At 39.3% G+C, this 104,149-nt stretch overlaps 4 protein-coding genes, 2 long non-coding RNA genes and 4 other non-coding genes across 12 annotated transcripts; 3 read left to right on the forward strand and 7 right to left on the reverse strand.

The window, feature by feature from the left end:
• Positions 1-9,424: 9,424 nt before the first annotated feature.
• On the forward strand, positions 9,425-9,495 carry Trnag-gcc. The gene has a single exon. It is a non-coding gene; the product is annotated as a tRNA-Gly (tRNA).
• A 7,529-nt stretch (positions 9,496-17,024) lies between these two features.
• On the reverse strand, positions 17,025-17,095 carry Trnag-gcc. The gene has a single exon. It is a non-coding gene; the product is annotated as a tRNA-Gly (tRNA).
• Positions 17,096-18,222: 1,127 nt separating this feature from the next.
• On the reverse strand, positions 18,223-18,293 carry Trnag-gcc. Its single transcript has one exon. It is a non-coding gene; the product is annotated as a tRNA-Gly (tRNA).
• Positions 18,294-20,169: 1,876 nt separating this feature from the next.
• Trnag-gcc lies at positions 20,170-20,240 on the reverse strand. The gene has a single exon. It is a non-coding gene; the product is annotated as a tRNA-Gly (tRNA).
• Positions 20,241-28,600: 8,360 nt separating this feature from the next.
• LOC112565557 lies at positions 28,601-31,897 on the reverse strand. 2 transcript variants are annotated; one of them, XR_003099437.1, is made up of 6 exons: positions 31,834-31,897; positions 31,030-31,110; positions 30,567-30,668; positions 29,804-30,131; positions 29,234-29,415; positions 28,601-28,661 (listed from the first exon to the last, which is right to left on the reverse strand). It is a non-coding gene; the product is annotated as an uncharacterized LOC112565557 (long non-coding RNA). The 2 variants fall into 2 exon arrangements; XR_003099438.1 differs by lacking the exon at positions 31,834-31,897 and adding an exon at positions 31,643-31,789.
• A 13-nt stretch (positions 31,898-31,910) lies between these two features.
• On the forward strand, positions 31,911-37,220 carry LOC112565556 (serine-threonine kinase receptor-associated protein-like). Its single transcript, XM_025241065.1, has 7 exons — positions 31,911-32,064; positions 32,521-32,656; positions 33,177-33,331; positions 33,746-33,845; positions 34,126-34,263; positions 35,660-35,796; positions 36,268-37,220. Exons 1-7 carry the CDS (start codon positions 31,950-31,952, stop codon positions 36,474-36,476), a joined length of 990 nt encoding a protein of 329 aa, XP_025096850.1. The 5' UTR covers positions 31,911-31,949; the 3' UTR covers positions 36,477-37,220.
• A 228-nt stretch (positions 37,221-37,448) lies between these two features.
• On the reverse strand, positions 37,449-67,782 carry LOC112566009 (disintegrin and metalloproteinase domain-containing protein 10-like). Its single transcript, XM_025241932.1, has 18 exons — positions 67,382-67,782; positions 60,480-60,615; positions 60,011-60,132; positions 58,360-58,528; positions 57,312-57,429; positions 56,748-56,933; positions 56,110-56,256; positions 55,493-55,691; positions 54,828-54,991; positions 54,433-54,627; positions 54,311-54,317; positions 53,869-54,031; positions 52,017-52,121; positions 51,584-51,668; positions 51,071-51,167; positions 49,839-50,125; positions 48,502-48,681; positions 37,449-43,457 (listed from the first exon to the last, which is right to left on the reverse strand). The coding sequence occupies exons 1-18, from the start codon at positions 67,584-67,586 to the stop codon at positions 43,311-43,313; spliced, it is 2,712 nt and encodes a 903-aa protein (XP_025097717.1). The 5' UTR covers positions 67,587-67,782; the 3' UTR covers positions 37,449-43,310.
• Positions 67,783-69,781: 1,999 nt separating this feature from the next.
• On the forward strand, positions 69,782-71,819 carry LOC112566732. Its single transcript, XR_003099687.1, has 2 exons — positions 69,782-70,275; positions 70,351-71,819. It is a non-coding gene; the product is annotated as an uncharacterized LOC112566732 (long non-coding RNA).
• Positions 71,820-76,593: 4,774 nt separating this feature from the next.
• LOC112566729 (NADH dehydrogenase [ubiquinone] 1 beta subcomplex subunit 8, mitochondrial-like) lies at positions 76,594-81,307 on the reverse strand. The gene is made up of 5 exons (XM_025243065.1): positions 81,154-81,307; positions 79,558-79,778; positions 78,947-79,014; positions 78,380-78,470; positions 76,594-77,384 (listed from the first exon to the last, which is right to left on the reverse strand). The coding sequence occupies exons 1-5, from the start codon at positions 81,242-81,244 to the stop codon at positions 77,274-77,276; spliced, it is 582 nt and encodes a 193-aa protein (XP_025098850.1). The 5' UTR covers positions 81,245-81,307; the 3' UTR covers positions 76,594-77,273.
• A 5,584-nt stretch (positions 81,308-86,891) lies between these two features.
• LOC112566347 (protein F37C4.5-like) lies at positions 86,892-101,816 on the reverse strand. Of its 2 annotated transcripts, none has more exons than XM_025242494.1 (9): positions 101,376-101,816; positions 99,848-100,067; positions 98,594-98,814; positions 98,247-98,376; positions 97,787-97,935; positions 92,300-92,462; positions 90,272-90,511; positions 88,588-88,821; positions 86,892-88,101 (listed from the first exon to the last, which is right to left on the reverse strand). In XM_025242494.1, exons 1-9 carry the CDS (start codon positions 101,579-101,581, stop codon positions 87,907-87,909), a joined length of 1,758 nt encoding a protein of 585 aa, XP_025098279.1. In that variant the 5' UTR covers positions 101,582-101,816; the 3' UTR covers positions 86,892-87,906. The 2 variants fall into 2 exon arrangements, with proteins under 2 accessions (XP_025098279.1, XP_025098280.1); XM_025242495.1 differs by lacking the exon at positions 92,300-92,462 and adding an exon at positions 96,938-97,076 and having other exon boundaries at positions 101,376-101,814.
• Positions 101,817-104,149: the final 2,333 nt, after the last annotated feature.

Genomic DNA, 104,149 nt, shown 5'->3' on the forward strand with positions numbered 1-104,149 from the left:
GCTTACCTTACATATCTTTTTAATGTCTATTTTTGTCAGTACAAACTTTATTTCATTTGAATAAAATTTAAATGGACATGAAAAACTGTTAGACCAGTTGTCTGTCCTTGTTTTCTTACTGTCTTAGACAAGTGTATTATGATACAAAATAAGTATTTTACCAGATCACTCAGGTTAATGTAGTGGGAGCGACTGTGGCTGCTGTTGGCAATGAAGAATGGAAGGTGGTTGATGCAGAAAAAGTAGAACCAGAACCAAGTGCACTGTCAGCTGCTCTCTGTCAGTAGGGTCAAAGGTCGGCCATGATTGCGGTTGGTGGAGAAGATCGGCAATCAAGTATTTAGTGAAAAATTGTAGATGAAGAGACGATGAAAAACATACAATTGAGCAGATTCATAAGGATGGAGATACCAACAAGAAAAACTCCGAGAGCTTCATTCTCGACTCCCACTCAAACCAGCTGAGCGAAGGGACATCACTCTATCAAATAATTATTATGGTTCATACTTTGTAAATTTGAATAGACTTTAACAAAATAACTCTGAAAACAAAACTTTTGCTTTGATGCCAGTCAATGAACATCGTTTAACGCCTTATCTTTACGTTCATAGCATTTATTGCAAACTAATTTGTGAGTCACCGCAAGGTCTGGAGCTGTCTGACTACAAATAATGAAAATGCTGTCAGCTATTGTTTCCCACGAAGTGTGCAGAACAAAGGCGACTGGTTTTGTGTAAATAAGACTCTGAAAACCAGTTTTATCAGTGCCTGCCACAGTCTGATAATCTGGAAATCAATGGTAAGAAGTTTTTTCCATCGACAGTTGGACCACCGCCATTCTGACATACACAGCAGTAGCACCGAGCTTTTGTTTGTTTTTTTTTCAAACCAATTTTTACATCATCTTTCCACAGTCCACCAACACTCCATGGGGCCCGGAAGCTGCAAGTGAAGCAAACGAATCTCCACGCGCGAAAGATGAAAAGGGGAATTAACTCCCTCTAACTAGCCTGGCCCAACCAACGGGGCCTATGCACGTGACCTACTTGGGACCAGTGAATAAGAGAGAGAGTGAGAGAGCGACAGAGTAGCTACCCTTGAATATCGTGCTGCTGATGACAGACATCCTTGGCAGCACGAGGAAACCCTTTTGTCGAGTGAAATTTTAGAATCTATTATTCTCCGGCTTTGAGTGAGATGTCAGACACTAAAAACTCACCTACAAAAACACAAGCTATGTATGTATATGTATCTGCCTATTATATGTATGTAGAAAAGTAGGTAGGGGTTCAGAAAACAGGTTTTGTAAGATCTGGTCGTAGCCCTGTCTTGCCCTTGTTATGTAAAAGGTTGCACAAGCATCTGTACTGTCTGGCCACTCACTGCTGATGTGCTGATGTGCATCACAGTCTCTCCTAAACCCTCGCGCCGCCTCCAGAGACAGAGCAGAGGACGAGAAGGTGGGAAGCCCCCGACTAGCAGGAGATCAGAAGTTTCCGCCCTTAAAGACCAGCCAGAGTCACATAAAATGAAACCTAACGCTGGCTCGCATGCTGTCATAAGCCTTTTTTAGGTCTGTTATATTTACTCGTTTACAATACAGGTGATTGGTCTAAATTTTGTCTACTGACTTCACTGATTCTCAATGAAAGAACTTCGAGCACATGCTGTTTGGGCATCGCCAAGTTAACTAACTGACATTTGTGATGCTGACCCGGTGTCATAGTCAAAGACTTACACTCCTAACAGAAGTTTAGGTTCAGAATGTCGATAATTGGTGCCTTGTAATAAATTAACACCAATCATTGTTTTAAAAATTAAGTCGGGTGAAAGTCAATTATTAGTTGGGGTTGTTTTTTTTTTTTTCCATGTACCTGGGTTGGCCTTTAATCGCCAAACGCCGGGTGGCGTCAGCGGAGTGTCGAGCAGCTGGGAAGCAGAAAGCCAGCAGGACTCGGAGCTTGATCAGGCTAATCAGTCAGGCAACACCAGGCACGGGGGCACCAGACCCTTCCTGGCTGATAGCACACACCATGCAGCCTGCCCCGCCTGCCCTGCCTGCCCTGTTCCACCCTGTACTTATCATCGTCGACCGCCTCGCTCGCACGGCGCAAAGTTCCGAAACGGTCTGACGTGTGCACGTGCGAAACACACCGCGGACCCTCGGCAACCAACCACCGTCTGGCATGAAAGGTTTTACGACCAGTCTTGGAGGTGGCGCCATCTTTGCCAAGTGAACTGGAACGTTTTTATTTATTTTTTTTTTTTTTTAAGAGAATGAGAGTTATTGACCAGAAGGTATAATTCTGAGTCGCATACCCAGACAGAGGTCATGGTTGGCGGGGTCACTCCTAACACAAGATCCGTTTAACTAACAGTATCACCTGTTGACACACTGAGTCGGGTCGGGACTCAGAGAAGCTGACTCAATCCCAGACCACGTGACTGAAACAATGCTCGTGAAAGTTGAATTGATATTGTAACCCTAGCACAAGCTTGTAAGGATGGAGGAATGCTTGTGTACTTCCGGTAAGGAATAACTTCGTGTACCTGAGGTTAATCATGATAACTGCTCGGAATACATTTGTTACAGTCTCCTCTTGTTACCTCGCTAGCTCTCGGAACAAATGTTGCTCGAGGTATCGCTAGATGTAGATGATATTCTTCTCGCTCAATCTTTGTATTGAATGGATGAGGAGGAAAAAATGAGTTCAGACCGTTTTTATCACGTGATGGGTTAAGACTGTCTTTCATATCACATGATGGGTTAAAATTGTATTTCATCACACGGGAGTCCAAGCTTGGTGACACGTTCACAATGTAGGTCTCAGTGTACACTACAAGAAGCAGGTCACAACATTCTATTTTTAGGCTAAACAGTTGCTAACCGCGGACAGTGTTGTTAGACTAAAGCATTCCGGGGTTAATGTCAGACAAATAATCTCGAGGGAAGCAAAATTCAAAAGAAAGAACACGGAGGAGAATCAGACAGGTAGACGTACACAGATGTTAACGGGAGGATCTGTCTCGACCAACGCCGTGTTACAGTCGGGCTTTGCTTGCCTGCTACCTGCGTCACGTGATGGACACCAGTTCTCGTCGAGTGTCACGTGGTTAGCGAGACTGATGACGTCAGAGGCGCACGTGCTTGCAAGACGGCGGCAGTTGCTGCCTCAAACATGGCCGACGCTTGCAGGTAAGGAGTTAACCTCTGAAAACCTTTCTAGAAACTATATGCTGTCTGCAGAGTAGTGTAGAATAGAATGCGTGTGTGGTGTGTAGGTGTGTCCGTGTAAGCTCATGAGACAGTGAGAGTATTTGCGTTTGTCAGTGTGCACGTGAGAGAGAAGAGCAAAGGGGTGACTAGACGAGTGTCTTGTCATTTTGAAGAATTCCTTTCTGTCGTCTGGTAGGGGAGGTAAGTCAAGCGACAGGGGAGGTAACCGGATATTATTAAAAGAGCGAGTGACGCAGAGTGAAGGCCAGGTGTTTACAGCAAGAAAACATCAGAGAATTTGTACTCCCTCCCGCCTCGGACAGATGGATGACAGTGAGACAGGACGAGTCGAGACCCGAGGAAACTCATTGTGCGCCTCCAACAGACTTCATGTCCTCCTCCTCTCTGCCGGCAGTTGTTACCGGGTCTGTCAGTTAATAAACTGACCTGTTGTAGACTGGCTGAGTTATTCTTCTCTGTGTCTGTGTGTTGTTCTTTATTTTGTTTTTGTTTTGATTTTTTTACTACGTTTGTTGAATCAAGGGTTGACACGCTTGACACACAGTACCCGTCTTTTGTCGGATGTTGACGAGTGCAGTAAAGAGTAAACAACTGGACAACAGTGATTGTGACTGTCAGAGGTCTATCATAGCATGGCGAGATTTATACACGTGTGTCTCTCTCTGTGTGTGTGTGTCTCTCTCACACACACACGCACGTGCGTGCTGTTATTATCCAGTCCATCTCTCAGCCCTCGTCGCCATCATTACCGTTCAGATAATGTAAAGGCTTTTGATCTCCGACCTCGCAAGTCTGGCTGACGAACATTCTCAGCTTCCCCGTTCTCTCTCGTTCATTTTCTTTTACTTTTTCTTTCTTTTTCTCCTTCCTCATTCTCTTTCTCTTTTTACTCTTCTTCTCATATTCCCTCTCCTTATTTTCTTTCTCGTCTCGAAGTCTGTGTTTGAGCGAACGTCCGTATGTCGTCCTTGACCAGAAAGTGGAACTACGTGGACTAAAGATTTCATTCGAGGAGCCTACAACCAAAACAACGGGAAAAAACTCACCAGAGAAGGAGGAAGCAAAATTATTTTGTCTTGAGTCTGAAATAAAAAGACAAGATGTCAACATGTCGTCTGCGATGTTTATGTAGTTTCACGTTTTTTAAATAGTGTCTGCTAGTCTCAGGTTACTTACTCAACTGTTCCTTACCACCGCAGTTTTCCTGTTTATTATGTCTAAAAGAAATATGGATTCGTTCTGTTGAATTAAATCAAGTACGATCTCCATAATTACATCTGAAAGTTTCCCTTCTTCAAAGAAAAACCGGGTGGGTCTGTCACGTGAGCTGGAAAAGATGTCACCCATTGCCTGCGGGTAGCTGACTTACCTCGGGTGGGTAGGCTGGCTCAGCCGGGTATTTTTGCTCCATGAATACTTGTAGTGACGATCATGTAATAACTAGTCTTGTCGGAAAGGAAGTAAATAATTCGAAGTTCATCAAGACGATGACTAATTGTGTATTTCATCGTCAAGACCGAGTGAAAGTCCATGTTGCATGCAAAGCTGTCTGTGACTATACCCTTGCCTCTCGCCAACAACTCTCCATCCTAACCAGTTGCAGGAACCCCAGAATCAGTTCTGACGATAATAGAAGCATGATTTTCATTTTATCTTTTCCTCTCGCGATAACGAAAATGACTTCGAACTTGCCCCCGTTGCCAGCAGACCACTTGCCTTACAGGAGACGATGAGAATCGACAGAAATAGACTTTGTGCGCGTTTTATGTAGAAAATGGCAGAAAAAGTACAAAACCATAATAATCATAATAAAGACACGTCCATGACACGCTGCACGGTCGCTGGGAACACTAAAACCACTTACCCTCAAGGGAGAGAAAGTGTTTTTCATCTACAAACCTTTGATGTAACACTCGCGGCGATGCTGGGTTGTCGAGGAGGTGATTTGGACAAGTTCTCGGTCTCATCCACCACCATGTTTCTTTTAAGCCCGGTATAATTTATTCTGAGTTGAAGAGACAAGAGGCAGCCCACATTTGCAGCTGTAGATAACTGGACTTCTACTTTTTGATGGCTCTTCTCCCCCTGACTGGAGGGAGGACCTCATCCAGGCAATTTGCAGGCTCTTTGCCACAGCTCTCCTCCTGTGAGACAGTGCCAAACACCGATGGTCGAGTGGAGATTCCTGCAATTCCTGTGTGAGTGCCACTCCTGGCTTGATGGCACATCTCTCTGCACCTACTTCACTCTATGAGGCTTCCACACGATAGACAGAAGAAACAAAACTGAAAAGGAAAAACATTTCGCCTTCAAAAAGATTGTTTTACTAGAAATAAAATGAGTTTTTTAAATTACATTTTTTCATTTTTTTTATATTAATTATTAAGAACATTGAAGTGGCACTCAACTGGGTATTACTGAGCATTTATAACATTTTTGTGGGATTTTCAATAATGGTGTCCAAATTTGAGTTTGAAAGTAAGTTTGCTCAGAACACTGATAGTCTTGGAAGGAGACACCCTGGATTCCCTCTCAGTTAAAGAGACGATGTGCTGTGATGTCTCCTTGCTGAGTCCTGCGCCATCTTACCCTCATCATTGCTCCTCGAGCCGAGGGGGAAAATCCTGCTCTTTTCAACAACAACAACTCTCATCTATCGCCATCACAACCTCTAGGCACAAGTAACGTGTCTTGAATGTCTTTCACAAAACAAAAGCATGAAGGTGTAGGTAGAGAAGTGTGGAGAAGCTGCCGTACAGCGAGTAAAGCGGGTGCAGGGGCAGGGCCAGAGGCAGGGGTAGGGGCAGGGGCAGGCTGACACCGGGTCTGGCAAAGCGCTCCGCCGCAGCTCGAGGGCCATTACGGAAACGCACAAGTGGCGAAAATGACTTTCTGCTCCCTGCCCCTGGCCTCTACCCGCCCATACCCCGCGATTTACGAGCCAACCCCGAGCTCGTGCCACGCGCATAAACTCGCTTGTCCGCGGCCCTTCACTCTTTTTATTCGCTTCCCTCCGATCCCGTTTGTTTCCCGCCTGTTGGCTTGTTTGTTTTGCTATTTCTTTCCTCGGAGGGTTAGAGGAGGGAATTCATCATTAGATATTTCTATCGCTGACGCTGTAGAAAATCGAATTAAAGGATTTTTTTCTTTTTTTCTTTCTCTGTAAAATGGACATTGCTTTGAGGTAATCCCATCTCTTTCTTAGGTTTTGGAGATCAAATCTTCGGTTGTGGGCGGAGGAGATGAGAGGAGGACAGGGGAGTAGGGAAAGTCAGCGAAACTTTCAAGAAACATCAGGCAAGGAATAAAATCTATTTATGATGTGGTGTGCGATTATGTTTGCTGGTTTTGTCCATTCATCATCCACCCACCCACCGTTATGTCTGTGGAAGCGAGCGGAAGCAAGGGGCTAAGCTACATTACTCCAGCCTCATGCTACAGGGCTCCTAGGTGGTGTTTGTTAAAGGTCTAGTGGGGTGCACTCTGTTTCTTCCAACGGCTGAGTAAAGCCGCCCTCTACCTCTCATTCTCGAAATACAGTAACAATTACAATAATCCGCACTATTTACAGTAGGTTTAAAGAATATTTTGGCTTTAGAGAATTATTTAACAATTCAGCAATTGAATTATAGTTACATACCTACATATTTCAGAACATGTCGATTGTTGTAATATAGACGAGGTAGGGGATGAATTTCATTATAATTATGTTTCTGTTCGCTAACCCTTTGATACTGTTTCTCGGTATATTTTGTGCCTCACCCAAATGTTTTAAATGTCACCAGCTGATGAATGTTTAATCTAAACGTAAACTGATTAATTCTAAGAAAATTATTTGAATTGCATTATCCCTGTCTTAGTAATTTCTCTCTGTGTGTGTATAATATATTAGTGTCATATATGCATCTATATCTTTTGCCATATTGTCGCCATTTGTTGTACATAAGAGATTGTTATTGTGTGATGCATTTCTTATCTGATTTTATGGCTGAAATGCCCCCCTGGGCTGATAGCCAATAAAATAAATGAAAGGAAGATGTTTGTAGGCGAGTGCCTGTACTCAGATTGTGGGAAGCAGTGCCTTGCACTAAGCTCTACCCATCATTAAAAATATTGCTCCCCACTACACCTTTAAGACCAAGAAATAAACAACAACAAAAAACATCGCAGTTAGTCGGTTTACTCAGGCAAATGAAACTGAGGCCCAAACAGGGTTTCTGGTATCCTTCTAGTGCATTGCTTTGTCTTGTCTAAGGATGAGGGTTTTTTTAAAGGGGAAAATACTGCTCGATCATCATCAGCATATGGTACAGTAATAACTCCCGAGTAATGTGTTGCATAGTTCTATTCTTCTTCTTTTTTCTTTCTCTCACTCGCTCTCTCTACCCCCGAATCCGCGGCACTAAATGACACACGCGGTGTTATGATCGGTGAGTTGGTTCGGAATCCCGTTCCCCGAATGTGCAGTGGTGCACCTGCATTGGAGCCTGGCTTGGTGAGTCTGTATGAGAGCCTGTCCGTGTGAGCCTGTGAGCCTGTCTGTAATCGATTCGCCGGCCGGAAAGACACCAGCACGCATGCGCACTGGGTGCTGGCTTCCCTCGGCATCCAACATGCGATTTGCACGCATGTGTTATCGTCAGTCTGCGTCCTCCGCTGACCCCGAGGGTCGTATATAAAAGTTGATGGCTTCCTTGCTGCTTTTGTAGCGGCCTTCCTTTCACTTGCTATTTTCCCTTCCCACAATGCCTTGCTTTGGTTTCGGAACTGCCGGGGAGGGAGATGTAGTCGTGCTGTGGCCTCTGGTCCTTCGCAATGACCCCGACCATGATCTGTACTGAGGGCTGATCCGTGGTCTACTCGACGAGAAAATGACGGCGCGATGAAAAACAACAATGATCCAGAGCTGTCAATATGTGTATATGTGTGTGAAGCATGTACAGGGTGCCCCGGGTGTTCATAGAAGAGCAATATCTCAAACTGTACACTTCATTCGCTGCATTTTCAACTTGGTCTATTTTAATCTAAACAACACTAAAAAGGAAACAAATAACAACAATAACAAAGTCATTAAAATTCTCTCGCTGGTAGGTCTTTAACATGTGCTAAAATGCCGATAATCACACGAGTGAGGTGGACGAGGATGCTGGCGCCGAATATTCAGCGGATCGTGTCTCTGCCCGCGCAAATGGAAGACGATCCGGGAAGACTTAGCTCCCCTGTCAGGGCCGCCCTCGTGTTGCAGACTCGCAGAACGTGAGCCTCGGTGGCGCCTGTCCTCTCATGGCTCATTTCTCCAGTTTGACCGCCATGATGACAAATTGCCTTCCAGTCGGGTCGATCTTGCATCGGTCGTGTTGGGGGGAACCGTCCAGGGACTTTCCGTGAAACCATCTTGTTTTTTGGAGTTTGTGTGTTTGTGTGTTGCTGCCATGCTTTCAGACCTATTGCAAATATACTAGCCTGACATACCAGCCTATGTCTCACTTTTTTTCTTTTCTTTGCATTATTCGGACATAATGACTCCTTGCTCTGTGTCATGGTTTCCTGCATTCAATTACAAATATATTTCTTCCGACATTTTCTCTTATGACCGGGATGCTGGTGAATGTTATTCCTCTCTGATTTCATTTCTCTGTGTCTTCAATGCTTGTTCTTCTTACGTTGTTGTTTTTTGTTTATTTGTTTGTTTGTTTGTTTGAACTTGTTCATGCCTTCCATTTCTTATATGTCTTCTTGTTCTCGGACACTGCACTGAACTGCGAGAGGGACAAAGGAGAGTGTGGAGGGAAAGACAGACAAAGAAGTGGATACACTAACGGTATTCGAACCCAGAGGTCTTCAAGCATTGATGATCTAGTGACAGAATACTCGTCTACCACGCAAGAGAAACGAGTTCAATTTCCGGTCGACGCACATCATCATCGTCTTCTTCTTCGTCGTCGTCGTCGTTGCTGATCTAGTGTAGTAGGTTTGTTGATCTTTAGAATCTCTCTAGTCACTCATGTTTTTCTGTTAGCTTACCTCGGACGCACAATGCCTATAAAAAGATGCGACACTGTGTAAACCTCCTCTTCCCCTCGGAGTCGTAAACGTCCGTGGCGGCATCCCACTGCAATAAATCACCGTCAACCCGACAACCAAACTGAAAAAACATCTTTCATAATTTGAACAGTCTCTTTAGACGCATCGGTGGTCTAGTGGTAGAATACTCGCCTGCCACGCGGGTGACCCGGGTTCGATTCCCGGTCGATGCACACTGTTTTGATTTTTAGGCTACTTATTTATTTGTAAAATGTCAAGTCTTTTTTTTTTTTTTTTAAAGCTGTTTTCCTGTCAGAGATGTACCCTTTGCACTGTGGGTATGCTGCAGAAATATCACGGTCAATACTTAAGTATTTAGGAGTCTCCTTTCCCACAGAAGGGAGATCCACGACAGATCCACATAAGGATCAGCAGCCATGTCTATCCTTGTCATCCCCACAACGACAGGACAACTGACAGATGACTGATGTTCAGTCCTTGTAGAGAAAATGGACCTTAGTCCTTGATGTGTTCAGACACTTTTATGTACCACTGTGAAGATGCAACCCCATGGAGCGCTGTGTGCGTGAGGACACGTGCTGTTGGCGCCCTCGCAGCTCCGACTGGACGAGGGAATGGGAGGAGACGTGGGGGTAAGAGATGAGGGCGGGGGACTAGTTTCCACTTCAAGATGCAGACCATCACTTCTCCGAAACGATTCCTCATTTAATTTCTCAGTTTCCCCCTTTTTTCCAGATATGTGCTCTGAGAACTTCGCGACTCGACAGTGTGCAGTCGAAACGTCGTCTGCAGCCGCTGAAGGTGCCAGTGACATGCGCAATAAGGTCTCAACACCCATTTGCATTTAAATGAAATTTTAAGGAAACGGCGCGATACCTACACAGACCCCAGAAGAGTTTTCTTTCATGCATCTCCACCCAAACCACACGGTTGTTTTTTCTTCCTTTTTCTCTTCTATTCCCATCTCCCCGTGTACGGGAACACCGATGATAGTAGGGACGATAATGAAAACTCAGGCTTCAATGACAAATTCTTCCTCGTTTCCATGGAAGCAACCATTCAGTCTACAGTCTTTCATGTCTTATTCTCTGTTGCTTTTTCTTGTTTTCGTTTTACTTTACCTTCGTTCCACTTGAGCCCAAAGTACGATTTGTCTTTCTGCGGTATTCTCAGTCAGCGCGCGATGCATTATGGATCCAGGTGCTGCCGGATGCTGGATGGAACTCAAAGAGAACTAATAATAATAAAGCTAGTGGGGTTCGGCAATACTCAAAGGACTCCTCGGGTTGTTAGTATTAATATTGGATTTCTTCATATGTGATCGCATAGCGATTGGCACGTGCATACCAGATCACTCCCAGGAAAATCTCGTCTTGCACGAGGCGCGAGACACCGCGAGCTTTTGGCGAGACTGCTGGCGCCGCGGTCTCCGAGTTGTGTCCCCTGATAATAAGTGATGAATCTTTCAGGTCCTCTCATAAATGTAACAGTTCTGCTCGGGCTGCACTTTCTCATAACTCTCGGGGTGATATTCGCTAAAGAAAATGACAGCGATGTCTGAGTGGATAACACTCCTCTTTTCTTCTTTTCCCCCGTTCCCTCGAGGCTGGGAAGAGAAGTTCAAGGGGTTTGTTCACTTCTTAGCAAGTTCGCAGTGGGTCATTAGCATGTCACATTGTCCCGAAGGGAAGGAGAGGCATCCGTGCTGATGTTGGTGTAATACGTCGACATCCGGTTTTTCATGCCCATTAATTTTTTTCTGAAGCTCTTAGTTATTTTTGTCACACCCTGAATCATTTAAGACACGAATTAAACGCTTTTGGGCTGACGAAAGGATTGATCTGTCGTATGAAATAATTTATGTGGAGCAAAGAATCACTATAACGGTGACTAGGCAGGGCTGGGGGTCAGGGGTTTTCCCCGGGTACTCCGGGTTTCCTCTCCCCTCCATCTTTCCCCATAGTGCAGAGGTTGAAGCACTTTCCTACTAAATAAACCAACCAACCCATCCAGCGTGACTCTCTCTCTCTTCACCTTTACCCTTTGGGAGAAAAGTAGAGACAACAGTCTCACACGTTGAGGAGGGCCGAGAGGTGAGAAAGAGGGAGGATGTCAACTTCCGATCTTGAATTGATATATTGAGATTGTATAAGTAGATATTTAAGGTTCACGATGTTAGCGGACGTTTGATTTTATTGTTGTAGTGGACAATAAAGTATTGTTGTAGGGAGAACAGTTAGCGGGGTATAAATTATTTTCGTTTTATTATCGCTTGCAGTCTTCTCTGCCGATGTTCTATGACTCACACTCTTATCTATCCGCTCTCTGTCCTGTGTAACAAAGGCACATGACACGTATGTCTGGGAAGAACGACAGCCGTTTATGTCTGGGAGCATGGTTCCCAACTTCCCTCTCTTTTTATTCTTTGTTTCTCTTTCCTTCCTTCTTGATTTGTAAAGAAGGTACGTTTCCTGGTACGACAGATGCCCAGATATGTTGTGTGGTGGATATTGGGGGAACCAACCCTGGTTGATATGTTTTCTCTTGGTACTCTAGTCCCTTGCCCGAGTGCACAAAAGTCTAAGAGAAAGTAGAGAAAATTTGTTGTGTTACAAATGATTCGATAAGACAAACCGCACAACCTGGGGAAACACACAGTGAGAGAGATAAAGAAGGTGTGTGTGGAGAGCGACTGCAGACAAGCAAATATCAAAGGCATACAGTTTGTTTCTCCATTTATCGGTGCAACTAATTACAACAGGAACGTACGCCCAGCAGCCCATTACCTCCCTCTCTAGAACTCTACAGCCTCCCGCGGGCATGTGCCAGCCCTTGGCCGATCTTGCATCTCGAGGGTTAGGGGGAAAGAACGAGGGCTTTTTCTTGCCGATAACAGCAGGGGCTTCAAGGGTCTTAATTTGTTGCCTGGATTGAAGCATTAAGTCAAAGGCTGTGAACATGAGGAACGGATGGTCGTTCGGGCAGAATCGGGCGAGGTTATTCTGCCTAAGAATGCCTGAGAACATTTCAGACGCTGCATTATTAACGTTATCTATGAAGGGCAAAAATAATCAGAACAAGAAATTATTCCGTACGGCTGCAGCGCGAGGGGAGGTCTTTGAACATCGGCGCGTTGAGATTGTATTCGCGGACCGAACTTCAGATGATGGCTTTTTCTTCCCATGTGCGAATCTGGAAGATCTCGGTAGGGCCCCTGTCTGGCTTCATTTGGGGTAAGGGTTTTTTAAAAATATATAACTGGAAGTCTTTCTTCTGCACACCAGTTCCACATCTTCGGGTTCCGAAACCAAGGCGACCGCTGATGAATAAGAGACCTTTCTGCTTGTCGAGTGCCGCTACTTGGACAAGCTACAAGGGTCTTCGCAACTTCTGAGCATGAAGTGCTTGGTTCGAGATCCGCCCAAGCCACTCTCAGCGAGGATGGGCTCCTGATTTATCAGGGAAGGTCAAAGACACCCGAGGGCAAGGGTTACAGTTACCACTTACCTCTGCCCTCCGGTCGTTGAGCTAGGGCATCTTGACCTTTGCCTTACCTGCTGCTGAAGTTTTACAATCGCTCGGAAGCAAATACAGTGTTGCCATAAATACAAACAACAAACAAAACAACAGTAGGACAGTGACCTCTGGCCGCTTTCCTGTGCATGTGGTCATGGGTCCAGCGACTGGTGGAGTGTGAGGAGTTGGGAGAAGGGGCTGCCGACGCCTTAACCAATAAATTGCACGATGATCCCAACACCTGCATCTTGCACACCTGCGTACACCTGTCGCAGTAATCACGAGGGTCAATATCTCGTCAAATTCTCTAATGACACTTGGCTTTCTCTTCTTGGCGGGCTAGCGGGTATCCATGTTGTAGCCTTGGAAGAATTTATTGCCTGGTGCGATGACCATTTTTTAGATGTAAGTAAGACCAAATAGCTTGTTTTAATTTCCGTCAAAATTCTCAATCATGTCCAATAACTGTCATTCATGACGAGGATGTGGAAATCATCAATACATTTAAATTCCTGGGCACTATCATCTACCGGAAACTTTGATGGGATACCAACACAGAGGCTATAGTGAAGAAGGAACAAAAGCACCTCTTCCTTCTCCGGAAGCCGGTCTTTCTTGTTCTCTTAGAAATTTCTTCAGCTCTTCTATAGATCTCATATAGAGAGCATGTTGTCCTCGTTTATCTAATTTTTACAACAGTTTATCAGCGAAGGACAAGAACTGCTTGAATCGTGTTTTATACACCTGCTCTAAAGTCATTGGGAGACCTCAGAATGATCTTCATACAATGTTTAAGAGGCAAACACTTCTGAAAGTGTCTGTAATTCTACGCGATGACAGGTGTATCGTATTGAAAGAGTTTCATTAACTTCCCTCGGGCAGTCGATTCTGCGAACCTGTCTGCAGGCCAAGAGACTGAGGCCGTCCGTTGTTTCGCCGTGCGACTTCTGAATGCTGTTGTGTGCAAATGAATGGAGATCACGTGTGAGCCGGAGCAACGATTGTACGTAAGTCTGTTTGGTGAAGTGGAGATGAATTTTTTTGTTATTGTTGTTTTGTTGTTGTGTTTTCATGTAAAACCGCGTCGAACTGTCCACTGGGGTAAAGGCAGTCTTACAATGTGGGCCGCTATGATGGAGAGCGTAGACACCCTTTGATTTGGACAAAGGACCCGTTGAGGTTGGTCCTTTTGATCAAAGTCCGCACACAGTCCTGTAGAGCACAGCCCTGCTGAGCTGAGTATTATGGTCCCGGGCAGGGAGTAGCTTGAACGGACTTCAATATAAACTTGTCTTTCTGACCACAACTCGGCGCCAAAGCACGAGAGAAGCTCTGCGGTGTAAGGGAAGCAACTGCCAAAAACAAAATCCTATGCCTTACTCGCTAGCCTCCCCTCTACTGACTCGCTTGTTCAGTCTCAGTGGCAGCTGCGTTTTCATTCACTCAGAGATTAATTAATAACGAATATTAAATTTAAGTACTGCTGTTGTCAGAACAGTTTTTTTTTGACAGATCCACCAGGTAAAAGATAGTGTTTTGCGTATATTTTTTGTGGTATTGTTGTTTTGTTGTTGTGTTTCATGTAAAACCGCGTCGAACTGCCACTGGGGTAAAGGCAGTCTTACAATGTGGGCCGCTATGATGGAGAGCGTGGACACCCTTTGAATGTGGACAAAGGTTGAAGTTGAGGTTGGTACTTTTGATCAAAGTCCGCACACAGTCCTGTAGAGCACGGACCTGCTGAGCTGAGTATTATGGTCCCGGGCAGGGAGTGGCTTGAAAGGACTTCAATATAAACTTGTCTTTCTGACCACAAGTCGGCGCCAAAGCACGAGAGAAGCTCTGCGGTGTAAGGGAAGCAACTGCCAAAAACAAAATCCTATGCCTTACTCGCTAGCCTCCCCTCTACTGACTCGCTTGTTCAGTCTCAGTGGCAGCTGCGTTTTCATTCACTCAGAGATTAATTAATAACGAATATTAAATTTAAGTACTGCTGTTGTCAGAACAGTTTTTTTTTTTTTTGCAGATCCACCACGTAAAAGATAGTGTTTTGCGTATATTTTTTGTGGTATTGTTGTTTTGTTGTTGTGTTTCATGTAAAACCGCGTCGAACTGCCACTGGGGTAAAGGCAGTCTTATAATGTGGGCCGCTATGATGGAGAGCGTGGACACCCTTTGATGTGGACAAAGGTTGAAGCTGAGGTTGGTACTTTTGATCAAAGTCCTCACACCGTCCTGTAGAGCACGGACCTGCTGAGCTGAGTATTATGGTCCCGGGCAGGGAGTGGCTTGAAAGGACTTCAATATGAACTTGTCTTTCTGACCACAAGTCGGCGCCAAAGCGCGAGAGAAGCTCTGCGGTGTAAGGGAAGCAACTGCCAAAAACAAAATCTTATGCCTTACTCGCTAGCCTCCCCTCTACTGACTCGCTTGTTCAGTCTCAGTGGCAGCTGAGTTTTCATTCAGTCGGAGACTAATTAATAACGAATATTAAATTTAAGTACTGCTGTTGTCAGAACAGATTTTTTTTTTTTTTTTTTTTGCAGATCCACCAGGTAAAAGATAGTGTTTTCGTATATGTTTTGTGGTATTGTTGTTTTGTTGTTGTGTTTCATGTAAAACCGCGTCGAATTGCCCACTGGGGTAAAGGCAGTCTTATAATGTGGGTCGCTATGATGGAGAGCGTGGACACCCTTTGATGTGGACAAAGGACCCGTTGAGGTTGGTCCTTTTGATCCGCACACAGTCCTGTACAGATGCGGCGTTAGGAACCGTTAGGAACACACGGGGCCTGGGTAATGGAGTACGTGTATCAACATCCCTATTTATATGATGCCGGAAGCACTGATTTATATACAGTTAGATAGGCTGGATCAATTTCGCGAAATAACGAATGAATTTAGCGTTTTAATTGTTCGTAACCGTTTGTGACAGAAGCGGTTTTTTCTTAAAGCGAAATAATATGGTGACGATAACTTAATAAACTGCTTGTTATTATTGTCGGGTTTAAAGTTAAGACATGGCTTCAATAATTTGCTTCATTAGAACTTAGAAGTGTTTTCTGAACGTCAGTTTTTTTCTCACAACTTGTTTAACACAGCTAGCAATAAGTCATGAAGATGACCTCGGAGCTACAGCGCGGGGCCCCTTCGAGAGCGGGGCCTTGGGCGGCCGCCCCATTTGCCACCCCCTAACGCCGCCGCTGGTCCTGTAGAGCACGGACCTGCTTAGCTGAGTATTATGGTCCCGGGCAGGGAGTAGCTTGAATGGACTTCAATATGAACTTGTCTTTCTGACCACAAGTCGGCGCCAAAGCACGAGAGAAGCTCTGCGGTGTAAGGGAAGCAACTGCCAAAAACAAAATCCAATGCCTTACTCGCTAGCCTCCCCTCTACTGACTCGCTTGTTCAGTCTCAGTGGCAGCTGAGTTTTCATTCACTCGGAGATTAATTAATAACGAATATTAAATTTAAGTACTGCTGTTGTCAGAACAGTTTTTTTTGACAGATCCACCAGGTAAAAGATAGTGTTTTGCGTATATTTTATGTGGTATTGTTGTTTTGTTGTTGTGTTTTCATGTAAAACCGCGTCGAACTGCCACTGGGGTAAAGGCAGTCTTATAATGTGGGCCGCTATGATGGAGAGCGTGGACACCCTTTGATGTGGACAAAGGTTGAAGTTGAGGTTGGTCCTTTTGATCAAAGTCCGCACACAGTCCTGTAGAGCACGGACCGGCGGAGCTGAGTATTATGGTCCCGGGCAGGGAGTGGCTTGAACGGACTTCAATATAAACTTGTCTTTCTGACCACAAGTCGGCGCCAAAGCACGAGAGAAGCTCTGCGGTGTAAGGGAAGCAACTGCCAAAAACAAAATCTTATGCCTTACTCGCTAGCCTCCCCTCTACTGACTCGCTTGTTCAGTCCCAGTGGCAGGTGAGTTTTCATTCACTCATTGATTAATGAAGAATTAAAGGAAGAATCATTGCGATCCGTGGAACTGTGATGTGCATTCATCCTCCCCACACATCAGTCTGGTTAACCTTTTCCTTAAAAAAAAACTCTATACAATTTGATAACTTGAAACTATTTTTATACATTATATTAATATCTGACACCTCTTTGAAATGCGAGACCAGCACGTAAGGCTGGTGTGAATTTCGTGTCTGTTGTTGTTATAACAAAGCAATTGCAAATAGAAATTACATCCAACAATTGTACATAAAAATTGCATCGACCGGGAATCGAACCCGGGTCACCCGCGTGGCAGGCGAGTATTCTACCACTAGACCACCGATGCTGGATGTGAACGATTTTATCTAAGGAGTGTTTCGCGGTCTTTCCTTCACGGGTCACAGCAGGATACAGCTACCTGAATACATATATTATATTAATCTGAATTTTTTTTTCAGACGATAGGGGGTCATTAGTTCAACGTAATATTATCATGTATTCTTGAATATTTGCAAGATGACTGCAGATGGATCGCCGGACACCCAGTCTCGGGTAAACATTCAGTAATATTTCATAGAAAAGGTCGCATTGCCTACTACAGTGGTTCACTGTGTTTAGGGCACACCCTCACCCTGTCCTCCTGCCGACTGTCGAGCTCGCCCGCTACACCACCGATGCCTCACCCTGAATTTGCATGGTGATTTCTGGCCTTTCTGTTGCACTACCGACTTGTCAGTACCCTAACTTTCAAGAAACATACGAAGAAGCAAAAATAAGTAATCTGACATGACCAATGCGCGGCAATCTACCCGACGAGTTTATAATTAATGCAAACTGTTTTTGAACCACACGAACTTTTTGTAAGAGACTGCATGATTGTGTACCTCCTACGGAAATTTAGATCTTTTTGTCAGCTCTGTCATTCTCACTCGGCTCTATCATTCCTCTATCATCAGTCTCGTCACTTTTTCTGTCATCTCTTGGTTCCACAGCCTCTCTCAAGGGAACAGTAACAGTCTTGATTCCATTGTTAGTATCTGTTCTGAGATCGCCTGAAGTGTCCTGATGCAGTCCCTGTAGTCAACGTGTATATGTATGAACATTGCTACAGCATGAACAGCTGTAATTGATTAATAAAGTTGTATTGTGATCAGAGGGAAAACGAAAGAAAACGTTAAGGGAATAAAGGTAAAAACAAACAAACCACTTTTCTGTATAGAATAGATGTGACAATATCGACTGTTTAATGACATCGACAGTTCTCTCCCGCTACCATATGTTCTTGTTTGTTCTTTTGAATTAAGCGCCTCAGATATTGCGCACTGTGCCGTCTTGCGTAGAAACAATGAAGCCAACCAATGGTTTAGCATGGAAATGACAAAATAAACAAACTCCAAGAGCATGGTAAAATGAGATACAAGACACAGAAAATGTCTGTGAAACATTATTTGCAGACGGAAAGAAAACAAAACGTGCATCGACCGGGAATCGAACCCGGGTCACCCGCGTGGCAGGCGAGTATTCTACCACTAGACCACCGATGCTTCTATGTTCCTCTTAAAACATTTTGAAAATGTTTCCTCTTTCTCCCCTTCTTGGTGGTGGCGGTGGGATTTTATTACAGTCGTTGCAGCTGTGCTTATCCCTTGGGGTCACACAGGAACAAGTCAAGTGTGCAGCTGTGTGCCACGTGACACGATAGGCAGCAAAACTTATCAGGGAAACGCTCTAAACCACGTCTTCAGCTGGTTGCTTTGCCGTGATATAGCTTTAGATGCTGGCTCTGCGTAAAACACCGCTTCCCCCACCTACCCACCACACACACACATCTTCAGCTCATGTATCAATTGTGTCCATCTTATCGAATCTACGCAACGCTGGCAAACTTCACAGACTGTGAAACACGAACTGATTGTACTCAACCCCTAGTCCATATGTCCGGTGTGTTTGTGAAAGTCTGTATGTGGTCGGGAGGAGTTGGGAGGGGAGTGGATGAAAGTGAAGATGAAGCAAACAAGACAGCTTTTGGGACAGACCGTTTATCATAGTTCCCTTGGGAAAAAAAAAAACCGCACTGCCCATGGGAAAATGAGTGATAGCTGCACGGATAAAGCGCCTTCTGTCAAACGAAGCTTTTACAGAAGTATCCTACATCCCTCACCTAAAAGGTATATGGTAGACCTTGCATCTTGTGTAGTCATAAGCTGGTCGGGGGTGGGTGGGGTGGGGGTGGGGAGTTACATTCAGACACTCACTTGAACGCAAAGACGCATATTAAGGGACTACATCTAGAAAGCAAGGAAAGTAATTCTCTAGGCAATTAATAAATGCGCAGACTAAGGTTCAGCAGCAGTAATGCATAAGACAACAAGGTTTTATTTATAAATAATTTTACTCTGTTGTAGTTTGAATCTTGTTCATTCACTACTGTCACTTCTGTTGTTTTCATCTTCCTCCTAATCTCTGTCTTACTTGTTTTTCTCATGATTGCTCATTGAAAGTCTCTCTCTCTCTCTTTTCTTTCTAAAATACCCCCAGTCCTAGAGGTGCTAGATACAGTCGGACCTCGATAAGTCGACCTTCCCTAAGTCGAAAACCTCCCTATATCGAATTAATTGTTACCTGCGCCTATTACGCCATTTTCCCTAACTCGAAAACTCCGTAAGTCGAATTTTTTTCGGATCCCTGTGAGTTCGACTTATGGAGATCCGACTGTATTGAGGGTTTTCTTAGTGACTTAAGGTTTTCTCTTGCTGTGCTGCCCTTATATCACCAGCGGTTGAGGGGACCATGTCTTGGATACTCCGGAAGCTGGACTGAGCCGTAATATTTAGGTGGACTGTGGAGTTCTCAAGCAAAATATGTGCGAAATGTTGGGCAATACCTTCATATCACAATCCATTCGGGTTGGAGGGAGGAGTCAAACTTTGGAGAAACTACTTGCAATCTCTGAGCCTCTCAGCTTCTGGAATCAAATGACGGGCTTCATTTTAGCCTCGTTACAGCCTGCGTCTACATCGGGATGATCTTATTTCCTCTGTGATCACAGACCTGAAGCGCTGTAACTGGTAGAGGAGTGTAATCCATTTGATTAATGATCGGGATAACGTCAATTGGCTGTCCTTGATTCATTGTGGGAATAGAGGTTTTGTCTGTTGTAAATCAGGGCAAATTCCAGAACTTATTGTGAATTTTGTTGTTAGAAAACTACTGGCTGTGTTCTCTTTGCCGCATACTTTGTCGTTCATTCATTTAAATTAAACACCTCAAGAAATTGTAGAATGTGTCTTCTTCATTAAAAATAATAAAGGCAATCAAAAGCTTGGCATGGAAATCACGAAGTAAAGAAACTCTAATAGTCTGGTAGAATGAGATATAAGAATCAAAAAGTTTCATGCACAATACAAATAAAAGAAAAAGTGCATCGACCGGGAATCGAACCCGGGTCACCCGCGTGGCAGGCGAGTATTCTACCACTAGACCACCGATGCTTCTGTTCTGTCAAGGAAACATACTGAAAATGTTCTCTTTCTGCCCCTCTTCCCCGGTCTATTAAAAATAAATTAAAGTCGTTGCAGCAGTGTCTATCGCTCGCTGCTCCTTTTTTTTTTTTTTTGTGTGTGGTGGTGGTGGTGGTGGTGGGGTCATGATCTCTAGGTCACGCAGGCGCGTCAAGTGTGTCACATGACACGACACGCATGACGGAGTTTAAACCGCAGTGTAGCCAGCTTGCTATCTTCTAGTTATTCTAGTACCACCAACACTAAGGTCGGTCATGTTTCCGCCCAAAGAGCGGACTAAGGACAGCGCTAGTCTACCCGGGCAGAAAAGCTGCCAAGCAGGGTGGCCATTGCTAGACCAACAAAGATGCCAGCAAAGGGGCAGCTCAGCCTCTCAGTGGGCAGACAACTCACTTCTCCGAGCTAGGTAGCAAGGGGAGGAGTTGCAAAGATTATTGTTGCTTTTACTAAGTTCTTATTGTATCTTCAGGCGTGTGAAACTTGTACATTTGTATCAGTACACTACTGTGAATATTTATGCCTGTCAGTTTTTGTCACCACCTGTGTTGACATCGGGATGATGGTCTTTCTCTCTGATCACAGACCTGATCTGTAAAGGGGACATGATCAAGTTTGATTAATGACAAATGAACGGGATATTGCCAGTTTGAGTCCTTGATCCCCTGTGGGGATAGTGGCTGTGTCTATGGTGACTACGCGTGCAAATTCCAGAGTTTACCGTGAGTTTTGTTGTTGTTATCGTTGGTAGAAAACTACTGGCCGTGTTATTTCTGTGGTCTATTCACCGGCGAGGTGTTCGTTGCGGCGAGGAGAAACAAGGACTAAACTAACCCAAGTGCGAAATTAAAACAGCACAGAAGACATGGATTTGATAGCATTAATAGGGTGGAAGCAGGTTAGTGATTAAAGAAACATCAATGCAAACATTTTAGGTCATCCCTTCCTTCTCACTTCAACATTCAAAACCTGTTAAATGTCTCAAATAAAGTTTAATAACTTTGCGCCCAGCGTCATCTCCACAATACAATATAAAAAGGAACTAATTAATATCAAACCTGTATAGTAGAATGAACTAATATTAGGCAATGTATCAAAGTATAAATCTTCATATGAAAAATTCATGGTCGAAGAAAAAAATGTTGGCTGGATGGATGGCCGCTCAAGACAGGGTTAGACACTTCCTGAATGAAGTCCGTTTCCATCTTGTAAACGCTTTACAACGCGCAGAGTGTGAGTATGTGTTCACTGTAATGAGTGTCAACTATTTTTATATTTCTGAAGAGATGTTATTATAAAGGATCTCATGAGCATTGTTCCTTAATACCTTTCGCGTTAAATATGGCACAATAAATAAAAGTAACAAAAACAAAAACGAAGAGCCAATGAATGAAACATCTTGAATAACATATTTGGTCTCCACAAATGAACACTTTTTTGTTAATCAAACGTTTTACTAGAGTATGTTTACAAAGATATATGCGCCAAGTGACTGACTTATACAAATATTCAAAATGAGAAACTAAAAATTTTAACGAGTTTTAGAATATTCATTCACTCGTTTCCTCAAAAACGCAAAAACGAATGTTAATGTTTAATGGTTTGCATCTTGCAGACACAATGGAAATAAGTGCTAACGGCGATTGCTACCGTTAATCAGCAACGTAAAACTGTTCTAGTATTAACTATTAAACAAAACATTGACACTCTTCGCTCAGAATGAATGTCGTGGAGTATGTTTACTGCAATTTTTTTTTTTAACATCAACAACACGTTGCCTTTCTCTTTTTTTTTTTTCGGCGCCCATGACCTCGACCTACGACTTTTGCGGTGCGAGAACTGCTCTGGCCGTGGTGTCTCTCCAACCCGCAGTGACAGTCCCTTCCTCGGCACCGGAGAGGCGACCTGGAACGACTCCGAGCAGCGCAGACTGAGCGACCGGAAGGGTACTTCTTAGCACAGCAGCGACACTTCTTCCCTTTACAAGAAAACTCACTCCCGTGTACTAATCTCGCGTGTCGACCTTGCCCCTCGTTGGACCTCGAACCTTTAGAGGACGTTGTAGCCTTTTCTCTTTCACGCCTGCAGCAACTGCAGTCCCGATGACGGCGAGGACTGCGGTAGCGGTGGTGCTGGTCGTTGTGGTGCTCTCTCTCAGAATGCCTTGGCGCTCTCGGGGCAGCTGCTTCTCGACCTGCACGAATTGGAAACCTGCTCGTCGTGATCGCAGCCATGTCGCCTGCAACCACACGCACTCGACCGTGACCTCCGGCAGTCACCTGCATCAAAGCACCCACCACCGCCAGCACCACAACCATGACGCCTTTCCTGAGGTCTGCGATGATGCGTCAGGCGTCGGTGTTGGTCCTGGAAGTCGCTTGCAGAGGACGAAACACACTGGCGATATTTCGGCTTCTGCTTGGACTGCGCTTTGTCTCCTACCGTCCTGTCTGGAACGTTGTTGATGGGAATGCTGCTAGTCCTGCCGCTCTGACGACCATGACCACGCGAGTTGTCATTCCGTGGAACAGGCTCCAGCAAGAAAGTCTTCTCGTTGCAGGTGCGTGCGACATTTATTTCCTGCGCTTGTGAAGGCTGAAGGCTGGTGTCAAGCCTGAAGTTGCGGGTGGCTTTAGCGTCATGCTTCTTGGAAGTGACAGTATGATTTGCGTCTGGGCACGACAGTTCCACGCCCAGCTCGTCCAGGTAGCCCAGACTTTCGGCGCCCGCGCCGAGACTCAAGCAATCAATGGACTCCCACCCTCGCCGGAAGCCAGGCACACGAGGGAAGGGGAGCGAAGCGGTCACTGTAGACATCTTGCCCCTCTCCGCCCATATCCTTTCTCTCCCTACTTCGTCTTCGCTGACAGACGAATCACTGTGAAGACACTCGCCATCCTCCATGTCTTTTCCTTTGAAAGTCAACGCGTCCTTTGTCAGGTTGTCTGTCTGGTCAGCTCCATCATCATCTTTCTGAGCATCCTTCAAACGAACTTGTTCTTCCGATAAATCGCAGGCACCTCGCTCCTCCTCTTCCTTCTCATCAGATGCCAGCCGACCGCCACAATCCTCATCAGTTTTTTCATTCATGTACTTCTCGTTCGTCTGCTCGGAAAAAAGTTGTCTTGAGGCGCCATACGACCCCTCTTCTCCTTCGCCACTAGATGGAGGCTTGTTGATGTCAGAAGCCACACCGCAGAAATAATCAGGCGTCCTCTGACTGATTGGTTTGTCGTCGTCTTCATTGGTAGCAGCCTGCGCAGATCTACCTTTTGGCTGCTTGAATTCATACCATGTTGTCCCCTTTGTCTCGGAACCAGCCAACCTCGATCCCTCCTCTTTTTCAACATTGTTATCCTCCATACAGTCTCCCACATCCTTACCATGGCCACTGTCTCTGTTATCTGCATCCTCCCTCTCGGTCTCTAGTGGGACAAACTCGGCGTCCAACACTCTTCCTAGCCGCCGTCTTCTAGAAGAAAATCAGTGGTGTCAGCAGCACGGCGATTTTCATTGTTCTTCTCGTCCGCGTTTTCTTCCTCCCAGTAACCGAGGTATCGTACGCAACTCTGGCGTTCTGCCAGCAGTTCTTTCATGTCCTCTCCATGGTCCGTGTTAGACGCTCTCTGATGATCATCAGTCCTGGCTATCTTGCTGTTTCCATCAAGCTCCTTGCTTTTTCTGTCAGAATCGCAATCATCGGATTCGGTTGTTCGGTCTCGGAGCAACATGCGCTCTCATTCTCGCTGAGAGCGGCCCTGATTTTGGACACGTACACTCGCGTCCTGGCGCAACTACTGTCTGTGGAATCATCATACGTGGTAGTATCTTTCTCATGATCAGCGACAGGCCCGTCATTTGAGGCTTCACTGTCAACGACGATGAAGGAATCGTCAAACTCCTCACTCTTCTCTGCTTCCCCTTCCTCTTCCTGGTCTTTTTACCCTCATTATTTGAGTCTTCGGAGCACGTGGCCGCATGGTTCCGACTGTTTCTGATGAGACTGATTTCAACATGTTGTACACAACTACTGCCAGCTTCAGCAGAGCCACATATTTCGCTGGAGCTCGGGTTGAGTCTTTCCTGGATGTGTTTTGGAAGCAGGTGCAGTTTAGCCTGGGACTCGATAAAGCCTCGCATGACATCTGATTTTGTATCATCATACAAATCATCATACTTCTCTGTCTCGCTACCAGCTCCTAGAGTTTGTCTGTCTCGTGGGCACGAATTTAGACGGGCTTTTTTGATCGTCACACCTTTGAGAGATTCACGAGAAAGTCTTTTGTTCCGATGACTGTAACGGCCTTCTGTTCCTCCCTTTTCATCTCTTCCTGACGTTTTCCCTTTGCCAGGCACATTCATCTGCTCCTCTTTCGTAGACACCTGAAGCATATTAGGAAGACTATTGCGCAAATCCGTTACAATTTTAAGTTTCTTGTCTTTATCATCCGTATCTTCTATAAGTTGAGAACCTGAAGAGTTGGCGACTCTGCTTCTGATGCTCTCTCCCACACAATCAGTGACTCGTTCTCTTTTGTTACTCAAGGCCAAGCGTTCTGTATTCTGCTGCTTCTTGTGCAGTAAGTTCTCTCTTAGCTCTGCAAACGGGGCATCCTCAGGCCAAGAAAAATTACACACAGAAGAGTGAGAATGCAGGGTTGGAAGATAACTGCAACTACGATGGTCTTGCATGCCATCTACATTGACCAGTTCACCTTTTTCAGGACTGAATCCCTTGAAACTGGAAAAACTGTTCTTGTCTGGAGGCGATGAAGTGTTTGTCGGGGATGTGTGAAAACTTTCAATCTCTCCGTCCTTCAGCTCACAAAATCGAGCTCTAGCAGGTTTTGTAAGTACTACTGCAGTCTCCTGGAAATGACACTTTAACTCCCATTTCTTTACATTACGTATCTGATGAATGTCTTTTTGATCACTGAAGCTTAGGGATGCTTCTTTAACATCAAAAGAACACTTGCTCTCTACAACCTTCGAAGCAACACTAGGTGCAGAAGCAGACCGTTTTCTGCCTCTCGTACTGCCGCATCTTACGCCTGAAAGTGGATCCTGCAATTTGGAGTTGCCCTCTTTAATACTCTGTTTTTCACACTGACCTTTGTTGGCTGTTGAACCAGGCTTTCCAGGCTGAGTGATGTCAGGTTTTTCACAGCTTGGCTCATTTGCTTAATTCTATCACCCAAAATGTTTTGCTCTTTATCCCATCTATCTCCGCCGTCTCTGAGCCCCGACTTTTCCACACAGAGGCATTCACTCTTACAGGCTGGCTCCTTAGGTTGGTTACGATCACGTTGTAACTTTGAGACATGCATGTTCGCCTTGCTACCTCGGGACCCCGACTTTCTGAACTGTTTGGAAGCAGCGTGGAAATCATCCACATCCTCAGTTCTGTTTTGCTGCTGCATGTCCATATCAGGGACATCTGCGATCAATTTGACAAATCGTTCTTCTGAGGCAATGCCTTCTTCAGATGATTGCACCAAGCTGGTTTCCTTTGAAAAACTTGGAGAAAACGGTGATATAGAAAGAGAAGTCTCTGAAAAAGTACTAGGAACCAAAGATGTTTGGACAGTTGAATGCTCAAACAAGAAGGTGTCAAGCCTCACCGCTGGAGAACAGTCTGTGGTATTTTCATAGACTCCTAGCTCACTGGTTACACTTTTTGGTTTGTGGCTGTTGATTACAAGCTGTGCAGAAGAAGTAGAAGAACCATTCTTGCATATGCCTACTTGTGAAACGTCAGGTTTAGGTTCTTGGCTAAAATGTTTGGAATGTTTTGCGAAATTAAGAAAGCAGGTAAAGTCTCTAGCAGCTTCGTCGTCTGAGAAACTGCTTTCATCTAAAATCTTGACATTCGACATTTTTCTGGCAGGCTTAGTACATGTAGATGTGACACTGTTTTCAACTATGCCAAGAAAAGCTTCAAAAAACCGGCTGCTAATCGGCTGATTTAGCTTAGAAACATCTAACAAACTTTTATCTGGCGACCAGACGATGCTGCCAGCAGTTTTATGAACTTCTGACAGATTTTGCAAGTTAGAATCACCCGCTGCTGAGCCATCAGTACACAAAAACTTATATCCAGTAGATGATCCCAAAGAATATTCTGCTGGACTGACCTCCATTCTGTTAGCGCAACTGAAGGACACGGTGGTCTTGTCAGCAACACGTGTTTTCTTGCTCGGAATTTGATGTGGAGTACTCTTTCTGTTTTTGGAACAGATAACTTTCTTTGTTGCATCCATTTTGCTACAAACCTCTTTCTCACCTTGCAAAGTGTTTGTGCCCACAACAAATGGAATATCATAGTCACTTAAAGATGATTCATCAGAAGTGTCTGTTGATACACTCAATTCTAAATCTCTGCTCACAATAACAGTGTCCAACAGGCAGTGCCTGTGATCTGATGAGGCAGCATTCTGGGAATTAGTTTTGTTAAACACTTTCACAGTATCTGGTTCTAGGGAAGCCTCTGTCCCCTGGATCCTGATGTGATTCAGATGGTTATCATCTGAAGCCACAGAGAAATGCTTCTGAATTAAAGAGGATGGTGTTTCATCCTCATTCTCTACTTGGACTCTCTTCTGTCCATTTACCTGGAAGCCATCTGTTTGTACTTGCTCATTACTTGTGCCAGAAGCCTGGATTACACAGGGCTCTGGTAAAGCACCTTGTTTCTCTAAAATCCTGCCACTTGGTACTAAGGCAGTTACAATCGTTTCTGATGTACAGTTACTTTTATTTTCAAAGTTGTTACTATCGACCAATTTTATCGGGCTGTGTTTAAAATTTATTACTGCCACTTGCATCTTTGACCACTTTGGGGGACTGGGCTTTTCCTGTTTTCAAAAAAAGTTTTTTTTTTTTTAAAAAACCTTTTTTCCACTGTTTGCTTTTCAACGTCTTTGCCCCTTTTGTGGGAATTGGCATCAGTACTTCCGACATTTTGGCTCCTCACTTTCTTTTCTCTTTTCAGGCTTCTTTCCTTCCCTACCTTTCTGCAAAAACATCTTTTTATTCTTTTGTTTGCTTTGTGATCTGCAATCAAAATTTTCTTTGTTGTCCATCTTGTCTTTTGAGGAATCAGAGTGGCTGCTTAAAGAGCTCTTAAATTTATTTTCTATTAGGCTATCTCTCTTTTCATCTTTTTCTGCATGTTCATAACTACTGATTTGAATTTTAGCAGACTCTTCTTTGTCTTCACAAAAGTATTTCGCATTTTTTTGCACACTCTTTCTTGAAAATTTTTTCTTCTGGTCTCTTATCATATGTGAACTGGCTGCCTTTTCATGCATTTCAATAACTTGAAGGTTTCTTTGTTTGACTGTGTTCTTATGAACTTCACCTGGCTGGCTACTGCTTGTCTTAGACAAGTTAGCATTTTGTCATTAATCTTGGCATACAAAGTCCCTTTTCCTTTGCAGATTTATCAAGATTTAGTTGTAATGCCACATCCGGCCAAATCTTGAGGCTTCACTCACATCTTTATTTATAATCTCAACTTTTTGCACTACCTTCCTGGTCTTTATCAGAGAACTGTTATGAATTTCTCCTCTTCTTCCTGTGGTATCCCAAACCTATTATTTTTTCCAGCGTCCATTCTCTGTAGTAATCAGATCTGTTTCCATCTGACTACCAGAATAAGTAGAGCACGATCCTGATTTTGTGCGTATGACAGATGGGGCGAGTTTACTTGCAGTGGCATTCTTAGGGATTTTACTTTCTGCTTTGTAAATTGTCATAAACCAAATGAATTCACAATCGTCTACTATAAATGTTGGAGAAAAGAAGATAACACTCGTAAACAGAGAATATCAGCAATTGTCAAAACAGCACCATCTGAAATCTCATTTGTTGATGGGCTCTGTCAGTCAGGGGAACGTTTGTGGAAGTTATGGCAGAGCTTGATGCAATATGAATTATCTCAGAGGAAATGTCAACAGAAGACCCAACAGGTGGTGATCCACTAACATCTTCAGAAATATGCCCAGACAATGAAGCTGGTGAAGACAATGTTGAAGATCGGGGAACCACAGATGCCACAGCATTTTTTGATCCACCTAAGTTACAATCTTTGACTGAGGAAGAGTCAGATTACATGGAGTTGTCTGCATGCTGGTGCTCTTAATTATTCCTGACAGATTTAGTTACGCCCTTCCTTGTTGGGAGAATCTTGCCTTGGCAAAGATATTGGTGTGAGAATCACCCGCATTTGGAGAAGAAATGAAAATTATTTTTGCCGATTCCGAAGAACTGAAGAGGTGTCTGGAAGGTGAACTTTGTGCTACTGTAGATTCTCCAATAGGGCCAGAAAGATCTGTGTTTACTGCTGCGTCTGATGTTCGGGTTTCCAAGGATCCTTTACAGCCAAGATTTGTTCTGTAAATTAAATGTATAAAATAACCATTTTTTTTTTTTGCTTCCAAAGAGTGCATTACTCATGCAACACAGCCCTTAAAAAAAATGTACATGTAAGCTGCATGTGAGAGAGGATGTGCATGTAAGAGTAAGTGTGCTCTTTCCTGATTAATTTTATAGTTAACATCACAGAATGTGCATTCCACGATGCATATGCATACATATACATGCACATGTACAGGCACGATGCAGAAAAGGTGGTATTTTTGCAAGGTACATAAAAACTTTCAATTTGTTATCCATGACTGTACATCTTTGATTTGTGAAACATAAAGGATATCTAGAGTCAATGAAACATATTTTTCCATACAAGCTTTACCTTCTTGAAAAAAGTTTTTTAACTGATGCTTCAGTAAACTTTTTAAAAGGTAACGCTTAACCAGAAAGTTTTAAACCTATAGCTATTTGTGTTTTAGATCAAATCAGAAATGTAATCACGAACCAACCTTTATTACAATTTATTTTTTCCCCATAAATGAACACAGTCATCAAACCAAAGTGTATTTTAAATCAGTATTTTGTTTTTTTTTAACCTGAGTTTTGCAATGAGCGAGTCCTTCTTTTCCACTTCCTGGCGAGCAGTCAGAAGCAAAGATAGCATGTTTTTATTCAAGGTGATGTATTTTTCTTCCAACTCCTTGAACTTGTTCTGCCAGACACTGAGCTGTTGCCTTGATTCCTTCAGCTGTTGTCCAAGTGATGATTCTTTACTCAGCTTTCAGAATAAATATATTTTTATTAAACATCAGGTTCACCTTTAGAATAAAACTGTATTAAATATCTCATCACTTTCAGAATAAACACATTGTATTAAACATCTGTTCACTTTTAGTATAAACATATTATATCTGGTCACTTTCAGAATAAACACATTGAATTAAACATATGCTTACTTTTAGGATCAATAGACTGTCCGAAACAAATTGTTGCTTCTGGTGAACTCATAAATGGCTGTTACCTTCGGTCCATAATTTGTGAGATAAAATGCTTAAGTCTGGCTAAAAGGTCAGATAGACTAACAAATCTGGATGGTTGCAAAGGTAAATTAACACTTGTTTTTTATTTTAGCACGAATAAAACAAACCTAAGTATTAAACTCTCACCTTTTTACTTGTTGCAGGCACATCAGGTTTTGCATTGGAGAGACTTTCTGATGATCTTCCAGAAAGAGAAGCAGGAAAACCTACTACATGGGTTTGTTGGTGCTTGCTATCACCTATCTGAGCAAAAGTGTGAACAAGCCTTTATATTCTCTTGTTCTGCTGTTCCTTCTATGAGGCTAGCTTTTGGTTTATCCGATGCAACAGCAGCTTCACTAACACACATTGCTGTTTGATCTTCCATGTTAACCTTACGTGTGACTGTGTCTGTCTCAGTTTGCTCAGTACCTGAAGAAACATCCCTAAACTCTCTGGATGTAACCCAATTTGCCTGGAAACACAAGACTTAATGTCAGACAATGTGCTACAAATGGCTATGAAAATACAATGTTGCACATATAAGCTCAATGAAATCAATACATCCAAAATGCATCTGATTAAACAAGCTCCTTGATTCCAAGCAGGGGCACTGACAATCTCTTTATTCATAAACATTTCTTTATTTTATCTCTTTTTGAAGCTGATCACCATTTGACATTTATCTGAAGTTTTTACTTATTTTTAACTCTATATGGGGCTCTGCCTGGTCTGTCTTCAAATGGATGATAGCAGCTATGAAAAACTGAGGACATTACACATAAACATTGGTACTCAAACACATGAACATGTATTTAAGTAAAGGTGCTCAAAGCTTAGATGGATGTGTGTTTGGGTAATGGGTTTTTTTCTCTTATATAATGATTATATTTAAATGTAACACACTTACCTCAGGAAGATTATCAAGCATGTCAAGGTCAGAATAGATGTCAAATGTGGCATTGCTGTTCTCATTAACATGTAATGGTGACCTCTGGACATTAGTTCCACTCTGCAAGGAAAACACAAAAATAAAAATTGTAAAAAAAAAAAGTATTAACAAATAGGCTACCAAATACAGCTACTTTTCCACATGCCAGATGAATATTTTTATACACTTCTCAGTTATCAGTGAAGTTGCTACTTTTTCACTACAGAAATATTATCACAAATGCATGATAGTTGATATAATTGATTTTTATGATACCATATATTACACAAGTTAGTATTATAAGTTTTGGTAATTTTTTAGATTTACCAGAACAAACCCACCACATGCATTTTCTCAAAATCTGGTTGATCAGCATCACTGTTAATTTAGATTATGTAACTTATAATCATTCTCTAAAAATATATGTACATTTTATACTTACAGTATGATTCTCTAATGTTTCAATATATAAATCAAGGCAACAATTTGTGCTTTCATCTTCCATTGCTCAGTTTTCCTGTTTCTGAAACAAAATAACAAAGTTTAATGTAAACATGTTACAGTCTACAGGCAAGTAAAGAAAAACATCTTTTGATAAGGACTTATTCTCTTTCAATAGATCCATTAATAAATAAAGTTAACAGCGGTTTTACTTTTACCCTGGGGAAGGGAGGAGGACTGCAGAGTGTTTTGCAACAGAAAACCACCAATATGCTAACAATCCCAGATGCATTAATTAGGGCAAAAGAAGGGTGGCAATAGCAGGAATAAAGGTTATGGCAGATATAATGAAAGGGGCTTTAAAATGCGACTGGGACTTGCTAGTTTTCAATGCACCTTGGAAAACATTAAGCTTCCTATATTTCAATCATATTTCGTCTATATCAGTAACCATGACAGTCGTTGGTACGTCTCCAAACTAAATAGCTACAGTCCCGCATACAGCAAAAATCTCAAATGTGATCTCGCACTTTTCGCAGCGACAAAGAGTACAGATGTAAATAAGACCAAGGTAATTACTAATTACAAACGAAGTACTATAATAATTAATATACTTAGTCAAGCGCACTACTTTCCTGATCTCATGGACGAGGTAGGCGTTAGCTGTTCGCATCCAGACTCTCGTCGATGTAAAAGATAAATAAAAGACCTCAACTTTAAGAGTTCTTCTCTGTTCTGATAAACAAAAAGGTTTCACGTGTCAGCAATAACCAAATGCTTATAAATTTGCAGCAAATCTACTTACAAAGTGTGGTCACCTTTGTATTTCTGTTTGTCTTCTCGCGCGTTTTTCCTCTATTGCGTACTGCGCATGCCCAGGAAGGTTAAAAAAAATCAACATCCGGCGGAAGACGTACAAAGATGGCGAACTTTCGGCAGACACCGTTAACTTGCAGTGGTCATACCCGGCCAGTTGTTGATCTGGACTTTAGCGATATAACTCCTTGCGGTTACTTCTTGATAAGTGCCTGCAAAGGTAAGTAAATTATATATTCTATATAAAGCTTTTTTGAAAGAAGTGCTCCATATTTTTGGACGCAGATGTTCGGGATGCAGAGTGAATGTTCCATGCACACTAGTGATGTGGATCAACCTGTACTAAAAAGTGAATACGCTTCCAATATCCGGTAGTTTGTGTACATTGTTCGTACACTTTCTTAAGATAAGGTAGTGGGATTCTGGCCATTTATAGAAAAATAAAGAGTTATTTGTAGTATTGGTGGGCTGATACAAGGAACTCGAGACAGTGTTATTTTCCCAAACACACCCTCGATTTTCCAGATTTTTCGAAATAAGTAACCACATAAAAAAACAAAATGACAGATGACTTTACCGATATTCCCTTTGCATTTACCAAAGTGTGTCATTTCTTGTTTGAAAGACAAAGCTTGTGCTTGTGGAAACGCTGCTTAGCTGTATCATTATTTTGCAGATGGAAAACCTATGATCAGACAGGGAGACACCGGTGACTGGATTGGAACATTTGAAGGCCATAAAGGAGCTGTTTGGAGTGCTACTTTAAACAAAGATGCAACACGAGCTGCGACAGGAGCTGCTGACTTTACCGCGTAAATTTTTTCTTCATATTGATGCATGCCCATGCCCTATGCAGGTGTGTGCACACACACATACATGCACACAGACTTACATGAAGCATAAGATTGGTTTCACTTGTGGTTTTAGTTTCGATAGGTGGTAACGTTTGTGATGAAAATTTATTATTCCTTTCAGGTAACTCATTGTTTATTTGTCATTGTACACACAATGATGATTTAGTTTAAGGAAATTTTTTGTTGATATCTGCTGCTGATTTGGGGGTTATGTGCATTTGTTATTATGGCTACATACACAATACTTAAGACTCTTGGAAGACTGCCATACAATATTGTCATGTGCCTGGTGTATCTAGTTGATTTCAGGAAAATATTTATGTGGGTTAATAATAGAGCCTTCGTGGCCACCCTACAAAACTGAAGCCAGTGGTGGAGGTGGGGAGGACTTTCAAACAAAGCAGTGAAGTGACGACACTATACTACACATGACGCATAATTTATCTCAGACAAAACTGTTTCTCTTTTTTTTTAATAGAAAAATCTGGGATGCAGAGAAAGGAGATGAGCTGCACACATTTTCCCATAGACATATTGTGAAGAGTGTGGACTTCAACAGAGCTGGCACCCATCTTCTTACAGGGAGCAATGAAAAACTCCTCAGGATATTTGATCTAAACAAGACAGATGCTGGTAAATCTTTTTCTCTTACCCATTTTCTAATTTTCTAATGCAATCGTTCTGTAAATATGACCTTACCCTTTAGTTTAAGTTGCTTCTGTAAGATGAGAAAAACTGCCTGACCATCTTTTGTGTTCAAATTCTGCAAAGCAGGTTTTGAGGTGAAGCAACAGGTCTGTGTGTTTACAGTCTGAATTTCCACAGTTGTAGAAAAGAATGGTTTGACCCAGGAGACGAAGGCGAGGGTATTTGTTGGACCAGATGGAAGCAATTGATCACTAGCGTAGCCAGCACTAATGTGTTCCTCTCTTTTGGGTCAGAACATTTCTCCTGCACTAAGTTCAGCCTTTAATATTAGAAACTGTTGCTTTCAGACATAATTTAAAGGGATAGTAGAAACAATTTGTTTGCCTTCTTTATGCACAGAGCCTTTACAGTTTGCTGGTCACACATCCAACATCAGGGCTGCTCTGTTTTCAACTGACGGAAAAAGAGTTTTTAGTGCCTCAGATGACAAAACAGTCAGGTATTAATGGATTTGCTTTGGTTCACACATTTTTTTTCCTATGGTCATTATTACATGTGTTATTCGATCAATGTGATCACAGATGACAAAATGAGGTTAGTCATTAAAGGTGCAGTTAGTAAAGAGTTTTGATCAGTTTTGTGCATATGTTAAGTTTCATTGTGTAACTGTTATTGTTATTTCTTCCTTATATACATGGAGTCTTTAATTTGCATCATAAAAAATAAGCTGCACTACATTTTCACCAGTCATCATGTTTCTAGATAAATTTTTGCTTCAGGGCTTGGGATGCATCAGATGGCACAGAACTGAAGAGGCTGGACTTTTCTGCTATTCCTAACAGCTTGGTACTCAGCTCAGATGGGAAAACTATTGTTCTCACATATGGACAGTTTATAGCTTTCTACAATTCAGAGACGTAAGTAATCTAAGTTCTGATATAAATGTTTGCACGATCAAACGCTGCATTCATCAGATATTTTAAGTTAGTAAATCAGAAAGATCTGTTTGAAGTTCTCATCAATATATCCAGTAAGAAATCATTTGTCTTTTAGAAACCCCCAGCACCCCTGTAATAAAAACAGTGATGTGTGCATGATCACAGAATCTGAAGCCTGACAAGGCAAAATATGTACAAATATTTATTGACAAATGACTAACTCTATTAGTTATACTATTAGTAATACTTGGGAAGTGTGCTCAATTACGAAAGTTACAAAAATAAAGACAGAACAAGTGTTAGCTACAAGATAAGGATAAGGCAAGTGGCATCATAAAAAAACTTAACATGCAGTCTTACATCTAGAACATTCTTCACACCCTTGCATGTGCAACTGTTCTTGAGCAACTGGACTAAATGAGGTACAATTTCAAGTGCTACAGAGTACTTCTACACACGAGCATAGCATAACATCTGCTCAAGCTGAATAAAATTAATTCTCCTGCTAGTCTATGTTGCAATATGGACAAAATGCTGGATGGCTTTCTGACAATTTGCTGATCGCAAAAGGAAGCTAAATCCTTCTTCTCGACACCAATCACAATAGAACATATATTAACAATACTGTTCAAACTGTTCTTATCATGATCAGTTTGTGGATTCAGCATACAAAGGAAAGAGGTAAAAGATTTTTCAATGAATGACAGCTAAAAACAGCTCAAGACTGCTTTTATGAATGTTCAGCTTGCAAAGAAGGTGCACTCTTTGCTGCCATGCTTAACAATATGTTCAATGTTGTTGACATCCCACTTAACCTAGCAATCAAATATGGGGTCTGGATACATGAAAATGTCAACATTCTCAACAGGTTTATTGTCTATTACATGGGAAACAACAGCACCATCTTTTATTTTTTCTGAAGACTATGCTCCCCTCTTTTGTCTTATCTACATTTAATTCCAGAAAATTTGCATCACAACAATGTACAAAATTTGAAAATGCTGTGCCATGATCTTTCTTGTGTACCTTGCAACAGGGCCAACATCATCTGAAAATTTAACTATATATCAATTCTTCTCATTACTTCTGCAGTACTATTTCTTCTTTTGATTACTGTTTGAAATTTTTATTGTGCATGCTGCAAGATACTTTGAAGGACGGTCTCAGTGTAGTGCCGGGTCATGTGGCTGAACCAGACCCATTTACACCGTTTAATTGTTACGAGAAGGGGCTTCTGGTATCGGGGCGACCATGTTCCGTACAATGTATTGGTTTTAAGCTCACATTACAAAATCTGTAATGCCACATTTAATTGTGGCAACAGCTTTATCATTATTGCTCAGTCAAGAGTAATGGGAGTTCTTCTTTATAACAGATTAGAAAAGATCAAAGAGTTTGAAGCACCGGCACCAATCAACTCTGCCTCACTTCACCCATGTGAGAAATTCTTTGTTGCTGGTGGAGAGGATTTCAAAATGTACAAGTTTGATTATGAAACGGGTGCTGAAATTGGTAAGTGACACAAAATCCATCTCCATGTTTGATAATAAAAGGCAGCTCAGAAATCAAAATCTTGCTATCTTGTTTGGCTTATAAAGCTTCACAAATTGTTCTGCCACTTCAGTTGACCAGTGTGATTATGTTATTACTTGTATCGTAACACTGCATAAAAAAAAACTATTGAGATTGAAAATACACATGTAAAATCACAGCTTAGTAAATTGGGGGGTGGTAGTGGTTAGGGGACAGGGCACAGCAATCATGTTTTGGCTAGCCGTAGACCTTAGCAGCCTAGCATGTAACTAGAAAATGCAATTATATGCAGTTAACTGTGGAGCTGTAAGGTTCAAAAACCCAAAACCAAACATCCATGATTGTAGAAAATGGTGCTTTTCTAAATAAGATTTTTCACAAATGTAGATTAGATGTTGGAAGCTGTTTTTGAATTATTTGCTTATTTTAGAGGATCTTGTGCTTTTGCAGAGTCTTTCAAAGGTCATTTTGGGCCCGTTCACTGTGTGCGGTTCTCTCCTGATGGCGAGTTGTACGCCAGTGGCAGTGAGGACGGTACTCTGCGTCTGTGGCAGACCACAGTCGGCAAAACCTATGGGCTCTGGAAATGCATAGTTCCTGATGACAACAACTCATTTGATGTCCAGAACAATACCGCAGAACTCAAAGTTGAGACTTAACCTGAGTTTTGCTACTATGCTACTTGGAACGGCTTGTATGACATCTAGCAAAGGTTTCATCAGACTCAGAAGAAAGTCCTGTCGAGACAGAGGTGGCTCTCAGGTTTATTCAAACCGTAACCCGAAGAGAGAGATGACAGCGTTCAGCCAGTTTTGATGGTGTCCCTAACATGGAGGCTACATTGTTGGCAGTCAGTTTTGATGTTAAATGCATTGCAATTGGCATTATTGAGTGAAGAGTTTCATTACCTGACACAGGCTGCAGAAGAAAAGTTACAAAAATGACTGAATTTTTGCAAACATAAAAAATATTTTTTAATCTTTAAAGTCCTTTTTTATTAGCTGTTTATAGTTGTCATTGATTAGTTTCTGTTTATGTAAGAATGACAAATGTACCATAGGCACATAGACTGTTTCCATATTTCTGGATTTACAGCAGTCAGCTCCCTCCCTGCTCTGCCAAAAAAATAGTCTTGGGGTTAGCAGCTTTTGTTACTCAATTTTAGTGGGAGGCGAGGTGAATCTGTTGGAAGATAACTGCAACACTATAATTTCTCTTCTACAAGGCTACATCATTAAGTTTGATCTTTTTATCCTCAGTAGTTGTCCCTCTTGTATCCTCACTGATTCACAATGTCAAAAGGTTTACAGAATACAAAATAAAAGGAGGGAACATAGTTCAGACTTATATATAATCAAACAGCTGCTGTAAACCATAGGCAATAAAATTTGGGCTTGGAGTCATCCTGTTTGGAATTCTTTATTACTACTGATCATCAGTCTCTGGTTATAAGTATTGTCACTGATGAACAAGATCGGAATTGCTCATGAGACTTGTAGTGTGGTCTGTTCAGAGCATGTTGTCCAAAAATAGCTGGTGACAATAATTCTATAACACGTGTAATGAAGTATCATCCGTGTTCAATCACAAGGAACAAACCAGCACATGAAACACTTGCAGAGTAGTACACGAAACATTAGTAAAATATTTATTCTGTATTAAAAACCAGAAAAGGTACCCATTACATAGAAGTGAAATCTTTGCAAATGGAATGAACCAGTCAGGGATGCCATACCTAAGTATCAAAGGATGGACCCCGCTTACCTGTCTTCATGAGCAAGCATGCAGGCGAAAATCTCTCAAAAACCTTACACACATGCAAACTGCTTGTCATTACCAATAACATTTAAGATGAATGAATAAAAGGAGTGAACATTCTGTGTAAGACAAGAACCATTCTCACATATCAGTATTTACACCTTATATTTTTTTTGTCATTAATTGCAAAATAATGCTAATGTTTGCCTTAGCCTTACAGGTAAGTAGAAGTTTTGCACTGGTGCAACAGCTGCAGTATTCAAGTTTGATAAGAAAGGCCTGCAACAAAGATGCTTGCAGTGGAATAAAAGTTGATGTTTTCTTTGAATAAATATTACATTGATCATCAAGGCAGCAGTAGCAGCAACTAATATTTTACTGATTTCATTTTTAGACATACAAATGATGCACAAATATCTTTAAAAAAAACTTAAAATTTGCATAGATGTGACAAAATGACTTTTTCCACTGCAAAAACAGAAATGCCAAAAAACTGCATTTTTACCACCAGAAAAATGCTAATAAAAATAGTCTTGTAACTCGTGTGAACAATTTTTGTAAAACTTTATACCCCATTCAAACATCATCTGTCCCCAGATTATTCCCAGAACAGAATAAAAGGTACAGGTGCAGCTTACATTAATAACCCCACATACACAAAACGATACACATTTTACAATGAAACGTGGATCTCGCATCAGAGGATAATGAAGAATACTGATATGCCATAACATGAATACAGAGCAGGCTGTTTACTTTTAGTTAAGAATATTTGACATCCAGATAAGTCATTGGCAAAAATACCTAACTCACAGTGCATAAAGATTAACATACCTTCGTAAATGCAAATTTGTGTATGCAAGAGTGATGAATATTTGTGCATATCAAAATATGCATGGCTATTAAATGTTTTACAATCAAGAAAATGTTCTGCAATAGTTTTGAAGTGGTGTCTCTTCCAGGAGATCATGACTTTTCATATTCTCACAAAGATCTATAAACCATGATCACACAAATGCTTTTGGTGTCTAAAATGCAATGCATGAAAACAGCCTTATCTTTTATTCTTGTAATATTAAAGCAAGATTTTAATAGGCTTTAAAATTAACAATCCCTATCTTCACAAAAGGACTATGTGCCAAGTATTAAGTGTTAAGTATCAAGATGATTATTTAGAATTGTTAATATGTAAGTACACAAAAGTATGCAATGGAAATATACATATATGTACACAAACATGCACACACACATACAATATACACATATATGCTATAATGCAGACGTAATCACAGATAGCTTCCTGGCTTTGTGAATGAAGAAACATTTCATTCATGCAGAGTGACATAGTCATCTCTAGTAATCCTCCATCTGACAGGTGAATCAGCTTGCTTGTTCCTGAATGAAAGTCAGTCATCTGAAATCCCATAAGGGTGTTTGTGCAGTCTGTAATTATGAAAGTGATTTCCATCCAAGAATTGTTGACAACACATTTTCAACCTGGTTCACCTTGTGAAAAAGCAGTTGAACAAATTACTGCATTAGCCTGCTAGAACTGATGAAGAGGAACAGAGCAAGTACTGAAAGCTAATTTACATCTTGGAAACATTTGTTCCAAATCCAAAATCTACTTTTAACTTTGCCCTCTGTGGGTTTACAAGCATTTAGCGTTACTTTTACAAGACTTTGTGGTTCACCAGAAACTGCTCTACACCAATGCTGTAGAGTTGACTAGGGCGCCCATGCAGTCTACTTGGGAAAAAAAAATGTGAATTTCTTTATGAAAATAATAAATAAACAGAAACTACTCAATTATATGCTTCACTTTAAATGGAACATGCTTTTGAAGCTGAGCTGTTTGGGGACAATAGCCCCTGGCTACTGCATCACTGGGGTTTTTTTTTTTTTTCTTTTTTCAAACTTAACAAGTACTATTTGCCAGAAAATTGTATCAATAATTTGACTGCAGCCAGAAAGTAGAGCAGCTCTCAGTTTTATATGCTGAACACTTTCGGTACAAAGTGTTTGATTATTTAACATTAATAATTGCACTTGCTTCAATTTGAGACATAAATACAACAGTCAGATATGTAAGATTCAATGTCTATATAACTGCACTTCAATTCATGAAGATAAATTCATAAACACAATTAATTAGATGTATATAAGGCTGAACAAGAGGATCATACAGAAGGAACACTCATCAATAGTTTCACTGGTCTAATATATACATAATGTCTGCTCTGTACTATGGGATTATAAAAGCTATACTGTGATTTGTGCACAGATTAAAATACCTATTATCCAAAGCTAAGTTCCCCCACCCACAAACACCCTCCATTTCTTTTAATTTTTGCATATTTTTTCCCAATGTTATCAGTGACTGACACAAACAGCAGTAACATCAGGACAGTTAATGTCCGACACAGAAGCTCTACTTTCTAAATATTCTCTTCTGAATAAGTAAGATACAAATACACAACATCCAAAAATGAAAGGCAAGTGAACAAGTTGGTAAATATTATGACCAAGCTATGAAAGTGATGTGGTTTGTAATTTAAACATGAGCAGTATCAATATCATCTCTCTCACTGTCGCATTCAGAACATCCTCCACCAACTGCTGTATCTCCATTCCCACAAGCATATAAAATCCTATCCCTACTGCAGCATTATTCTCAAATACGATTATGAAGAGGGGAACAAAATGTTGTGCATTTACCCAACATCCTTTCACAATACTCCATCACCATTCTGCTACTCCCCAACATTCAACTCTTGTGCTAACTCATTATCTACTGAATATTACCAAATGATATGTGGATTTTTCGTATGGGCGAGTTAAAATTCATTATGTAATGCAGCTGGTAGGAAATTTGGATATCATCATACCAAGAAACTGCAAAATGACTGAAGAGAGAACATCCTGATGTAAGATATAGAGCAAATCTTGCAACAATAAAGTTGCACTGCATCCTAAAACCAAGAAAGCACAGGACAAATTGTTTCAGAAAAAAAACAACAACAGGGCAAACACTGCAGAAGACAGCTGGAAAATCCTGAAATTGTTGATCAGAAGTCCACGACTATGTGATATCTGAATTCTCTCTCCCACTCACACACACACCAGCATAGTGAAAGGCCAATCAAGACACAAATCATAAACACGAAATATAAAAAAAATTACTGACAGAGGCACACCTGGTAATTTGTCTTTTGAAAGACAATGAAATACTAACAAAAAAACTGGATGTCTTTAAATTTGTGCTTCTCATTAATAACATTATGATGCTCCAAATAAAACTTCACTTGGGCAACCAAGCAAACAGTTAATGCAGCAAAAAATGCTGTAACTGCAAAGATAACAGTGCAATATATCTGTGTTAAGTAGAAGCGCATTTTACACTTTATTCTGTAAGACAATAGTAAATTTATTCCAGAGCTGAGAAAGTTCTGTTAATTCTAAAGTACACTAAGTTTTTCTTTTCCAGCCCCTTCCAATTTGTGGGAAAGAAGACCACCAACATTATACAATACAGATGCTTGTTGTTTGATGAACATGTATCTAAACAATGGAACACAACAGCACAGCAATAAAATGCCTGCATTGCTATTACATTCCCTGTTAGCAATACTGTCAAATCTGATACAGAACACAATATGAATATTTGCACTGCTGGCAAGATTTTGTTTTAAAAACACATTTTTATCATCATCAATAAATCACAAAGCAATAAGTGTACAAGATAAAAAGTTTGTAAATGCATATACACAAGTAAACATACATACCCATGTCAGGACTAAACCCCATGGCATACCTCTCTCATGCATGTACACACACAGGCATTAAAACAGTAATAGAAGCACAGAAAAACAAATTCCATCATTTCAATCAATAAATTATATAGTAAAATCATTGAAGTAAGCAAAACATTGAAGTAAAATTTGGAAAAAGCGGAGCATCAAGCAGCAGTAGGAGATGTAGTTAACATAGGATGATTCATAGTTTAATTAAGAAACAGTGGTCTTCATTTTCACTTAGACATGCATATGATAATTGGCAGGATCAAACAGAATGCTCTCAATCCAAATACACCAACAACGCACCTGCCACTGCCAACAGGCAGTGACTTGTGCTTTAGTGGAATCAAGATCTTGTTAGTTTGTTACCATCCGAACCACTGCTGGCATTCAGTTCTGCACGGAGAGCGAGCGAGCAATGGGTGGCATATGTTTAATACAAAGATATTTGTACAATAAACTTCAGTCACCAAACTTCTGTAAGTTTTCCTTAAAACAGGTATGTGAAATGTTTTGCCAAATCTATAATTATTAAGTTGACTTTAGCTGATAGTTGAAACATACACTTCACTTGCTATTGGCTTGATTGCATTTGTCAACAGTTTATGGGGTTTGATGACCTAACACACCAACCATTGAAAGTTGGTGTCTAAAGTGGTGAAAACTGAAGAATTCACCATCTAAAGAGGGTTTCTATATTTTAATTACTGAATCTAGACCTAAGCTACTGTTGTCATATGACCTTTGGTCACTCCTTGTTAACACAAAAGCAATCAGAAGTTTGCAGTAAATAACCCAGGTCCAGTGTTAATACTTTTTATGACAACATTCTTCCTAATATGGCTAATTTTAGATTTTTTATAGAAATAATTTAAAAAGAATTTGCTTACATACCACCATACTTAACATTACAAATCTGTTAGTATCATGTTTCTCACAAGGAAATGTACGATTAAAATTACAGAGAAAGAACCATCTTGAATAATAAAATAATGAATATGCATGGGACAAACTAATTCATTAAATAAACTAGACCCATTCATTCACTGACCTGATACATCCTCATGCCATACTGTATCATTTTAGATACAGTTCTGGCCTTTTCTTGCAACGCCATGAAAATATGCCAGGAGATGAAAATACCATTAAAAAAAAGTATGGACAAGCTTTCTTCTGGACAGCCAGCCCACTTCTTTAAAGACATCTTGGGATAAATTGCTTGTGTAGCAGTCAGCTAGTATATTTCTTCAGTATGCTGATCATGTTAAAAACTGAACCATTAAAAAAAAAAAAAAATACAAGCATAAAATGCAGTTTTTGGATATTGTTCAGCAAAGTCTATTTCTTTATTTTAAGAACAGTGTTATTTAAATATAGCCCTTCATCATATTTTTTCTCAAGAGCCTCAAGAATAACCATCATATTTTCTGGACCCTGTTTCAAAATAAAAACAGAGAATGAAAGATCCATCATGGATATAATTCATGCAATGCCATTCATATTACAGACCTTATTTTACATAGCTGTCATCAGTGTGTAAAAACATCCAGTTAAAAAAAAAAAAACACACTTCACACAAAATGTTCATAATCATTATGTCCCCATGAGGGAAAAAACTATGAATGCTGTCAACAGCAGCTAACATAAATTTGTGCTGAAATGTATACCATATTTATTGTAGTGAACTTAATGAAACTGAAAAGTTTTAGTTTTCCAAATAATAGTGTGTCCAGCGCTCATCAGCTTAGCAATCATGGCAACAAAGATAATAGTATGTAACAAATCATATCATTTCATCCATCACTTTCATTCTCCCACCCTTTGTCAAACAGTAAAACAGAAATTAACCATTTTTCACTTGGCTTCAGTGCTCAATGAATTTAAAAGAAGGAGTGAAACTAACATTCCTTTCAACAAGAGGTCTGGTAGCTGCAGTTTCTATTGACGGCTCCCATGGCTAGAAGAGATCCGATCATAATGATTCTGGGTTCCGTAGCCAGTGGACATACGATCATACGGGTTCTGTCTTCCGTGTGGTCCGTAGTGGGCCATGTCTACATTTGTGTGGTAAGCGGGTGGACCCTCCTGCAAAAATGAAAAAACAAAAGGGAATAAATATAAATAATGTCTATAATACTGTCTGAAGAAGAAAGGATGATAAATATTAAACAATTTTATTGGAGTTCAATCTAAGGGTTTGATTAGCAGCAAATTAAACCATTATAATGTTACAGATACACAATTTTTTCTAACATTTAGTACTTTGTCATATCTGTGTACAGCAGAGTTTCTATGGGTGTTTTTAAGTGCCTCTGTTAAATGGTGATGACACTATATATAATTATATATTATAATTACTGTAACACTTTGGCTGGATATACACTAAAACTAAATATGTCATTTATATAAACATATTTAAAAATGATTCTACTGCACAAATTTTAAACTTATTAGCAAGCAGCAAAACTGTTTGGCCATCATGTTGTTTTTATATCAGTGGAGATAGATACAAAGATACTAGAACCTCCTTAATGTCTATAAAACATATAAAACTGAGAAATGTTTACTGAAAGTGACAAAATGACCTAAATAACTGTGTCTTTGTTTTCATAAAATACCTAGCTAAGCAATATCTAAGTAAAGCTGCTATCACTGACTGTTCTCCTGCGTTTTGGTGCCATATAATTTTTTCCTCTATCATCTCTTTTACTTCACATCCAGTGACACAGTATCATTGAACAAAAAGGCATACATAAAAAAACAGAGAAAAATAACTGAATATCAAACCACAACACAATATTCAGTCTTTAATGACATGCTGTCTTATCCCCTTATTCCATGACAACACTGCATTTCCTTGCCATTTCTACAAAATGACTTTTTTCAAAGGCTAACCAAAGAAAAACATGCAGCTAAGCTCAAGGCTGCTAGCATGTTAATCAAACGTAGCAATAATACAAAAAAAAATTGGGTTTTTTGAAAAAAGCACATCTGCATGGATCTAACTTCTATCTACCGACCACAGAAAGCTACAGCCTTTGTGAGAGCTGTGAGCATATGACAATGAGGTGTTGCCATATCATACTTTTGAGATCTCAGAGAAAATAAGTTTCTGATTTTTTTTCCAAAACTCAGGACAGAAATTCGCGTTCAAATGTTCTTATCTCATGAATGAAATTTTTTTTTATCCGATATGCAGAATTAGTATCTCATAATAAACATTAAGTTTACTCCTTTGAAAATCATTTTGAGCTCCAGTTAGCCTTTTTTAAAAAAGTCTTTTTTTACCAAACAATACAAAAACAAAACAATAAAGCAAACATGCAGTGATACAATTTCCTGACTTTTTTTTAAGTCAACAATCAGTATTTTATGATAAATTAAGTCCACTCCTCAGAAAATAATTTTGGGATCCAGTGAACCTTCAAAAAAAATTTTTCATAAGCCCATTAAAAAATGAAAAAAGCAAACATTTAACTCAGTGATACAATTCTCAGACATGCTCTATCTTATTCACAATATTTGCACTGCATGTACTCTAGGCACACTGCATGACTGTGCAAGACCAACATCCCACCAAGTCATAAAGCAAGTATGAGACTGGGATATCCTCAGGGACCATATCAACCACAAGAGAAAAATAATCACCTCTCTACTGCCATGGCTGCTACAACAAATTTGAAAACATGCACAAGTTTAGCAACAGATAGGCTCAATATAATTGTTTTTGGAAGTAATATGGGCATGACAGCTTTATTCAGGTAAAATGAATAATCTTTGAAGATTTATATTTTAATTTTATACAGTGATACCCAGTCAAAAATATCTTGCTTTCATTATAGTCTGGCTAGATGGTTGTGTGTGGTATAGATTTCTAGTCAGTTTCTCAGCATCAGACTACTTTACAGTTAGCATAGTAATGTGCAGTTCATTGGCACATACAGGTCATTAACAGTGTTGGGGTAAGGGCCAACCAGCAGAACTAAAATTCACACTCCCTTATGTTTTTGATGTTTTCGTTTTCTGGAGGGTTAAGAGGGTGGGGGTTACAGGTACCACAGAAAACAAGTACATGAATTTTTATTACAAGACATAAAAATTTATTATTATTATGTTCTCCAACCAATTTTTTCACTGTCAGCTACTTAGAATTTTCTCTATGGTTACATGGCCAAACCAGAAAATTCTGAGTCATTTTAATGTTGCCAAAAGATTTCTTCAGGGCCCACCAGGCTCCATACAAAGTCGCTGATTTTGTGTTCAAAACAGTTTCTGCGGGTATTTGATCTTAATCTGTCTCAGTCAAAAGGCAGAACTATGAGGTACACATTTACTTGGAAGCAAAACTATTGGCCCTCAGATACTGTATCCTGTTCAACCTGGCAATTACCACTTTGTAAAGTGCATACACAAACCCACAAAAAAAAGTGATTACAAAAACTGGAAGCTCTTAATGTGAAACTTTTCAATGGTAAAATGGAATTGTGCTTAAACTATTGAAATTAAATATTAACCAGCATATATAACCAGCAACACACTGAGATCATAGATAATGAAACATACATGAATGTATAGAGTGTATACAAGGGACAAGAACTAAGTTTTAGAAGGCCAGGAAGGTATTCAAGGCAGCACATTCAGATCCAGGACACGGAATATGATAGCCTCAAGCATACAACCTTTAAAAAAATGCTTTAAAAAATGTGGTAGGATAAATATTATGGAAATTCATTAGGCTGGACTGAGTTTCTTGTTGAGGGTTAAGAAAATCTCTTTAAAAATATTATTTATATGAATTTATTTGATTAATGCATTATTTTTTTCATGTTTTTGTGAAGCTTAGGTTTTTTTCTGATACTCAGAGCTGAGACAAAATTCCAAATAGTTTATCAGTGCAGTAGATGACATTAAGGTAGTTTGATAATTACATATTTAAGGTAGTTTTCTTCTATTGTCTTATTTCCAAAAGTCTTCAAAAGTAGTAAAGTTTATTTTAAAACTCAATGATGATAAGAGTCAAAATGATTTGATGCTGCTGGCCATCACAAAACATCTGACTTCTGCTCTATGTACAAAAAAAAGTTATCACAATAATACTTGAGGAAAAGGATGATTTTGTGCTTTGGAGTACATTTGAAAAAAAAATGAGCAGGATGAAGCAAGCAGTCATATCTCTTAACTAAGCTGGTGAGAAAAGATATCCATGAAGCTTGAATGCCATAAACAAAAAGCCAGATAGCACAAAACACATTGCTCGAGAAACATAGTATTTACAGTACATTTGATTTTCAAGTCAGAGAACAAATGAAAACAAAAATCATCCATTTAGCACTATTCAGCTTTGATTTCCTGGCTGTCTTTGATGACTGTAAACAGGGAAGCTAACTCTTAGAAATGTACAAATGGCTATTTTTCTATCATGTGTCCCAGAGTTCAGGTACTTGGAGTATTCTCATAGTGTGGTGTTTGATCTTCACCACCACAGGTAGATCCTGGGTTCAGATTTCACCTTGGGTTCATGCACTACTCTCTCGATGTGATTGGTTAGGAGTTTCTTGGGGTTCTCTGAATTTCCCTCCCTTTACCACACCTTCCTCCCCTGAGTGCTAAATCACCAGTAGGTGAACACTTACCAACCAAGTACCAAGCAGCAGGTACTCAGGTACACTGATTCAACACCGAAATCTGAAGCTGAGTACCTGTACTTTCACCTTATCGAATCTTGCCTGCTAAGTACCCCTTCGTCTTGGTAAATAAACACTGTATGAGAGGAAACCCTCTTTTTTCGTAGGGGTGGCAAGGAGACAGGAGCAAGAAAAGGTAAGACTGCAGAAATTTACTTTATGTTGCAAAGAAAACACTATGATTTATGTTTAAGTATTTGTTTACTTGTAACTAATACACAGGAGTAATCTAGTCATGCTCATCTACTATGCAAAGCAAAATGAAGATGGCAGCTACATCTAACAGCAGCCTGTAAGCCACTAATGACATATGTTAAAAAGGAAATATGAAAGAGTTTCTAATTTATCTTGTTGTTTGAAAGAAAAGTAATTCCACCGAGAAGAGATTTTTCACTAAAAGATGATAAGGATGATGTAGTGGGGAGGAAAACAGAGTACCCAGAGAAAACTTTCCAACAGCCACCCCTGTAAACAGGCATCACATACACAGTGTCCCAAGATGAGATCTCAACACCAGACCCATTAGGTATCACTGCAGCGATGACAAGTTAATATTTTAACACGACTGGTTGCCCCCATGTTAACCTTCCCTAAGCAGGTAAGATGATAAAGTTCACAAGGATCTGGGTGTGTGGTGTGCAAAGACTAAATGTAACAACTATTTAAAAAAAGAAATTCTTACAAGTCAATCTTTATATAGAAATTTTACAAGGCCAGCTAGCATTTGATTACTAATCAGAAATGTTTCTTACAAACATCAGTCCCAAATAACACAAGCTCCAGCATTAGAATTTCACAAGTATACTAAAAGGGAAAAACTAAATGCCAGCAGGGCAAAAATATGTTTGTGTTTTGGGGTTTTAAAAAAAAAATTAATAAAGCTGTAAGCAAAAACTTTTACTTACAAGGTGGAGTGAAAATTTTAATCAAAATTTAGATTTACTCCCCTTTGGTATCATCAGAGACAAACCATGGGAAACCATGTGAAATTAGCTGTAAACGAGCATTTTAACAAACCATATTGATAGTTTTGAACGAGCAACAGAAGTTTCACTTTCATGCAGTAAACTACTGCGCTACACAGATAACATATTAAAAGCAGGTTCTTTTATTATTGGGTGGGTGGCGGGGAGAAAATATTTTCACCCCTTTAAACTCCAAAGCACATTTAACACAAAATAAACTGGAACATGCACAACTTTACCTGTCCTAGATATTTGCCCAGGGCAAAAACATACAAAACATAAGGAAAATTAGCACATGACATTTAAGGTTTGAAAACTACAATAATCTTAAAGTTAATGCTAAGCAAATGAAATAAAAATAACATTTTTTTACTTTATTTTTTGTGGCTTTTATATTAATTTTTAATCTCAAGTTATCATAAAAAATTTTGCATTTTACTGTATTGTGAATGATGAATAAGAACTTAATGCTCTAGATACCTGGGGATGGCTCGACTGTTTGGCATTCCCTCGTGCATTGCCCTGTGCTCGGGCTCTCTGCTCACGTGAAGGCTTGTATTTTGGGTCCTCACTTGGTGTGTTGTAACCAAATAACTTGATAAAGCCTCCCATGAAGACCACAAGCCCCACACACATCAAAAGTACTGCCCACCAATATTCCTGCAATTATACAACATATAATCCTAGACCATAAGCTGTGTACTCTCTACGGAGATGATGATGATGGAATAACGGAGATGAAAAGCAGAGCTTCCATCTAGTTGTTATTCAATTTGCTGATGGTCATCAAAGAAATCACGTCTGTGATATAGCATTCCAGTCTTTTGATAGTGTTGCTAATGTCAGAGTTGCAGCATGAGGCATACAGCAGTGCATCATCAGCAAATAATTAGCTACAAATGGTATACTCTGTTACTGCTGTTACATCTATGTTACATCTGTACACTATGTTACAGCTTAGGGTTCTGAGGGCTGATCTATTAACATGAGAAGCATATAGATATTATAAATTACACATCACACTTTTCAACAACAAAATAATGATAATAATAAAGTTTCAACAAAAAACAATTATAATGATAATAATAAAGGCAACCAAATGATTCAGGATAGACTGAATTAATTTTTTAGATGTTTTATGGGAAAATCTGTCTGAAATGTACACTTGAATGACTCTCTTGTCTGCTGATGGCATATAGCACAAGGGAGGAGTTCTGCAAAAACTGACGCTGAATGGTTGAACTAAATGATTTTGTTTTGATTCTTGGAATGGAAAGGCGGCGACCATCTGCATAAGCATTGAGTTGCTTACTGGGGATATACTGAGTAAGTAGGTCTTAAATGTAGAAGCAGAGCATTTAACGAACCTGAAGTAGAGTACAACCCATTTAAAGTCTATGCAACCATGTACAGGAAGACAAAAGAGAATCACGAGAAAAGGTTTTGCATGGGAGATCCCTGTTATTTCTGTGAGCTATCAACCTGGTATACCATAAAGACCAGTAAGGCGATGGAGCAAGATTGGAGGCTGCAGACATCATACTGAAGGCTGCAGACATCTAGCATGGTGAGTGTATTGATACTTGCCCTTTATCCAGTGCACTCAAAATATCATTAAAGACTTTCAACATGTCTGTGCTACAGAACGGGCTTTAGACAGACTGGAGAATGAGGAAATAGATTGTTAGATTTAAAGCAGATTAACAATAGTAAGCCTTTATTATGAATGTGTGAAAATGAATTCATGCCAACACTGTTAATATTAATTAAAAAAGTATTGTAAATATGCTGCCCAAACCAAGGGTGAAATTACTCACAACAATCCAATCTTTAACTCGTCCAAGTGTCACAGGGTTGAAAATCAAGTTTGTTAGTTGGTTGAAAGGACCCTGAGCATCAACTCGCTGACATTTGTGGAATGCATCACAGTAACCACGGTAATTGTCACAAGCTGAACCAGGGGGCAGGGTCAGCTGGGGTTTCGATGGGTCACTTCCTCGGTTTTTAGCTGCCTCTTCCAGTAGCCTTTTGAAGTCTATATTTTCAGCTTTTGCTAGTGCATCTGAATTACTTGAGCTGACACACACACCACTCACATTATTTTCTGTAAAAAAAAAAAAAGAAGAAGAAAACAGTCTTCCTGCTGCTTGTCTAAGTATGATCAACAGTTATCTAAATGCAACATTCAAACATGTTTCTATCCATTAGTTTATAAAGAAGCACAAACATCACATGTGGAAATTAGTTCCCATAAATAAAACTCAACCCAACCCGCACACAAACACTTTCTACCTCTCCGAACTTATTTTTGCCTTTCTCTCTTTCACTCACAATCACTCACCCTCCACTCCACACATACCTTCTACCTCTTTTACTCCTCCAACTTTGTCTCTGCCCCTCCACCCTCTCTCTCACACACACACATCATGCTCATACACACTCAGATTGCATTATTTTACTCATCAATGCATTTTCTTTACTTTTGCTTAGATTGCTGACTTGCTTAAGTGTGACTTGCTTAATCTTAATGGTGGCATTTTGTGAATTTGGCATGCCTGATGACTTTTATATGTAGAGGAATGGCCGGCTATGTATATCGTGTAGACTCTGTAGACCTACAGAAGAATTGCACAAGTGTGCCTGGAAGTGACTGGTCTGGGCTCTCAGTACTAATAGGCATGGGTCTACAGAAGCATTGTGGAAGGTTTAACCCTGTGATAGGTTTGCAAGGGCACAGGTGAGATGAAATGGGATGAGACAGGCTGAAGATTTGACCAGCGACACAGAAAGAGACAGTGACTTTCTCACCGTTTATGATACAATGCCACAACCTGCTGTAGACAAATGTAGTTGTGGAATTTATTTAAGCCTGTTCAATAAAAGACAATACATTCCTGCCTCTCTGTCCTCTCTCTGAGTGTGTGGAAGGTTTACATACTCATATAACTCCAATTACCGGGCTATAGATATAAAGTATAATAAATGTGAAAGTTTGCTGCACCGACCAATCATATGTAACGTTAGCCTCTGCATATTAAACCATACTCACTACAAGCCACGTAACAGAAGTCTGCAGCATTTCCAGTCTCAGATGTCAGGAAACACTCCTCCCACGAAATTCTTTTACAAAGAGGTGCAATGCATTCCTGAAGAAATAATGAGATAGTCATAGAACCAGACATAAGAATCATATTCCAAAAAAAGATAATCTAACTAGGTGATGCTGTTATTGACAAAAGCATGAGGCAGCCCTTTCCTCTTGAAGTTAGGTATAGACTTAACCAGGCCAGAACTTCCCAGTTGAGATACAATTTTTTTGCTGACGTAATAACCTTCCTGATATTGTTCTGTCTCTTCCACCATGAAGTCATATTCCAAGTGCTGTGTCACTTGGCCAATGAACAAATTCTTATTCTGTTATTCTCACAAAGAAATGCAGTTTATCACTTGAGGACAATGAACCACAACTGAAAAACTTAGATCTGTGGTGTACTTACGTACCAACAAATGGTTAAGGTGGTGATAAAAGAAAACCCCATAGTGAATGGGAAAGAGAACTCACCCCCTTGGAGCACACTTTTGTAAAAGTGTTGCAGAAATTACCATCTGGTTTGTGGCGAGGTGCTGGGCAAGTGAAATTAATGCCAGTGAATCAAGTTACGGAAACTGTAACTTTTTTTTTTTTATAAAATAACTGAAAAAAAGTAAGCCATGCACTCGGGTTGCTTCTACACGCTCAACTTGTTATTTTGCCACCATCCATCCAACAAAAACAAAAAGAATGACAACATGAAGACAGTTACAAGATTCAGAGCTTGCAACAACTTATGGAAGAAATCTGTTCTGTCATCATGTGTGACAAGAGTTAGGGTTGACAATAGATACATCCACACAAGTATATTTACAACAATAACATGTGAAAGAGTTTTTAAAGTGTATATAGTATGTAATGTAAAGAAGATATTACAAAGCTATAACTTCCCAAAAAAGGATATTTGCATTGTGAGGCATATGAACAATTTGTTTCCGCCTGGCACTCAACAGTTTCATTAGGCTGAATCAGTTTGCAGCCTTCCTTACAACAGGGGCCAGAATCAGGACTGAAAAATATTTCAAAATTATAGAATATTCAAGCCAGTAAGAGAATCCTCATGTAATGATGATGTTTAAAAAAACCTATAACACAGATGATCCAATATTCTTAAATAACTGTAGACACAAAAACACATGACCGTGCACATGCACACACATAAAAATAACCCAACTATTCCCATCCTTCAGTATTTCAATTCTACTGTGATACAATATTGCTTCATTACAGAGGAAAGCTACCAATTTATGGTTTACTTTAATGTGATCCATTCTAATTCAGTTCATGTGTCAGTCAGTAAGTCATCATCTGTCAGTCATTTGTTTCTTGTCTGGTACCTGTTGTTGGTGGAGCACATAGACTGATACAGCAGCTGACATATCCTGTGTACTTATAACTGTTTCACTAAGTATGTATCACTGGCAATCCCAATGTATTTTTGACAAATGGCTGTACAAGTTAAAAAGTACATCAAGAACACAGATGGTCTGAACTGTGTAACTGCAAATGTTATTAAGATACCAATGCAGTAAAACCTCCTTATTAAGATCTTCCACAGTGTGACCCTCTTAGCCACAAACCTAACATTTTTCAAGTTTGTATTTGCAAAAGTCAGAATTTTAAAATAGACTACATCTGTCCGACCATTGGCACTATATTACAATGTAATGCAGAAATAAAATAAATTACATCCATTTTGAAAGAGACTGCTTGTCCATTGGGTCACTGGTCATTTTAACCCAAACCATATCAACCCAGTCAATATCAACATCGACCTAAGACCTCACCATGACTGTATTGTCTCATGTAAGAGCATATTATCTCAACACTTGGGAATTCCTTAAGCCTGGGCCTGAGTCTTCCCTTTTCAGTGTTGGGATGATGTGGTCTTACATGGGACAATATGATTATGGTGGGGTAGATTTGACTTAGGTGGGAGGTTGATATGGCTGGGGCAATATGGTTTTTAGTCAAAATGACCACCTCAAACTCTACCCCAAACCCAGTTCATTGTAATCTCTTTACCAGCACACATCAGTCGATTGTGCTTCATCAATGATGTTTATAACAATATGTATATGTATATTCTTGTGACTGACTGTCTGTACCCTATTGTGACTTTCTTGGTGCAGAATTCATGTTTGTTTGCTTTTTTATTAAACAGTGCATTGTAAGAGAGCTTTGTTGTCTACCACAATCCTAGTGTACGGATCGATTGCTCTTATCTAGAGAGTTAGTTCCCTCTAAATCCCCTACAGATTTCAATTATGTGCAACAATGGTTTAATAAGCAAGGGAGGGGAATTGGTGGTTTAATCTGAGCCAGCAACTAAGGCTACATCATGGCAAGGCAGCCAGCCCTGTAAACAGATGCCACATGCAGAGAAGGAACAGGGTGCCCAAGATGAGATCTGAACCAAGGGCAGCCAACCTTCACTGTGTTGGTGACAGGTGCTAACTGTTGCGCCACTAAACAAGCATGACTGAGCAAAGGTGAAAACAAAAAAGTAAAGAATAAGAACTATACTTTCAACATTAACAAATTAACTTTAATTTGAAGACATAGGTATTTGAAGACATAGTTTGTGGAATGAAAGCAGAATTATTGATTTCCAACTAAGACCCTTCTCGTGATGACCTGATTTCTTTTTTAAAAATAAACCATGGTGGTTCCAGCTGGTGTTAAAAACCTGATTATAAAGGTACATGTATTTTTATATTATTTTAACACCTAAAAATGTGACAAATTCACCCCACCTGCACTCCGCACCAGAATTCAGTTTACACATATTTCCATCATTTTGGCCTTCTTTTCGAGGTACACAGCAACTGGTAGCTGTGTTGCATTCATTTTCAAATCCACAGTCACACTGCTCTCCTGGCTCTGTGATTTTGTTCCCACAGAATGCTTCATCAGAGGCTACAAACACAGATGCATGGTTGGCAATTGGCAAAACACCATTTTATGCTTGTCTTTATGAAGCTGAACAAGAAAGGTTTATCAGATGCCAAAAAAGTCCAAGAACTAATGTGAAATATAAACTAAGATGACAAGATCAAACAGATCAGACAGATCAAACCGCAATGCTGGTCTCAATGCTTGAGTGTTGTGTTCTAAACACATGATAGCATATGATCACTGGCTCACTTTGCCATTAAGTAAAAACCAGATTTCCTCTTATGCACTTATTAAGCTTGCCCTTCTGCTGTAGGTGAAAAAGTCAGATTATCAAAATCTATTGTCACCTCAACTAGTCCAAACCAAAGTTGTTTTTTCATATACATATTACAGAAAGTAGTTTATAAAACAATATAACTTACTAATGAAGCATGAAGTGCGTATCCCTGAAACACCTGCTTAAGGATGCGAGTCATATTGTCCTTGCTGCATCGTGAGAAATCATCATTGTGAGGCTGGTCTCCACCCGTTGCACTTGGAAACATGATGTAGTTTCCATCTGAGGCATCACTTCTCCTTGTGCCATAAGGTGCACACTCATCTGATCCAATGTCATGCTGCCATTTGCCAGAAAAAAAAATCTTAGGGAAGTCATATAATAAAACCTTTAATTGCTGACTCAGCAATAAACACTAATCCCTCCCCCCCACCCTCTCTTTTGCACTTTTTTCACTCTCACTCACAAGCACACACACACATATACAGACATTCCATATGATCTTTTATCAACTAACAACAAAACGTAAGTATTACTTACAGGAGATCCAAAGTTATGTCCTGCTTCATGGGCAAAAGTGAGCTGGGAAACACGGTTTGGAACTGTTTTACCAAAGTTAATGATTGTGACAATGCCAGTGTTTAGACTTTTTTCTTTGCCGCCAGTAAATGTGCTGTGGCGACCACATACACCACTCTGTATACCTATGACCAAAAACAAAAAAATGAACTAGAAATGTGAAATAAAATTCTGCAACAATCTACATTAAAAAATAAAATTATAAATTAGTTCAAAATAATTTCTTCAAAAATATTTCCAAAACATGAAAAAGAAGCTCATAAGGGGTTTGAACCTGTTAGGATTTACATTACTGTTGATCAGCATGTCAACTGGTCAGGTAAATACTCAAATTTTATCAAAGAATGAGTAAAGGGTGTTAGGAGTCTGGTTATATGAAAATATAAACACATCATTCTCTCTTTCCAAAAGAGATTGTTCAGGTACCAAGTTCATGAACCATAAGAAATATAATTTTGCATCCAAATAATATATATCTCAACTGCATTTAAATAAAATTTCTATATGTTGCTGCTTAGTCTTACATATAATTATGCTTTTATAGCCTTAAAATCAGGTACACCCTAATTTAGCATTCATGATATATTAAACTAGAAAAAAAAAGTAAAATTAACAGATAAGATTACTTTGTTCAGTGGCCACCCAGGCCAGGCCCAAAGTCCCACCACTGAAGTCTCGATATGTGAACGTGAATGCAAGACAGAAGTTGTCATGGTTGTCAAGAGATGTCAGGTCTAGAAAGTTGCTGACATCCAGATTGTTAGCGCAATATTCTGTGCGGTATGTTCCACAAGTTGACGTGGAGGATTTGGTTGGGTTCATTATCTGTAAATGAGACATAACAGCCAATTCAAAGTCCATAAAAAAACTGAACAATGATTTTCAGGAAACTAAAACAGAAAAGTATTTCAATAAAATTACTTTCAAGATTCTAATTGATAATGTACAATAAAAGTCATTTGAAGTCTGTTTTAGGCTACAGGATTCAAAACTAACTGAATGATGGGTAAGAGTAAGGTGAGATAGAGGACAGAACAGCTGAATCAATTTGTACTTTATCCATCTCATGCCACCCTAGTGAAAACACAAAATTAGGATGTTCCTTCACTGTTACAAGTCAGCTATGTTTAACTGGTTATATTCAAGGGAACTCCAAAATATTCTACAGGTTATTTTTAAACGTTCTGTATATTTATATAACAGAAACTAGTAACTAGACTATAAACTCAGCTTGATAACATACTGTTGTACGATGTATCTGGAAACGTATTCCTGTGTAGTTCATAGATTTGTCATATGTTTCAAAAAATGTTGTAGAGTAGATATCACTGATAGCTTTCACATGGGCAGAAAAGAATCCTATAATGTCCTCTTCTGCCAGGTCATCAGTCTGTAAAGAAGATTAAGCCAATACAACAGAAATAAAATGAAACAATATAAAGTAAAAATATGTGTATTGATATTTTGTGACTATATATCATATGATTACAACATATACAATTACTATACAGCTGTGCCTACCCTGTGATTTGCTATGTTTGTTTATTCTCCTGTGATACATTGTGCACATACTATCATACGCATATAAACATACTTATTTTCTGTAAGCATATGCAAACTCCATGGTGCAAGCAGATGTGCATGCCATATTAAACTAGCAAAAAGATTTAAAAATTTAAAAGGACCTTTAAAACACATCACGGCTAAACAGTAGTTTGATATTCAACAATCCATGCCTTTTAATTTTAAGATTAAAACCATTGGTTATTCCATACAAGCAGCAACCACTCGAACATAAATAATACTGTTGACAAGGAATCTAAAATCAAGGCTGAGCTATGATGATGTCATTTCCTGCCAATACTGATAAAAGGAACTCACAACTGTCTGACCACGCCTCTTGTTTTTAAAGAAGTCGAAAAGTAAAGGATCTGCAATCATATGCAATGAGCAGGTTTTCTTGGTGTCATCAGCCCGTTTCACACGAATATTTGCTGCTGCATTATTGTCAGCTGAATACATGTGATACGGTTGATTTAGCTGCTCATCTTCAGTCATCAGCATATCCTAGAAATGCAAAAGTATTTGAGTTTTGCACAATTTTTTTTCAAGAAGAACTCACTGTACAAAATTATGTATTATATGGCTAAAGTGACACTTACTAAAATCGTAAGACACCCAAATTATATTGGAGGCACTCTCCGCACCAATAAACGTATCTTTACACATTTCTAATTAAAAAAAGAAGAAAACTAGAAGAAACTAGGTTTTACTGAAACTAGCTTTGACTTAATGCATTTGTTTGCAAAACCTGCTTGCAAAATAACCAAAGAGTTATAATATTTTTCATGATATTGTTTAATCTGAAGAAAACATTTTGAGAATATAAACTTACACATTACATTAATTTAATTCTTATGCCTGGATATAATCTTTTGAACAGACCTTTTGGAGAATGGCTCGCTTGCTTATATGGGCAGGTTCTTCCAACTGTGAACTTGCTGCCATCCATTCTTGAAGATGGTCTAAAGCACAAGATCCCACTTCAGCTTCCCGTCTTGCTCTGAAATGGACAATAAACATCAACTTATCAGAAACATTCCTTCACATTCTACATCTGTAGAAGGCTGGCAGGCTGGTGTTTGTTGTTAGAGTTGGCACTCGAAACACATTGGTGCAGGTCTGATTGGGCATCATGAAAAAGGGTGCTCAGCAGTAATTGGCTGGGATTAAAGCTCAAAATTGCTCCGGCCATACAAGAGTATCGCAGAAAGTTTAACCTTCGAGAGGTATACAAGGGAAGAACTGAAACAGGATGAGGGAGAACAGATGTGGGGCAGATAAGAGAAGAGACAGCCTCTGACAACGTGAAGCAGCCGTGGCCATTGTACAAGCTCGTCGATTAAAGGAGTAGTACGCCTGCAGGCTGTTCCAGTGTGTTGAAAGTTTGTTGTTGTCTTACAACCCCACCACTTGGTTTCACATCTACTTTGTTTTAAGGTCAATAGCAAGGAACAGCAACTAAACGTTTTCCACTTAGAGACTCAAAGGAGACCAGAAAACTTCATCTAAACAAAATTTTTCTTCACTATGAACTCAAAATTTCATATAAACTAAAGCCTCAAGTTTCTATTTTCAACCAGGATTGCTGGCAGACAACTAGTACACTAGACACCTATGATGCCGATGACAGTTGTTTTATGTACAAATCTTCAATTCTACACAAGGAACTACTGACAAGAAAGCAAAAAAAAAAGAAAAAAAGGTGGAGGGCTAGTAGAATAGAACTTTGCAAACTCATAATTACATGATTAAAAACTACTCACTTCTAACCACTTTTGTTTCTTTGCCTGAATAGAAAGATAGTTGTGCCATTCTTTGACAACCTTTACAGTTCACACTGTTAACACTTAATGTTAAGAGAGAAAGAATACAAAATTAAAGGACACAATGGAACTAAGTGAATACAACTTTAAAATGTAATCCTTCACACCTGTACGGGTCTTTGTCCAGATGAGTGTCTGGGTAGATGACAGTATGAAAGATGGGTGAGTTGAGGTATTTGGAAGCTGGCTCAATGTGAAAAAGGCTGCCATCAACTTTTATATGTCCTTCAATGCTGCCATTGTGAACTGACAAGTGAACTGAGCTGTGTGGGTCTCCTGTGTAAGAAGAACATAACACATAAGTCCCAGATTTTACTTGCGCATGAAACAAACCAAACACACATTTATAATACAAAGTAATAAATAATACAAAGAAAATAATTTGTTTAAAGAGTAAAAAGTTTAAAAAGTACCCTAAACGCACTTCACCAGAGTGTGCGTGCCTGTGTGCATGCATAAGCACATTGGAAAGGAGGTGATTAAAGACACAGGAAGAGAAGACTACAAGGAAAAAAGAGAATGTTTTCAAATTCTCTGCATATTGAACAATATAACCTCAGTAATATATCACATTAAAAGAATACAACATAAAACATCTACTTCCAAGAATCTTATTTCGGATGGCTCTTTGAGATTTGGCAAGGGTGTGGTGGTGTTGCCATTGCCACAGAATATGCTCATCGCAAATGGTTTTAAAACTGTCACAGTCATCTCTATAATGTCAGAATATCATTCTGATGCTGTACTGAATGACAATCACCTATTATTAATTGGTTAGGTTAAAACCAAAAAAAAACCCACACAATAATAAGCAATTGTTTTAAATTAAAAAAACTCTTCTGTTTAAAATTATTAACAAACTACTATTAACTTAACATAACTAACTTTTACAAACTTATGTACGACAGGGGCTGAAGAAGGCAAACATGTGGGGAAGAGACTGAAAGATCCATTTAACACCAAGAGAAGTTAAGACTAATGTAGAAGCCCTATGATGAATTTACATTTTTTTCTGTTTACCCAGACTGTCAGAATGTTACAACCTTAAAGGTCTAATGAGGAGCAACATTTTTTCTCATGATTGGGTAAAGCTTGTATGCTATTTCCCCAAATCTAGGTGAACAATCCCCATCCATTCTTGAGATACACACCTACAGACAATCAGGCACAGAAAACGTTCAGAATCATGTTTGTACGGTCATGCCTAATTCACATTATGGTCTCACCCTTTCCAATGGCTGAGGCTTTCCTAATATAAACCTATTCATGTACAATCCCTATATCTGTGTTGTTGATCTCTGTCTGTGGGGATGTTTTCAGGCATACATTTTGAGAATGGAAAGTGTATTCACCCTGATTTGAGCTTTACCCAATCAATGTAAACAAATTATGCACCCTGATAGTCCTTTGACTTTTTTCCCAGACATTTAAAACAGATCTATAAAGTGGCCAAAATTAAAAAATAATAGGCACTTGAATAGGTTATATACTGTGACAAACTGATGAATCATATCATCTGTGCCTACAAAAAAAAAAAAAAAATTGATTTTGAGCACAGTCTCCCTCTGTGACCTACAACCATAAATATACATCTATAGATATATAAATGTACACACAGGCTATTTTTTAAAAATATTTTACTTTCAGACTCTTGACTGACAGTTTGCTGACAAACCAGATTAGCCCTTGGTCACATGCTGCAGAAAACAGAAATGCAAAGTTTGCACTTTTGTAAAAATGTGAAAAGTTTCTACCAACCTTGAACTGTACCCTGGTAAATAAAAGATGTATCTGCAGTATGGATGCCTACACCATCCCTATATACTTTATGGTCATTGCTGAATATTCCCTCTGCTGGCTGTAACCTCAGCTGAAAATCTCTACGAAAAGGAAACAAAAACAAAAAAAAGGAAGTAAATAGTATTTATCAGCTAAAACTGATTGTGGGCAAAACTAAAGAAAAACACTTCATCTCTTTGTGTTGAGTTTTCCAGGAGTTATGTTTACATTATTTTACTGGATCACAATCCCTTATTCACAGTCATCTTAAAATTTTGCCAGCAAAAATAAATTTTCTGTCCTTAACATTTGAAGTTGCAGATCTTGAAGACACGTTAAAAATTCACAGATTCTAAGGAGGGTGCTGCTTCAGCTGGACCAAAAGGTCCAACTCTGACCCACCCTTTTATATTTTTGATGATTTACAACTTAAAAGTCAATAACTCACCTCTCATATGCATTAAATCTAATATGCAAATCACTGTCCAAGGATCTGCGAACACGATGGTGGTTATTATGCACAGCAACTCGGTCATAGGTCAAAGGTCGAAAATCAAGAATGTAGTCATTAAGCTTGGCACTTTCTGCAAAAATACATATGCAAAGTAAATAGCTTGGAAAACAATTAGAACAATTTTTAGGGCACAAAAGCATTATGCATGGTATCATGATGTTAGTTCTGTCAACTAATTATTTGGGACAGTTTTCAAAATAATTATATAATACATAATTATATTATCCATTATATTATAGTCTCAAGACTGCAATTAACAGATTCAAATCACATATGCAAGCTTTGAGATGATGCAGTAGCAAAATTACACATGTAAAATGTGGTCAACTCTTTGCCCAGTATCAATGAAAATTATAATATTTTAATGTTACTGGTGGCATTATCGTGTGTTGGGTATGCAGGTGGCACATGGAAATCTTCCACAATTAGGAAATGCACTAAATAACCTCAGTAATGTCTATAGGCAGACTTGTGTAAATGTAAACAAGAGAGTTGCTTAAGAATGTCTGAACGTGTTACACAAGGTAGACTGCCATAGCCGGTCAGAAAAAAGTTGGGCAAACTTCAGCAGTGTATGGAGCCATCAGCTGAAGTCACATCACCATAGAGCAGGTGCAAATGAAGGGTTATGGAAATTGGCACCCACTGTCCTTTAAGCTCACAAGATGAAAGACAGTCTCCACTACCCTTCTGGCATATACAGTACCACAAGTGCTACGGCAACAGTACAGACGAGTGTGCAAGCAGAAACCACAAAACATTCCGGACTAGACAACATTCTCTTATCCTGGTCACGGGCCTGGTAGCTATTGCTCCCTGACTTGGAAGGTGGAATTGAATGCACAGATCATGGTGTTTGGCCATCAACAGTGCCGTGACTGTCTACTGTAAACTTGATATTCATCCCTAAGGATTGGGATGTTGCTGCTACAACACCAACCCCCAGGGAGGGATCTCCACAAGTGTGGTGGTAGAAATGGAAAGGCAACAATAAACCTGTCACATGAAAGTAGAAATGACCATTCCAGTGGATGCTGTTTGTGTGCCTGTGTTCATGGCTGATGCAACAAAAGATAGCAGCACTGTGTAGTATATGGAGTACACAGAGCAGATGGTACCAGGATACCCTTAGAGGAGCCAATTTGAATGTTTAAGTATTGTGCTGTGTATTCTTTAACAAATACTTCACTTAATTTAATTCACAATGGACCAGGAAAGAGGGGTAGGGTTGTGTGATGTTATTTTTAAATGCAGCCAGCATTGTGATCATATTTTGTTCTCTTCATGTATATGTTAACATGGGTGGCCAGTCTAAGATACAGATTTAATACAGATATAACTCTTCATCCATGTGGCCGGGTCCCTGGAGCCAACACCATACATTTGATTAAAAAAACACAGAATATGTGTTTGTATATTTGCAGCTGCAATAAGCTGGTTCAAACTCAGCTATCCTTCACTTCATTGGCATTCAATTATTCACCAGCATTGAAAGCTTGCAATTCCACCTTGAAACAGTTGTGTTATTACATTGGTTAAGAGTCCGACCAGCAGACATTAACTCTTTATCATTACACTACTAGGTGCAAAGTCTAAAAATCAATAAAGTCCTTTAGTTATTGATCAAAATTTCCACCCTTGCAAATCTCCCACTCAAAATTCTTTGTTCATACAGAAGTGAAAACACAACCCATGCTTCATAAATCTGCAACAGTCAACGACACTGATCACTAACAGTTAATGACGACATGTAATTGCCGCCTGGAGTATATCGCCCCAGTTCAAAACTTCCTTTCTCAGGAAGTACGCACCACTCTGCCACAAGAGAAACAAGCCATTATCCTTAATGCAAAGGGTTGCTGATAATTCTTAGGTACCAAAGCACTTCACCTCTTTCTTTCATTGCTATGGTGACCTGCTGGCTAAACAAAGATAACAAAAATCTGTTGCGGCTGTCTAACGGTTTTCCTGTAAACCAATCAAATTTAGATTCTCTTCACCAACTTTTTTACCTCAGTAAACTGAAAGTCTTTGCAGAGACTGAAATGCTAGAAAACTTAAAACTGGCTGGCTCAAACTAGCTCAACATTATTAAGCAAGTTTTTTAGCATGAAAATAAAAGATGAAGGAATGAAAGATTGAAGGGAAGAAATAAAAGTTTATAAAATAAAACCAAAAAAGTCTAACTCAACAGCAAAATGGTAAATAAAGTAAGTAAAAATGTTGGAACAAAATCCATTACAATTTCTTTGAAATTTAGCAGAAACAGATTAACAGAGACATTTATAACAAACAAGGAGGAAAGTTAGAAAGAGCTGAAGCCACAGATATCAATCAATGGCAAGGTAGATACAGACTATGTGGCAGATTAAAAAAGGCAAAGACAGAAGACCAGAAAGGCCAAAAGCGACAGTGAATGAATCATGCAAAGCAAAGTTCAACAAGGCTTCCAGACATGAAAGAATCAAGAAACAAAGAAAGAAAAATGAATGAATGAAAGACCAAAGAGTTGAAACTCATGTGAAAAACTGCCTTGTGCAAGTGAATGCAAACCAGCTAGCACAAAGTAAAACAATTTGTATTGATCTACAAGTTTTGTTCCTGCACAAAATAAATGTGTCACCTACCACGGCAACAACACAGACAACTCCTCCTTATTCAGCATGCTGCCATAGATAATCAATGCTCAAACATGATCAAAAAGTTTTTCTAACCAGCAACTGAGTGAATTGAATGTAAATTATTACTAGTAATAAAAATAATAAAAACTAACATGTTGTATGTACCCCAGCAGACTGGAGAAATAAAACATTAATAAGGTGATAGCATCTTGCAAAGAGTAGTCTAGCCAGTTTGAGATAATCAAGCCAATTGTACATTAACTAAATCATGCCACAGTGACAGAGGAGCGAGTGTAAGTGGGACATCAGACTGGTTGCACCATCCAGATTGAGATTTTACTCTGGATATTAACAGATTTCAGTAGGTACTTTACAGGAAACAAATCATGTGCTCTTTGTTTCCTGTAAGGTACCTATTGAGATCTGGATACTAATAGACTTCAGTAGGTACTTTACAGGAAACACATTAAAACTCTTTGCTTCCTGTAAAGTACCAACTGAACTCTGCTAATACTGAGAGTAAACTTTTTTGTGACATGAATTTGTCATGTTTCGTTCACCAAGTTTACATTCTCGTAACATTAAGTCCTACATCTTATTGTAGAAAGTATCTAGTAAACCACTTTGCAATGAAACTCACCAAAAATGTTCCCTCCCTAAGTCACTGTAACATTCATACATAAGTATTGTTCCCCACATCTTTGGAATAAAAAGTCATGAAGGTGGCTGGAATGAAAAACATGAATAGCAAGCTAATCTTGCCCTGGTAAAACGTGCTGAATGGGCAAACGGAGTCAAGTACAGCTCTGACATAAATACTCTCTTCCATAAATATTCTCTTACATGAAAGTTTTAATTCTATGTAGACTTCCTCTTTAAGCTTTTTCGTGATCTCAAGACTACATAGCTTCTTGAATATGGCTATTTGGCTGTATAAGGATAACAAGACAAATCTTCCACTCACATCTTAGCAAACTTTCCCATTGTACAAACGAACACTAATTCATATTAAAGAACACTAATTCATATTTGGCTCTGTGGTACTGAACAAAAAAACAACAGCAAAAGCCCAAAAAAAAAAAAGTGCAAACATGCCTTTACAATTTGTTTCTTTGATTTCCTAAGACTTTGTTTTTGTTGATTCTGTAGTTGTGTTAGTGAAAAAAAGCCTGAGTATTAAAAAACAATGCCTAGAGCATAATGGGATTGGATACGAGTTGCTGCTTAATTCAGATCAAATAGGGAAACAATTGTGTTGTCCAGAAAGTTTGCAGGGTTGTCCTACTCCTGCTTATAGTGTCAAATTGGAAGGCATGGAAACTTTCCAATTTTCAGCAGCTTGGTTTCATCTAGTCACAGATTAATCAAGTTCTTGAAACATAAACTGGGCTGCAAAATGCTGCAGTGACTAAAACAATAAAAGGCTAGTAAACACTTTTTATTACTACCATTCTCTCTCTCAACAGTGAAGAGCTCATGCATATAGCATGTTACAGATAAACACTATGACGCAGATATTTTCAGCACATCAATATAGACAAAGACCATGTTTGCTGCTTCAAGAGACTTTATATACCTATGAAGGGGTGGGTTTCATAAGCCTTAGGCATCAGTAACAACTCAAACAGCTTGCAGTGTCATCTATTATTTGCACAAGATCAATACTCTCAGGAACAGAAACCAGAATCTGTGTTGCCATAGTTGCCAGAGGTCTAATCTCAAAGGGCAGTCACCTGTTTTCTCTGTAAATACTGGAACATTAAACTCCAGCACAACACATGCAAGTAATACTTTCACATTACAAAGAAATGAAAAATGTAAGTACGCCAAAACTTTACACAGTTTATCCCTGACAATTCACACTTATGTGTGTTGAGGAAAAAATAATTAAAAAACAAGTATGACTATTATGGACCAGTAAGGCAAGTAATGATGAATACGAGTGGGAAAATACTTTTGGTAGCTGGGAAAGAAGTGGAATATAGTCAGATTTAAAAAAAATTATCACATAGCTCAAAATTTTACACTAATGAATTGTCTACATTTCTTAACCATGAAACAAAACAAAAACAAAAAAATTATGCTGAGGGACATTTTCAATATGTCAGATGACATAATGTTCTATTTAATTGGACAACATGTTACAATTAATGTTCTTGTCATGTATGGCCAGGAAACCAACCATTGCACTTTAGTTAATGTTAGTTAATGTGCATTTTAAAAACCTCAGCATAGCAAAGGGGCACAAGCTAGAGCACAGTTCTAAAGTAAGATAAAAACACTTATCATTGCCTTTAAAAAAATATTAGTCATAGTGATAAAATGTGTTGAATCCTTTACACATGCTGTCAGTCCAACACAACTTGTAAGCAGTGCATAGGAACCTGTTCATTTATGTATTGTTCTTCAGCTGGTGGAAACCAATCTGTGTTCCTTCCTTAAATAGTTTAACATTGCTTTAAAAATTTGAAAAAAAAACATCGGTTACATGAGGAAAGGGTGGGCGGCTGGAAAACTTGTGAAAGGATGGGTTTGACTTAACAAATCAAGTGTTTGTATTTGTAACCATTCCGGGATATAAATGCAGGCAAAGCTACCTTCTACAGTGAAGGTGTCAATAATATGAATATGTTAAAATCCAAAAATCCAGCATGTATGTCTTCATTGCATGAGCGTTGTGTATAATCCATACATATGAGCGCTCGGATGCATTAGCAAAGTTCACCCACACCTTTCCTTCGATGCCAAACTAATGGGAATTAAAATACCAATGTTCCTACATTAGTTTAGTTTTTAACTAAACGGACTAACAAAAAAACAGTAGTCCAGACTTTAGAACATGAACCAAGGTTGACTATATTTCATGGGTTTTCAGAGTAAGAAGATTTTATCTTAGTGGAGACATTCACAACACTGACATGCTACTGTGATATGACCTGGAAAGATCCTGTCACAGGTGTCACAGGGGGTCTGGGTCAAACACGTAGAAGCCCTAACCAGGAAGTCCTATGCAATGGTACCCTGAGTGGGGTCCAGGCCTCAAGGGCTGCCACTTCAGATTTACTTTAGATATGGTGCCCCTAATGGTCAGCCAGCCTGGACTGACCATGAACTCTGGCTGTGCACGTCACACTAGCCATAAAGATTCATGCATACATGTAAAGATTAATCTCAATGTACAACTAGCATGAAAACAAAACAAAGTTTCTAAAAGAAAGTTCGCTATTTAGATTATCATTGAAGAGAGCTTTTCATAAACAGCTACCCTTTCAAAATATTGATTGCATTTCCAATCCAATCAAGCTTAAAGTAAATGCAAAACTCTGGTTCTTTGATTAATTTTTGTTTCTATTGTACACAGCTGGTGTGAGTTATTTTTATTTTAGTGTCAATTCTACTTGCTAAACTTACAAGGGCTGATGATGTTCATTTACACTTATAATGATGTGAACCTACCAAAACAACTACAATATAAAGTATTATTGTTAGTAATGAAATACTAAAGATTTACTCATTCATGTGTACTTAAAAACTAACTTCCAGGATGTTAATAAATCTCTCACACACACACACAGAATTAGAGACAAATGAAAGGGGAGCAAACTTTGAGAAAGTTTGAAACTTCAATCAATAAAATATGTTGAAGTCCCACTAAATATCCCATCCTGTCAATGAAAACCCCAAACGAAGACATTTCTGCACTGCCATGAGTTCACATGTCACAACGGGCGCAATGTACACAACACACATCACACAGGACTTGTCAACACAGCATCTGCATCACTAACTTTTTTTTCTCTCAAGACTCCGATGGCTTGAGTTGATCGATCTCGGTTACATTCATACTCAGACCAAGTTGTCCAACAGAAAATAAACACCAGCAAACAGCTCAGATTTTAAATGTTGGTGATTGCGGTCTGTCTTCTACGTCTAGACTTTGCTGCCAAGTGATGGATGAGCTGCTGTTTCGACGAACGATGAAGATCGAACTAATTAAAACTTTCGATCAGCATCAATCGATCAAACAAACACATTTCCCAAAAGTTCAAGCATCAAGTGCCTATGATACAGACACACAGACGCTTAAATAAACTGTGTTGTCAGGTGTGGATGTGGTTTCGACAAGAGGCACTCCTTGCTAGGTGTTGAATGGCATGTGACACAGACTGATGAGTAATTATTTTTTTGGAAATTTGTCATCGTCGGACGACTTACCTGCGGGAGCTGTAACCAAAACGATGAGGACGACAAGCAAGCTGGCGAGGGGTAAACACCAATCCATAGCTGAGCTTACAAGAAAGGTGACACACACTAAAAACACACAAAGTTTTGTCTGTGGACGGAAGATAAAGCTTGAGCACAATCCAAGCGAGCAAACAACATCCAGCCCCGCGGTGAGCCCCACAGCTCCACTTCGCATCAACTTCGCTCCAGATGGGAAGCGAGCGGTTTACAACCTCAGGTCGCGAATTCACAGCCGTAACAGTCAACTGTAGGTACTATTTTCACTTATGTGTGATGACAGATCCGGCTAGAAGGAGTAGACAGACGTGTACACACGCGAATCCCAGTGTCGTGTGTCGACCCTCGCTCACTGCCCAACGCCGCGCGCCGTGTTGTCGGAGACGCGTGCGTACGTATGGCAACCAGCTTGTGTCACAGTCACAGTTTCTGTTCCGCCATCGTTTTGAAATCTAGCTACACGGCACAATTTCTCAATGCTTTTATGACAAACCAAAGCTCCACAAATGAAAGAAATACTTTCTCTATAAGTGAAGATACTTTTTAAAAAACGCCAGCCATGACAAAGTGTAATGTTAACTTTAAGGGAAGCTACTGTCGACTTTTTTTAAAGTTCTGAAAAACTCACACCGATGATGGCATTATTTCTTATGAGAGAATACAGTTGTGTAAATCTTGTAAGAGTGTCTGCCCCCAGAGACAATGTTCACTAGCCAAGCCTGAATCATAGTCATAAATATCTTTGGTAGAAAGACTGTTATCTTTCTGCAGGCTATATATATACGTACGTATAGAGCGTGCGATGTTTATTAAAGGAAAAAAAAGAATATACTAGATAAGACAAAAAGATATATATATACAGATGTCTTTATTTTTGTTGGAATTTACTGTTTAAAGGGGGGGGGGTCAAAGAATAACTGATATAATTTGCTCCTGTACGGATTTTTATAAAAGTATATTCTTTTACGTCGATCTGCTTTGCACAAACTTTTGTTGATACGTCAGCTATGTATATGTTGTTGTTGTTGTTGTTGTTGTTGTTGTTGTTGTTGTTGTTGTTGTTGCTGCTGCTGCTGTTGATGATGATGATAAGAAGAAATAATTTGTATAATGCTCTAATACAATACATATATAGTGTCAAGCTCTGATCACCAAACAAATGTATGAACAATATGACATTGTACAACAAATTATAAAAAAAAAGCTACAGATGATGTGGAAACTTCCTTTATTGCTCTTATTGTTAGCAATCATTTATAAATGTGACACTAAAGGTGGAGGATTCTGACACAGCTACAGAGCCATACGATAAACGTCTCCGCGCCGTCTCGCGTTACGCCTGTCGATACGTACGTGGAGTCGCGCAAGCTGTTAGTCACATCATGACCTTTCACCTCTTCTCCTACCTCGTGTCAGTAAGCCTCAAATTTTGAACAAGCAAGTCACGATTTCGGCCAAACTTACTCGCCTCCTTGCCTCCTGCAGTCGATGTCGAGACCCACCCTAGCGACGTTGAGAGCAAAGATAATGTGACACAACGAGGGAGGGCGGGAGGGGAAAACTACTCGTGGTCGGTCTCGTTATCAAAACAATAACTTGTTGACTTTAATCTGCAGTCGAGCTTCAGTATGACCTCCATAACGGTGTTGCTTTGTAGTCCACCCTGAACATTTTTTAAAATCAATATTAAATCGACATTTGAATGTTTGTGTGTGCGATGATATGATGAGTACATGCGCACACACACTCTTAATTTCCTCCTCTGTCTTCCCACCCCCTCTCTATCTCTGCTTTTTATATTCCTCTCTCTCCGTTACTCTTGTGTGCGTGTGTGTGAAAGACAGAAAGTGGTCATGCACATTCAGTTGCAGATCATTCGGTGTGTTTGTCATAACCCATGTAATGAATTATATATAGGTGTCAAACATCTGCAACATTAGGGAAGAAGGAGGTCGACCATCTGTCTCTCGCACCTGTTGGAAGAAGCTTGAATCAGAATGTGCGTAGTTGTTTCACCATCCTCCACCCCCACACCTTTCTGTTGTTAGAAGTAGGGAACTGGCACCCACTGCTGCGGCAGTCAACTGCTCGTTAACACCGAAACTCTTGCTTTTTCTCCCTGTAGAAATCCAATCTTAGGTAGTCTCTACGTGTATTCTGTAGTCTGGGTTGCCAGTATAGTACAGTATTCATGTAGTCTAGAGTAACCTGTAGAGTACAGTATTTATGTAGTCTAGAGAGTAGAGTAGCCTGTAGAATTCAGTATTCATGTAGTCAGAGTAGCTTGTAGGGTTCAGTATTCATGTAGTCCAGATCGAGTAACATGTAGAGTACAGTATTCATGTAGTCTAGAGTAGTCTGTAAAATTCAAGTACAATCTCTTACCCTTCCCTGATATGCATGTAAAGTCTTATTTCGTGTGTTTATTTGTCTGTACGCTGATTCACCCCATGTTGTCAACCACTGAAATCGACATCCCTCTTGAATTGTTTATTTATACACAAGAGGCGGTTCCCGGATCTTAGGCGGCACGTGAACGAGAAGTCTATAAAGTGCACACTGTGTACACAAGTAAAAGGCAAGTTTTGCAAACCCCACTTTGTCACACCTACAGGAGGTCCTGGATTCGATACTGTGAAACCCCACCCCATCCACCCCACTCGCAATACGTCAGGAGGCGTGAACCCATCGAAGACCTAAAAATAGAGATTTGGGTGCAATAATTCTGGGTCCCAACTCATGGACACATTCAGATAAGATACCATCCTTCAACTACACTTGATTCAATCATGGAAAAAAAAAAAAGCTATAACGTGTCCTTAATGTGAAGGGTCAGAGATAATTGTGCCATTTGCTATCAGAGACTGGTAAGTTTGCGCGCTGTGGAATCAGTGTTTGTGTGTTTGTTTGGGTTTGCTTTTTTTTTTTTTCTTCATTTGCAGAGGTCTGTCATTCGTGAAATGAAAGCTTACTGCGCTAACTTTCACATCGTCTTTCAAGTTTTACCGTGTGAAAGGTTCACTGAACTCGTGGAGGGCAAAAGCCACCTGCTGAGAGGAGGAGAGCAGTGAAGCGAGTGCACTGCCAGCAAAGCGTGACGGCGTCCTCAGCACCATCTCCACAAAGAAACAACACTGAGGATGGATGTCAGCAGACAGTCTTAGTAAGACTGAACAGTATGGCATCTTCTGAGGCTTCCAAATATGTGATGGAACATACAGATAAAATGTGATTATAAATGTTCATATGTGTGTGTGTGTCTATATATATTATAAATAGTAATTAAAATCGTGGTAAATCGTATTACGATGGCGATTTCATTGTCGAATTCTTAGCTGCCAAGATGGCGTCTTGTGTCTCGGCCACAGTTTACTCCCTGCTAGGTTGAGTAGGTTAGTGTAGCTATTGCTCCGAACTGAAGACAGAACTTTCCTTAGTTGACACGTCACCTTTGTGTGATAAAAGTGATCGATCACCTGTGTGTTCATGTCGCCATTTTATTCTCGGCTCGAGGCTTACCGCAGTCTCCACAAAGATTTTGCGCGCCTACATGGTGGGTTCATGTGCAAGTTTTATTTAAAAACAAAAATCCACCACACGTCGATCGACATTAAAGCAAAAGGGACTGGTAGCGGGACTGGCGACCCGAGGCGAAGGACAGTCAGCCATCCTCATGTCACCAGGCTGCTGCCATGACTACTTTGTCAACGCAAGGGCCGACCTGTGTTTGTCTTCGTCTGTCCTGTCCTTACTCGTGATGATCCCTATAGTAAAACCAATGATTAGATATATTACTACTTATGGTAAAGGCAGAAGAGTATGTGAAAATGCCCCAGCTGGTCATGATCATCAGACAACCTATAAATTACCAAACTGCAGTGTCAATATTAAAAATTTATATTCACTTGTGTTTCGAAACGCATATTCGCAGGTGGACAATGTAAGTGTTTGCATTATATTGGCGTTATCTTGATGTCAATATTCGACTCAAACCAATGCTGGTTCAGTTGCTTGTCAGAAGTCTAACAAATCAACAGTCGCGCAATAAATTAGAAGCCTTATCTGGGCATTGTCCTTGTTTTCACCCCACCCTACCTTCCTTACTTTATCTAAAGTACTGCCAGTTGCATGGCAAATTCTAATTAACATGCCGTGTTCCCTACTGTGACGAAGGTTTACCTTGAATAGCCGTCTAATCAATATTTGAGGTGAGCCGGGCTTTGAAGGTTTCGAGTGTAAAGATAGGTAGGTGCACTTGTGAAGCCCCGAAAGGTGCAGCCTGTAACCCTGATGTAAAGGTGATCACCTGAGCAGCGATGACTGACCCAGTGATGTCAGTGCCATTTCCTGCGAACATAATAGTCCAGCTCGAGAAGGGAGGGGGGAAAAGAATTAAAAAAAAAAAGAAGAAAAAAAAACCCAGGTGCGATCGCTTTCTAAATAAAAATGTCTTCAATATAATGAAATAAGAAATAACTGTCTTTATATAATGTTTAAAAATGTAGTTCTCTGCATGGCCGGTCTGTAAGAAGGAAGTTTGATTTACTGAAGTGAACCTATAGAACATCAAACATAGTTATGTATCTACTGTAAAGATTATATTTTTGTTTGCCTTATGGGACTGAAATGGGAGGTTTGCTTGTGTGTGTGTGGTAGACGATGGGTATTAAGTGTGGCCATCATTGTAGCATATTTCACGTACATAGTCACGGCTGAAATAAATATTATGTGTATGTATTTGTTTATATATATATATTATGAACCTTACTTTAGCTTTTATTCCCTTTTCTTTTGTGCAAAGCATGATCTTATGTGGATGCTAGAACTACGGCATTTCCACAGGATATATAACACACAATTCAGTTTACACTTTTGGTCCAGATGATATAGATAAACTAAACTTAATAGGTTTTCTCAAGGTTTCATCGAGAGCACTCAAAAACGCGTGTAACCTCGAGTGTGAGCTGTACTCATCCCCCATACTGTTCACGCAGTACATATACTAAATATGAGTTTGTGCGGTTGTGTGTTTACTTCGTCACGGTCTATACACTTAGCTGTATAGGCTAAACACTGCCCCCACACTCATCCCCCTCTCCGGAGGTAGGAAGTTTCCTGGCTGCAGGCGTATAGCAAGGTATGAAAAAAAAAAGTGTGGGAAGAGTACAGCACATTTTCGCCCACAAACTGACACTTTTAACTGGAGGACGGTTGGGGCACACTGATGACTTGATGTGCAAGATGGATTGTTAACCTGTGATTGGTTCTCCGATTCCCGAGTCAAGCGATTTGATAAACTGGAAGAAACTTTGAAAGGTGCTAATTTCAAGTTTGAGGAACAGAAGGAAAGTATAAGAGTTCATGAAGAGCAGAAGTCTGAAGAATTATTAAACGAAAAAAGTGATGAGGGTAGAATAACGAGTAGGAGAAGAAGAAGAAGCAGAAGAGTAGAAGAATGAGTTAAAGGAGGAGGAATAAAAGAATGATTTTCAGATGGAAGTGTAGAAAAATGAGTTCAGGTGAAGAAGAACACTGATGAAAAGAAAGATAAGAAGCAGAAGAAAAAAATCTGCTTTCGCTTTATCTTTTGACTTTCACCGTCCGGCCATCCTGTTTTTGGATGCACAATTTATTCCTGATACAAAAAGCTCTTGCAGTCGCTGTGAGGAGGACTTTGGCGTTCATACATTCCTATGCCATCAAATCAGTCAGCACTGTCGCCTGTGGCCCCACAAGTCCTTGTCAATGAAATGTCGCTGACTGTGGGTTTGTGACTTGCTGTTGATGCGATGTGCGCTGCAAGAGAGGACAGGTGATCATAATCAATGCAACAGGTGATCATAATCAATGCAACAGGTGATCATAATCAGAGACGTTATACCACGTCTCTGTCATAATCCAAACGTGAGCCTGCAGGTTACAAGCAAGTATTTTTGGCTGTGTTTTATTGTACAAAGTTTTTGTTGTAGTATTTGAGTAAATCACAGCACGTGTTCGTTCACGCATGAGCAATTTAGTCAAGCACATCAGAAACTTATCCAACTCGAGCGACCGGTACATAAGTTCCTGTGCTGAGACTTGCAGTAAAGGAAAACCTGAGTTCAAAATTATGTTTGAATGAGTACAGTTCATAAAAACAGCGGAAAAACGTCTCATTTGCATAGACCAGAAGCCTTCGTGCTGCTGACAGCCTTTAATGAGCAGTAATTAGAATGAAGTCCATGCTTTTTTTTTTAAATGGGGAAAACACTGATGAAAGCGCTGTGTTCTGCTAGCTAGCCTTATTAATGATCAATTTCATATTTGACTCAATTTAGCCTTAAGGTCTGTGTGCCAACCCTCGAGTGCCCTCTCCGTATTGTGCAATATTTGTATGACGGTGACAACTCACACACCAGCAGTTCAGCTGAGGACCCGTGTATCAAGCCAACCGATATTTATGTCGTTTAAAGGGAGTGGGGAGGTGGGAAGGAATGAAATCTCAGCAAACACTAAAGGAGACTCCAGGCGGTATAACTACCGACAAAAGGTCTGTGTCAGCGTGACACAAAAATTGTGTCATTGGCTGGGTGAGGTGAACAGACACGGATAAATTAAAAAATATCTATAAAAATATTGTGAAAGAATGAAAAGGAACATTCCAAATAGTTGATTCTTGACCGCAGAAATGATGAGAGTTGTTATCACTGTTAGCGATGCTCTGAGCTGAGTTTTTGTTATCACATTTAATGATAGATGGAATGGTTTTCTGGCGATATCCTATGAGGCATTTGAGTGCGAATTTCCTCCGAAGCCTCCTTTATTGAATTCATACTCTTCTCAATGTTAAGCGATTCCTTTACTGCGACAAGCAGAGACAACCATTGCACGGGTGGTGGGTACAACTAAGGACAATAATTTTGCTGGCAAACCATATAGTTGATCGGAGAGTAGAAGGACTTCCCTGTTTTCAAAGAAAACTTTTTTTTTGTCTCCTGGCAGTCGGGAAAAAGACAGGGAAGATACAGCCTGTGCCAAGGGAATCAACTTTGTGGATCACGACTGTTTTCACAGAAGGAAAGAGCAAAAAACAAAGATTAATTACGTTGAGCCTAACAGCTGTGAACGAATCATTACAAAACTTTTTTTCCCAGTGTGAGCCGAATGTATTCTACCGTGAAAGCATTTTAAACACTAGCTTGGACACGAAGTGTAGTCAAGGGACAGACTTGGCGGTCAAAGGTTGCGGCTTTTTAGAGGTTCAAAAGAAACAAAGATTGCTGCCAACGCCCTCTTTGTTGGTTTCCGTGTAGTGGTGGGAACATTTAGCCTGGAGCGCCGGGTACACGCAGGTAATTCCGTATGACAAATAAGCTTCAACACGTTAAATAATTAAAGCTCTATGAGAGCACAAATACTCTCTCTCTCACACACACACACACGCGCATGCACACGGCATACCTGAGCTCAGTGCAAGATATTGTCCTCCAAATCAGAATGATTAACCCTAATCCATTTTCGAGGTTACAACCAACCCAATGCCACAAATATTTTAATTAGTCATTTCTGTAGACATTCGTGACCTGACAAGGTTGATTTTTTTTCCTGTCCGCAGTAATTCTTTAGTTTTATGTTGTACAACGAAAACGGATGGGAAATGGTATTATGCACTGAACTCAACTCAGTTATCTAACACGGATATTGTACTCCTGTACGCCTTTAACGTGTCAGGCTCCTGGCGTGCAGGTTGTGGTTGCGAGATCGAACGAGGCATCGATCGACAAAGGTGATAAAGCGAAAGTCATTAACACAGCCCGGCAATGTCAGACAAGCTTCTACCAGAAACTTTGCGGTTCTATCCGAGATCAGGTCTTTTTATTTTTATCTTACCCATTGTTTAGCATTCCACGTTCTCCAAAAGAAAGCATACATAATCAACACCTTTACTCACGCTCGTTCTAGAGGAACAATAGTCCCTCTCTAGTTCTCTCCTAACCTTTAATCAGAAGTTACAGGGTCAAGTGTTCGGCGCAAGTTCAAAGAAGCAGCCAGGATGTGCAACGGTGAATATACTGAATACAAATCGATATTTTATTTAAATGAAACATTTTGTTTTAACAAGGTATTGAAAACAATTTGAGTTTATAGAAAATATCTATACCTGTAGTTGGAGTGCCATCGTTAGGGAATTATGCTACATCGCTTGCGGACAGGAAGACTGACACTAGTTTCTTGCACCTGTTTGGATCATGGGAGTCGCCAGTCTTTTAGAAATTTTCGTGCACCTACTGCTTCACTAAAAGTCAGTCGGTAGGATTATAGGTAACAGGGCCTTTCTCCACACTCCCCTAAAAGCTATGCCTCAAGCCCAGCACAGTCGAGACCGTTTTCTTCAAACATTAACTGGATAGAACAGATTTAAAAAAAACAACAAACTGGGACCACCGACCTGGCAGCAGGATTTTCTCAGTACTTTTTCAGTGGTGTCACAATGACCTCAAGTCTTTGATCCTATTGAAAGGGTATATGCACTGCTAGTCGCATGCACACAACTTCGTCACTCAAATCCTTTTCAGGGTGAAGTGCTCTACTAGGAATGGGAAGGGAAGACACCCCATGTCAAAGTACTTTTCTTCACAATGTAAAGCTTGAGCTATGACCTGGATAATATGTAGAAAACATGCGACTGAAATCCAAGAACTTCCGTATCTTATGAAACAGTCTGGAAGACTAGAAGGAAACAAAAAAAAAATAATAATTTGTGGTAAAATACAGACTAATTACTGTTAGTAGAATGGAACAAAAGGCAGAATTATTAGGTGAAAGATAATTTTTTATGATGATAATAACAAAAGCATTTCTAAAGCACATTTCCCTGCTGGCAGCAAGCTCTATGCTTTGATATAATTGGCTTTGCAATGTCTGGCTCACCACAAAAGAGTGCTCAGACACACAAGAGGAAGGTATGAAAAACCCACCACTTAACTATTCCCAGAAAAGGTGGGTCCCAAGATGTACTAGGTATCTTAAGTACTGGAAATTCACCTGTTAAAAGATCTTCTGTAACTGAAACTCAGAAGAAAAGAAAACAAACCTGTTCATCGTCATTGTCTTATGTAACTGCTGTACCAACATGCAAATTTCTTTTTTCCATCACACAAATTTATTTCCCACATTGCGACTCTCATTCACGAGCAACAAATAAATACAAAGATGTACTTTTAATGCCTAGAGACTTAATATAAACATCAGAAACATCTATCTTTGGACTTCTTTCCATGAAGTTTTAGGCTTTTGGGTCTCAGTGATCCCTTTGAAATTCTTAATGTCAAAAGCAGTTTGTTGCTTAGTTACTTTTTCACTCTTTCTAGGCAAAAGTCGGGGACTTCCACTTTCCATAGCTTACAGCCAACAAACTAAAAATATATCATAAAGCTTGAGCTTTTGTACCTCTATCAATAGGAAAGCTCACATCTGTTCTTCCTGATGGTGAAATCAGAAACATATTCAATCAGGGGGCCTCATTCTAGAAGTTAATGTGGAAAATTTGTCTCCAAGCAGTCCCGTAATATAACTCTGGTGGACACAGTGTTTGTAGTAAACAGTGATAAAGGAGAAGGCAACTCTTAAAAGGCAAGCCTGTTCACCCTTTTTTGTCTAATGTGGTTAAGAAGCTGACGGTTAAAAAAAAAATGGGGGGGGGGGGTTGGGTGGTCTCAAAGTTGTTATTCGTCTGAAAAAATCATCTTCCTACACCACTTGCACAAATGAGCAATGAATAAAAACATATACTTATCTTTTATTTCTCAAAACAGTCTATAAACAAGAACACTGAAGATACAGGAGGGTATAAGCAACTTTGGGTTCAGTCTAACTCAACTGGTTCTTATTTATCCTCGGTTCCTCGCTCAAATGTGTAATGTTTCACTACTTTTTCTTCTTTTGGATCACCTCCCTTTTCTAAGAACAGATCGTTGAACGGATACTGCTTTGGCATCTGCAATTGCAAAACAAAAACTTTTTAACATTATCATTTTTAGTTTAGAATAACTACAAATATGTTCTTAACAAGTTATTCATTTCTGAAGGAATCACTAGTCCGTGAATACACTCTTAGTATTTTTAAAAAATCAGTAGTTTGGGTTTGGCAAACCCAAATTAGGCAAAGTTGTGCATGAAAATGTCATTTGTTTCAAATATAACTGTAACAAGGAGATAAGAAAATAGACAATAAAAATAAATCAACCTTGTCCTTTGTTCAAGTTCCAGCAAGTATATTTGAAAATCCTCTTTTAAAAGGCAATTTGACTTGTTTGAATCATGAATTTATGTGTCAAATCAGCAAAAGACTGAATAGAAGGTCTTATTTGCTGAATTAAGGTCATGTTCAGGAAAAATGTACCTAAGATAGTCACAGATTTGACAATGTGTGGTTTCCTGTTATGAATACCTTTAGTCTTTCATCTCTATAATCTCCAGTTCTGTATATCCAACCTATCCAAAAATCTCAGTTGTTCTCAGTGGGTGATGAGAAGGGTTGCTTGGTTAATTTGTTAGGAAAGTGATCCCACCCAGGGGTTTTCTTGCATGCTTGTTAAAAGGGATAGTATGGGAAGAGAAACCAGAATGTCTAAAGGAAACCCCCAGCAGCCAAAACTGGTGTTACATGTAGAAAGAAGTATTTTCCAAGATGTGATATGAACCCAGAACCTTAGATTCTTACTGCAGTTAGGTAGAGGGGAAGGAAGTTTAAAATGCCTAAATGTCTTCAAAGGGAGACAATAAAATAAGAAGCCTGATCCTTGAATCTTTTAAGAGCATTACCTTCACTTCAACTTCTATGAATTTATTCTTTGCTTCCTTTACTTTGCTTGTAGAAGTCTTTCAAGAGATGTTAGTTATTTTTGTGTTCAAAACAGCCCAGATGAAATGAGTAAGCATGCAAAATATATGATGTAATGTTGCAGAATTCACCAATAAAGGAAAACATACCGCTGGCTGAAACCAAGGATATGGCAGTGTCACAATGTAGATAATTAATAAAGCACCCACGAACCCGGTTGTTGTCAGAAACATGTTCAAGCTGAAACCAAGAAGTATTTTCACAAGCTTGAAACAGAGATATGGCAAAAAAAAAACAAAAAACAACAACCAAACAAAAAAAACCCCAAAAACAAAAACGATAAAAATTAAGCCAGAGAGCAAACACAGCACAATGTTTTTCATCCCATTTTCAATTAAGACTTACTGAAAATACAAAATTATTTCTGTGTTCTGTTGTATCTTTTAAAAACACATGTGAAACAATTTAAGACTGTTTCTGAGAAAGAATGAAGATCAACTATCAAACCTAAGAAAACAGTTCTGTTCATGCCTTACAGTAAACAGATTAATGTGGTTACTTCTCGTGTCCGTTCCTTGTGAGAGAGTTATTCTAAACTGATTTTTCTACATTATTCATTATTTTGAAGAATAGAACATAATGCACTGTAAACATAAAACTATACCTTCTAAGAAAATATTAAACTTGCATTACGAATTTTAATTCTGGAAACTTACTATGAATATCTAGGTTTGGCATTTGGATCCCATTTATCTTCAGTAATGCAATCTGCCATTACATGCAGCTGAAATGCAAAATTGATGGGTGCATTAGGATTTTATATTATATAGTTTTTTTTTAGCTAGCCAACAAAACAACAAAATTAACTTTACACTAAAGTTTATGGAACATAATTTGCCCAAAATCAGTTTAAAAATGGCTGGTCACTCTCACATTTCCATCACAACCTGCTGAATGTGTTTGCATATAGAAAGAAGCACAAGGAGAGCAATTTGAGAGAGAGAGAGAGAGAAGAAAAAAGAGAAAGTGAGGGTGAGATTTAGCAGGAAGGTGAAGGAGGGAAGAAAGACTACTGAGAATGAGAGGAGGTGTAGTCAACACAGCTCATGCTACATATGCATGTGCAAGTGTACACAGGAGTGCATAAATAACTAAATTAAATAATTTAGTCTTTAATAAAAAAATGAATGTGTTCTTACGTTTTTTGGTTTAAAATTCTTAACAGACAAAGCTTATACAACCCTAATAAAATACCCATAAAGGCATTAAAATTAAAAAACTTGTAAACTGAAAATGACAATTTGTACTCAGAGAATGATAAACTTACTGGTTCACCAAAGTTTCGTTTCAACTCAGGGATGTCCCAGTCTTCATATCCACTTCTGTAATCACCAGAGGCATATGGGAGCTTAGGATAATCTCCATACCCCAAGCCGTCATCAGGATAAACATCATAGTCCTCTACTCGCAACCCATACTTCTTGGCAGCTGCTAAACGTTCTTCAGGAGTCTTTGGATATGGTCCAGGCTTCCAGTCTTTATTCCAATCTGTGAATAATTAAAATAAAGCAAGAACAATTATTTATTATTTGTTGTAACAGTACTGTAAAAAAAATGGATACTAAAGCACTTTACAAAGTATCTTTTATCACCTTACACTATCTTTTAATACTCTGATGAGGTAAAAGGATATGGTTGAACAGTCTTTACTCTGCACTCCATTCCTAATTGTTTAAAAAAATTTCCACTCCAGTCCTGTCATTCTTAATTTCAGGCATAAAATCAGTTCTTCAGAAAATGTCAGCGCAGTCAAATGTGAAGATATTCTTGAAAATAACAACTACAAAGTAGGATCACAATGATGGCTAAATGTTGTGATGCTCAAATCTAAGGTCAGCTTTACAACTATGGCATATAATGTGTACCAATGAAAAAAAATGCATTTACTAAAAAATATTAGTACTATAAAATAGCAAAATGATTTACAGATTTTTCTGTTAATAAAACAAAGTCATAATATTACACAGTTATCATCACAAATGTTGATACATCCTCTCTCGAAAATTAATATGTTGTGCTGCTTGATATGGGGGATAAATTTATGCAAGAAGGCAGCCTTACGGTCACTGAAGACATCTGCTCCAACAAAACATTTTACAATGGCACAGCTGCTCAAAAGAAACAACTGCTTAGTAAATTCTTTGCCCTTTTGAGATTAACCGCTTTAATTAGTTTTAATTCTTTTTCTTTTAGATAACCATTGCACCAAAGCAAAAATAAAATTGTTCATGTCAGTATTAGAATCATGTTACTAAATCTAAAGTCAAGATGATAAAAGATTTCGGATCGGTGGCCTTCAATGGAAAACGACAGTGCAACTTGTGTGTGCGTGTGTTATTCATACTGTAAACCTTCTATTTGCCACTGGTAATGACAATTTAACTCTCGAAACAACTTTTGGAGGGTACACTGTGAAACTAGAAAAACACCAACTGTAATAGCTAAACAGAGTCTCTTTTTCCGGTTTACGAAAGTGTCAACGCGTCGTAAGCCCATCTAAAGTTAAGATGTTTCATTATACCAAGGACGTGTATAGGGATATTAGTTTGTGATTATACCCACCTCTCAACTAGCCCGCCTTATGCCATGCCCTCGCATAATTTAGTGTAGCCAATTAGAAGTGTTATGTATGCATCAGTGGGGAAAGATTATATTCTTCAATTTCCAGCTAATCCCAATAGTTAGGTCTCAATAGTTACTGGACAGAATTCTACCTATAACTCAGTCGACAGCGCATCAAACAAGAAAGTTTTTCGGTTTTGCGTAGACGAGCACACAATTTGAACTATACTATATCTAAATTCTATGTAAACGGAATGAAATTCATAAGCTGATTGAAGTATAAGCATGCAAAATACTGTACTGTTAATAACAGATGTGGATGAAAGGCCCCGTCTAGCTACAAAAGGGCGGATGATCTTTAACATCAGTTCAGCTCCCCTCAAGGTTGCCATGTTGAATCGCTGACGACCTTGCGCAACTCGTCTCAGTATCAAAGAGTAACTACAAGGGAGGCAATACCCCAGTTACTGTACACTCTTCTACTTGACAACGCAGTGGTCCTGGTTATCTCAAGAAACTGTGTAAACCAAACCGACTTAAAGTATTCTTAAAAATGAATACCCCATTCAGGAGTCGATTTGAGTACCTGGAGTTAGTTACTATTTAAATAATTCATCTTCACACAAACGAATGATACAATTAGTGTCGCGCAGAAGTGTTCATAGTAAATCATCACATATAGTCGCCCCTTGACCGGCACTTGGATAGACGGGGGAAGCACATGGATAGACACGACAGCTTACAGGGTCCACTACTTCTTGTTATTTTGGGCAATAGCAGGTCCTGTACAGGACGACAAGTCTAGTCTTTGATCTTCGTAAGCCAGTTCTTCCTCTGGCCGTGTCGGTTGCCTTTCAAAGTGCATGGCGAAAGAAGACCGTGGAGTTCGTGTCCTGCAAGGTGTTCTACGTCTTCTCCTGGCTTAGACCCTGGTGCGAGCACCAGACTCAAAGTACCAGGGCGCACGGAGCAAGCACTCGGACCCGACTAGACGTGGTGTTAGCATGTAACCGTTTCTCATCGGTCACCCAGTCCTTCTCCACCTTATGTCTGAGAAGTGAGGCTCGGACACACTGTGCATGTTCTACGTTCTGATGACGGACAGGCTACGTGAAAGAAAACTGTAGCAATGACTAAATAATTTCTGCTTGCTTATTGGACTTTTGTCGACAATCGCGTGCATTGTATTGTTGGCATTGTTGTTGGTGTTGGAAAGGCATGTGGTGTCGGTGGTAGTCACAGTTCATATATCCCGTGATGCCTTCGTCCGCCTGCCCTACTTGCCCGTACAGTGTTTTTTGTGTACTCAGTTCCTCTTTTTCGTTTTGAGCTGGACGGAGGCGCCCTATTGTTCACGTTTAATAAATACTGTTTCATCAAACTACAGCAATGTCTAGTATTGGTCGGCTGTAGGGTCGTAGCATGATACAGGTGCCTTTTGAATCTTGATTACTACTATTCTAGTCATGAGACATTGGTTGAGAGTGAAGTGCCAGTAACTCTTGCTGGCAGAAGCGAAACTTTGGGTTTTTATCTAATTAACACTTTTGCAATGACATTTCAGAGATTTAGTTAACAAGGCTTCGAATACGTTTTGTAAGTCCCCTTATGGGTTGCCGTATCGATGTAAAGCCTTTAATTTTCGTTGTTAAATGTTTTTCTGCCTTTTTCATGCTTATATAGTAAGAATTTTTTTAAATTTTTGTATTTATATTAAAGCTTCAAATATTAAAAAAGACTAGCAGAAATGTCACTTTCAATTTCATTGTTCATCATATTAACACAGTAATGTTTCTGTTATTTAATCTTATATTCACCTAAGTACTTTTCTATATTTGTGTCAATGTGTCCCGCTGCCTTCGCGTTACTTGCTCTAGTGAAGTCTAGTCGCTATTGAGACTGCACACTCGTCCAAACTTTGTGAACAAGGGTCGGTCTCTTTGCCCGCCATGCGTGGCTATCATAAACTCGATAGTGCTATGTCATATACCGCTGAATTCAACAGAAAATGCTCTTTCGGGATCACCCAGGGAACCATATGATATTTTGCACGTGGTTCGAGCTACTTCATTTCAAAGTTGACAAATATTTGGCGTCGTCTTCTATTGTGTTTAAGAACTCTTACATTTCCTTAAAAAAAACAAACAAACAAACGAAAAAAACAACCCAAACAAATAGGCATTTTACCAATCTTCGCTGATTTAATTCAATATGTATACATTAATATCTATTTAAAGTCAACGAAGTTGTGGTGGAGGTTCCGCTGATGCTGAAGATGTTTTTCTAGAAGGATGCGACAGGTAAAGATCTGCTCAACTGCTTCTACGTGGTCTGAATCCAGTCTGTTCTGCTAGCAGCTCCTCTGCGGTGTTGCTGATGTGATTATGTATGACTTTCGGCATGACTTTGCTTGGGTGGCTGATAAGGTTTATTACGGTGAGCAGACGTTTCGGGGGCGAAAGCGGGACACGTGCCGATGATGGTGTCGTCACCGTCAAAGAACGCAGAAAAAAGTGATTTTTAAAGACAACCAGGACATTTGATGGACTTGGTAGAAAGCCAGAAAGCGGGACATTGGGCGTCCCGCCCGATGAGCAGGCGGGACAAGAGGTCGAAAGCGGGACTGTCCCACGCGCCGACATACCTCCGCCCTGTCAGCGTACACAGTCACTCTCTCCACTGGACAGTCTGGGGCTTGGAAAACAATTCCTTCATTCATGTCTTTCTCTTTACTTGATGAATCTGCTAAGGATGCCATTTTTCCCTGATCGATTGACGAGACACAGGAGTGTGCTTGTGATCGTCGTTGCCCGCGACCCGTATGCTTGGCTTGCGGTGAATCGGAGGAAAGTCAGTACCAGACAGGCTGGGAGGGTATCTGTTACAAAAATGTAAGACTTGATCGAGGCGAAACTGCTGCGTTCCAGGGATGAGGAGACGGGATGCAATGAGATCACGTGACATTCCAGATATGGCGACTGTAGAAATAGCAAAAGAAATAGCAAAAGTTGCCATGATTTCTGCGATAAATTAACATGATTAGTTTTTGCTGAAGTCAGAGCCAAACCTGTGTGCCTATAGCTTGCGGCGAGGCGTTATCGGGGATGTAAAAAGCAAATCTGAGCCTCGTTACAACTCAAACCATATGCTACACTCAATGAATTAAGAATCACAACAACCCGCTTTCACTAGATATCGCTTTGACAGAGACAATGTTATTGAGACGATCGAGTTAACGCAGTGAGCGGAGGCCTCAGGTAGAGGGGGAGTTTGTGAGAGGGTGCATGGTAGCTGCTGCGGAGTTGTAGCCCCAAAGTAAAACTGTTTTACAGTGTTTTTGTCACGGAGAACCGTCTCAAATCGGATAACTGAGGTGGCACAAGACATTGAAAAAAAACCAAAAAAAAAAAACAACAAAAAAAAACAAAAACAAAAACACAACAACAACAACAACAACCAAACACCCTACTAAACTAAAGAATTCTGCAAGAAATTTCCCTTTTTTTTCTCTGGCATGTGACGAGACAACGGATATGGCAAATACTACTTAACTACATGTACATGGCACTTTTCATTCGCGGTACAACTGCAGCATTTCACACATAACAAGAATTGCTCTCGCTGGAAGCCATGCATGGCACTACAGCGACGACTTGTTTGAAAGACTTGCTTTATCAATGAAAAAACTTGAGCTAACATTTGACAAGTGGCCTTACTACAGATAACTGCAGCCATTTGGATCTCAAAAAGGGTTAATTGTTCTTGTCAAAAAAAAAAAAAAAAAAAGAAAACGGAATCGTCTCAGTCTTGATTCGAGGATCCAACCTGGAAATAAGATGAGATAGATAACACTTTACTTATCCCAGAGGGCAACTCGGGGCAGCTGGATATGGAAGCACAAAACAAAACCATAACCTAACCCTATCCGCCAAACAGACTCATGTTGCAGACAGCTGCATTCACTAGCACACATAACATTTAGAATCGGCGGCCCGATAGGAGTTAAAGAAACATCTCTTCAGCTTCCGGTGAAGGAAGAGGAACTGTTGAGCCATCTTTACGGCAGCTTGAATGTTGGGATCCCAGCAAAGTCGCCTGTCGAAGATGGTCCCCATGCATTTAAAATTTTACCTCTTTGTCGTGGATGACACTGACGGGGCTTGGTGGTGAATTCCGACGGAAATCGAGACAATCTCTTTGCTCTTACATTAAATTCTGAGAAATTATTATCGCAGACCGGACCTCCTTCGCAGCCTCCCCCACCCTCTTCTCGTCAGGGCTGGTTTAAAACACAGCCTCATGGTGAGCCAGTGCACGTTGTGATGGAGTTGAAAAAAGTGCCATTGACAAACACTCGTTGCTGCCTGGCTACCAAAAAGTAAATGATTCATGACACCAGCTGATGGTCAAGGAAAAACTCGTCATGGATTCTTCTACCTGGGATATGAGGTTGGATGGTGTTGAAAGCCGATGAGAAGTCAGCAAACAGAATTTGTGCATGAGCTTGAGATTCTGCAGGTGTGTAAACAAGGTATGGAGGATAAACAGTTCAGTATCATCAACACTTCGTTTGGACGGGAGCCGCTTTCTAAAGTATTTTTCTCTTGTCTGATGTCATTTTCGTGTTGGACTTGGTGTGTTTTTGACGGGCCTGCCGTCGTACATTTGGCTTGTGGTGCTCCTTTGATGTGGAGACTTCAAGATGGGCACAGTTCATTTGACAATGGCTTCTGTTGGGGCTCATTCATCATTCCATCTGTTGGATTTGGTGTCTTACTGCTTTGTTTGCTATGTGGACTGTGGTTTACACTGTATGTTCTTTACGTACACACTATATATATATACACTTTGGCGTGGACTACACAGTCTGAACAACCTGCGTCATTCTGTCAGGTCGTCAGCTTATCTTCATGTCACACCACCTGCTGTGAAATAATAATAATCAGCGCAACATGTGTAAAGCGCACACTCACACTCCTAAGTAGCAGCGCTTTAGAACAAAACAGAGATAGACTACATACAAGAGACAGAAGAACAAACAACATATGAACAACGGAAGGATAAACAACAGTACTGATGACGAATAAAAGACAAATACAGAAAAGCGCAGAGGAACCAACTAACAAGGACTGAAAACATCGTAAAGACGAGCGGGGAAGAAGCAACAAGCGGATAAGTGGGGAAGGGTGAGACAAAGGATTAGCATTGTGTGGACTGTTGTTAGAGGTGCATATTTAAAAGATTCAGCCGTGAGTAGGTGGCGGATATGGAAAGGGAGAGAGTTCCACTGTTTTGCTAAAAATCCTGTAAATGTGTTGTGGTTCTGGTGACAAGAATAGTTAGGAGACGTTCATCAGACGAAGAGCGGAGTTGTCTAACTGGAACCAAAGAGGACAAGAAAAGAAGTTCAGAGAAATAATCAGGGCAGGAGCCCGCAAAAAAATTAAAACAAAGCACGGACAGTTTGTACTGATAAATGCGAGACCGGATGATCCCATTCCTTAGCACTAAGCACCAGACGTGCAACAGAGTTCTGTACTTTCTGGAGTTTATGAGGAATTTATGCAGGTCTGCCTTTGAGCAAGAAGTCGATCGCAGTAATCAAGCCGAGAAAGAACAAATAGACAATAAGAGTGTTGGTAGCACGCATAGAGAGAACGAGACGGATGACACTGATCTTAAGGAGCTCATACATAATAGGCAGACTGACGCAAAGGTGGTGTTGGTTTCGCCCACCTTGATGTGATTTGGAGGACTAACGCGTCCGTTTTATCATCGGTGAATTTGAGTTTGTTACTATCCAGTCCTTGACGTCACTAATACAGGCTTCTATGGTGCTAATAGCAGAGTGAGACTGCAGCCGGTGGAGTAGAGTAGTACAGACGCAAGTTATCAGTATATGATTGATGAGAAACCTAGTGAAACTGGATGCATGAGCCTTGGGAGTCCCCACAAAAAAGTGGAGCAGTTAAAACAGCCCAAACAATAAACCCGCAGACTTATTACTGCAGCAACTTACAAGTATAAAAATAAAACTGATATTTAAAAAAGTATTTTAATATATGAAGCATACATCAGACATTGGAAAAATTTAATCAAAGAACATTAAATTGCAAAAAGAAACCAATACTGGTAGGAGAGGTACCCTATTCTCTCACAGAAACTGCAGATTATTCCACTTCACTAGAAACTGTGAGAAACGGTAACTGATGAAAAAGTTTGTAACATTTGTTACAAAATAAGAAAGGGGTGTATGTGTAGGGGGAGCACATGTGTGTGGAGGGGTTGGGGTAAGGGCTGGAAAGTGAAAGAAAAATTTTACAGTCCAAATGCTGTTTATTGCCTGTGATGAATGGAGAGCAAAATATTTAATTTTTTTTCTTAACACATGTCCTAACAGCTATATACAGCTGCTATACCCGCTTTGAATAAAAACAAAAGGAAATTTCCCAGGACTGAGAGGCTAAACAAAGTTAGCATCAGTGCCTTGAGTGGGCTTTTAAATCTATTGGAAGATAATAAAATAATAAAACCAGTGATAAACTAACTATAGTTACAACCTATTGTTGGTGTTTACATTTTAATAGGTATACAAAGTTGCTTGTTCAATGATAATATAATTTTTCCCTCACCAAGTAAACAAAATAAGGTTATGTGAAGTGCTTGAAAACCTTTGATTTTCATTGATAATATAATTTTCCCATCACCAAGTAAACAAAATAAAGTTATGTGAAGTGCTTGAAAACCTTTGATTTTCTAGACGACAATTACAAAATATAAAAAAGTTGTAAAATGTATTTCTGAAAAAAGGAGTGGAGAAAAAGTCATTGTAACCTCTTCTTAATTGTAATGAGCTGATAGATATTTGAAGACTATCTTAATATATTCTAGCAAATTCTATAAAGCACCCAACATGTTAAAAATAAAAAAAGTATTTGACAAATATTTTCTATTTAAAAGCAAAAGTAAATAATTTTCTTTTCTATACACGATTTGTAGGAAAACAAATTTTGGGGAAAAATAAGGCGCATTTGGTACATAGGCATAATCTGGTCTAGGCATTTCCAAAGTTTTCAGCTGTCTGCAGATTCATCTGTGAAGGATGCTCAATAACATATTTCAGAACCAATTCTTTTGTCCCCTTCTCTGGGAGATCCACATTCCATTCAATGTTGTTTTTCTTGTTCAGGGTCACATCTTTGTTTTTCTCAAGATGCTTAAGATCTATTTGAGGCTCCAGAAGGTTGACCTGCAAGACAAAAAAAAAAAAAGAAAAAACCAAAGAAATGTCAAAGTTTATGACAGAACAGTCAAGAGACAAAATCCACACTGCAAAATGGTAAAAAAGTTCTATGCTGATACCCTGTTAGCATGGCTTCCCTTGTCACCATAGAAGGGAGGGTAATGCTATATGACCTGTCTTATAAGCAAGCACAAATGAGATGGCAATTATTAAAAAAAAAGCCTAAATCCTTGTGGTTATTTAGTGGTTCATTGTGCCTGGCAGACAGCAAGTGGAAATGGGAAAGCACCTTTTTAGCTGGTTTAATAAATCAGGTGACCACTACTTACTAAGCAGCTGTTGGGTGGACAGAGAGCATTTTCTAGCCACAGGCCTAAGCAGGCATCGAGATATTTTTTTAATCTAAAATTGAGCAGATTAATTAACCATCCACCCTTAGCATCTTCCATTTACAAAAGGGCTTATAAGAAAATCCAGTTTTAAAGATATCACCTTCACACGTTCATCAGTACTTCGAGGAAGCTGGTCCATGACGAGCAGTTTCACACCATAATCATGGGTGTTCTTTACTTCTGTCACCTGCTCATAGGTGGTGCTTGTCACCTTAGAGAAGATCCCAGAAGCAGTTTTGTACTTTTTCAGTGGTTTGTAGGTGACCTTGATAGCTGGGTCTATACCCAGTGAGCATTCAAATTCTTCCTGAGGGAATACATCCTTCATTGAGCCCTGGACATCCAAAAAGGTTACACATATATTTTTAAAAAATACATTGGTTACATTTTGTTAGTCTTTTCCTGTCTGGTTGTTACAAATTGTCTGGTCATCATTCAAAGAGGGAAATTAGACAAAACAGTTCCAGTCTTTGATCCAAAAAATATTCAGGTTCTAAAAAGCAAAGTTTGCCAGGATAGTCATCCACTGACCACACTTCCACCCTCTGTATCATCATTGAGCAGACTATTTAGTGGCAATCCTCCCTCTATATAACTTTTTTAGACTTGGAGAAGGAATTTGACAGTATGCACTAGACAGGGACGTCATCTGGAGGCTGATGATCCACTATGGTATTCCACCTAAACTTATAAACATTATCCAGGGCTTGTATGAAGACTCGTCCTGCTAACTTATTCACAACAGCAAACTCACTAAACTTTTGTAGTGAAGACTGGCGAAAGAGAGGGTTGCATACAATCACCAACAATCTTCCTGATGGTCATAGACTGGATTATGTGCAAGACAACCCAAGTGGACCTTCACCAAACAGCTAGAGGGCCTGGACTTTGCAGATGACATTAGTCTCCTATCTCATCGGTAACAACATACACAAACCAAACTGAGTAAGCAAGCAGAGGATGCAGAGAAGACTGACTTAAAAGTCAACAAAAAAAAAAAAAAGACTGGAGTGATGAGAATCAACAACAAGCAGGAACTCTCAATCCAACTTCAAGGAAAGAACATTCTGAATGCTTTCACGTATCTAGGGATCTTTGTCAAAAAGGATGGTGGAGCAAATGATGATATCAAAAGCCTCATCAACAAGGCCAGGCATGGATAGGACACCATACACAAACGAGCTGACACCATTGCCAAGCAGGCACTTGACTGGAACTCTCAGGGGAAGAGGAGAGTTAGGAGGCGAAAGCAGACTTGGAAATGAACAGTAGAAAGCAAGGCAAAGGATGTCGGAACCAAATGGGCCCAACTGAGGAAGGCTGCCCAAAACCGTGTCCAATGGCAAGGTGTTGTTTTGGCTCTATGCACCTCGAGGGAGTAACAATTAAGGAATAAACTAAAAACAAAGTTACATCGATGAGATATGCCCATCACTCTCTTCTGCTTTATTACAACAAAAGTGAAAATGAATCTGTCTTTCTAGAAAATACTGGCAGTTAAACTGCTCAAAAATCCTTATAGTCTTACAATAACACATAAAAAAATCACAGATTTTCTTCAAACATTTTATTGTTGAGATTTTTAATAAAATGCAAGGGGCTTTTTTTTTAAAAATGGACTAAAATTAAATGAATATTTAAGGATAAACTGCCTTTTTCCAACACAAATATGCAATATTATTAAGGCCTTTCTAAACTTCTATCTTTTACATGCAAACAAGTGCATTATGCCAAACACAAACACAATCACATTCTGAAAGAAATTTTCCACAAACTAGATATACCTTGGAAACAAAAGTATTATCCAGAAAAATACTAGTTTCTCCACGAAGGAACGTGTAGGCAGAGCCATTCACCACCTTAGCAATCATGTAAGCCTGAGGTACCCTTTTGGGGACACAAGTGTAGCAGATTGTGGGCTTGATATCAATTAAGCCAACGGTAACCTTGTGCTCAATATTGTCACTGGGAATTGTTGCAGGGCGCACAATCTCGTATACTGTGGTTGCAACACTCTCTCCAACCTATATACACAAGAACATTGGAACAAATCATCTCTATAGCTTTTTTTTTTACCTAAAGTAACAGAATGAACAGAATGATGAATTTCCTACTTCCTGCTGTGGAACAGCTCAGTTACTGATTTTTGAATTTTTCACTTTAACAGGTTTTTTTAACATAAAATACATAACAGAAGCTTTGTTTACCATAAAAAAAATACTGAAAATTATTCCCATTTAATTATGTCATTAGTAAAATTCCTCAATATTCTTCTCCAAAAAGTACTACTTTGAAATTACAAATTAAATTACAAAGATGTAAGTGCTGTTGCTGTAATAATTGTCAGTTTTATGCTTAAATAAACCTAAGAACAAAGATCAATTTTAATGTATCTGTCAGAAAAGTAAACATGTAAGAAGATTAATGTGTAAAATTTAAACGTTACAGTACAAATGTCAGCCTAATAAACATGCTTTTAAGTACATAGTACAGTAGATGTAAAAATTGTTTTAGAGTAAAATGAAATGGTGACAGATATCATAAGAAATATATACAAGCTGCAACACATGGAGAAGTGGAAGACAGTGTTGGTTATTCAAAGCAGGGTTACACATAAATGAAAGCTGTAAAAACTAATTTTTATCCTTCTGTCCATGAGGCAGGTGGAATTAACTGAAAAGTGATAAACCGTTAAATGATAAATTTTGTAATTAAAACAGCCTTTTTTCCAGACATCCATACTCATACCATATGTGCTCAGTTTGCACACTTTACCCTCAAGTGTGTATGGTGATAACTAAAGAATAACTCATAAAAAAAATGTTCAGATTGGAGTATGTCTCCTAACTGGATAAACATACAAACTGATTAAATAATGTTCTTTCTCATGCATGACTAAAATGTTCCACACAAATTTTACACATACTGTCCAATTATTAACAACAAATTACCTCTACATGCATGCCACTCAAACTTCACATGGATTAGCATGCACATTATACTTAACTTGTGATAATAAACCTAAAACACTACATAAACATAAGGAAAGTATAGCTGAGGAAATAATATGATGTATAAAAGATAACACTGGCAAAAACTTGCATGAAACAAACCACATTCAATACTGCCTGCCTGTATAGCTGTGTGATAAGATGGCTACGTCAGTCTGCCAGGTCAAAGTAACTGAAGTACTCTCTACACTGGTATTTCAGCCATAATCCTTTATTACAAAGACAAATTCATTCACCAGTATCAGATCAAAGGCTGAAGAGCTTATGAGATCTTACAACACTGATTTCCTTAAAAATTTAAATGCAAAGTATAAGAATTTGGAGAAGACTGCCAGCAGGGTTAAATACAGCTGAGCAATGTGCTGGAGTATCTAAATAGAAATAGAAAAATTTGGTTGGAGAAGAAAGTATGCCGCAAAGAGATAAATATGTACAAGCAAAGGTAATGGTCCATAACCTAGCAGGCACAGCAGAATCAATCAATTCTTTTTTAAAAGATGAAGGCATACTACATCAAGAGTCTCAGAAACTTTGCCACTTTTCTTGCTGAGAAACATATGAAAGCTACAACGCTTCAACCTTTTTCGAGTCAGCATGTAACTATAAGATGTCCAAAGTATGTTTAAGAAGAATTAAAATACTTGAAACTAATCTGACTTTGCAGATTTTTTTCATCACCAATGGATTATAATGAAGCATTCAGGTTTTTTAACAATGCCAGAAAAAAGGATGGTAGGAGAAATCTCTGGTTCCAAGAAAAGAGAAATGATTAAGCAATAGATTTGTAATATTAATACTCACTGATGCTACAAATTTGCTAACAGATGGTGGAGGTAACTGTGCAGCAGATGTGAGCGAGAATGAGCAATCAGTTGCAATATCATCCACAAAAGAATCAAGGGTACCTCGATGTTGTGGTTTATACCCATACTTCCTTTTACTTTGTCTTATGACGGAATAGTCCCTGTAAAGAATATGTAACCTCTACATGTTAGCCATGATGGAATCATCTGTCAGTGGACTTCTTGTGCACAAAACATAATCATATTTAAAGCGATTTGTCAGAAGCACCCAGTAGTTGAAGACTGCTATGCACTTATACAGTAAACCTTTGATATGTTCTTTGTTGGCCCTGAGACCTGTGCACTTTACACTATAAATGCATGCTTTGTTTAAAAAGATATATAAGAACACCAAATGTATGGACTTTCCTAAAAAGGAACAACAGACGAATATGCAACAATGAGAATGTCCTCATATCCTGTAAACTCTTCAAAATAGAATTCTCTGACACTCAGCCCTCTTTCTCCAATATCTCCTAATACAACATCTACACATATTACAGACCACCACTCTCTTACATAGCAATGCTGCAGGCGGTGGTGAGGACGGTGTATACACCATAGAATCATATACAAGGTTGTATTAAAAGGTGCCAGCAAAGGGAAAAAAAATCTGAATAATGCACTCAAGCATATGCATATATCTTTTTTATATGCATATAAATCTATCTATTCCTCTTTGTGCATCAGGTTGTACATAAAGGCTCAACCAGAGTCCGCCACCAATGTCGATCGGCTGAAACCCGCTCTAGGTGACCCCATGTCCAGCCCTTTCCTTTCATCTTCTTTTCCACTGTTCTTCTCCAAGTTTCCTTTGGGCGGCCTCGTTTTCTTCGGCCGTCTGGAGTCCATTGTAGGGCGACTCTGGAGAGGTCTGCTGTCTGCTGGCGGAGCACATGTCCAATCCATCGCCAACGCCTTTGTTGAACCTGCGTGGTGATGGTTTCAGTTCTTTGGTGTTCTTCGTTGGTGATGATATTTGGCCAAAAGATGTTAAGTATGCGCCTGAGGCATCTGTTTTGGAAGATGTCAAGCCTGTTACTGATGGTTTCAGTCATCTTCCATGATTCTGATTCGTAAAGGAGGGTGCTGATCACATTTGACTTGAAGATTCTCAGCTTGATCTTCTGACTGATGTTTTTTGCCTTCCATGTGCTCCTGAGTGAGGCGAAGGCCTGGCTGGCTTTCGCCAGTCGGGCTCCAATCTCCACCTCCGCATCCCCGGTCTTTAACATTTTGGACCCAAGATAGGTGAAACTGTCAACTTCCTCAATCTCTTCTCCATTTAGTTTGATGCTGTCTTGGACTCTGGCGTTCACTCTCAGACTTTTCGTTTTCTTTGCTTTGACATTCAAGCCAAGGTTTCCAGCTGTTTCTAAGAAGGCATTTGTTTTTTCCTGCATGTCTTGGTGGCGGTGTAACAACAGGGCAATGACATCAGCAATGTCCAAGTCTTCCAGCGTTGTTGTTGCTGTGATAGTCATGGTCCATCTGATCCCTCTCCTCTCACTGTCGGTGGAAGTCTTCATGATCCAGTCCATGGCCAGGATGAAGAGGAACGGCGACAGAATGCAGCCATGCTTCACCCCAGTACTGACGCTGAAGGGGTCTGTGAACTCTGTATCACAGACAACCTGGGATTTGAAATTGCTGTACAGCATTGCAATGGCCTGAACAAGTTTTGCAGGGACTCCGTAATGCCCCAGGATCTTCCATATGCATATAAAAGATGTTTATAATTTCTTGTTTGAATAAGCCATCATCATTTCATTTATGTGGAGGTGTAACGTGTTTGCTGCTTATATTTGTTTTATATTTACTTGGATATAGATATGTATATTTATGTCATCATCTATCACATGCCTGTAATTTTAACAATTCTTTTAGACAATCACTCATTTTCAATATTGATAAAAATCGCACTTATGATCAACATCAAGATTAATTGAAAAAAAGGTTCTACCATTATGGGTAGGTCTAAAATTTTACAACATAAATCATAAACCAAACATGCGTAATTACACACATGCAACCCAACAAAAATGCACACCATCTCTCATGCACTACCACATAAACAATAAATCTGTTTTCAAGAAAAATCTATAAAAGGCAAATTTTGTACACCATTGTGAAAAAAAACCTGACCATTGTCATGGCAAATGTTATCAGAATATTAGTGACATAGTCTGAAGGCATCTTTGTTGACAGACAACATGATCTAGAGCAACTGTAATCCTTGGAAGAAAACTTAATGACTTATTTACACTTCTACTGGACTTCTGTAACATAAATCCAAATAAAAGCAGTGATCAAAATTCATTAAATGCCACCAGAATGACAGGGAATTGTCTTATTTAGTTTCACTGTAAAATCCTTGATACATTATATAATATTCTTTCATATTACAGTCAGTAGTTTTTGTAATGCTGACCCATTTCAAAAAATGTTGTAATGCTTAGCTGTTGAGAAAGAAGAATGAAAAGCAAAACCCTTAATTTCCATGACGTTTATCCCTCAAAAGTATAGAGCACAAAATGCTCTGTGAATTTCACCAGGAATGTTACATTCCCTTTGAAGAAATTATTTTCTTCAGATTAGATTTAAAAAAATTTTGCATGTAATTAAAATTTTTTTTGGTCAACATATATTATTTGTTGTAATTATGATGATGAAGCTCTGCTCTGTGGGTTCAAATATGTTCACAGAAATAGCCAAACACGCACTCTCTCTCTTTTTCCAAAATTTAGATGTAAAATTTAAGAAATATGCAGGATCGATATTCATACAAATCAACCGATGTTTAAATCAATGCGTATTGCATGATACATCATTAAATAGTAAGTTGGTGTTCTTCCCATGCAGTGTTCTTGAAAATCTTCCCTTCAAATTACACATTTGATTCTTTTGGCCAATAGTGCAGCACGCTTTGTCAGTTTCTATAAGACTGGTACTTTTATATATTTCATTTCTGACATTAGATCCGGACCACCATTTTCCTTTATAAAAAAAAAAAGGTGATGTCAGGGACACAAAGATGTAATAGTCAGTGTATGCGATTACTCAATGTGATTACTGAAATACATGTCAGCAAGGATTTCTGGATTGTGTTTGGTGTTAGGAAGCAGGTGAGACAGTTTTCTCCAAATAAAGAAATAAAATAAGAAATCCTTCTTTTCTTCATATAAATTATTGTTATCAAAAGTTGAGACCCCAAAAAAAAAAAAAAAAAAAGTAAATAAAATTCAGAAGTGCAACCACCATTATGCCTCCCAGGACAGCAGTATCATTCCTGCATTTTGCAAACTTCTCTACAAAGGACAAATTCAATGGTTAATAATGTGCAGCTCTCACCCTGAGTGTGAGTCCTGCATACCTAGGAAGGTTATGTCCCATACAGTTTAAAATGAGAATACACTGAAGAAGAGCTGGGAAAAGTAAAGATATACCATTAGGAAAGAATACAACATTACGACTATTATTAACACACAATGTCAACACAGCAGCATGTTAGATATGGCACATACCTTGCTGAAATTAAAAAAAATATGTCTGGAGAGGTTAGGAGAGAAGGAAACTGCTAGAAATACTGAACAGAAAGAAACATTCTATACATGAGATGGTGCGTGCAAATCATACAGTGAGCCAAAAGTGCATGCAAATCTTGCACTGAGCCAAAAGAATAGCATACAAGGACTGCATCATTTTAGCACTACAGTGACCAAAAGACAGTCCATGCAGCCTGACATTGATGATAAAGGTTCCTCAGATTTCAATGCTAGAAGTAACAGTAAAGGGCTGGTGAAGAGATTTGACTTATTTTCCATGAATAGTTTATTTTCTGGGTATGAAAAGTTTTTCCCAAGCCTTACATTTAAGCTGAACTAGCAAGTGTGTGTGCATGTGTGTGCACATTCATGTACATCAGCGTGAATGTGTGTAGGAATGCTTATTAAATATTATGTTCATCTTTGTACCCTGTGCATCTGTCTTCTCATAAGGAGATACAATGGTCTGATCCCTCCCCCACCATATTATCACTTATGTTTCCAAAAACGTTCTTTAAGTCCTAATAAGCTTTAGCTTTATCCTTAGCTGATATGCGTTATTACATGCACAAATTCAAGATGATAACATATAGAGGAAAACTGTTTTTACTTTGATTTAGGTTTTACATACAAAAGATAATTTTAGTCACCTTAAAGCAAGAAAATGGATGAATTTTTAACTATCACCTGACTTTAAAATAAGAACCCCCATCACCCATGTTATTACACACATTTTGTGGTCACTGATACAATTACTGATTAAACCTTGTGGTAAACACAATGCCAATGCAGGTTTTGCTTTTTCAGTGTTTAGCTACTTTCTTAGAAGGGGAGTGATAACAGAGACAATGGGATTTTGATTAAATGACAGCAGTCGTCCAACAGAAAAGTGTCCTACAAGCAAGGCTATTAAGTGAGACCCATGATTTACCTTATTCTATTTTGCTTAAAACTGGAAGGCATGTTTCTGGATGCAGTTCAAATAGAAAGAGCTATTTAATGACAGTTGACAGCCAAGAGCGTTTGAGATATACTATTTATACAGCACTGACCAAGGCAGTTACGGGTACGACGTAGTCCAATAGGTTCCCTACAGGTTCTGCAGAATACAGTGCTTCTGCCATAGGTGGTGGTGGTGGTGAATACATTGCCATAGGCTTAAATGCTCTGCCACCAAAGCCGCCTGCTTTCCTGTCAAATGTTGTGATCACATTTTTACACTCTAATGGACATACTGAATGTCTTCTCATGGTTGAAAATTAGGTCTTTTGTTTTGTTATTATTTCACTGACAATATAGAATTTTAATGGAGGAATCATATCTTTTAGCATCCTAGAAAAATGTCTGTCCCTAATTCTTTAAAAATGTATATTTAAGTTTCTTTTTGCATTTTCTTAGGCATAACAGAAACATTTACTGACATCCACCTAAAGGGAAAAAATCAAATCTCTCACTTATAATAGTTTTTTAATTCAATGCCTGATTATTACTCCAAAGTATGTGAGGATTGACAAACCAGTAACGATGACCAGCAATTATACAATCACTGAAAACTCACAAAGCAGACAAACACATATACTGTGTGGGAGATAACAAAGTTTACAGAATAAACTTGCAAAAGCTATCCTTCCTTTTCACAACATGAAGTGTCAATCCATAAGTAAATTTTAAAATCAATAACACAATCATTACTACTATGTTGCAAAAATCTTTATAGTTTAATGACATTTCATTTATTTTCCCTCATTGTTGGTTTGTGGTACAAAAACAACAAAGCAAAAATGTAAAATGCAATACTGATTCATGAAAAGTATAACATGAATAGATTTAACTCCCTTTAGCCATCAAAGAGCAGGAAAATCATTCGGTATTCGACAGATATCTGCTGTCATTTGATTTACCTCAATTGTGTAGGTTGCTGCACGCTGAGTTCTGCAGTTCCCAATTCTGGGACTTCCCCTCCAATGCTAGGAGAAGCAGTTGACAAGAATAACTTGGCATTATTCCAGTCCTCACCCGTAGATTGTTTGATAAGACCATAGTATGTAATCTGAAACACAAAAGTCCAGTGGGTTGAATGTGTGAGCTGCATTAACAGAAGAAAACAAAAGGTTGCTCATGGTATGTCATGAAAAACATCAATACCTCTCAATCACACTCTGTTCTGTAACCTGTTAGGTCATCTAAGTATTTATCGCAGTTAATCTCTCTCTCTTTCCCACACAGACACATAGTGTTGAGAAAAAGACAATATTGAAGTGCAGATCTGTGAAAACACCTCTTTTCTTAACGAGTTTTCTTTTTCACATTTTTCACATAGTTTTTACATGTTAAGCTAATGGTTCCTTTATATTTTCTTACCTTGAGCAAGTTGTCAGCTGTGAACATGCGTATGTCATAGCTTGGAGTCCATGAGGCACAAGAAGTCACGTAGGACACCAACAAACTCACTTTAGTGGCTTGTGCACACTCCAGAACAATGACACATTGCCTAGAAGTAACACACAATAGCATCTGCTTTATCATCAGGAATACATGCACATCCAACACACTGATATGGAAGACGACAAAAATGCATTTATTAAAAGAGCTGTTTTTCAAGATAGGATGTGAACTTTGCTTATAATATCAGGTAAAATCAGTACACACAAATGGAGCAGAAGAATCATTCATGTGATGATATCATAAAGTATAATGAAAATACCTACTGCAGTGTGCTATTAGAGTGATTCACAGCAGAAAGCTCCCTCAGGTTTCTGGAAATTGCTTCCTTTTTCACTCCGAGAAGAGCCAGCTTTCTCTTCAAATCAATAAGTTTCTTCTCCAGTGCATTACCCTCTTTGTTATACAACTGTAGAAAGTCTGTTAAGCTTTTGAAAAAAGACTCCTCCAGTTTTATCCCTTTTGATGTCTCTCCATCCTTTTCACTCTGTGGACAAAGAAGTTAAATGCTTTATATATAGTTTAAATTAACACTGCTGGGGCACAGATATTTTTCTACACAATAAGAACATTTTCTTAAGATAGCCCTAAGATTGTGTTTTTAGCATTCTTTTCCTACTTCTGGTCTTCTTTTAATCTCATTAGTACAAGGAAAAAGGTAAAGAAACTACAGCAAACATAAGTTTTCACCATGACTTGAGCATAACCTTTCTCCAGTAGATGCCATTTCTATACCTGATAAAAATCACATACCATTTCTGCTAAGAAATGCTGGGAAGGCAACAGGGAGTTTTCTACCCACAGGCCTGAAGCCTCAAAACTATGACATACACCAAATCCCAGATTTTGTTTAGTGTAGCTATTGTCACTGTTGCTGCTATAGTCTTATATAATTTATATTTGTGTACTATATTTATTTAGTTGTATATTTAATATGTGATATGTTTATGTAGTTTATCTAATTATATTATAAACCATATTCATTGCTGTTCTTATGGTCATTTGTTATTCTGCTAGAAAGCAGATCACTTTTATCATGCTGTGTTTTTCTGTTGCTCTTTTTATTGTCCATCTACTACTGATTTTGACAAAAACAGATCCTGCACTAAAATGTAAAGAATTAATTACTATCTTTCCCCTTTTTTCCTGCAAACATGAAGTAATTATAGAACTTAGCAAAGTGACAGTTTTAAGTAATATCCTATACCTTCTTCTTGTTTCTAATCACCCCCAGTGAAGCATAGAGCAGCAACTATCCTATATGCAAATGACTAAATTTTAGATATCACATAAAAGACATACATTATGTATCACATTCTTCATTTTTATTTACATATCCTTTTATTAAGCATGCACTTTGTCGTGCAAATAATGTATGCCTAACTTCCTCACTATAGCTAAACTAAGCAGTGTGCACTCAGCCCAATCAAAGCAGGGTTAGGCTGATGGGAGAAAACTGAAAAGCAGTAGGGTTGTCAGTCAAGTTATAGAGCAAAGACACACAATTTACAAGTCCTCACCAAGCTAGTCCTTGAAGCAGAATTAGCAAAGCTGTCCAGGAGCTCCCACTGTTTCTTCAGCACAGCTTGTTCAGATAGAAGTTCAGTCTCTTGGAGTTCCAATGCATCAAGTTCTTCCCTGAGCTCTTTTGATCTCTGGGACCTTTCAGCTTCATTCGGTGGCACATGCTTCGACTGAAATGACACTTCACTAATGGTAGCTGCTCCCTTACCCTCCACTCTGTAAGAGAACAGGAAAATATATAGAATGTATCAATATCACAGCAGTAGTCAACTGGTATTCCATCTTAATGAGAGGAAATACACCTTGAGAACATGGCTGGGAAGCAAGTGATTCCAACTGTTAGCTGGCATATTCGTACCCCATTCCCTGTCCCAGGCTTAAACAAAATAACTACCATACAGGTAAAGCCATAAAGTACATGAACTTTATGTTGAAAACAATTAAGGAGACCACATTAAGCATTTTCTTTACAAAACCCTTTATTGAAAATCATTTAAATGACGATAAGAACTAGAGGAAAATTTCTGACACAATTTTAATTATACATAAAAAAAGGGAAAATAACACTAAGCATATAATAGAGAGAGACACACAAATATGTGTTATGGATGATTTCTTCCTATAACCATCACCAAGAATCCTCAATCTTTTTGCTCTTTCTCATGATTTTAAATAAACGGAACATATTTTTTAACATATGGGACTATTAAGACCACTGCATTCACATAGTAAGATGATAACCAAAACATTGACATTTGCTCTTGTGAAATTTAATGTGCATATCACAAGGGTCAAAATTGTATAACTAAATTTATGAGATATTTCACAGAACTAATTATAGTCACCAACCTCTAATTACTGCTTATATCACCACATCAAACTTAGCAATTTATTTTGCTTCAACATTTTTTTAAAATTCTGTGAGCCATTAATATGCTGCAGTTATTCAATGAGGAAAGCTGTATTTGCCTAAAGTGCCAAGTGGCTAAAAGATGTCAACACAACTTTATTATTTAATGAGAAATTTAATTCAGATGTAGGTACACTGTCATCAAAACCCTATTGCCACGCACAGATTGTCTTTACAAATATTGGCGCTCATATTAGTTTGTATGTTCCATCACTCAGCATTCACCATAGGAGCAGTAATATGGTGTCGCCCACGACCACCACTAACCCTACCCATGCATTAAGCCGCCCACCCACACAATTGAGCTGCGCACGGTGCCGGATAATGAGAATCGAGCGGGTTGTCACAAACTGTCCTTATAAAGTATTTTTTCAGGCGAAAACAACAAAAATTCACATGAAAAAGTATACTGTATCTGTCTTCGTTTACCCATTGCGCAAGTTAATATTGATCGGAATAAAGGAAAAGAATTGAACATGATCGAAGAAGTGAGCACTTATATCCAGTTAGTATATTCGATTTGTTTAACATAAAATCAGGTAAAATTACAGGAGACGAGAAACGTATAATAAACACATGATGTATATTTATGGATCATAAATATTAATATTTACCTGATGGAGTCTTGATCCACGTGCAGCGGGAGTTTACGGATGACCACCTGATTTTGTCCAGCAACCAAGCTGGTTTCTACTCGCCGACATACCTCCGCCCTGTCAGCGTACACAGTTACTTTCTCCACTGGACAGTCTGGGGCTTCAAAAACATTTCCTTCATCCACGTCTTTCCCTTTACTTGATGAATCTGCTGAACTTGCCATTTTCCCCGAGCGAATTCAAAATGTAACTTTCGTTGCGCAGTTTGAAGTTGATCAAAACAGTGCTTTCAACTTTGCTATCGCAGCCTCTGGAATACGTAAGAAACAGAGCCGCACCCTCAACTTATTAGGTCAACAATATCCGGCTTCCGCGTGACACTGTGAGCCGTAGCCTGTTAGGTAAGTCAAGTGCTTGACACTTATCGTCTGCGACTTTCGTAATGACATCCGCATCAAAGGGAGATGATTTATTGACATGCAAGATTGCCTGATGATTCTTCCCCTTACAGATAAGAAGAGTGAGGGTGGCAAGGGGTCCCCGGTAGTGTAGCGGTTAAAGCACTTGTTTGTCATCACTGAAGAGAGAGAGGTCCTGGGTTCAGGACAGGGTTTGGGACACTGTATGCGATACCTGTTCGCAGGCTGACGGGTTTTCTCAAGGTACTCCGATTTTCTCCCCAGTCCCCCTCCCGGTGGAAGAGCTTTCTCGCTAACCAACCAACCAGACAGAAGGGGCGAAAACCTAGGGGAAAAGATAGCTTATGATAGTGACAAAAAAAAAAAAAAAAGTTTAAAGAATGAAGATGTAGCCCATATGTGTGTAGTACAAACTGTCTGTACTGTGTTTTAATTTCTTTGCAAGCTCCTGCCCTATTTTTTCTGAACTTCTCTTCCTCAACATCCCAGCAAGAAAACTACGCTCTTCGTCTGATAACCGTACCCTAACTATTCCTGTTATCAGAACTAAAACATGTGGTCACAGGAATTTTAGTTAATTTGCACAAAAATAATGGAACTCTCACCCTTTCTATATCCCCAACGTATCTACCACTGAAAACGCACCTCTTCCTTCAGCATTACTTCTAACAACAGTCCATACAATGCTAGTCCTTTTTCACCCCCTCCTTTTTCCTCTTATTGCTATTTTCTCTAATTGTCTTCCTCTGCAATTCACGATATTCTCAGTTTTTGTTACTTGATTCCTCTTTGTGTTTTCTATATTTGTCTTTTGATAAACTGTTGTTTATCCTTCCGTCATTCGTATGCTATCCATGTCTCATTCTTGTCTCAAGCCCTACGAACACGCTCCTCACGCATGTGTGTGTATGTATGAGATATATAGATCTTGTATTATTATTTATTATTATCGCACATTGTTTCCAAAACCAAAGTAAACAAAAATGCTCACTTCAAAGTTGTGTGAGTTAAAAATGTCAGTCTTCGATGGATTCCTCCCCCCCCCTTTTTTTTCCCCTAGAATGCAAGTAGCCTTTGATACTTTTGTTGTGCCAGTATAGTTTTGCTTATACAAATGTGTTTCATAAAGAGTAGATCAACTCAGCAACTTTAGAGGTGGGTATATAGATTTCTTCCCTACCCCTCAAATCCATATTTAAGACCCCATACAGTACTGACTTTGGATAAATTTCTTACTATCTATGAAAGAGGAAAATCGTTTCCTTGAAAATGATGGTAAACATGCGATGAAAGAAGTTTAATCCCCATGACGTGAATGTAAAGAATAAATCAATGTTAAAATCGGATGAAAACGAAATTGGTTTCTTTGCCTTTGACGGTGATGGGTTTACGGATGTATACAGTTTGATCTCTCTCTCTCTGACTCCCCCGTCCCTTCCCCTACTTTCTGTTTTATGTCTGCGTGGTCTGTCACTCGGTCGATCCTTCTTTAACTCTTCCTCCACACACACATGCAAGCCAATTCTTGAATATCTTTATGAATGTCTGTTGATATAATAATAATAATAATAATAATAATAATAATAATAATAATAATAATAATAATAATAATAATAGGATTTCTATTGACCATTTTCCCAAACGAAGGCAAGCTCAATGCTCTTTAAGAGCAACAAGGGGCAGTAGGTAATGATGCCGTGTGACAGAGAAGGGTATCACAATCAGGTAAACACATATATGCACATATGCACAATGAACATGAAGGAACGAATAGAGGAGAAAGTAACACTCAGGGTAAACTGATTACAGTTAGCATTTCCGAAAGAATTAAATTCAGACCTGAAAACAAGTAGCGTCCCACTGTACCGAGAGACAGAGGCAAGGCATTCCATATACTGGGACCAAAGAAAAAGAATGAACGACGGCTGCATCTGTCCACTCTGGTATGTGGGACAGTGAGAAAACCTGTTATGAGAAGAGCCAACTGACCTGCCTGACTAATAAGGCGACACAAGCTCAGACAGATAGATTGGGGTGGGCAATGAACAACACAACAGCAAAGTATGGTGATCCTGAATTCGATGCCAGGCCGAACTGGCAGCCAGTGCAGATCATGCAGAAGTGGTGTGACATGATCGGTCTTCTGATTGCGGAATACAGTGCGAGCCGCATTGTTCTAAGCTCTCTGATGCTTGTCAAGCAGACGGTCGGGGAAATAAACGAACAGAGAGCTACAGTAGTCGAGCATGGACAATACAAAAGCTGATTGGTGACAGTAACAGAGATGTCTCATGCGGTAGATCCTATTTATTATTATTTTGTTGTTGTTGAACGGTTCATAAAATGGATTTGAAGACAGAGTTAACATAATTC

The sequence above is a fragment of the Pomacea canaliculata genome, linkage group LG6 (assembly GCF_003073045.1).
Source record: "Pomacea canaliculata isolate SZHN2017 linkage group LG6, ASM307304v1, whole genome shotgun sequence".
In the NCBI taxonomy this organism is placed as follows: Eukaryota; Metazoa; Mollusca; class Gastropoda; order Architaenioglossa; family Ampullariidae; genus Pomacea; species Pomacea canaliculata.

What these genes read in the sequence shown, in the direction of transcription:
- LOC112566729 (XM_025243065.1), bottom strand. Translation starts at nt 81,244, where the DNA reads ATGGCAACCTTGAGGGGAGCTGAACTGATGTTAAAGATCATCCGCCCT. An exon ending in AACGAAACTTTGGTGAACCA is followed by an intron (nt 79,015 to 79,557) that starts GTAAGTTTATCA and finishes TTTGCATTTCAG; the next exon opens with CTGCATGTAATGGCAGATTG. An exon ending in ATCCTTGGTTTCAGCCAGCG is followed by an intron (nt 77,385 to 78,379) that starts GTATGTTTTCCT and finishes TTGCAATTGCAG; the next exon opens with ATGCCAAAGCAGTATCCGTT.
- LOC112566347 (XM_025242494.1), bottom strand. Translation starts at nt 101,581, where the DNA reads ATGGCAAGTTCAGCAGATTCATCAAGTAAAGGGAAAGACGTGGATGAA. An exon ending in CAGCTGACAACTTGCTCAAG is followed by an intron (nt 97,936 to 98,246) that starts GTAAGAAAATAT and finishes TTTGTGTTTCAG; the next exon opens with ATTACATACTATGGTCTTAT. An exon ending in TTAGCAAATTTGTAGCATCA is followed by an intron (nt 90,512 to 92,299) that starts GTGAGTATTAAT and finishes TTGTGTATATAG; the next exon opens with GTTGGAGAGAGTGTTGCAAC.
- LOC112565556 (XM_025241065.1), top strand. Translation starts at nt 31,950, where the DNA reads ATGGCGAACTTTCGGCAGACACCGTTAACTTGCAGTGGTCATACCCGG. An exon ending in CTTGATAAGTGCCTGCAAAG is followed by an intron (nt 32,065 to 32,520) that starts GTAAGTAAATTA and finishes ATTATTTTGCAG; the next exon opens with ATGGAAAACCTATGATCAGA. An exon ending in TGAAACGGGTGCTGAAATTG is followed by an intron (nt 35,797 to 36,267) that starts GTAAGTGACACA and finishes GTGCTTTTGCAG; the next exon opens with AGTCTTTCAAAGGTCATTTT.
- LOC112566009 (XM_025241932.1), bottom strand. Translation starts at nt 67,586, where the DNA reads ATGCGAAGTGGAGCTGTGGGGCTCACCGCGGGGCTGGATGTTGTTTGC. An exon ending in CAAAAGTGTGCTCCAAGGGG is followed by an intron (nt 51,168 to 51,583) that starts GTGAGTTCTCTT and finishes TTATTTCTTCAG; the next exon opens with GAATGCATTGCACCTCTTTG. An exon ending in GAGTTAAAGATTGGATTGTT is followed by an intron (nt 48,682 to 49,838) that starts GTGAGTAATTTC and finishes GTATAATTGCAG; the next exon opens with GAATATTGGTGGGCAGTACT.